The 136,578-nt window shown below is 41.6% G+C and overlaps 20 protein-coding genes and 1 non-coding gene across 42 annotated transcripts; 12 read left to right on the top strand and 9 right to left on the bottom strand.

Moving 5' to 3' along the window:
• The first annotated feature begins 7,733 nt into the window (after positions 1-7,733).
• LOC117150396 (dynactin subunit 5) lies at positions 7,734-8,663 on the top strand. The gene is made up of 3 exons (XM_033317259.1): positions 7,734-7,872; positions 7,960-8,259; positions 8,330-8,663. Exons 1-3 carry the CDS (start codon positions 7,825-7,827, stop codon positions 8,549-8,551), a joined length of 570 nt encoding a protein of 189 aa, XP_033173150.1. The 5' UTR covers positions 7,734-7,824; the 3' UTR covers positions 8,552-8,663.
• On the bottom strand, positions 8,633-9,463 carry LOC117150395 (ankyrin repeat domain-containing protein 49). Its single transcript, XM_033317258.1, has 2 exons — positions 9,253-9,463; positions 8,633-9,203 (listed from the first exon to the last, which is right to left on the bottom strand). The coding sequence occupies exons 1-2, from the start codon at positions 9,386-9,388 to the stop codon at positions 8,692-8,694; spliced, it is 648 nt and encodes a 215-aa protein (XP_033173149.1). The 5' UTR covers positions 9,389-9,463; the 3' UTR covers positions 8,633-8,691.
• Positions 9,464-9,926: 463 nt separating this feature from the next.
• LOC117143661 (protein Dr1) lies at positions 9,927-10,581 on the top strand. Its single transcript, XM_033308445.1, has one exon. It carries the CDS (start codon positions 9,953-9,955, stop codon positions 10,502-10,504), a length of 552 nt encoding a protein of 183 aa, XP_033164336.1. The 5' UTR covers positions 9,927-9,952; the 3' UTR covers positions 10,505-10,581.
• A 93-nt stretch (positions 10,582-10,674) lies between these two features.
• On the bottom strand, positions 10,675-11,748 carry LOC117143651 (probable tRNA(His) guanylyltransferase). The gene is made up of 2 exons (XM_033308434.1): positions 11,468-11,748; positions 10,675-11,412 (listed from the first exon to the last, which is right to left on the bottom strand). The coding sequence occupies exons 1-2, from the start codon at positions 11,691-11,693 to the stop codon at positions 10,697-10,699; spliced, it is 942 nt and encodes a 313-aa protein (XP_033164325.1). The 5' UTR covers positions 11,694-11,748; the 3' UTR covers positions 10,675-10,696.
• A 185-nt stretch (positions 11,749-11,933) lies between these two features.
• LOC117143641 (mRNA cap guanine-N7 methyltransferase) lies at positions 11,934-13,773 on the top strand. The gene is made up of 2 exons (XM_033308423.1): positions 11,934-13,213; positions 13,271-13,773. The coding sequence occupies exons 1-2, from the start codon at positions 12,013-12,015 to the stop codon at positions 13,351-13,353; spliced, it is 1,284 nt and encodes a 427-aa protein (XP_033164314.1). The 5' UTR covers positions 11,934-12,012; the 3' UTR covers positions 13,354-13,773.
• A 47-nt stretch (positions 13,774-13,820) lies between these two features.
• On the bottom strand, positions 13,821-14,862 carry LOC117143672. The gene is made up of 2 exons (XM_033308457.1): positions 14,804-14,862; positions 13,821-14,177 (listed from the first exon to the last, which is right to left on the bottom strand). Exons 1-2 carry the CDS (start codon positions 14,857-14,859, stop codon positions 13,835-13,837), a joined length of 399 nt encoding a protein of 132 aa, XP_033164348.1. The 5' UTR covers positions 14,860-14,862; the 3' UTR covers positions 13,821-13,834.
• Positions 14,863-18,314: 3,452 nt separating this feature from the next.
• Positions 18,315-36,643, top strand: LOC117149856 (gamma-aminobutyric acid type B receptor subunit 1). Its single transcript, XM_033316828.1, has 16 exons — positions 18,315-19,330; positions 23,033-23,287; positions 27,277-27,411; positions 27,497-27,667; positions 27,728-27,944; positions 28,124-28,289; positions 28,353-28,596; positions 28,656-28,805; positions 31,565-31,707; positions 31,770-31,893; positions 31,962-32,078; positions 32,142-32,349; positions 32,408-32,664; positions 32,726-32,863; positions 34,024-34,207; positions 34,677-36,643. The coding sequence occupies exons 2-16, from the start codon at positions 23,036-23,038 to the stop codon at positions 34,697-34,699; spliced, it is 2,529 nt and encodes an 842-aa protein (XP_033172719.1). The 5' UTR covers positions 18,315-19,330; positions 23,033-23,035; the 3' UTR covers positions 34,700-36,643.
• Positions 28,850-31,548, top strand: LOC117149840. Its single transcript, XM_033316827.1, has one exon. It carries the CDS (start codon positions 28,850-28,852, stop codon positions 31,475-31,477), a length of 2,628 nt encoding a protein of 875 aa, XP_033172718.1. The 3' UTR covers positions 31,478-31,548.
• Positions 32,934-33,721, bottom strand: LOC117149870 (angiopoietin-related protein 6). The gene is made up of 2 exons (XM_033316829.1): positions 33,123-33,721; positions 32,934-33,057 (listed from the first exon to the last, which is right to left on the bottom strand). Exons 1-2 carry the CDS (start codon positions 33,692-33,694, stop codon positions 32,934-32,936), a joined length of 696 nt encoding a protein of 231 aa, XP_033172720.1. The 5' UTR covers positions 33,695-33,721.
• An 872-nt stretch (positions 36,644-37,515) lies between the features above and the next one.
• LOC117136496 (protein yellow) lies at positions 37,516-39,951 on the top strand. The gene is made up of 3 exons (XM_033297443.1): positions 37,516-37,838; positions 38,695-39,100; positions 39,160-39,951. The coding sequence occupies exons 1-3, from the start codon at positions 37,606-37,608 to the stop codon at positions 39,835-39,837; spliced, it is 1,317 nt and encodes a 438-aa protein (XP_033153334.1). The 5' UTR covers positions 37,516-37,605; the 3' UTR covers positions 39,838-39,951.
• Positions 39,868-40,959, bottom strand: LOC117136507 (anamorsin homolog). Its single transcript, XM_033297454.1, has 3 exons — positions 40,740-40,959; positions 40,154-40,650; positions 39,868-40,094 (listed from the first exon to the last, which is right to left on the bottom strand). Exons 1-3 carry the CDS (start codon positions 40,873-40,875, stop codon positions 39,981-39,983), a joined length of 747 nt encoding a protein of 248 aa, XP_033153345.1. The 5' UTR covers positions 40,876-40,959; the 3' UTR covers positions 39,868-39,980.
• Positions 40,960-41,588: 629 nt separating this feature from the next.
• LOC117136489 (suppressor of hairless protein) lies at positions 41,589-45,030 on the top strand. The gene is made up of 4 exons (XM_033297431.1): positions 41,589-42,413; positions 43,169-44,049; positions 44,108-44,315; positions 44,382-45,030. The coding sequence occupies exons 1-4, from the start codon at positions 42,033-42,035 to the stop codon at positions 44,691-44,693; spliced, it is 1,782 nt and encodes a 593-aa protein (XP_033153322.1). The 5' UTR covers positions 41,589-42,032; the 3' UTR covers positions 44,694-45,030.
• Positions 45,031-47,140: 2,110 nt separating this feature from the next.
• On the bottom strand, positions 47,141-59,933 carry LOC117147720 (myosin-VIIa). 4 transcript variants are annotated; one of them, XM_033315004.1, is made up of 11 exons: positions 59,739-59,933; positions 55,524-55,625; positions 54,576-54,836; positions 53,916-54,265; positions 53,649-53,849; positions 51,190-53,584; positions 49,683-51,133; positions 48,269-49,621; positions 48,060-48,206; positions 47,876-47,996; positions 47,141-47,773 (listed from the first exon to the last, which is right to left on the bottom strand). In XM_033315004.1, exons 2-11 carry the CDS (start codon positions 55,539-55,541, stop codon positions 47,567-47,569), a joined length of 6,504 nt encoding a protein of 2,167 aa, XP_033170895.1. In that variant the 5' UTR covers positions 55,542-55,625; positions 59,739-59,933; the 3' UTR covers positions 47,141-47,566. The 4 variants fall into 4 exon arrangements, with proteins under 4 accessions (XP_033170895.1, XP_033170736.1, XP_033170811.1 ...); XM_033314845.1 differs by having other exon boundaries at positions 55,524-55,630; XM_033314920.1 differs by having other exon boundaries at positions 59,577-59,933.
• A 475-nt stretch (positions 59,934-60,408) lies between these two features.
• Positions 60,409-61,041, top strand: LOC117149958. Its single transcript, XM_033316859.1, has 2 exons — positions 60,409-60,774; positions 60,832-61,041. The coding sequence occupies exons 1-2, from the start codon at positions 60,409-60,411 to the stop codon at positions 60,985-60,987; spliced, it is 522 nt and encodes a 173-aa protein (XP_033172750.1). The 3' UTR covers positions 60,988-61,041.
• Positions 61,042-61,647: 606 nt separating this feature from the next.
• LOC117149947 (transcription elongation factor S-II) lies at positions 61,648-63,087 on the bottom strand. The gene is made up of 2 exons (XM_033316849.1): positions 62,789-63,087; positions 61,648-62,720 (listed from the first exon to the last, which is right to left on the bottom strand). Exons 1-2 carry the CDS (start codon positions 62,852-62,854, stop codon positions 61,851-61,853), a joined length of 936 nt encoding a protein of 311 aa, XP_033172740.1. The 5' UTR covers positions 62,855-63,087; the 3' UTR covers positions 61,648-61,850.
• A 957-nt stretch (positions 63,088-64,044) lies between these two features.
• LOC117135723 (sister chromatid cohesion protein solo) lies at positions 64,045-77,396 on the top strand. 11 transcript variants are annotated; one of them, XM_033296241.1, is made up of 9 exons: positions 64,055-64,165; positions 67,888-67,958; positions 70,703-70,760; positions 70,814-72,053; positions 75,494-75,750; positions 75,812-76,555; positions 76,609-76,822; positions 76,887-77,158; positions 77,229-77,396. In XM_033296241.1, exons 3-9 carry the CDS (start codon positions 70,731-70,733, stop codon positions 77,280-77,282), a joined length of 2,811 nt encoding a protein of 936 aa, XP_033152132.1. In that variant the 5' UTR covers positions 64,055-64,165; positions 67,888-67,958; positions 70,703-70,730; the 3' UTR covers positions 77,283-77,396. The 11 variants fall into 11 exon arrangements, with proteins under 11 accessions (XP_033152123.1, XP_033152080.1, XP_033152089.1 ...); XM_033296249.1 differs by having other exon boundaries at positions 70,703-70,751; XM_033296232.1 differs by lacking the exons at positions 75,494-75,750; positions 75,812-76,555; positions 76,609-76,822; positions 76,887-77,158; positions 77,229-77,396 and adding exons at positions 72,215-73,274; positions 73,584-75,325 and having other exon boundaries at positions 64,045-64,165; positions 70,814-71,231; positions 71,490-72,053.
• LOC117135783 (plasminogen activator inhibitor 1 RNA-binding protein) lies at positions 65,554-70,329 on the bottom strand. The gene is made up of 4 exons (XM_033296263.1): positions 70,239-70,329; positions 69,261-70,009; positions 67,569-67,835; positions 65,554-67,330 (listed from the first exon to the last, which is right to left on the bottom strand). Exons 2-4 carry the CDS (start codon positions 69,946-69,948, stop codon positions 66,816-66,818), a joined length of 1,470 nt encoding a protein of 489 aa, XP_033152154.1. The 5' UTR covers positions 69,949-70,009; positions 70,239-70,329; the 3' UTR covers positions 65,554-66,815.
• A 381-nt stretch (positions 77,397-77,777) lies between the features above and the next one.
• LOC117149030 (anoctamin-8) lies at positions 77,778-99,610 on the top strand. 8 transcript variants are annotated; one of them, XM_033316709.1, is made up of 19 exons: positions 77,778-77,981; positions 78,609-79,001; positions 89,723-89,975; positions 90,124-90,494; positions 90,621-90,913; positions 90,979-91,134; positions 91,734-91,799; positions 93,568-93,703; positions 93,767-93,897; positions 93,963-94,244; positions 94,311-94,640; positions 94,801-95,163; positions 95,228-95,319; positions 95,582-95,719; positions 96,081-96,345; positions 96,837-96,935; positions 97,384-97,900; positions 98,029-98,174; positions 98,233-99,610. In XM_033316709.1, the coding sequence occupies exons 2-19, from the start codon at positions 78,740-78,742 to the stop codon at positions 98,458-98,460; spliced, it is 4,128 nt and encodes a 1,375-aa protein (XP_033172600.1). In that variant the 5' UTR covers positions 77,778-77,981; positions 78,609-78,739; the 3' UTR covers positions 98,461-99,610. The 8 variants fall into 8 exon arrangements, with proteins under 8 accessions (XP_033172600.1, XP_033172602.1, XP_033172605.1 ...); XM_033316711.1 differs by lacking the exon at positions 91,734-91,799 and having other exon boundaries at positions 77,779-77,981; XM_033316714.1 differs by lacking the exon at positions 96,837-96,935 and having other exon boundaries at positions 77,780-77,981.
• Positions 99,611-111,620: 12,010 nt separating this feature from the next.
• Positions 111,621-115,137, top strand: LOC117143575 (zinc finger protein 879). Its single transcript, XM_033308324.1, has 2 exons — positions 111,621-112,681; positions 114,151-115,137. The coding sequence occupies exons 1-2, from the start codon at positions 111,725-111,727 to the stop codon at positions 114,970-114,972; spliced, it is 1,779 nt and encodes a 592-aa protein (XP_033164215.1). The 5' UTR covers positions 111,621-111,724; the 3' UTR covers positions 114,973-115,137.
• Positions 115,138-115,979: 842 nt separating this feature from the next.
• LOC117139721 (protein shuttle craft) lies at positions 115,980-120,242 on the top strand. Of its 2 annotated transcripts, none has more exons than XM_033302249.1 (5): positions 115,980-116,303; positions 116,443-117,899; positions 118,164-119,231; positions 119,304-119,655; positions 119,720-120,242. In XM_033302249.1, exons 1-5 carry the CDS (start codon positions 115,980-115,982, stop codon positions 119,819-119,821), a joined length of 3,303 nt encoding a protein of 1,100 aa, XP_033158140.1. In that variant the 3' UTR covers positions 119,822-120,242. The 2 variants fall into 2 exon arrangements, with proteins under 2 accessions (XP_033158140.1, XP_033158150.1); XM_033302259.1 differs by having other exon boundaries at positions 116,455-117,899; positions 119,720-119,821.
• Positions 120,243-134,389: 14,147 nt separating this feature from the next.
• Positions 134,390-134,473, bottom strand: Trnal-uaa. Its single transcript has one exon. It is a non-coding gene; the product is annotated as a tRNA-Leu (tRNA).
• Between the last annotated feature and the right edge of the window lie 2,105 nt (positions 134,474-136,578).

Genomic DNA, 136,578 nt, shown 5'->3' on the forward strand with positions numbered 1-136,578 from the left:
GCCTAGCAGCAAATTATAAATAGCAAGGCACCTGCCACGAGGAGAAATAATATTAGTATAAACAGCTGTGCTCAGAAAATATTAGAACTTGCATTCTTACAAAAAAGGAAGCAAAATAAAACTCTCAAACGTCATTTCATCATCTGACGTTTTAAATAAGTTGATATGAATTAAGATTTATTTAGAAGCTAGTGTGTTAAAATGAGTCATTCATTATTAAACCAATATGCAACTCAATAAAACGGAATTTCATAAAAAAAAGGAATATTTATAGAAAAAAATTTAATGGTATAAAATTCATAATATCCAAATTTCCAATTATCTATATTGACAATTGCAATTACCACCTCTAATACAACATTATACCATTTAAACAATTATGTCAGCAGAAAATAGGTGCCAAATATTGTATAATATTAAATGAAATCCTCAAAAACTCCATCTTCGCAGCATTCCAACTTAAAAACCGGCAATACTTTTTCCTTTATTTAGTTATTTGCAGATGACCAGCTGCTACTATTGCTAATTGAATTAGCATAGAGACCCGTCTGGTAATTAATATTTAATTTGCTAATTGAATTTTTACTAGCGACTACCGTGCCACGCACCAACGCCAAGCCAAATCACCAAGTTAGCCTCCGTGATCTCTGTTTATGTCCAGTCAATCCATCCGACTCGTGGATCTCGACAGTTGCAAATTTGGCTGGTCGACGCCAAAGCCACTTTTCAGCCGCAGTATGCTAGATTTTGTTGTCTTTGCTTTGGTAGTGAATCTTTTATGATGTGCAAAATTAGCCATAAAAACATACATAAACAAAAATGTAAATATTGCTGTAAAATCAGTAATTCATTATACGTCAGGCTCTCTAGAGTTTAGCCGATGTACTTAGTCTTCGGATCTAAAAAAGTATTATTCCGTGTTTGAACAAAAATGTGTTGATTGAAGCTGGTTAAAAAACTACTAAAGTCTTATAACTATTTTTACAGCAGCAATTTATAAAGGAAGTATCTAAAGTACTAAAATATTTACTTCATGTTAAGAATATTTTGAAAAACGTTTTTAAACTGTGGTTAAAGTTTAGTTTATCGATAAAAACTATAGTTTATTGATTAAAATGGATTTTTTTTCCAATCGATTCCCTAGCAACGAATACACTTCCGCTACGCAGTCCAATGATTCATTCCCATTAAAATAAATATCTGGGGGCAAACCAATTCTTTTAACTGTTTTCACAGTGAATTCGGACAAATGTTTAGTCACCTCAAGTTCGTCGCCAAAGTCTTTTGTTCTAGAGGCATTTATATGCAAACCCATCACCTTGATGGGCGATAAAAACCAGAAAAGTCTGAAAAACATAATCAACAGCATCCCGGACCAGTGCTGCAAAGCGGTGACCACAAAGTTGAAATTAACGAAAATTCGCGCGGCAAGGTCAGATCAAAGCGGTCAACGACTGCGGGCCACACGGGAATGGCCAACATGAAATGCCCTTTTTCGAACAACAAAAATTCTTGTTCGCGCTGATTTGTCGATTGCAAGCAGTTAATAAAAATTATTCAGCAATAAAGGCGCAATATAAAAATTAAAATTAATCACTCGACAAGGGAAGATAACTTCTGAGCTACGCATAATGCGGCTACCGTTTAAGACTTAAATAAATAAAATAAAAAAAGATGCAAAATCCGGATGTGTCGCGATGCCTACGAAGTTGGAATGCCCAGACCGAGGACGGTCGTTGGTCCCTGGACGAAGTAGACCACAAAAAACGACGGACACAGTACGTGTCCCATATCAGGAATGCAAACCACGCGGCGGTCACTTTCGGTTGGACATTGTTTCTGTTATTGCCGATTTCGGAACTGCTCGACTGACTCAGTTTCGGCGAACCTCCACTAAAAGCATTCATAACTCAACTGCCAGCTGTCAGCGGCAGATACAAAATATCCCGCGGTTCGTACCACGAAAAAAAGGGAAAGGGCAGTGTAATGGAAAATTATAATGGAAATAAAGCGATTTGCCGTCGAGTGCGCTGATGCTCTCGGAGTTACTTGGCAATCGCCTCAAGTTCAAGGTCGCTCGATTTTGCCGTTCAGAGCCGAGGATGATAGTGCATTAAATGTGCTGCGATGGGAGATTGTTGTCTGCCGATGGAATGGTAATTGTAGTATAATTATAATGGATTTAATGGAAGACCCAGTGCTTGCAAATAAGCAGATTGCTTTTAAAAATTATAATTACTTACTGGATTTGCAGGGCTTATAAATAAGCTACGATTATTAATATGTTGCAAACTGCATGTGCTGAAGATTTTCTGTATTTTGTATTATAATCAATTGAGTGATAAAATAATATGTTTATTCTTAGCTATAATCTCATTTCACGCTCCAAAAGGCTTACTTAAAACCAAATAAGGAAGTAATCAACTTGAATGTCAATTACAATTACATACGCACTCAGACATGCGCCGCGTAATAAATTAATCAAGTTGCACATACGCCATGTAAGCCGGCCGACAGTCGCCGAAATTGAATTCAGTCGATTCAGTCGCCTTGATTTCAGCCCGACAAACTATAAACAAGCGAAATATACGTTACGCACAAATTAAATTCATGAAGTTCAAACTCAGAAATTCCAGCAAAAACAGTGGCTAACGAATTACGTGGCATGCGGCATGCATGCCGCCTTTTCAGCCCCCGAATTCCCACATTTTATACATTTCATTTTTTTTTTTGGTCTGAGTGCTCGCAATGAGGAAGGTCAAGTGCAAGCGCCAAATGTGTTTTATATTGTTTTTCACATTAGTCTCAGCTTTTTGTTTAATTAATTTTTAATACAATTTTGTGCGGTGGCTTGTTTTTTGACGAGCGCGTTGATGATGTGACAGGCGGCGGCACACACACACGACTTGGGTGGTTCTGGAGGCTAATTGTGGCAGTTGGTGGAAAGGGGCACTTAAAAGGTGCTTGGGCGCCACAGGTGCGACCTTGACAATGTGGCAATGTGAAAGAATTCGGTGTAGCTAATGGGAATTTTGAAATAAATGAAATCAATGTTTAGAACTACAATCCTTTAGAAATTCTCTTCAATTATTGTAGTTTTTGGTAATCAGAAATGATCTTATGAGGACAAATGAAATATAAATGTGTTTGTAGCAAATCTTAGGCACGCCTTAAATTAGTTTACATATAATAATATTCTTTAATAATTTATAAAATTTATTTAAATTGTAGTTAGTTGTTAGAAGTAAAACCCAGTCGTTTTCTTTATCGCTTTGATTTTCCCTTACTGATTGACCTCGGTGCGATACCCTTGCCACTAGTTCACAGAACCCCCACAAAATAATTACATAGCCACCACCATTGACCGCCACTCTGGTTGTTATCGAATGGTTAAAATCGAATTTAATTACTTCCACCCACTAACAACTTCCGAGGCACACTTCGCACGGAAGCCTTGGATACAATAATAAGCCCAGCCATTGAGCACGCTACCTATATGGAAATATATGCTCATACACTGCGGGTATATGGACAAACTGGAGTTTGATTGTCAATCATTGTCAATCAGACACCAAACAGTGGGCCACCCAGCGAGAAACCAAACGAATGTGACACTGAGTCGCTGGAAAACCTTTAAAGTTCAATCAACTGACAGACACAAGAGACTTAATCACCTGTTTTTCAGCTAAGTGGGTTGGAGGGCTTATAAACCGATACCGATACCGATCAGCTATCATATTTTATCGGGCCCGCTGAAAGGCGAAAAGGAAGTGGAAACAAGCCGAGTCACAACAAGAAACCAAATTGAATCAAATTATACATGTTTAATACCCGAAATCCAGCCCGATCCAAATACGAGACTGAATCTAAATCGCAGCTCGTGGCTCGAGGTTAGCCTTGCCCATGGCATACAAAGCTGAAAATTGATTTTGGCTTATTTTTTAGGTCTCTCGTCAGGTTCAAAACTATTAGCGCCCGCATGCAAAAAGAAAAAAAAAAGAGTAAGCGAAGTCCAATAGAGCAATCAAAATTGGAACAATGCAATAACGTAAGGCAAATAAGCTACGAGAAATGCATTATAATATATATATATATATATTAAATATAATTTATAATGAAATATAAAATTGTAAAAAAGGATAAGTCTTAATGAAAAAAATTCCTTGTCAAAAAACTGTTTTTCACTGAACATTTAAGCCTCTTTAAATTGCAATCAAATTGTCAGCACCTGGTCAGCTGTCTTGAGTTCAACAATGTGCTTTACAACTATGTTCCACACTGTAGCTGCTGTTGTCAGCAATGTTGTTTCTGGCGTTGTCGTGCGTTGGTTTTTTGACAGTTAACTCTCTACTGGTTTTGATTTTTTCGTGTACCGAACGGGGGCCACTTGAAATTTGATTATGATCGATTTTGGCAAATAAGAAGTAAAAAAAAACCAGCAACAAAAGCACGGGCAATCGTTATTTAATGCGAATTCAGCCTCGGGGCAGAGTTAATGTTTTAATTAGCACAACTTGGGCAATCTGAGGTCGCTTTTGGGGGCACAGCAACAAATTGCAGCATGCCACGCCCATCCAAGCGTATCCCAGAGGGGGCTGTGGATGGGAAATCGGTTATATACGTACCCATAATTTGTATTATAAATATTCGCCACATCAAAAGCGCATTCATTTGCTCGATTCACACAATTTCTCATTGCTATTTGTTTGGTCGCGCTGAGCTCAAGCATTGGCAACTCCAACTCCAGCAGAGATGTGGAAACCCCCTCCCTCGCAAACCGTTGAGCTACTGTCATTGTCAGACAATCGTTAGTTAGTTCTTGAACTCGGCTTTTGAACTGAGCTCTCAAAACTTTGTAGCTAATCGCGAGCTACTCGTTTCGCGTTGGGATCTTGACATGAGGAAGCCATTTGGTCACCACATGGAATTGTAATGACTGTAATTAGTCGAAACCAAAAAGTGCTTGGTCGCCCAGCACTCCAATGCATATGGTTAATGGGGTTCTAAGGTAGAACCATAATATATCACGCAACATATTTTCTAAAAATTAAATTTTTTCACTTAAAGAGTCGTTCTGAGAAATGAAACTTACAGAAAATTATCTATGCAATTATAATTTCAATAAAATATCTATATGAGTCCCTAAAGAAGAAAACTTTAAAAATACTTTAACGTAAAATGGGACAGTACAAAAATAGTTTAACTTATGGAAATTCGCTGTGCTTAGTTACTACGTTAGTAACGTGAATAATTAAAAGAATTTTCGGTAGAGCCTCAAACTTGACTAACCATTTATGGCTAGAAAAGTGCATACAAAAGATCCTTGAATTACTCACATTCCGAGAATCCGATAGTCACCTTTGTTCTGTCAATCTGAACATTAGTGAATATATGCAACTACACATGTGCAGCATACACACCAACATAGGCAATTATCTGCGAGTTGTCAATAGATGCATGTTATCGATTGAAACAAAAGACTTGAACAAAAAACTCGTTTCACTTGCGGGATTTAATTTTTTTCTTTTTTTGTCGGTCAACCGGGGGCAAAAAGTGAAAATATTATGCAACATTCTCAGACTGCCTTTGAATGCAACAAATATTTTCTCAATTTTGCTAATTCCAATTAATTTCATTTGTCGTTTCACCTTCATTATTGCATTACTACAACTCGCCTGTTCTTGGCCAAATCACATATATGTATGTCTGAGTATATATATGTAAACCATTTGCAATTATTCAATTAAACATGACATGACTCTAACTGGATAGCACTGGCATTGTTTTGGTTTCAGCGTAATTTCCATTCAATAATTATGCGATCTAGTGCCGCCGGTTTTGTCTCGGAGAAAACAATTCAAATATTTTATGGCCATAAAGCATCAAGATCAATGCGATCGTGAGCGATTGTTTTTTTTTTGTGGGGCGGTGGGAAGGCAGAGTGCGTGTTTCTTGATCTTGATTAGCTGGCCATTTAATAATGAGTTTTCCCAACAACAGCCACTTGATACAACAGAAACCAATTATCAAGGTCGCGGATGAGTTGGCTATTGTAAATATTTACATACATACATAGCTCGCGGCCCTCCTTCGTGGCTGCCCAAGGTCGAAATGTGGCAGAAGAGTTTATTCGATCGCTGTTGGACTAGTGTAAGGCAAACACTTGACTACACGTTCTACGAAGTCAAGACCTTCGCGGCCATGGACTTCTAATTGCTGGCAGGGAAAGTTACAAATATTACAGAAAATTACCTTGAGCTTACAAAAATACGTAGGTTGATTTCGAATTTCAGATCTCCCTATATCTTTAATCACTTTATCGCTTAGAAATGATTAAAGCTGCTTTGTATATTTAATCAAACACTTAATTAATAACCGATTCATCTCAGTTTCGCCTTGCTGAAAATCACACTTAACAATAGACACCATTTTTAAATCCGAAATGAAACAAATTGGAATAATTTGTTTGATCAACCGATTGAAGAGTTGTTTGTGTGCACAACTCAATTAATTTCCAAACATTATTCAAGTTCAAGTTTATTAACCTTAAGTTCAAAAGTGCAAACACCAAACAGATTAATAGATTCCGATGCGGTTTTTCTCGCCGAAGGTTAAACGATTTGTGTTCTTTGCTTTTTGGCGGATTCTTCAAAGCTTCAATAGACTGGCACAATTGTTTGCAGTAATTGGCATAGAAAAGCAATAATGGCAAAGTTCAGATAGTTCAAACTAAGAAGGTCAAGTGGGGGGAAATTCAATGTAGCTAAGAAAGGCAGTTGTTCTTATAATTCTTAATATAACAAAAGATTTCTACGCTAAGAAACATTTCGTTACCATGTTTAGCTAATATTTTCGTTAAATCTGCTAAAGAATTTATAGAAATTAAAAAAAAAAAACAAGAGAGTGTGCTATAATCGAGTTACCCGACTATCAGATACCCGTTACTCACCTAGTGTAAATTTCATCCTTTTTCGGGTATAACCAGCAAAATTATTCACAAACTACAATTATTAATTAACATAACTACCTTTAAACTTTACATACATACATACACATTTTTAGTGTTGAATTGAAATTCTTTAAGCATAGTTAAATCATATATGGAAAAACCCACAAAGGTTTGCTGACTTCTGCTAAAGGCGAAGAGCCAAACGAAGAAAATAGCAATAACAACATAAACAAATTAAAATGCTACCATGATTAGCCAGAGCTGCCGCCCCCGCGGCTTGAGGCATTCGAGCGTGCCCCACGAAGGTTAAGCCAATGGGCTGGGTCTCGCGATTATTAAGGAGCATTAATTGGAACATCGCTGGAGCGTCGGACAGCGGGAAGTTTAAAGTTTTGGAAGGTCGGTGCGTCAATGGGTGGCGGTTGGGCTTACTGCGCTTTCAGCCACCAGCTGTGTGAGTCCAATTATGCACATTCTTTCCGTTCTGCCAGCAGATTTGCGCCTGAAGAGCAGCTGTCTAGATGTGCATCGTGATTGCAGCATTATAGCTAAAAGTTCAGGGTCAAAGTGGGTTAAACACCTGGGTTTTCTATGCACCCGCCAAGGCAGCTTGTAATTTGTAAAACTTCGCGTGTGTCTAATTAATAATTAGATGTAATGCAAAGCTCTTCAATGGAAAATCAGTAGAATGCAATGAATTCGAATTCCAATTTGGCGGCAGACTAATGTGGTTTAGGTCTTGACTTAACGCGTTACATTTGGTATTTTACCAACTCTACACGGCGACCTCACACATCAGCTGGTCAAAACATTTTCGCAAGTGCAGTTTTCTATTTTATTTACTTAAATATTGTTCATAAAACTGCCAATTAATCATGGAAATTCCGGATACCTACTACAGCAAAGATGAATACGTGGAGACGGCAAGTGTTTGCACTGACTCCCGCTTTGGGATTCCATTTAAGCACCAAGAGATGACCTCATCATGACCAAAAACTGATTGTTTACAGGCTTCGGGGAACAAAGTTAGTCGCCACACGGTGCTCTGTGGATCCCAAAACATCATTTTGAACGGCAAGGTGATCGTACAGAGCGGCGCCATCATTCGCGGCGATCTGGCCAATGTCCGGACAGGAAGATATTGTGTGATTGGCAAGAACTCCGTCATCCGACCGCCGTACAAACAATTCAGCAAGGGAATCGCCTTCTTTCCCATGCACGTCGGTGAACATGTTTTCGTGGGCGAAGGGGCCGTCGTCTCGGCGGGCACCATCGGATCCTATGTGTACATCGGCAAGAATGCCATTATCGTAAGCTATTACTTATTGTTATACCTCTTTATTTACGTGTGCTAATCCATATACTTTTACCAACTTTCAGGGCCGTCGCTGTGTTTTGAAGGACTGCTGTGTGATTGAGGATGGTGCTGTCCTGCCGCCAGAAACTACCGTGTCCAGCTACATGCGTTACACGGCGAGGGGAACCATCGAGGGTGGCCAAGGCAATCCGTACTTTGTGCCCGCCGCCATGCAGGACGAGATGATCAACTACACTAAGTCATTCTACGAGCATTTCGTGAGGGCTCCAGCACCAGCCAGCTGAAAATCATAGATATTAATCCACCAGGTGTCTACCAATTCCATTGAGTAACCACGGCGCCAGCCCGACAGAAAACATTATTTATGAAATAAACATTAAATTAGTTATTCTATAAGTATGCACATAGTTTGACTATTAAGTGGTTAATCTATCAGTCCCGTTTCGCAGTCGTAGGCTTCCTCGCCAGACTCGAAAATGGGGAAACTCATGCCGGTACGTCGGGCGATCACCGAGGCCAGTTCCTCGGAGTTGTTCTCCTTGCGCGGCAGGATGTTTCGGTCCAGCAGAAGGACCGTGGCCGTATTCCGACAATTGGACACAGTGGCGGTTATGTGAAGCGGCGTCTGCTTGCCGTCCGATTCCGCATTTACGTCGGCGCCAAACTGCAGCAGCAAATGGGCGCAATCCGCGTTGTTCCACTTGCACGCGGAGTGCAATGGCGTCCATCCCAGTTCCGTGCGGGCGTTGGGATTGGCACGGTACTGCAGCAGCAACTTGGCCATATCCACAAAGTTATTATAGGCAGCTCGGTGCAGCGGCGTGTATCCGTCGTTATCCTTGGCGTTCACGGCGTCCGCGTCCAGTTTCAGGATTTCCCGCACCTCGCTGATGCGGTTCTCGTTCACCGCCCACAGAATCATGCGTTCAATGCTGCCTATGACAACGTTTAATTAAACTATTTCTCTAAAATGTATTTAACTTACTTTGTGGGTCCTTGTCCTCCTCGATCAGTTCGTCGGCATCGTCGTCCCAGCCGCTCACGAACATTCCGCGCGGCACTTTGGCGTGGCGCAGCTTCTCCACCTGGGATTTTTCATCATCGGAATCGTAATCTCCCATTTTGTGGTAATACAATGATAATTAGCCGGAATTTAAGCAGCTTAACTTTTTGTTTTCTATTTCTCAGAGTGACCGTTTCTGAGCCGCTTAAGTAATCTTTATAAAAATACTAAACCAGATATGCACATTTAAAAATATACTAAACGAAAGAGGGAGTTTAAAAAATAAAACTACATTTAGTTTTTCAAATAAAAAATAAATCCATTTATATAAATATTGATAATATTAATAATAAAATTAATCTTTTTTTAGAAAAGTCTGTCACTTTAAAATAATAAGCTGTATTATTTATTATATTCATCGAAATCAAATTAATAAGTTAAAGATTATTTAGTTATTAAATTTGTGTTGAATCGATATATCATTTTAAACTACGTCTATTGCTATATATAGTTGATTTAAATCAGTTAATAATTTCATTTATTTACGAAAACAATAGTTTTTCTATCCCATTTTTCTGTTAACAACAAACGGCCACCCTAACACACTATACTACTATTAAATCGAAGAAAAACATCTGCTCCCAACTTTGTTTGTTTGTTTGTTCCTTGAAACAAGGACGCCATGTCGAATCCGCAGGAAGAACTGCTGCCGCCCAGCGCCGAGGACGACGAGCTGACCTTGCCACGGGCCAGCATCAACAAGATCATCAAGGAGCTGGTGCCCACGGTGCGGGTGGCCAACGAGAGTCGCGAGCTGATACTCAACTGCTGCTCGGAGTTCATTCATCTGATCAGTTCGGAGGCCAACGAGGTGTGCAACATGCGCAACAAGAAGACGATCAACGCGGAACACGTCCTGGAGGCGTTGGAACGCCTGGGCTTCCACGACTACAAACAAGAGGCGGAGGCCGTTCTGCACGACTGCAAGGAGGTGGCAGCCAAGCGAAGGCGGCAGAGCACGCGCCTGGAGAACCTGGGCATTCCGGAGGAGGAGCTGCTGCGCCAGCAGCAAGAGCTGTTCGCCAAGGCACGCGAGGAGCAGGCGCGCGAGGAGCAGCAACAGTGGATGAGCATGCAGGCGGCGGCCATGGTGCAGCGACCACCGCTGGCCGATGGCTCCGTTGCCAGCAAGCCAAGTGAGGATGACGACGACGATGACGAAGACGACTACTAGTAGGAAATAGTCTTTCTATGAGCTTAGTGTAGATTTAATCTTAAAATATATGCCATAAGTTGAACTTTCAACTGTTAGCTACTCTCCATTACGGATCATCCGCTTGTCCTTAACTACAGCAGCCTGGGCACCGCATCCTCATTCTCCAGAAGAGATTTTTAATGATAAAAATCAAGACTATTCCATATTTTATCAGCTGGTACCGGCCAGATTTTGTGGCTCCTCCGCCTCATCGTCCAGTTCCTTGCCATTTAGTTGCATCTCCACCAATCGGGGCAGTGTTTGTGGTGCGTTGTAAGTGCCAGGCACATATTTTCCCAATATTTCGGTGTGTTCTTTCCAGAACTGCGAAGATATTAGATCCTCGTGCAGCGGCACCACGGCCTGCCTGCTCTTTTCACCCAATATCACTCGCTTTCTAAGCAGAATCGTTCCCTTTCTGTACATTGCTGGCAGATTGTTGTAATTTATCCCGAATTCCTGGAAGAGCAACTCATTTTTGTCCGCCGAAAAGGTTCCACGGAGTTTCGCTTCGGCTTGCTGGTTTGTCAGGCCCTTTTCCAAAACTAGTTTCCAAAAGGCGGTGTTGTACAGGTTGTTCACATGCACATCGGCCTGCCGCCAGCTCAGATAGTCCTTTAGATTCTGCTCCGAAGGATACAGAACAACGCGACCATCGAAACAGGGGGCATAGGCCAATGGCAGATTCATCCACTTGGCCCATTGCATCACATAGCTCGAGGAGAACAAACTGGTGACGTAGGTGAGCAGTTTGGCGGATCGTCGCTTGAAGGCTACCGTCTCTTTGCGAAAAACAAAGGAGTACTCATCACTTTGACCATAAGCCAGGACAATGTCCCGAAACTCCTGCATCACCGCCGTTGCAGCAGCATTCATCACATTGAGAGCTAAAGCGAATATTTAGTGGGATCATTAAGAACTATGATGTGTGTTTTTTCTTACCATTTTCATCGTTGGGCTTTTCAAAATCGTGTGTCTTGGAGAACTTGTGGAACTTTTTGCCGTCTATTCGTATGACTATCCACACATTGGGCAGTATGCTGTCGTCCTGCTCAAAGGATTTAACGTACTCGAATCTGCTGCAGGCCATGCTGCGTTTTGGGAAATTCCGGGCAAGGGAATAATTCAATAATTTACCAAATTTATTCAAAGTTCCAAGCAAACGCATTTAAAATGTTGATGTTAAGAAAGGCATGAGTTGTCAACAGCTGATTGCTCTTTTCCATTAACAGCGCTGTTACCTAGTGCTTGTCTAGTGATGGTACTTTTAAAATCTGTTTAGCTTTAATCTTGAAAGTATTGGTTTACAAAAATGAATTAACAGGAAAAATAAATTAAAATCTAAAATCTATATTTATAATCTGAATACTTTCCGCGCGAAATAACATCGAGTGCCGATAACACTCGTCCACTCATTCCTAGCTGACCCGATAACTTCGATAGACAATGAGTTCTTCATCCCGCAAAACAGAAAATTAATAGAAGCTATGAGCCTTAATTACGAACAAAATGCGGCAGATGAGCAATTCGCCCGCGCGCACAAGGCGGTCAGCCTGTCGGACGACGAGGAGAGTGAGGGCCAAGCGGAGACCACGTCTGCGGGAAATCAGGAGCCGCATGTCAGTAAATCACCGCGGGAGTACTACGATGAGCCTGGCGGGAAGGGCAATGGAAGTGGAGCAGATGATCAGGAGGAGCCGGAAACGGAGACTGCCAGCGGAGCGGCCAACACACATGTGGTGGCACACCACTACAACGAGCTGAAGGAGGCGGGCCGCAAGGATCGCCAGAAGTCAAAGATCTTCTTCATGAGAAACTTTAACAACTGGATCAAGAGCCAGCTTATCAACGAGTACATGTCGAAGATCAAGCAGAACAAACGCATGGGTGATGCTCTCAGAGTTCTGGACATGTGCTGCGGCAAGGGCGGTGACCTCCTCAAATGGGAGAAGGCTGCCATCTCCCACCTCATCTGCACGGACATCGCCGAGGTGTCGGTGGAGCAGTGCCAGCGGCGGTATCAGGACATCCTGCAGCGATCGGAGAAGTCGAAGTTTGCGAATAAGTTCACCGCGGAGTTTTTTGCCTGCGACTCCACATTGGTGCGCCTGCGGGAGCGGTACAAGGATCCTTCGCTTCAACTGAATCTCGTGTCCTGTCAGTTTGCCTTTCACTATTGCTTCGAGTCAATGGCGCAGGCGGATTGCATGATGCGGAATGCAGCCGAGTGTCTGAAACCCGGTGGCTTCTTCATAGCCACAATGCCGGATGCCTACGAGATTATACGCAGGCTTAGGGCAGCCGGTCCGGATGCCCGGCGTTTCGGTAACGATGTGTACAGCATTGAATTTGACTGCGAAACGGATCCGTTGCCCCTTTTCGGAGCCAAGTATCAGTTTCACTTGGAGGGCGTCGTCGATTGCCCCGAGTTCCTAGTGCATTTTCCCACGCTGGTCAAGCTGGGCAGAAAATACGGTCTGCAGCTAATGAAGCGCTCCACATTTGCGGATTACTACAAGGAAAATCTGTACCACGGTCGGCATCTTCTGCAGCGAATGTCCGGTTTGGAGTCGGTGCAAGCGCAGCGCTGCGAGAATGATGAACAGTTCGCCCATGTGGTGAACTTCCAGGGAGCACAGCGTAACAGGACGGTGGGAACCCTCTCGAAATCCGAATGGGAGGCAGCAAGTAAGTTCAGTTCGCATCAACTTCTGAATTCCATTGCTAAGTGGTATTTTATTTCAGCGCTTTATTTGGTTTGTGCCTTCAAGAAATGCAAAAACACCTGGGACACCAATGGCAAACCATTGTTTGAATTTGACGACTGATTATTGCCAAAAACATTCACGTTATAGACTATTATTTTGTACCCGTGGCTTAGCACTTTTGAAGTTTATACTCGAAAGAAACAGATTATTAATTTCAGAAAAGATTAGCTCGTAAAACTAAGGTGATGTTTGTTTGTGTTCATAGGTTTCAATTCAAACTTTATTGTCGAAATGTACGTAAAAGACAAAAGCCACCAACCAAGCTACGAAATTTGAATGTAAATCGAGAATGTCAAGATCAATCTTAATGGCTTTTACATACATTTTTTAAAGAGATCTTTTACTTTTGAGTCCGTACTATAGTTAGAAGAGATGTAATTATAAATATATTTTACACGCATATAAATTCACAGGCAAGCAGATTTACCGCTTACGGAATAATTCGTAAGCTGGATGAAAACTAATAAAATAATGGAAATGGAAAAATCCGTTTATAGTAAAAATTCTTTAAAATTAAATTCTAAACTACTAAAGTAACTGGTTAACTTTTGTATGGCCCTCGCTTGAGCCGCCTTTCAATCCGCCTATTTCGAAAGCTCTGATAAGAGGGCTTTGGCCAAGTTCGAAACTGGAAGTGAGATGTCGAAGAAAGCTCCGCAGGACGAAGCTCGTTGGCCGAGAGAGAGCGCACAGCTGTTGCTTTCACAGCGACGGCGCCTTTGAAGGACATCGGGCAAAGGTTAGTCCTGACGTTTACGTTGCCGGGTCGTGCCCGCCAGCGACCCAACCTGTTCAGCTCAGCTCCGGAGCGACCCCAACCAGTCGGAGGCGAAAAGAGAAAGCGTGTCGTGCCAGGCGCTCGATGCATCAATGAATTATTGTAGCTGAAGTGTAAATAAATATTTAATAACGGGCCGAAAGTGGGCATGGTGTTGGAGGTGGTGTTGGTGCCCTGGTTCGCTTTTTGGTATGCTGATGTGCGATAGGGCTGGTGTGGGTGAGGTTGGGTGCCATGGGGGCATGGAGAAAATAGCGGCATAAATTACACCATTGATTGGTTTCGAAGCGACTGCAAACTTTATATTGGCCCAATCAGTTAGCTCTTTCTTTCATTATCGCTTAGGGCTGAGCACTTTGGCCGTCTTCCGTCGCTTTTGCTTGGCCTCGTCCTCTGGCCAACTTCTTGTCAGATAATTCCATTATTTAAAGTTTCGCTCATAAAAATCAACTTTGGGTGTAAAGTTTAAATTTGTTTTGCACATACTGACGCACAACACTGAGGACGGCAGGACAGGCACGTGTACGTCAGTGGGTGGATGGGTGGATGGGTGTGGTGGGATAGGGATCGGGAATGGGATAGGGCGACTACGCTTTTGTTTAAAGTAGAGCGTGCGTATTTATAAGGCAAACAACGGAGCCAGGGCTGCCCCAGCTGTTTACGTTTACACACACGGCTTGGCCAGAACCACCTCGGCCCAACTCAGGCCACCTTTAAACGTAATGAAACTACCTGAACCACCCAGCCCAGCCGTCAGGCGGCCGCTTTTGGCCAGGTCCTCTCCGCATGTCCTTCGCCACGACTCGCTTTGCACTGATTGGCCCTAATGAATCTTTTTGTTACCTTCTCCATGCGGCCGCCTGCGCATTGTGCCATGCGGTCTATGTAAATTAGTTCACTTTTAACCCAAACATTGGGGATTGGCAGACATCCCACCCCAGTGCATCAAATTAACATTTTAAACTTTCAGGGCGACTCGAATTACAAGTTTTTGCCGCCCTCAAGAATCTGTTCTAATTGGATGTCTGGAATTAGATCAGTTTGCTTAAATTGTGATTTCTTATTTTTAAAACTATTTATTTCAATAATATATATATGTATATATTATTTTTTAATAGGGTCTCTCGCACTTAAGACTATATTTCTTATATGCGCGATGAATTCTGTCCTTAAAGGACTGTCCTGAAAAGTATGCTACATAATCATATTTCAAGTAACAATTACAATCGATTGTAAAATACTTTAAACACCCTTGCAGTTGTTTTGTTTGCTTAATATCAATAAATATTATTTATATCAATGCAGTGATGGTATTGCCAACATATATTTTTACGATCCGATGATGCAGGCTAAAATCTGCCAGCTGATCAAGGGTTAAGGAGTGCTGTCCAGGCCGAGCTGAGTAATGTGCATATGTATGTATGTATGTACGTGACTGCAATGTGTTCGTGTGGAAGGCAGTGTGTCGTTGTGTTGGTGCTGCTGGGCACTGGCAAAGCGCAGGTAGGAAATGTAAGGACCATAGTACGTATACGCAGTGTGTGCAAACAGAAAACATGCCGCAATGTTTGTTTTGTAAGCCTGTCGAGGCAAGCGAGCGAATAAGTGTCTTTGCCTCTCTCCTCTCTCTCTCTCTCTCTTTCTATCTGCCTCGTTCCCTCGCTCTCTTCTCTCTTGGTCCTATTTGTGCAGATCATAAAATGCATGAGTGTGTGTGTGTGCGTGCCTTTTGACGGTATGTGCGTGTGTGTGCGCGCCTGTGTTTATTCAACCGCATGAAACAATGTGAAAAACGCATGCCAGGCGTGCGACTGTGTTGGTGGCTCTGTGTGAATGGCTGCGAGCATGTCTGCGTGCGCCTTCTGCTATGCTAAACTTTTTACAAGGATTGCCCCCGAAGCTGGTTGGCTTGGTTAACGCAACAATTTAACACAAAACCAAAAAGAAGGTAGAGCGAAACAAGAGAAGAAAAGTTGAGCGCGCCGAGGGGGAGAAAAAAAGAATAATAATAAGAGATGTATAAAAAATGAAACGTTCCACACATATTTGTGCATGCCACACATACATACATATGCATACATATGTGCCCAAGGACTTAGCGGCGCCCATTGAAAGGATGTGAAGATGATGAGCTGCAGCTCATCGCTCGGTAATCTTTTGTGGTTCTTTCCTGGCCAAAGAGAAACTTGAACCCTGCTCCTGCTCAATGCCTGAGTGTTGCCACATTCGTTGTGGTAGTTACTCTTGGCTCGGTCGGATGCATTTGTGCAACCACGACAGTGGAGCATCTACATTGCCAACTTGGGGCCGAATGTTGGCTCAGTAATTACATTTAATTCTATGGCTTGGCAAGGGTTTTGCTTGCGAATTCTATGCACACTCATTGAATTCAAATGTCATGTCAATATGAAAGGGTTGTCAAGCAGTTACTTCCGTAATCTTATGCCTATTTACATATTCTTTTTCTTTACAGTATCTTCATTTTAACAGAATGTATTTAAATATTTACCATAACATATTATGTATTTCTTTTCAATTAACATTATCACGCTTTTTCATGTCGATTGCTGATTTTATTTGAGCTGTGGCAGCAAATGTTTTAAATCACCCATTCAATAATCAATTTCATATTATTGAACAGTTTTAGGGGATTACCATAATATAAAATAAACTTTCTATTCAAAGCAAATTCGCTAAATATTTCGCTGAAAACATTTCTAATTTTAAGTAATTAAAACGCGAATTTATAATGAACTAGAAATCAAAATCCTAGTTCAAAATAATCGCCAAAATAACATTGGAACACAGCAAATTCATACATAAATTATCAATTTATCAATGCATAACAATTGTGCAATGTTAATTTTCAAACTGCTGTTTACCAATTTGCTCTTGAGTGGATTTGGTTTAATTAGTACCGTTTCTGCTCTGACTGGCTATGAAATCAATTCAAATATCGAACAATAAATGCGTTCTGTAACCTATTCGACAGTGCAAATATAGGCCATAACCCTTGCCCCCTCGTATTCACACATCTGAAAGTTATTTAATCCGCTCAGCAGTTTCGATTACCATTTATTCACTGGCAGAGTTCAAGACAAGTGCATTTCAGCATGCCCGAATTCCACATGCGGACATAAATATTTGAGTAATTGATTTCCCAAGTCGACGATGGGAAAACTTCCAATTTCTTGGCTTGACTACTTTCGAGCCAATGCAAATGGTTTATTTTTGACCGCAGAATCCTTCGACTTGAGCGGACAGTTGAGGTTCTCAAACTAATTGCACAATTGTCAATGATTTATTCAGTTGGCAATTAAGGTGCTAACTAACGGTGTGGCACGGCTATATCGATTTGAAAATATTCAATAATACCGGAGCCTTGATAAGCTCATCAAACATGCACATGGCCATCCGCAGGGGGGGCAAGTTTGTATTTAGAGCCAAGTGTGTGTAGAGGGGGGTGGTTGGAGTATTTTCAGGGTTTCCCCCTTTTTTTTGTCGAGCGGAGGGGGACACAAAAGTACAAGTTGCTATGGATCAAGCTCAAGGCGTGGCAGTTGGGCATTAGCTGTATGGTGGAGCACGACAACCAAGCGAACAAAGGTCAACTCGACAAGTGAGTTAAATGACAAGGACCTCACCTTGCCTTCCTTGGGCTTTGGCCCGTGCGTGTTTGCATGTTTGGCTCGATGAGGCGACGCGCGACCCCAAAAATGAAACTCAACTTTGGCTTTGACTGCGGCTCGGGATTGTGGCGTGCAAGCATTATGGCCTTTCGCTTTCAAAACAATGCCCCCCATCCTGTTTCCCGGTTGGCCTAGTGGCACTTGCCTCATGTTGTTGGTTTTTGCATTGCCCTTGGCCAATTGCGAGTGAATTTTGATGTTTTGACTGGCCATTCCTGGGGCCATTTGACAACTCTATAAAACCGGTGTCCTTAAGCCCGCCCTCGTCCTTGCGCCCAACCCCAATTACCTTCCAACTACCAGCCCCCTACACCCGCTACACCCACTACACCCACCCACAAAGTAACCGTAATTGCCCGGAGAGTTTCGCGACTTTCGACTTGGCCAGCAAACTGAAAAAGCGAAACTTCAAAAAACCCGACTTGACTTGGCAACTGGAAAAGCGGAAGCACGAGCTTTCCCACCAGAAAGCTCCCGTGCTCTAAGCTTTCGTCCTGGCGAGGCGAAAACGTAAATGTCAGTCATGGAGTTCCAGTCGTCGGATACATGTGGAACACAACGAACACAGCAGGAGCCTCTCGCGTCTCATCCCCCGAATACAATGCGAAAAAGTCTGTACAAAAAATAGACAAATAAGGAGCAGGAGCGAAAACACCACTCTGTGCATAAAATATAACTCCCGCAGAACTGAATACCTGCACAGAAATACGCGTTAAATGGAATTACGGTGCGGGAATTGATAAAGTGAAGTGTGTTACAGCTAGAAAGCAAGTGAAACATAACGAATACATTAATAATTCATGCCCCTCACAGCCAGAAGCTTACTAGTTTGATAAGGAATTCAACGTAAATCTGATATAATGTAGAAAAGTTGTACAAAGTAATATACATAGCATATAGCATATAGCACAGTACACAGAACACACCGCAAACTCAAACAAAGTTGACAAAAAAAAGCTCACGCCCCTCACGTCTCAGTTTTTTCTCGAATTATTTGTGAAAGTGCAACAAACATATATAAAAAATACAAAAAAAAAGGGAGGAGAGAGCTCAGCAAAAAAAAGGCAGTGACAGCAGGACCTGCAAAGGAATTGCCATCATTTGGGGATTACGGAATTATCGGGATCCGTTCTCATTAAAATGGATTTAAGGCAATGCCGATGTGCTGAGCTGCATTTGTGCATGGGATTATCGATTGTAATGCGCAGTCATCAAATTATGTTTGAACAACGCCGCCGCGACAGCGATAATAGCAACAACAACAACAACACCATCAACAACCAAATCAACAACAAACACTGAATTGGCCCCTGACCCCCTTTGGCAGCACCCCCTCCATCCAACACCCCCTACGCCCCTGCCCAAGCGAAAGGAGCAGCGAAAAAGAAGAAGCGTCTTATGAAACAATTGAAGCACCGGCCAAAGGAGCAAAGGAGCAGACTAAGACAGAGACAAAAACAGCGGCAAAGGATAAAGCGGAGACCGAGAAGAAGAGGAAGCAGTAGTAGCAAAGCAGGAAACAACAACAACAACAACCGCAACATCGCATTTTTAAACGGCAATACGCAAAGTAAGTGAAGTGTAAAGTGAGCGAGATGGCAATAGAAAGGTGTAGAGTGCCGCGAAGAGAGGCGGAGAGAATACACTTGAAAAAATGCAAGCAGCTAATTCCAAGGGATGCTCAAAAAAAAAATTAAAACCCTCATCGTTCAAAGATTCTAGGAGATGGATAAGTGATGAATGGTCAGTGGAGAATGATGTATGTTTTAAGACAAGTGAAATCAAAATGATTTGAGGAGTACAAATAAAAGAAAAATATTTAGATGATCGAAGATTCTTCTATAAAACATAGTTCTTTATTGGTCGTAGTACAGGTAGATAATAGTTCAAATAATATTCCGGATTGGAGATCATCACAAACCCGCTTCCAAACTCAAATTAAATTGTTACAATTATTATTCAATACAAATTTGGTATATGATGTATTTGTTTTTCACCGCCAAGATGTAAAGATCTTTCATAGAATCTGAAAATGCGTATATATATATTGACTATAAGAAAAGCAAACTGATCATCATCTACGATCACTTCTTTTTGTTCTGTGTAGGGATGAAGAGAGCAGGTGGGAAGGCAGTGAAGTGAAGTGAAGCATTTGTCGCATTTGTGCAGAATTCCCGACGTAATTAATGTTTTAAGTCTGTGTGTGTGTGTGTGCGAAGGTTTGTAAACTAGGTCACTAGGAAGTTAGCCCCTTGACGACCATCCCCTCTCATCAGCGCCTCTTCAGCGGCAACTCTACGTCAAAGGTGTCAACTCGCCAAATCTGCAACCACACCTTAGTTAAGTGAGCCACCCCGTGTAGCCACCAAAACCACCCACCGCACCACCTTTTATTCGTCCTTAACACACCGCCATGATTAACGCGCCTCAGTGCGATTAACTGGCAAACAAATTTGGAGTGGCGCTGCGGTGATGTACATATACATACATATATGTACGTATGTTTGTGCTATACCGACAGCATTTCCATTCAATAACACACGCGGCTCGTATGCAAACACTGTAAAAATGTTTTATGCTAAAAAACACGGCGTATTTGTGCATGAAAAACTGTCATTCATCATCCAAGCAACACAAATAACCGGTAATGGCATCGCCACATTATGGCTTTGTATTTTTTTACATCCTCAAACAAAAAAAAACTTTAGTTGATTTCTGACTTGCATCGCATTCATCACCCACTAAAGTCGAGCAATCAACCCTCAAAATACGTATACGCACTGTTTGTTGAGTTGATTAATAGGCTAATTACGATGGAAACTGAAAGGAAATACTAAATCAATAAATCCTGGCAAATTAGCAGCAGTATTTATTTATGTTAACGCAAGTAAGTTTTCTATAAATTTTAAATACAAGAATACAAATATGTTGAGAAATAAGATATATTTTAAATGGAACTATGCTTTGTTTAATCAAGATTTAAGGTTTTACCACTATAAAAGATTATAAATTATAAAACTTAAATCTTCAGAATGTTCAATCTATTTTATATTCACTTACAAGCAGATTTCAATCAGAACCACTCTTTAATATGATAAATTATGTCTAGAACAGCCGGGAAGGCACTCTTAAATTAAATATTTTAGTACCCTAATAAATTATGAAACGTGCTGACGGTAAAATATATAATACAATTCATACTTTAAGTTTTTGTTTTTTTTTTTGTTGCCCTATATGGTTTTATGTATCGGTGTGTGTGTGAGTATCTCGCACACGCAGGACACAGAGATAAAAAGGCTTCTCCCACATAAAAGTTCTATTCTGTTTTTTTCTTTTTTTATAGAAAAAATATTGCTGGCAGGAGTTTAGAACACTGCCAAAGGGGATGCGGACAGATGGAGGGGCGGACGGGGGCGTGTCGGGTAAAAGCCATAAAACTCAGGCGCCGAAGCGCAAAATGCCCTTGCCCTGAACAAAAAAAAAAGAAATTGAACAGCAACAACCAAGTAAGGGCACAACAACAACAAACAAACAATAAAATACAAACTGCTTATTTATTTATTTGTTTCGACAAATCTCAATTGAAACAAAGCTTAAAAGCTTCGAAATCAAAACTTAAATAGAAACCACACCACACAGACATCCAGGCGAATAAAACGATAACGATAGAAAACGCGAGACAAAGAGACAATTACTATTAAATCCAAGTTCAATTCGGTTCGCAAACAATTGAATTTGTTGCAGATTTGATTTGGCTTCATGTGGATTGCGATAACTATTTTCCTGGGATTAGTATGGGATTGGCCGCAGTTTGCTTCCTAATGAGATTTGCTTAATTAAAATGAAATTCGGTAACTGGAATTCCAATGAATTTAAATGTTAGGGAAACTCTAATTCGGACTTTTGTGGTTAGCCATTATTTGCAGCAAGCGGGACATAAAAAGCATTTGGCTTTCGTTTGGATTAGTCAGCAAGGTCAAAGTCGAAACTGACCTAAGCTAATGCAAATAGACTTTTCCTGTCAATCACGTTCTATATTTGATTCAAGCGAAATTTTCTGCCACATTTCTTGCGCTCTGGATCACAGTACCCATTTATAACCAAACTTATCCAAAAGTACAATAAAATGCAACTCATTTCAATTTTAATAATGTATTTGCTGGCGGCTTATTTTGTTTCAAAATATTGTTATTTTCTTTAGATATGTGCGCATACATTAAGACGAACACAAAAACAAGCTTTGGCTCAATCTCTTAAACCTTTAAAACGTTATACGAACAAATGAAGGAAAATCTCCAGCCTAATTCCGCATTAAGCTACAAGGAAACACATAACCCAAAAGTATGCAACAGAAATAAAATTTAAATCAGCACGTTTATGAAGTGGATTATTTGAACTGAAATGCTTATTCAACGTTATTAGACGAGATTTATTGTGAGGAGAGCATTTGAATTGGCAGATTATTCGGGCCACCTCAGTAATGGCCACTATATCAAACAAATTAGTTATCATCCTTCGATTGCAAAATACACATTGCAGACAAATAAACTAAACTGGCTTAGTGGTAATCATAATCAACTTTAATTATCAACTAACGTGTGTGTATTTTAAGAAACAAAAGTGCAATATGTATGAACGAATGGTAACAATATTTTTAAATATAAAGACTTACGATGGTTTTTTTCTTTTTAGTATTTATTTATCACATTTTTTTTTATTAAACGAAAAAAAAATAATTATAATAAGTTATATAAATACAACATAAATTTTGAAAGATTAAACGATTTTCTGCCCGACACTTCCTCTAATATAATATATAATATAAAATTGTATTTCATAATTTCATTGCCATCCAATTCCGCATAGTATCTGGTATACCCCATCTGCAGGATGAGACAACGAAGTGTATAAATTGCTTACGTTTGCCCATGTAGTCATAAAAATTGCTTTGGCACATAAAACGAAGCTTGACGCTCGCTTTTGGTTTTGGTTTTGGGTTTTGGCCTGGTCTGGTCTGGTTTGGTTTCATTTGGCCCCTTACCGTTCTTGTTTCCTTTGGTTTCCATCGCTGGTGGGCTTGTTTTTTCCGAGCGTCCTGGCCGTGTCCTTCTTATATTTCGATTTCTATTTGTATTTGTATTTGTATTCCCCGATTTGTATTTTGTTCGCTCGCCAATTCGGTAATCACATTTCAAGCGTTTTATTCGTCCTGATTCCATACTGATTCCATTGCTGATTCACGTTTCACGTTTGTGGTCCTTTTGCCTTGCAGGATATGACAAGTGATGGTGCTGTTACGTTTTGGATATTTTTGCTTTGTTTGATCGCCTCGCCGCACCTGCAAGGGGGCGTGGCCGGGAGGCCAGATGAACTGCACATCGGCGGCATCTTTCCGATAGCCGGCAAAGGAGGATGGCAGGGCGGGCAGGCGTGTATGCCTGCCGCAAGACTGGCGTTGGATGATGTCAACAAGCAGCCGAATCTGCTGCCGGGCTTCAAGCTCATCCTGCACAGCAACGACAGCGAGGTGAGTAGTCAGTACACTGAAAAAAAACTATATATACCTAAGGATATTGAGAATTTGATGCGATGCAATGGTGCTACAGTCCAAGTTCGTTACGAAATAGTTTTTAATGTTTCCTCTTCAACTGGCTTCAATAAGAATAAAAATTTATTGTAATTTTCGAACTTTCTTATAATTTTCATAGGTAACTAATATAGTAAATATACAATATATGCGATATATAACATTATTATATACCCAAAACATATAAAATGAACTTCCAAGCATCAGAAAATATTTTTGCATTATGATTCATATCACTGCAATTGTTATCCTGACCAGAAACCACTGCTGATGCACTGAGTTCTGTTTGAGCCTTCTGTTCACTAAGCATTTTCGCTCAGTGCACTAGTAAGTTGGAAAGCGATAAGCCCTACTTATATGCAACCCTGCTGCCTCCTCGGCTGCCCTGCCACATACCCTTGGGTGCCACTTATTTTGTTTCGTTTTTGTTTCTGCTCACTGATGAGTAGTGGAGTGCTGGCTGAGCACTGGCATTCATTAGCATATTTCTCCAGGGGATCAGGCAGCGGCTGGGGCTGGGGCTGGGGCTGGAGCTGGGCACTGTTAACAAAGGACAAACAGTTTTATTATGCCGCATTAAAGGGTATTGCTGCGCGTGTGTTCCACAAATTGAATTCGCCGCACAATCCGCCATGTCCAACAATATTTGGCAATGCCGCGGCTTAATGACCGCACATAAATTGCGATTGAGATTCGGACTGGAGCACGTTCGCAACGTTGCCAACAGCAATTATATTGGCTGAGTTCGGTTAATCGGGCTTTTATGCGCGTGATTCGTAATTGATAAAGGGTATTTAGCATTAAGAAGAATGTGTGTATATATCTCGAACAAGGTCGCCCAATAAATGTCGCCTGTTGTTCGTTAAATCATAAATGTATTTACATTACTCTTGTAAGTTATAATTATTTCAACGCGAAAATCTCTCATTTCCCAGAAAGTTTCTATGAGATCAATAAGTAAAAGTTTTTCCTATAAACTTTGAACTTGCTTTTTGCAATCAAAAGTTTTACGCGTTTTATCGTTAATGCCAGCAGCACGAACTAAACTTCTATAGAAAGCTTTTCTTGAATAAATCGTTATAATCAATGTGAATACAGTATTGATCATATTGCTTTTATGGATCCTTACTCAAAACTAACAAATTTTTGCATTTTGTAGCTAACTTAAAGAGCACGAAATATATTTTTAGCTGTCAAATTCGTTATATATGGTAAAAATAGAGAATGGGCACGCAATAAATCAACTTTTCAATAGTATCCAGTTGTGTGGATTCTGTAACTTCTGTTGGCTTTTAGAGAACCAGCTATTAAACAAATACCCGCCCTCCAAACGCTCATGCATCATAATAAATGGCCAGTAACCGATGTAGTTTCCGTTTTCCAGTTCCCAACCAAGTTGCGCGCTATCAATGCCCCTTGGCGCGTATCTCTAGTACAATACATAGTTACATATAAAACCAAAACCAACTATCTTTATTCATTTTCATATTTTGCACATATTTTTTTTTTTTTTTTTTTGTGAATTTCACATTTTAAGGGTCTGCGGTACAGTTGTTGCGGTTTCCACTACTTCGGCGGTTGTTTTGGGCCTGCCTATTTTTACGCGCGAACCTCATTAGTTTTAAGTGAGCGAAAGCTTAACTACTTGTTTTGAGTTTTGAATGAGGTCACTTTGGCCCGGCCGAGCCGTAGCTCATCATTTGAGTTATTTTTATTCAAGGCTGCCAGGAGGGACAGACACTATTACTACTACATATATCCTAGGCCACATACATATGTACATATACACGCCCATTTACGAGCCAGATACGGACATATAGATAGGAACAGAGCCGGAGAGGTAAACCAAGTCCTAGCCCTGGTCATATCTCTGTTCCTATCTGGTCCTGGTCTGGTCTGGTTAGTTGAGTTCAGTTCAGTTCAGTTCGCTTCGCTGGACTGAGCCTGAGCCAGGCGCGTTATGTTTGTGGCTTAGGCAAACAGCTTCCGCTAAATGCTGCATAATTAGTTGCCATCTCCAGGTCCCACAGCCACCTTCTCCTCCGGCAGATCCACATCCACACTCACTCCCACCACGCACCAACCCACCCCGCCCACATCCACGTCACTTGGCAAGCGACAAGGGGCAAAGGTCGCACGCAATGTTTGCCTTTGCCGCTGCCTTTTGCTTGACCTACTTTGATGTGTGAAATGTCCCAAAGAATCCTGCACAAAAGCACTGAGAGTTCAAAAAAAAAATGTATAAACAAGGCAGGATGGTTATACTGTATAAGTATATAATAAGCGAAATCCCTGGTCGATCACACAGAACAGGTGAATAAATTGTGGCGAACTTCGATTTTTTAATGGCCAAAAATCAGTGTTGAAAAATCGCATTATTGCATTTGCAAAGCTGTCACTTTCTATCGGCTAAGTGCCTTCATGCGAAACACTGAAATGGCTTAAACCGGTTGTCAAGCTTTAGGAATAAGCCGGAAATTGATTGAATAGCGTTGGGATAAAAATATGTGCTCCCGAAAGGTTTTTGCTTTTCTTTTTAAATTAAAGTTTAATTAAATCACAACAAAGTATTCAATTATTTAAACTCACATTGTCAATTGCAGTAATAATAAAAAGATAAAAATAATGGTAAACGTATTGAAATAAATAGGCATCTACAGAATATGCGAGTTTTAATTTAAATTTAATATTTTTTTGTGTACAATGAATATATTCCTTAATATGCTTTGTATTCATAAATCATTTAGCTATTTTTGGTTAATATTAAAAGTACTATAGTTATGTATATCAAGTTTATGCTGCTTAGTTGTTCTATAAAATTATCATGCCCCTGCCCACGAAAAGCGCAAAGGGAAACTATTAAACTAGAGCGGACATCGTGGCATGCCTCGGTACCCAAAGGCGAAGCCCACACCCAGATCTGAATAGATGGAGTAGTATGAACAGGATAATACTTATGCATAAACAGGGACTGGACATGAGAAGGAAAAGAAAGAAAAAACCAATTAGAATGGTTGTTTACACGCAAGCCAAGTAAGAAATATGAAAATTGTCGTCAGAACGGGGGTTTTGGGCCAAAGCGAAGGAAACGCCGAACAGGGAAACGAGTTTGCCATGTAAATGAATGAATGCGAGAATGAATAACTGAATGAATGAATCATTTATGTGGCCAATGTGGATGGGGATACACACGTATGTACACGTATGTACGAATGTATATCACAACTTCGTCACGAGGGAAAGGGATGGCACACCTTCGTGAATTATTCATTGTCATGAATGAATCTTGTTTAATTGATAAATGCTATGACATGGGGATTAATGAAAAGCATAATGGAAAAATATCAACCAGGTGGGACATAAATTAGTCAGGACTTGAATATGGAAATTAAACTAGCTACATAAATATTGCTACAAATTCGTTATTAAATTGATTGATTATAGTTTTTAATTTTCTCTGCCAGCAAGCGGCTTTTGTTTTTCAATAGAACTTGCCAAATGCAGTATAGTTTATAATAAGCCAGTTTATTATTTTCGTTTTCAATTATATTGGCGAAAAGTGGGCGAGATGACGAAAATTCCTTCTGGGCCAATTGTGTGCATTAAATTCAATTTAAAAGCCACGCCAATGTCATAAACGCTTCGCATGAATCACAAAACCAATTAATCATATCAATAATTATCATCCAATGAAGACAGACACATAAATAACAGGAAATTCGCTATTAATAACTCCTGAAGGGTCGTCGTTGCTTAGCATAATCATAATCAATACTTTGCGTTGGCCATCAAGCGAAAAACTACATATCCACCCATGTTTATGAATATTTATCGAAGACCGACGGAGGAGAGTATAAGTATTCTTGGCAACTTGGCTAATTCCGCTTTCCCCATCCACATCCCCATCTCCGCCCCCTTTTCATTCACAGTGTGAGCCCGGTTTGGGCGCCAGCGTGATGTACAATCTGCTCTATAATAAACCGCAAAAGCTGATGCTGCTGGCAGGATGCAGCACGGTGTGCACCACTGTAGCCGAGGCTGCCAAAATGTGGAATCTAATTGTGGTAAGTGAAATTTGCATAACGCCAGCATGGCTGGTATATACATACATACATACCTCGAAATACTTTACCTATATTCCTATATCAGCTCTGCTACGGAGCCTCGAGTCCGGCTCTTTCGGATCGCAAGCGGTTCCCCACTCTATTCCGCACCCATCCATCGGCCACGGTGCACAATCCAACGCGCATCAAGCTGATGAAGAAATTCGGCTGGTCCCGGGTGGCCATTCTGCAGCAGGCGGAGGAGGTCTTTATATCGGTAGGTATCGATGCTAGCTAACTACATTTCGATATTAACTTCGAATCCCTTTATGAACAGACCGTGGAGGATCTCGAGAATCGATGCATGGAGGCTGGCGTTGAAATCGTAACTAGACAATCATTTCTATCCGATCCAACCGACGCCGTGCGCAATTTGCGACGCCAGGATGCACGCATCATTGTGGGACTCTTCTACGTGGTGGCCGCCAGGAGGGTGCTCTGCGAAATGTACAAGCAGCAGCTATATGGTCGAGCCCATGTGTGGTTCTTTATTGGTAAGTACAAATTATACCTTCAAACTTTAAAAGATACTTAAACTTATACTTAAAACTTAAAAGATAAAAAGGTATCTTTAAAAGATACAACTTAACTGGATATGCATAGATAGTTTCATAGAGTTTATTCTACAGCCTGTTCTTCTTGTAACTAAACTACTTTTTTGTTTATTTTTTAGGCTGGTACGAGGACAACTGGTACGAGGTCAATCTGAAAGCGGAGGGCATCACCTGCACTGTTGAGCAGATGCGTATAGCAGCCGAAGGACATCTGACAACGGAAGCGCTCATGTGGAATCAGAACAATCAGACAACTATATCCGGAATGACTGCAGAGGAATTTCGGTAAGTACTACTACTTAATCTATTGCTAAAGTTTATGCTTAATTTTGCCTTCTTTTCGCGCAGACATCGACTGAATCAGGCGCTAATCGAGGAGGGTTACGACATTAACCACGATCGCTATCCGGAGGGCTATCAGGAGGCGCCACTCGCCTACGATGCAGTGTGGAGTGTGGCTTTGGCTTTCAACAAGACCATGGAACGATTGACAACCGGGAAGAAATCTCTGAGAGACTTTACCTATACGGACAAGGAGATTGCCGATGAAATCTACGCTGCCATGAACTCCACACAGTTTCTGGGTGTCTCTGTAAGTTTGTGAATCCAACTTAATAATACTACGTTAGTTACTTTTTTTTTGATTTGCAGGGTGTGGTGGCATTCAGTTCTCAGGGCGATCGTATTGCTCTTACTCAGATCGAACAGATGATAGACGGCAGGTACGAGAAGTTGGGTTACTACGATACTCAGTTGGATAACCTATCCTGGTTGAATACTGAACAGTGGATTGGTGGCAAGGTAAGCAAATCAGTCAGCCTTGAGAAATCAATCCTACAATCAAAATGTCGGACGATGATAAAAAGCAAAAGAAGACAAAGCGTGTGTCGACTGATCCGGAAGAGAACGCAAATCCGTCCAAGGACGAGGCTAACACAAGAAGATCATTAACCAGCTTAAGTGAGAAAAATGATGAATCCAAAGAGCCAATATCATCTGTAAGTCTTAAGCAAGGTCCTAAGGTGGCACCAAGACCGAAAAAGGTGTCAATTTCGAATGATGGTATAGACACAGTTAACCAGAAAGATGCAAAAAAAGAAGAGCCAGGCTTTTCTAGATCATTTGAAAAAGAATCTGCAAATAGAAACAGCCGTGCATCAAAAGAAGAAGATCAAAAGCTATTAGTAAAGACCCTACCCGGAAAATCCCTTCTAAAAGAATCTGACGATGAAAAAGTGGAGCCATCAGGCCGCACAAAAAAACAGCCAGTTGCAAAAAAAGTTTATGAGCCATCTACAACGAGGCGAGTTCGCGAGCCATTTGATTCATTTGATAGGGAAAAGTATCTGTCTGATTTGATCGATTATGATCGATCGTCCGAGGACGTGCCGGAAAAAAATCGAACTTGGGAACCAGACAGTACACTTCGACGTCGTTTTCCCAGCAATAATGAGTATCATTCTAGTCTTGAAGGTGAGGAGGAAGAGATCGATCTGGATTCAGTTGGATCGGCGACAATGCGAGGTAGCTATCGCATGCCACAGAATGACGAGGACGAACGACCTGTTATCCTTGCGGAAATAATCAATATGGGAAAGTTAAAAGAGCTCAAGGAGCAACGCGAGTCAACTAACGTATTTCTTAAGACCCGTAGAGATGATAAAACCATCGATGAGGTGAAGGGTTCCAAGATCACCGGAACCAGCAAACACCATGTTGAAGAAGTTAAATATATGGAAGACGCAAGTAATGATGATGAAAATGCACTAGTAAAACACATAGGCACAATCACAAAAATCTTTAGCCTTGCTCAAAGAATGAAAGAGAAGAAAAGCTCCAAAGAAAGTGAAGAAGACGAGAATAAGGACGAAAATCAAGATGAAAACAAAGAGGAAAATAAAGAGGAAACTAAAGACGATGAACAGAAACCTCCTCCAGAACCAGAGATCGAATTGGAGGCAAAGAAAGCTTGGATTTTTCCGATCGCGGAGACATCGCCTGATATTCCTGGAGAAGATCAGATTCTGCAAGAATACCAAAAGGTTAAAATTGGAAAAAGAAACAGGAAATACAGATGTATAGCAATAAATACGGATATAAGCAGAAAATCCAAGATTAAACCACTTCCCAGCAAGTCAGCAGGTGATGACCAAGCAGTTTACCATGATGATGGAAGATTCCGAGATATTGGGCAAACCACTGAAAATCTTAGAAATCAACGGAAGAATTATAAACGAAAAACTGAACCAGATGATGTTCCCGTTGATATAGGACACCGCGATGATCGGGTAAGGGAAATTGGAGTGAATACTAAAGTGTTACCAAAAATCATAATTCCACCGATTGCCGAGATGAGTGTGCACAAAAGTGGCAAGTTAAGGGACATTGGAACCAGCACAGATAAGCCATTTTGGCCAATCGACGACGGAACTGATGTGATCTACATGCAACCCATAAAGACTGATAGGAAGAAATTAAACAAACTGATTGTGGATCCACCACCGGATAATGGGCCCTACAAGATGCCAACCAAAGAAGATAGACGAAAGTACTACAAAGGTTGTGAATATCATTTTCCTGGCCGAACGGAATGGCGCAGGCTTTTCTTCAAGAAAACCCATGGAAAATACAAATTACGCCGTCCAAGTCATTGGTTCTACACACTAGTTTTTTCCGTTTTATATATATTGTTTGTCATCATCTTTTCCATGGCCTGGTTCGATTTAATCAAAGATGATGCTTCCAGAAAGGCACCCATGATTAAGATGGCCCAACCATTTATTAGTTTCACTCCCATCGGACCACGAACTAATCCCAAGACGATATCCTTTGATCCTAGAAACAGTACGGAAGTCATGGAAAAGTACGCCGGTATAATGGCTCTTCTGGAAAAATACGGCGACTATGGACAGAATCCGCGTTTTGGAACTTGTACTGCGGATGAAAAGTTTGGCTATCCAAGCGGTGAACCGTGTGTTTTTCTAAAAGTTAATCGGATTATTGGATTTAGGACCGAACCATATAGCAATTCCGATGAGCTTGTCAAAGCCAAGATCGATGAGGTTGAATTTACGGCCCTAAAAAGGTTATTGGATAACACAACATCAGAGGAGGGTGGTTTGAATCGTACTTGGATTACATGCCGATCAGATAAAGATACGAATGTCTTAATTGAATTTCATCCAGAGCCGGCGATAAGAACGGAATACACCGATATTGAAGAGAAAATCGAGTATATTGCGAACGAGGGTAAGAAGTCATTTTTCGGCCCAAACGATGTGAATCGAATCGTGGCTCTAAAGATCAAAAACCTGAAAGCAAATGAACGTGTCCACATAAATTGCAAAATTTGGGCTAAGAATATACATCATAGGAAGGAGGGTTATGGCCAAGTTTCGTTTTTTGTGTTATTAGCTACAAATGAAAACCGCGAGAGGGTGGAAAAATTGCTCAGGCACGACTACTCGTTGTAAAATACTTAATATGATACATATAATTTTCTAATAAAATGTGGAAATTTTCTAGTATAGTTATTATTATTTATTACATTTATAATCCAGGTTCCTCAAGATCGCACAATTGTCACCCATGTTCTACGCACCGTGTCCTTGCCATTATTTGTGTGCATGTGCACAATATCCAGTTGTGGCATATTCGTTGCCTTCGCCTTGATCATCTTTAATATATGGAATAAGCATAGAAGGTAGTTTCCTACTTTATTGGTAGTGCTCATGCAGAACTAACTTGGGGTTATATCATTTCTAGAGTAATACAATCCTCGCATCCCGTTTGCAATACGATCATGTTATTCGGTGTCATCATCTGTCTAATATCTGTCATCTTACTGGGCATCGACGGACGCTTTGTCAGCCCCGAGGAGTATCCAAAGGTGCGAGTTCTTTACCTTAAAATTGTCTTCATTTTTTGATAGTTAATTTGATATAAAATATCCATCAGATATGTCAAGCGCGGGCTTGGTTACTATCCACCGGTTTTACACTAGCATACGGTGCTATGTTCAGCAAGGTCTGGCGTGTGCATCGTTTTACAACAAAAGCAAAAACTGACCCGAAGGTGCGTTTAAATGAAATTAACAAAAACTATATATTAGTTGCTAATCTTTTTTTGGAATTGCAGAAAAAAGTGGAACCTTGGAAGCTATACACCATGGTTTCGGGGCTATTATCAATAGATTTAGTGATATTACTCTCATGGCAGATCTTTGATCCGCTGCAGCGTTATCTCGAAACATTCCCACTCGAAGATCCAGTATCTACTACTGATGATATTAAAATACGTCCAGAGCTTGAGCATTGTGAAAGTCAACGCAACTCCATGTGGTTGGGTATGATGTGGATATCGATACATTAGGATCATATAATAATATTAATATTATTTTGCAGGTCTTGTATATGGCTTCAAGGGGCTAATCCTGGTGTTTGGCCTCTTTTTGGCCTACGAGACGCGCTCCATTAAAGTGAAACAGATCAACGATTCGCGTTATGTGGGCATGAGCATCTACAACGTGGTCGTCCTCTGCCTGATAACAGCTCCGGTGGGCATGGTCATTGCATCGCAACAGGACGCGTCCTTTGCCTTCGTTGCTCTAGCTGTGATATTCTGTTGTTTCCTAAGCATGCTGCTGATATTTGTGCCAAAGGTCAGTCACTACACTGCGCTTAAATGAAGTAGCACATTCGTAATGCTCTCTATTCGCACAGGTCATTGAGGTCATACGTCATCCCAAGGATAAGGCCGAATCGAAATACAATCCCGATTCAGCCATATCGAAGGAGGACGAAGAACGCTATCAGAAACTTGTTACCGAAAATGAGGAATTGCAACGATTAATAACACAGGTATGCTAAGTTATGGTGGATTAACTTAATACAATTTTATTTTATTTTATATATTTTTTTTAACGTTAATCTAAAAGTATTTCGGTCTTATCATCATTTGAACAAAAGTTAGGGATTGGAATTTCCAGCGGCCCCAGTGAATTCCATTCAGCATGACTGTTTCACCTTCTCTATAATAAAGTCCATTTAGCGAGCTGTAATATGAAGTATTAATAAGTAAAAACATCTCATATATCCAATTTAAGTTTAATATTTCTACCTTGACAAACAAGAGTGAAACCACCAACCACCGCCATGCTCGGCTGCACAATTTTTACTAGATTCATCATTATCACGATCAAAAGTGGAGAACCTTTTATTTATGTGGTATCTAAGTGAGTCGCCAGCTGTTCCAGAATATGTTCCCACCCATTCCAGTTTGTATAATTCAGTTTCACCGCCCACTTGAAAGTCATCAAAGTGAGCGTGTACTGTAGTGCCAGTACCATGCTTCAATTGAATGAAAAGCTCGTGTGGTTGTTCCCTAGTCATCAGGTGAAGCTTCTGAAGACCGATGAAAAACTCGCCATTCGGATCGCCAAATCCATCCTTGTAACTAAGCCACGATTGATTGAAATTAACACTTCCATCTAGTCGCCTTTGAATGACAATCCAATCTCTTGCCGTCGTTTTGCACTGGGTCACTTGAAAAGGTTCTTCTCCTGGCAACTTCAGCTGGTAAATTCCATTTGGACTGCCACTGGGACACGTGTTTGGTGAACTCTGACCCACTTCGAACAGCAAAGTCCATAGAAGTAGTACAACGAAGAACGATTTCATTTTACTCAACATGCGTGCTGATAGAAGATCGGTGGTTTACTGAAAAATATCTACACATATCTGCTATTTAAAAGGGGAACGCAGTTTTGTGGTTTTGAATAGAAACTCAATTTGCAACCTTTGACCGCATTGCTTGATATACATTTATTCTATTTAGGTCGACATTTAGGCAAATGGATTCCAAAATAGTGAATGGACACTTGTTTTTAGAATTTTAAAAATTTAAAACAGAACTAAATTTTTATGGTTTAAATGTTTGTGTGTTTTGCTTATTTGTGGTTTTTATTGTTAATAATTTAATCAAATCGAATCTTTAATAAACATCGTGTTTCCCCTTGCAGAAGGAGGAAAAGATTCGAGTCCTGCGACAGCGGCTGGTGGAGCGGGGCGACGCCAAGGGCACAGAACTGAATGGTGCAACAGGTGCCGCCTCCGCCGCCGTTGCAACAACTTCGCAGCCCGCTTCCCTCATCAACTCATCATCCGCACATGCCACGCCCGCAGCCACACTCGCAATCACACAAGGTGAGTACCTGGTGGAGGGAACTATGCATCCCAATTGCCCCTAGCCAGTTGCATGTGGTAATCGATACTAGTTACATTGGTTTAGCTTGACGTTCTTAATCGTTATGTTCTCGATTTTAACTAGAAATCTTAGCTCTATTCGTCGGCATTGACACAATTGATTAGGAACAACAATATAAATGGAGTTCAAAGGTTATTTGCTTATGCTAACGCTATGTAAACTCGATTCTTGCACATAAAACCAAGGGCAATTTATCAGTTTCTGGAATGTCAATAGCTTTTCTGCATATGTATCTTAAGCACTTTTTTGTATCTTCAGCACTTCAGCACTTCAGCACTTTTTTAATAAATATCACTGCTCTTGCACCTCTTTCACATTTTAGCAAGATGTTTTAGATCACACTTAAGATAAACATACTACACAATCTAAATTTTATAAGTACTAATTCGTAATATATCTATCTTGCAGATACTCATGAGCATCGTACATGAAAAAACTTGTCAATTTCCTTTGCGTGATAGGTGAATTATACAAAAGATATGAAATGCAAATAATGATGCTAACGGAAGATGGATTTAAACAAACACGTACTTAAAGAACTTTGTATCAACTTTAAGCTGAGCTAAATAAGTGAATTGGTAGCAGCAATTTTGTAGAATAATGAAATATGTATTGTACCTTAAACGTGTTTAGCATTAATATTGAAAACGAAGTAATTTTAACTTAAAAGAAAACAAACAAAAAATCGACACTAGCATCTAAACTAAGCGAATTGTTAGGCTTTAAAGTTGCAACACAGAAACCAAAAAAAAAATTCTAGCAAATCAAGAGAATTCATTACGAAAAGATCGTGTTAAAGTTAGTCATTTATAAATGCAGGTGTAGGGAAGACAAATTGTTGTTTTTGTTTTTAGTAAATACTGTTTTTGAGTTAGACGAATTATACTTTCGAACCTCATTTGCTCAGCGCTGTCTCCTAGAGCTCTCTCTACTTAATTATAGTAAATCTGCATAGATGAAAATTCCCCAAAAAGGCGGCCTTCTCCCGATTCTTAGTTTTCATTTATGTGTACGTGTCTTTTCTCAACCAGGTCGCGGCAATACAAACCAAACTCCTAGACTCCGGGAATCAAACTAGGGAATCTTGTCCTTCTCGACAGGATAATCGGTTTGGTTCCCAAATATGTTAGCTAAGTTAGCTTTAGGCACTTTGTATAGATCCATGTGTGTGTATGTGAGGTGTAAATGTGCACTCGATAAAAGTTTTAATAGTTTACATTTCAGCAAATCGTAAAAAGCACAAATCGAATGAAAAGTCTAGCAAATATTAGATAATGAAAGGATATGTATACATTTAGCTTAGACTAGTGTAGCATCAAAAGTTAATATATTATATTATGGATGGGATGCTGAGTGCTCAAGGAACGTTTTAATTTTTATGTACTGTTATACATAGACAAATTAAATGGTAATGAGACATTTTTGAACCTACTGTAAGTTCTAAAATCGCATTTATAAAGTATATATATTATACACAGGAACCGAGGAGAGACCGAGCATAATTGAGGACGTCGTTATATAGGAATTGACTTTATTTAAACTAAAACTAAACTGAACCCTATTGACAAATGATTAACTTAGTCACATGCATAACATACTATCACTCACTCACCACTCACCCCTCAACGAAATCGAATCTTTTCAATTCAAATTCAATTCAAACTCACTCACATCCAAGTAAAATGGAATTATAAAAAAGAAATCCATCACAAAAAGTGCTATAAGAAACATACATAGACAACATCAAATTCCTACGAAATGAAAGACTTTAAAATCTAAGCCGTTAAAAAAAGAAAGGAAAACCAAGCAAATGAAATGAATACTATACAACACGATAAACAATGATTATATATAAATATTGAAATATATATATGAAATTTACACATGGCAAAGAACATCTCTAGTACATTTGTTAAGAGTCGTTGGAATTTGTAGTTTAATTGGATTGTATTTCATACCATACATATAGGGAACGCTGTTAGGGTAGACGTGTAACTCGAGATCATGTATATTGTATATAGAGCATTTAGCTGCGCCTCCTAAAAACACAGAATTGAACACAGCCACAAACAGCAACCAAATCTACAAATGCAACAAGTAATCGACATTTATTTTTTGAATTTTCAAATCCGAATCAATTATTTGCTTTTGTCCTCGAATCACAGCCGATTGAAGAACTTCTAGCCAAGTAAGACACAGTTTAGCCAAGCTAATATTGTTGTAAAAATACGAGTAAATAGAAAAAGCAAAGGTTAAATAAATCCAGAATTATTTCAATGGAAACACACAAGAAAGTGAAATTCTACTGTTAGTGACAAATTAAATATGAACCGCGACAAATGGTAGCAATATGCAGGAAAAACAAATGGTCAAAGTAATGAAAAACTCGGTATGTTCTTATGAATGTAACACTAACGAATTAATTTAAAGTTTAATAAAACGGAATAAATGAGAATTTTACTGAATAAAAAACACAAAACAGAATTGAACAAATATATCACTTTTATTTATTGCGTTGGGTGCTTAATGTTTATGTCATATTAGTCCTACTAGTCTTAATATTTTTTATTCGTGGGTTTTAAGATGTTTTAATGTACCTTTAAAGAAGTTAAATGTTCTTAGGCTTAATTTAAAGGTAACATTTTTAAATTTCAAGTTCATTTGCTTTTAAAATTTCAGACTCAATAATCAGACGTTGTCCACAAATTCGTTTCTTAAAATGCAAATCGTTCGTAAAAGCAACAAACACTTACTTCGCATCCCACCCGTGCTGCATTTTAAATGAGGGAATCAATAACCTTTATTCATAAATCAGAGTTTGAATTGTTTATGCAGCTTAATAATTTTTATATGAAAATTTCTTAAAATTATTTTAAATATGTAAAGGCTTTGGCAATATTATTTTATTTCAAATAGAAAAATTTCATTTCATTCTGTTATATTTATTAATGCAATAATTGACCCATTAGTTACCAACTGAAAACGAGGTTCACTGTGCGATTGATTTTATTCGAGCAAGCAAAAAAGTATTTTTAAAGTATTACCAAGTAAATTCCAGAGCTTCCTTCCGGTTATGTTGCTAATTTTAAGACCCAGCCCATCGCAATAACCATTAACTTGCAGCTGGGCATTTGGTATAACAGATTATCACAGATTATAACACCACGGGATCGAATATCTGTGTACTGAGCTTAAAGCTCTGCTTCTTTGGGATCCAAGCCAGCATATTAAGCCCGACTCCAATCTAAGCTCTTGCAGTTAGCGCACTGAACTCGAACTGAACGGAGGTCCAAAAATAAAAATCAAAAATCAAACAATTGATAACCCCAGCTCCAAAATGAACCCACTAGGTAAGGTGAGCCTGGGCTTGATGGTGTGCCTCATCGGCGGCTTTAGCCGGATTGCATCGGCCAAGCTGGAGGAGAAGTTCTCGTGGAAGCAACTGGCCTTCGATTGGCCCACTCCGGAGGCCGAGGCGGAGGCCAAGTCGAATGGCCACTACATCGTGGAGAACAACCTGCCGCTGGGCGTGGAGCGTTGGCAAAACAGAATCTTTGTCACTGTGCCAAGGTAAGTCACCAAATTCATAGAGACAACAAACATACGGTTACCTGTAGTTAACTTTTCTTTTTTTCTTATTATTTACCTTTTTTTGTTGGCTTGGTTTGTAATTAAATGTCAAGCTAGACTTGCAAAATCATCGAGCGTCAAGAGGGGAAACCGGTTTCCTCGCTGGCTAGTTAACTTTATCATTTTTTTTCCCCCTTTTGCATATGTCTATTTTGCATTTTAAATCGTGGTTTCTAAATGCAAATCGTAACATGAGGTTAATTATAAATTAATAAGAGAAAACACATGATCGGAAAATTCTATGGAATATTACGGATACCATAAAACCATAAAAGGCTAACTAGGTAACTAGTAAACAAAGTCTTTGTGACGTCACCTTTTTGGGATTTACCACCGATGCGCTTATTGGCCAAAAAGCCCCGAAAACCATTCTGATTTTCGGGAGTGAGTATGAGTATGAGTAATCAAAACAATATTCGATTTGCTTTTCACATTTCGAAAAATGAGCTACATATTTTTGTTGTTCGCATTGAAAAATTAAAAGTTTATTTTGTTGGTCCCCATTAAAGTAATGTTTTATTATGTAATACAGTGTAATTAAACAAGCTACAATTGCCGGCAAAGTCTTAACTGATAGTGCTAAGATATAAATTAAAACTATAGCTTATATTAAAACCATATCCAATCAGTCATAATAATTGCGCAGGTGCATGGTACTTTTTAATGTTTTTAATTATTTACTTGCCAGTGTCAGGTTTAAATGAAATCAATAACTAAACAAGTCTGAAATGTAAATTTATAGTTCTTAATCTTAATTTATTGCTCCTCATTATAAAATGATTTACTTTACCTTCAGATGGAAGGCTGGTGTGGCTGCCACTCTCAATTACATCGATATCAATTCGACGGAGAAGTCGCCAAAGCTGCACCCATATCCCAGTTGGGAGGCCAACAAGCTGCCCATCGATGTGCAGCCACAGGACCAAAAGACACCATCCGGCGGACGTCTGGACGCGGACAAGGCTCAAGATGCCGGCATTCAGCTGAAGGACAACTCCACTGTCATTTCCACCTTCCGAATTCAAGTGGACGTGTGCGATCGCCTGTGGGTGCTCGATACTGGCTTGGCCGACATCCTGGGCAGTCCCAAGCAGATTACGCCCAATTCTATCCTGGTGTTCGACTTGAAGACGGATACTTTACTGCGCCGTTTCACCATTCCCGCTGATCAGACCAAAGAGGACTCGTTCTTTGCGAATATTGTGAGCATGCATAGGCGCATTATTCAAATTCCAAAGTGATCGAATTAATCAACATTTAGGTTGTGGATGCAGACCGCTCGGAGTGCCAAGATGCCTTCGCTTACATCCCGGATTTGGGTGCCTACGGTGTGATTGTGTATTCACTGAGGAGCGACAAATCCTACCGCGTTAAGCATAACTTCTTCCACTTCGATCCGCTGCAGGGTGATTTCAATGTGGGCGGCGTGAACTTCCAGTGGACGGACGGCGTTTTCGGCCTGGCCGTGGGCCCAATGAATCCAGATCACTCCAAGGACATTTATTTCCATGCCCTGGCCAGTACCAAGGAGTTCAAGGTTTCGAACCGCGTGCTGCAGAACGAATCACACGTGACCGGTGGCGATTCGTATTACGATTTTAAATACGTTGGTGACCGTGGCATGAATGGCCAGTCCACCGCCGAGGTCTTTGACCCCGAGACCGGCGTCATCTTCTATACGCAGGTGAACAAAGACGCCATTGCTTGTTGGAACATCAAGCGTCCATACACTCCAGACACCCAGGGGCTAATCGATTCCGATTCGCACACTCTGGTCTTTCCAAATGACATGAAAATTGACAATGAAGGCACTATTTGGGTGCTGTCCGACAAGATGCCGACGTATTTGTACAAGGAACTCGATCCCTCGGCCGTCAACTATCGTATTCTGATGGGCCAGAACCGCGATCTCATCAAGGGTACACCATGCGAAATGTGATCACTTGGATATTTAAATCTACATGCTGTGTTTATGACGCGGTGCATTTTTGTATTTACATTATGACATTATTGTTTGTTAGTAAGTCAGCTTAATAAACTATTTGAAATGTGATTGATTGGGTGTACCATGGTGAGCGTAAGTTAAATGTCGGATTTCAGGAGGTTGTCGGCCAGTTGCACCTTCTCGCCGGGCTTAAAGGCGGGCATGCCCAAATAGGGGCAAGTGGAGCAGCGGAAGGCGTCGCCCAGATAACACTGTGCATATAAGAAATCAGTTATAATCGGGATTAATGTTAACTTATAGGATAACTTACATTTCCACAGCTGGACTTAGCATTCTCGGTGGCCTTCTGGCTCTGTTTTTCAGTCTCCAATTCCTCGGCCAAGCCGCAGGAGCAGTTTTTGCACGCCTTGCGCTTGCCCGTGGTGCTACAGACACGCAGACCAGCCGGATCCGGCTTCTGTTTGTCTTCCTCGTCCAGCAGCTCCTCCTCATCTATTAGTTCCTCATCGTCACCGCTTATCTTCCACACATTGACTGCATTGGCGTTCTTTTTTGCGAAGGACAGCCTGGCTGAGGATCCTGTCTCGTAGCCCGGCTTCTCGGCGGTTAAAGCATCTGGAGAGTCTTCGCGACAGTTTATGAATCCGGATAACTTGATCTCCTGCAGCAAACTAGCCGCCGGACCGATGAAGGACACCAAATGCAGTTTGCCACTGGGTTTTAGCATGTGCAGCAGTTTTACGTAACTGTCGGTCAGCTGGGCGCACTCGATCACAATCAGGTCGAAACTGGAGTTGGCATAGGAAGCTGGAAAGCATAAACACCACTGATTTTAATCTGCTGACTCACTAGCTAGCCAAAAACAGCACACACACACCGCACCGCACGCAACTTACAAAACGAAAGACGGTGCACATTTTCCAAAGCCACATCGCCGCCGGTGGCAGCCTTTAGTTGCTCCACTCGCTTGTCCAAGTCGGCGCTGTCCGTCCATATGTACAGGGATTTTTGTAGACCCTTAAAGTTCTCCATTGTGGATGTGTTTCTAGAATATCTCAAAAGTTCAAGCACCGAACGGAACCGATTTTTGATTTCACAAGTTAGATATGGCAGTGCGGCGAATATATAGCGGTGATATCGATTGTACCTGTCTATCGGATTAAAAGTGATATTCAGTGATTGTAGATTTTTCCACTTAGCACTGTGACTGCTAAAATAAATGAATCCGTAAATACACTGCACCAGCTTCGTTTTTAATGAGTTACAGCTCGCATTCTGATACATAATTAACAGCTTTTGATTGCATAGTGTGTGTTTCTGCCACTTAACTTTATTCAACGGTTACACTTAAGCTCAAAGTCGCGAATTGTCTTTTAAATTCATCCATGTGTATTTTCCCACGGCCCGTTTTAAAAATGCATGGGCAGTTAGAAAAGAAGGTTGGTCACTTGTACCTTGAATTTTAAATATGGGCGCTCAAAATCGAAGTGCTAGCTAAAAATCGATACCAACTACTTACAATTAAAAGTATTTAAAGCGAAAAGAAAGAGTATCTTTTACAGTAATATGCTAAGAATAGATGTACAAGTGTATTCAGAAACTACTAAATATAAACAAAAAATATTAGCTACGCCAAGTTGGCTATAAAATAGCCAAATGCCCACTGCCGCCCAAATGCAGGCACAGTGCTGCAAAGCGCCGAACATATCGCCGGTAGGCAGCGACTATCATAAATAAGCGCCTATCGGACTATCGATACAACATCAACATCCTCAGTCGCTTTTTTAGTTGTAACATATTATAAATATAACTCGAGCGCTAGTTGCAGCCTTAAACAGAAGCCAGCCGCCACTACCGCTAGTCGCTAGTCAAGATCTGCTCGAAACGCTGAAATATGTGTGATTAGTCGTGAATCGCAGCTAGCCGCAAATCCAGCCAGAGCTACAACAACAAAGCCAATCCGCGATTAAGAGGAAGAGAGTGCGTGAGAGAAACGACAGCTGCTCTGCGTGTGTGTTGGTGCAGCAGGATAACAAAATAGAAAACATACAGCAGCAGCAACAACAACAACAGCACCAGCGAACAGTGTATAAAGTGCCAAACGAATTTGCCAAATAGCCAAAAACGAAATAATAGAAAACATCTAAACAAAATTCCAATCGGTTCAATGCAAGGAGACATGTGCATAAATGAAGAGCTACAGCCAATTTAATTTAAACGCCGCCGCCCCGCCCGCCATTGCCTACGAGACTACGGTTGTAAATCCCAACGGCTCGCCACTCGATCCTCACCAGCAGCAGCAGCAACAACAGAGTCAGGATATGCCGCACTTTGGACTGCCCGGTCCGCAGCCGCCGTCGTCGCAGCAGCAGCAACAACAAATGCAAGTGCACCACCAACAGCAGCAGCAGCAGCAACAACAACAGCAGCAGCACCAACAACAAATGCAGATGTCCTTGCTGCCGGGTCCTTACCGGCCGCACATCGAGGAGAAGAAGCTGACGCGGGACGCCATGGAGAAGTATATGCGCGAACGCAACGACATGGTCATCGTTATCCTGCACGCCAAGGTACGAAAGGATTAACACTTTTAAGCCGGTATTAGCAGGTGCTTGGGCTGGATTTATTATTCAAGAAATTTTAAAACATATTAGGGAACTCCTGAGAAGTCTTACATTATTTTAATATTATTAAAAATATTTAAGCCCAAAGTGAAGAAACGTAGGATATCCTAACTTTCATTTAAATCAAAATCAACTTAAATGACCGTTTTTTTTAGTAACTTGGTCAGTTTTGTACGTCGATTTGCTAAATTACTAGATTTTTTATTGGCATTGATTAAATACCGATTAGCACAAATGTACTCAGCTATATTTTTCAAAAAATTTCCTTTCTTTGAAAAATATTTATTGTTTTTAAATTTAATTCAAATATAATCGGTCAGTCCGCAACGCCAAAACCACACCCACTATTAAAAGGTGCTAGTGTTTCCATTGTCCACTTTAAAGTGTTACATTTTTGCGGTTTTCGGCGAGGACAGACATAAAAATGGAATAAAATTGTCGCGGTTGCTTTTAGCGGTGGCGATCTTCAAGCGACGACTGCCGCCAAATGCGAATCCTTCACACTCGACTGCCCGCAAATTGAGCAACGCGAGCGCGGTCCAGTCCGCAATGAAAATAATTGAAATTAATTACAGAAAATTAACAAAGCTGCATTGCTTGCGGTTTTGATATGATTTTCCGATAATCTGGACGGCAATTTGTACTAATTGAATTTTCCCTGCACCATCGTGCGCCTGCCTGTCTGTCTGTGTGAATTCCAGGTGGCCCAAAAGTCCTATGGCAATGAGAAGCGATTCTTTTGCCCACCGCCGTGCATTTATCTGTTCGGAAGTGGCTGGCGCCGGCGGTACGAGGAGATGTTGCAGCAGGGCGAGGGCGAACAAGGAGCACAACTATGCGCGTTCATCGGAATCGGCAGCAGTGACCAGGACATGCAGCAGCTGGATCTCAATGGCAAGCAGTACTGTGCGGCCAAGACGCTCTTCATCTCGGACTCGGACAAGCGAAAACACTTTATGCTGTCGGTGAAGATGTTTTACGGAAATGGTCATGACATTGGCGTTTTTAACTCGAAACGGATTAAGGTTATATCCAAGCCGTCCAAAAAGAAACAATCGCTGAAGAATGCCGATCTGTGCATAGCCAGCGGCACCAATGTAGCCCTGTTCAATCGCCTGCGTTCCCAGACTGTCTCAACGCGTTATCTTCACGTGGAGAACGGACACTTTCATGCGTCGTCAACACAATGGGGAGCTTTTACGATACACCTGCTGGATGACAATGAGTCCGAGTCGGAGGAGTTTCAGGTGCGCGATGGTTACATTCATTACGGAGCCACGGTCAAACTGGTGTGCTCCGTAACGGGCATGGCCCTGCCACGTCTGATCATCCGGAAGGTAGACAAGCAGATGGCCCTGCTGGAAGCCGACGATCCCGTTTCCCAGCTGCACAAATGCGCCTTCTACATGAAGGACACGGATCGAATGTATCTCTGTTTGTCGCAGGAGAAAATCATACAGTTCCAGGCCACGCCGTGCCCGAAGGAGCCCAACAAGGAGATGATCAATGACGGCGCCTGCTGGACCATCATATCCACCGACAAGGCTGAGTACCAGTTCTACGAGGGCATGGGTCCCGTGGCGTAAGTATAGCTTACTTACAGCTCAATGGATTAGTTTTCATTGCGTGTTTCCTTCCAGTTCCCCAGTCACTCCAGTGCCAATCGTTAATTCCCTTAATCTCAATGGCGGCGGGGATGTGGCCATGCTCGAGCTGAGTGGCGACAACTTTACACCGCATCTGCAGGTGTGGTTTGGCGATGTGGAGGCGGAAACCATGTACCGCTGCACGGAGACATTGCTGTGCGTGGTGCCGGAGATTTCACAGTTTCGAGGCGAATGGCTTTGGGTAGGTTTGCCAATGCAAATCCATTTAATACATACTATAAATTTTTACATTTAATGGTCCTTGCAGGTACGTCAGCCCACGCAGGTGCCCATTTCGCTGGTGCGCAACGATGGAATAATTTATGCCACCGGTCTGACCTTCACGTATACACCTGAACCAGGTCCTCGGCCGCACTGCAACACACAGGCCGAGGATGTGATGCGAGCGCGACAGAACAACAACAATAATAACATCACTAGCATTAGCAACAATAATAACAGCAACAATGCGGGATCGCCGGCGGCCGGCGGTGGCTTGCAACAACAACAGCAGCAGCATCAGGCTCTGCCCTCCATCTCAGAAGTGCAATGGAATAGTCATGGTAGCGGCTTATCCTGAGTGCAGGATTATTGCATCGCACACATATGTATCCTAAGTTATTTATAGTTTTTATTGAAGACCTTAGTTTGTAGATTGACAATTTTTCTCATACTAATTTTCAACCCCTCGTGACGTAAACCAAAATGTGTCCCCTCCTCTCTAAAGTGAATCATCCTTTACACATGTATCTAGTGCTAGTGCTAGTTTGGAACCAATAGAATTGTAAATGCCACATAAAACTCTGTACATAACTCGAAAAGCTCACTGACATACATGCATACATTTGTATGTGCATGGAATATACCTTTACACAAAACATGTAATTCTAGTTAAATATACAATTGATGTAAGTTTATAGACGATTTTTAGATGCGGTTGAAATATTTATGATTTTCTTTGCTATGAATTTCCAAAGACCTAAATGAAAAAAAAATACTTCGAAATACATCAGAAATCTTTATTATACACAAGCCAGTAGCCACGCTACAAAACATTCCATTTCCCTCTTTAACTTTCTAAAAAGTCGAAGACAAAGTCAAAAGGGAAAAATTTGTTTCTGTACATACAGTTTTGTTGCATTTTTTTATTAACCAACTCCTTGGAAGTTCGTAGCATTCAAAATCCGAATAATATATTTTGTAAAATAAAATCGCAACCAGACAAAACAGCGATTTATTTAAGTGTAAACGAAATGCCTAACATAAATAAAAAAAAGAAATCCGAAATGATGACAAAGAATAATCAAATCATGTCAGCTTATGTTTTTGGTTTAGCGTGATTCTTCTGGTTCACCATTTTTCCTCTGTGGTCTGAGGTGGAGCGCTGGGTAGGATTGGTTGCCTTAAATTGCTGTGGGAATTTTACCCAGTATCGTGTGAATATTTTTAAACAAAACAAGTGCAGCTCTTCCCACGATGGCTTGCCTCAACCCCCTTGGACGGGCCGACTTTAATTATAGTTTGGTCTGGAATTGCTGAACGCGGAGCTAAGAAGCAAATATACATAGATATATAACACACTATTGTTTCCGTTTTGGCCAAGTTAAGGAGCAGAATATTCTCACAGCCCAAAAATGCCGCTGCCGAGCTGCTGTGAGAATTTTTAGTGCCTTTGTTGAATATTTATGCAGTCGTTGCTGCTGCTGTCTTTACAGATTTACAAATTAAGATTCGCAGTTTTGAATTAATTATCGCTCACTTCCGCTCGACGGAATCAGAAGGTGAGCGCTGGCCAAGCACTTAATCTCATCTAGCTCTTGGGAGACATATTTCTTATCAGAGTCAGCCAATAGGAACTTGGCTGCAACCCCTAAGATTTTACTGCACCGGGCGATGGGAACGAAAGACTTAAACAACGAACTTTGGTTGCGTGAGGAATCAAACTGCCGGCCTGTATGTTCATTATGATGGAAAAACCACCACCAAAAGTTCTGGCTCTGGCAATTGGAACTGCAACCTCTTAAGGTCGTCGCCGTCTTATAAGAAGCTGAATATGAAATTAGTTTGGAATTTTTAATGAACAATTCCTTCACATTTCCCCAGGCCTCTTCCTCCCCCACTGTTTGGATAGGCGAGTGCGATGATTGTGGTCGTTTTTAGAAAGGGGGAGACAGCAATTTCTAAAAGTTCTCAGGACTGCTACACAACCTCATACCGTCTACTAAAAAAGTTAATTATCTTGAAAAATCTAAGTCTACCTGCCGTCTTTAGTCTTTAGCTTGCCGTGCCGACTGCTGCCGTTTTTCACACGCTGGGGAAAAATGGAAATTCTCGCAAAATACAATGCGTGGGAAATCGGTGGCGTGGGAGTCAGCGAAGAAAATCAAGGGAAACTATATAATCCAGTCCTATATACAAATTTGTATTCACAAGACTTTGGACACGTACTCCCTGCCATGCATGGTATATCCAAAGCCGTAGGTCAAGATTGGTTAATCGATTGAAAAATCGATCGGATTTTCAAAGTTTATAGGTCGGTCGTAATCGTCACTTCAACTTGTTTAATCCTATTGTTTTCACTTAACAAAGATATTTATATAAGACTAATTATTTTAATTATTAATGAACTATTAACACTTGTGCTTACACAGAATTTTTTGTCTAAAATAGATTTTACGTTAAATTTGTCAGGTTAATTCGCAATAAAACGCATGCTTAATTAAATTACTTTTGAAACTAGGCTTTATTTGCAAGCACTAGCATATTGTTCTATACAAACCAACTTAAGACTTGCCACAAGCATTTGTTTAAGTATTAAGTGTCCAAAGTTCGTTGGTTTGTTTCTAAACGAAATGAATTTAAGACATTTAACTACGTGTTTTGCACCTGTGTCCTAAGTTTACTTTACTGACCGTTGATATCGAAATGAAATTTGCTTTAATTCAGGTCAATGAGATGACCTTAGCTGCCATCCGATTCTATTAAAAACACTATATAATTTGTATATAATTTATTAAATAATTGAACATTTCTATGTATTTGATACAAAACGTCATCAGTACAGATATGCAGTTAGGATATACAAAGAGATAGATGCAATATGTGTAGATACAAATGCTTATCTAAAAATATGTAAGACCTTTTCTTCATACAAAAACATTGTATTAATTGTATAATTTAACCGGAATGTGCCATAAGAATACCTAAACGTGTAATTGCAAAATTTATACACATACAAATACTAAAAACAAAAGTTGGAAGTTGGTTTGGTATAATCGATAGCTGAACAAGACCAAAATTGGAATGAATTCTCTGGGGGAAGGGAATGCAATTAGAGTAAAGGGAGGTGGGTATTAAGTATGATTTAAATCTATAAAGTACTAGGCTTTCATAAGTTATTGCAATTGTAATTTATAATTATTATAAATATTTTCGGTATAGGTATAGGTATTACTAGTTGGCTCGAATGGTTCGATTTTTGTTCATATTGGTCAACATCAACGAGATATATGAAGTCAGCAGATCGTCCATCTTGTAGCCCAGCGACGTTTCACATAACAACTTCGAGCCCCTAACCAGATTTCCGATGGTCATGTGGAAATATGTATTGCCCGATGACCAATTCGAGATGCGTGTAAATGGATGCGTTACCAAAATGTCCTGAAAATAAAAAGAAGCAATCAAATATCAAGTTTTAATATTTATTATTTTATATATACATGTTTGAATCTTCTTATATTGTAATAGATCTTTAGTTCTTACCTTGGTCACTGGATGTATGAGACTCACGCCGTGTTTGTTAATGGCTATCAAAAGCATTTCGGGATAATTCGGTTCAGTGGTTTGCTTCACCTCAAAGAAAGCGGAGCCAAAAGTTGGCCATCTGTTCAAATATATTAAAAGGTAATTAAGACGTTTATAAATATGATTACGTTGAGCTACCCACCTATATACAATCTTCAAGAAGGCCACTTTCGCGTCTTCGGAAGTCATGCCCCCATCCTGGTTATAAGATGCAACAATCGATCGTTTCCATTCGCTAGTGCTCTGCATTTTCATAATATCCGATGGAATAAGTTCCCTCAGCATTTGTCTGAAAAGTAGCTTTTCGTTATTTATTTTGTAATCGATCGTAATAGAATGATTTGTACTTACGGTATGGCCTGCAGTTCTTGTTTATTTTCTCCAAAGCGCACACGGAAGACTAGAGCGGCCAGCTTAGCCGCCTCCTCCCTGGAACACTTGTGATAGCCACGCAACAGCTTGGGCAACTCCTGATGATAGTGGAATATAAGATCGGCATTCCGATCCTTGCCTGGCACTGTGTTCGTCCACAGTTTCTTCATGAAGAAGACCTGGTAAGTGAACTGCGGATTCGCTCCATCTCGTATGGGACGCGCTTTTTTAATCCAGTCGGTCAAATGGCGTACGAAATCGAAGAAGAAATCACCTTCGGGAACAGAAATGACCTTATCGGCGATCTTCACAAACAGGGAGAAGCCCTCGCTGGTGCGCAGCGAAAGGCGCTGCGAGATGTTGTTGCAGAAATCCTTCGCCCGAGTGGAGCTGTCCACTTCGAAGGCCTCGTCTGTGTCGTCCGGGAAGTAGACCTTGTGGAAGATCTGTGTGGTTTTATGCTGTATGGCTTCCACCTCCACCTGATGCGGCGGATATTTGCGTTGTCCATGGCGTATAGTTTTCTGTAGTCGATGCATTGAATCCTGTGAAATGGGATGACGCCTGGTGCGCAGGAACAATAGCAATTCCTTGAGCAAACCCTGTGAGCAGGCAAACAGTCCCGTGGCCAACCACATCAGCTCCCAGCCCCTCTCCTCGGACATTCGGTTGCGGTTGTCCGTTAGCTGCTTCATCAGTTGACAGTAGATCTCGTCGCGCAGAATTTCATGCTTCAGGGGTCCATCAAATATGTGATCGGTTATCTCGTTGCCCATCCGCGGACGCTTGGAGGGCAGATCTCCCATATACTTCAGTATGGCGGCAAAGGCGAAGCAGGCCTCCTCGGCAAACTCTTCCTTGCTTTGCAACTTGCGCAGCAGCGGTGCCTTAATGGGATCCCGGGAATAGCGCCACAGTTCCTCACTACGTTTTGAACTCAGAGTGAGTGTTTTCGACATTGTTCGTTTTGGTGGCAAACGGAAGTGATCCAGGGCATACTCCATCAGCGTATGAGGTCGATCCCTTGGTTCCACAGCTCCACCATTGGAAGCCATGCTTAGACGTCGTCCATGATGCGCCTCCTCGATGTTGAACAGGGCCAAAATATCCTGCGGCGGTTTGCTAAGTGTGGGCAGCACGTACACCGTTTCGGCGGGAAAGTCTCCTCGCTCCTGTGAACGATCGCAGCGTCCTATGCACCAGCCGTTGTTTAGAACTGATTCTCCACAGGATTCGTCCTCTAGTATGATCAGATCTCCCTTAAAGAAAGACAGAAAACTTGTTCCATCTGAAGGCGCACGATAGTCCTGCAAGGCAATGACATATTTCGATCTAAAAGCAAAGATATATACTATAATTTGATGTTCCTACTGGATATGTACTGGCTCCTTACCGTTTCTTCAGGCCATCTAAGAAGTAGACAACCAGATCTCGGATATCCTCAGCATTGGGACTCTGGAAGGTGAACTCCTCGCCTCGAACAGTGGAAAGACTGAAAGTCTGGGTGAAGACCTTGTTGGTCTTCTGACTGGACACGGCAGTAATCTCGGGGAAGCTCAGTTCCAACAGGACCTGCTCCTGATCATCCACCACATACACGCCGGTCCAGTTCACCGCAATGATGACATCGTTTTTGGGCAGATTCGGACCGGAGTTTCGATACGCTTCGTAGAAACGAGAAAAGAGCAGGGGCCACTTGTACTTGGCGTAGCTAACTATATCCTCCTTAATTTTTAAGGGTGCAATCTTGTCCTTGACATAGTAGGATTTCTTATAGGCCTGCAAAACCAAAGCAGCCCAACGTTCAATGGCCTTGTCCACTCCGCTGAGACAAAAGTCGGGTATGAAGTTTGGCAGAAGGGTAAACAGCCGCTCCATTGACATATCGGTAGAGTATTCGATGAAATATTGCTGCGCAGCTATCATGGCCAAGTCTTCCTCCTTATCGCAGCGGTATTCGCCAAACTTAACGCCTCGCACCACCTGCTGGTAAATAAGATTGGTGGCCACCTGATCGTGTGTGGGTTCGTGCCAAGGAGCAAAGATTTCCTTGCGGAAGAACAGACGCCACGGGGCATTTCGCTCCTGGGCGCCCTGCTCCTTAGCATACTGCTCACATTGTGAGATGGCGTCCATCACGTGGTCCCCGCCACTTCCCAAAGAACTAACTTTGTCGAACAGAGCTATGTACAGGGAAAACCCAAACTGATCTTTGAGACTTATCTTGTCGGACAGTTGATTGCATAGTTCCCGGGCCGTGGTGGCCGAATCAGCCAACAGAGTCTTTGTATTTCCATCCATAAACGTAATGGGCAGCATGATGGGCTTTTTGGATTTGGTGGCCTGCAACTCCAGCCACGAAGGCGGTTGATTGCGAGTTCCATTGTTGAAAGTTCGTTTCAGTCGCTCCTCGCAGTACGGTGCATATCCAGGTGGACCCTCACGGATAAAGGCCCTCAAGTAGTTAACAAACTTTTCCGATGGAGCAAAACATCCGACGCACAGGGATAACAGAATCCAACCTCTGGCATGTGAGGATTTCAAAGGATTGTTCGTCAGCTGCTTGCAAATCTGGCAGTATATTTCGTCACGCAGCTCCGCCCGCAGGATACCATGGCCAATGATGAAATGCAGCTTTTCAAGGTTGGAGGTTGGACGGGATTGCAGCCACGATTGGTAGCTATCCGCCGTGTATTCATCATCTTGCAGTCGGCGACGCACATCCTCGCCCAATTTGTTCTTTCGCTTCAACGTCAAGGATACGAGTTTGTGGCGGATCGACCGTGGCTTTTGCTTCAGGAAAGCATCTGGATCCAGGCCCATAAGCTGAGCTTCTTGGAATTCCTGAAAGGATAAATGTAAAGCGAACCACTTAAGTACTGCTTTAAGTTTTAACTCACCTTACTCCTGATGAAATTGCGCCCCAAGGTGGCAGTGACCTTGGACATGACGGAAGTGGTGTCCATGCGATCCATTGTGTGATACTTCGGCTCCGGCATATCACCTGTAAACCTCAGAATGGTTATCCACAATGCCTGGGCGGCAAGTTGATCGCCTTGCGTATGGAGCGGAAGTAAGGGATGCTTCAAAGCTTTCTTTGCATACTGATGGTTGACATTCCCTTGGAAGTAGGTGGCGGCGAATTTCTGGAACTTGAATTCCGATAGATCCTCCTCATCCTCGGATATGTGTATGGGTGCAATGATATCGTCCTGGTTGACATTTTGCGCGTGAGGCAGATCGTTGAACACGGACGTTTCACGTCCACCATGCGGAGTAGGGGCATCGCTACTGGAATCGGGAAGGAAGTCAAACATGGCCTCCACCAGTTTGCCATCGTCCACCGGCTCCTCCTGCTTGCGGGCGGCATCATTGATAATATTCATATTGACCTCCACTCGACGACGATTCTCCAATTGCTCCTGAATTTCCCGACGCTCCAGCTCGTGCAATCGATCTCGGTAATGCTGCTCGGCAATTTCTCGGGCATGCTTATTGCCCCGATGCAGCAGTTCCTGCTCCTCCAGTTTGCGCAGCTGAAGAACTTCGGCAAACTGCTTATGTTCCAAGCGAAGTTTCCGGTAGCGACGCATGGCAATCATACGCCGCACATGAGACTGGATCTTAATGACGGCCCACATCTTGTGACCATACTCTCGCCTGACCAAATATCCTCGGGCATGGGCTTGCAGACCGACAATGTGGCCCCTCAGATGGCGGAAACGATGTGACAGAACCCTAGAACGGATCAACGCTTGCAAACGCATGTAGCCCACTCGCATGTTCCTGTATCGTTTACGTTGAGCATAGCCCTTCCAGAATCGCTGCACAGTGATAGCAGCAGCTCTCAGGCGTAGAAACCTTCGTCGGTACACCCATCCTCGAATGCTGCGCTGCAGAATGAGGATTTTTCGCGTCAGCACGCGATCTCTCTCCTGCTCCAGAAACAGATCGTGGGCATCCTTGAGGAAGACCTTGGTGTGGCCCAGCTGATAGTCGGACTTGCCCAGAACCACGGCGCAAATCCTCGAAGTCGCCGCCTGACAATCCGTGCGATGAGCTGGTGGAACTCCCGGTATCAGGAAGCGATAACGCTCAACGAACTCTCTGAATCCATGCCGAATGGGATATCCAGCGCGACGAATTCGGATCGTTTCCATCATGCCGGAGTATCGCAGCTGACGGCAGCACAAGCCACGGTCAAACATCATTGGCTTCTTCAGCTCGTTGGGTTTGATACAACGAATAAAGAATGGCTGGCAGCTGCTGAGCGTCTTCATTAGTGCATCGAGAGATTTTCGAAACTGTGTGGAGAGTGTGGGTGTTCGCTTTCGCGTCTCGGCACCCATCTCTATGTCCTGAGCAAAGATTTGTCGGAGGAACTTGTTCGTACTCTGGCTAACCAAATGCAATAGATCGGGACTGAAGGTGTCCCGATTTTTATCTAGAAATCCTCGAGTGTCGTAGAACACCACGCCGGCAAAGTGATTCAGTCCAAAGCTGGTGTTGATATCCGACTTGGGCTTCAAATAGTTCTTGTGCGATCCATGGGTTTTGTGCAATTTGGCCAGCATCGTCTGATCCGTGCCCTTGGGAAACCGGGCCTCCTCATCGATTAAAGCCATAATATTGAGCTGCTTAATAGCTATCAAGTCGAGCGCATCCTGATTGTCTACGAACTCAATGTGTTGCCAGTTGATGGCCTCGTGGTTATACTCTTCCTGCTCAAGTTTAAAAATATGCTGCACGAAGAACTGCTGCAGATTCTCATTGGCATAGTTGATGCAAAACTGCTCAAAGCTATTCTGATCGAAGTTCTCAAAACCAAAAATGTCGAGAACTCCGATGGCATTGCGGGATGTGCCGCGCGGCTTGAAAATAGCCGTATTGATCTTTCGAACGATGTGCACAAACATACGTCCGTATATGCCTTTAACAAAGGCATCGCGCACATCCACGGATTGATCGCGCGACAGAGTGGACACCACGGTTTCTCCATGAGCAAAAAGCGTTCGACGTGTTAGAGCATCAATTAGCGGCTGAATGGGAAGTCCAAGTAGCCCGGCAACACGCTCCACATTTATGTGTTCCGGTATTTCGGTTGCATCCAGATTATCCACCACCGTCGCCTTATATTTGATGTTGCCGCAGTGGAGAAGGGCAGCCAGGAGCTTAATTATCTCCCAGATTTCCTGATCGGAGAAGAGCAAAACCTTCATGGCAGATCGAATGTCGGAGAACTCGGCGGCATCATCGCGACCCTCGCAGGTAATGCTATTTCCACCAGTCAGATATCTATAAGTTAGTGAATTAAATCAAAATCAATTATTGTTTTTATTAGTTGAAGGCATCTACTCACTTGTAATCAGCAGCCATGCCCAGATCGAGGCGGCTCTTCTCATCTGTCGATAGTCCGGCCAAAATGCAGTAAAAGACATGATAATTACGTTCGCTATGATTTTGGGAAACAATTCGCGACTTCTCTAGCAGGTACTGCTCGATTTTGGCTCCCTCGATCACGCCATTGGCGCTAAAGTGTATATCTATGTATTTTCCAAAGCTGCAAATAAATTCATTTGATTATTGACCGATCAGGTGATGAAGATTCTATGCATATAGTATTTACCGCGATGAATTGTCATTACGAATGGTTTTGGCATTTCCGAAAGCTTCCAAAATTGGATTCGCTTCGAGGATTTGCTGTTCGATCCATGAGTGTTTGCCACTAATCGCAGCCAGATACTGCAGTATTAACTTCGTGCTCTCCGTCTTTCCAGCTCCAGATTCTCCGGAAATAACGATACACTGATCCTGGCGATATCGTTTCATATGCGCATACGCATTGTCGCCAATCGCAAAGATGTGCGGCGGTAGCTCTCCGATTTTCCGCTCCTTATAGAGCTTGATCTGATCGCCCGTGTAGATGGGCAGAATCTGGTAGGGATTAACGGCAACCAGTATGGATCCCGTGTAAGTCTGAAATCATAAAAGTTATAAGCGTTCAATATCATATATATCACATAACATATTTAAGTTTTTAGAAAGATAACGCCTGCCGCCGAATTGATTACTTTATTCTTTCAATTTCTTATAAATGAGGCACGATAAGGAATTGAAAATCACTTAATATTAAATGGGTAACGATGACGCAACATAATTGGATCTTAACGAGCTCATTTCATTATGTTTACATTCAATGTTTTTAAGATTAACTTTAAATTGGTATAGGGGCAATCCATTAAAGTACTTTTGTTTTGAATTCTATGTACTATAAAGATCAACTTACGTATATCAGATTCTCCTTGTAGCGGATGAGCAGATTCCGCAAGATGCCAGCCTCGTGCAGATCACCCAGGGATATCATGTCCTCCACTCCTTGAACGGAGGACGCGTGCATGGCCTTGATGCGGCGCTCGGGTGCCAGCCACACCTCGTCGCCATCGTCATCGCGCACCTGGATGCGACGACCCTCGGCGGAGACGACACGTGCTCCAATGGCCACATCGAATTCTCGCCCAGATGCGGGCTCTATCCAGATGTAGTCACCCTGTCGATTAGAGGCGCAATTACAAGTTTCCGATTTTTAACCATTTTACGATTTTACAATTTGACATTCAGTTCTTTACGAGGCAGCCGCATTCGGTTGCCATGGACATGGGTGCCATAAAGACTATGTTTGTTGTAAGAGTCAGTTGAGCGGAACGCAACAAATATAGTAATACCAGGGACAGAAATGGACAGTGCACAGTGATGGGCGGAATTGGATGAATATGCAAAGGATTTACGTAAAAACCTTATAGAGAAGGTCTAGAACAGGGAAGTTAGTATAACACTGATAGCTAGCCAATTATCTTAGAACAATTTGAATCAATTAGAAATTCATTATGAACATTAATTAATTTGTATTATCCATTTCAATTATTAAATAAGTTTGTAGATCTGGATGCTTATAAGATATATATTGATTTACAAATGGATAGGAACAAGGCTAGTTAAAGAACTAAGCACAAGAATTACTTTGATAATAACCATCAACCTGTTGCTTTAACCCTTACAAATATTCCCAGCCACCACTGTTGCAGAGCAATGGTAGTTGAAGTGAGCCATGGCGTGGAACTTCCGCTTTTTGCTTCTGTTAGCTGGTGCTCATGGGGCGGGGAAAGGTGAGATAGATGGAGTGCCTCGATAAGGAGTGATACCCCCACTGGCGGCTAATGGGGAGTGAAATACTTACACGTGTTACGATCACCATGTTCGTCGTCCTTCATTTACTGATCCTGTGTTGGCATCCAGGGACAATGGCCCGTTCCTCTTCGCTGCTGCCGCTTGGTTTGTTCTTCTCTGCCGAAAGAGAGAACAAGTGGAAGAGTTGGCCATGAGCAACAATAACAAAATACTAGTTAGCGCCTGCGGCAACAAAAACCGGCTTCGAATAGGAAAAAAATTAAGGTGAAGTTTACGGTAAATTGAAAGAATTCACAACTTGTCGCTGTCTTCGTTTGTGGTCCGTCGTCTTCTTTTTGTTGTTCTTGCTATCAAATCGCTTTCCTAGCTCGAGGTAAACGTCTTTCTTTCCACGATTTGGCCAACACACTCTAGCCAGCAAAAGTGGCAACTCATTAACAACACAAAATCAACAGCGAATTAGTCATCGGACTTAAATGCATCCATAAAACTCATACTTTCGATACTTCTTTTCTTCTTAAACTAAGGGAAACCAACCCGAACCAAACGAATACGTGACCGAAAATCCTATAAAAAAGTAAATAAACCTTTACACCTTTAGACATGCAAAAAAGGCCATCCAACTATTTTCACTTTTTGAGTTTCGGTCGCTACGAACAATCAGTTTTGGCCACAAGAACCAGCCGAAAAAGAGCGTCTAACCGAAATCGAAGGTCTCAATGAGCTGCGTTTGTTATGCAAATTGCTTGGTTTTCATTGAAAACATTTACTTTCATTACTTTGTACGGCCTGGCAGTAGCTAAACAAGGTTTTCGATTTAAGGCGATAGAAAACTAAACCATCTTCAATTAGATATTTACGAAAAGAAAATAGAAAGGTGAAAATTGAACCTTTAAATTGAACGTCTGATCTTTAGAACTGAAGAAAATGAGTATTGCAATTATAGTAACCAGTTTTAACTCCGGCTTACAAGTTAGCAAATGAGCGCGGATTATAGAGTCTGATTACAACCATAATTCTTCAGTTTAATCATTTAATCTTGAGAATTCCGCGAAAACTCATCTAATCAACATGTGGATCGGATCTTTTTAAGCGAACTACTTAATTTCCGAAACCAGCCGTGAATCAGAGTTTCAAGCTGGCGTCATTTCCCAGTCGGTTGCCATCGAAGCCGCCTTTCAATTGGACACCCCATCCATCATTTAGCACATGGACTAACGGCTGCCTCCGCACAGGTATGGTGTGGCATGGTATCAGCCGTAGTGTAGTTACTCATTGGAAGGCGTCTCTCCTCTCCACGGTAATTGCAACATGCCAGACAAAAAAAAGCAGCAACAGCTACGGAGCAACCAAATTTAGTGGCACACGGCGGCACGTATACTCGTACACATACCAGTCTGGTTACGCTCTGCCGGTCAAAATACGAGTCTGGTGCACATAGGGAACCCATCTATCCGCGATCCACACTCGAACCACTACCATATAGCGACCTCAATTGCCGGCTGGAGTTCAAACATTTAACTGAGACATACATACATGTATTAAATAATATTGCTCAATGCTCGTTGTCCTGTTATCAGCAACCAATTTAATAGTTTAATGCCCCCATTGCCGTCTAAATCCCCACTATTCTCAAAAACTTAACTGTAGAACGCGGAAAAGGTTTCATTGTATCTTTGGGATTGATTTTTAGGTAAACGTATCTATATTCGTACTTTAACTATCTACTCGTACTTTAATCTTTTTTTGGTACTCTATCCACAACTGTTTTCAAATTGAAGAGAGCACTTAGACTAAGCACAGTCATGGTTAAATTATTTAAAAACGATTGCCTAATTGCCGTACCTGCTGTTATCAGAATTTCCCTGCAGTGCAAGTGGAGATAAGCAGCGAAAACATCAAACAAGGTGTAAATCGAGGTGTGAGGCAGACATATGTATCTCTGGGCATGACCAAAAACGATTAAAAAACTTATAGAATCGAGCAAAGAGCGTCTAAGAATTTCCGGCTCGGCAGATTTAGCATCGAATAGTAGTGATAGTGCACTCAGTGACGAACGATTGGCACGTATCTAAGTGCATATATATGGCAACCATATGCATATGTACTGCATATATGTATATATGTGTGTATATATGTATGTATATAAGAGAGTGCGTTTTTAGTGAGTGATCCAAAAGTTCATCGAGAGTCATTAGTGAAAGTTCGTGTGTGGCAGCCACGTACAATTACGGTTTATTCGAGCTACTCTACATACAGACACTCGGCCATATATTATCTATAAACATATGTACATATACATGTACATATGTATGTATGTATGTATGGCGTACCAATTGTTTAATATAACCACTTTTTGTTCACTTTGACTTTGACACTTGACATCATGTTGTTGTCACTTTTGAGCAATTTGCGGCATAAAAACATTTCCTACTTGACAAAATTCATGTTCGTCTTATTTAACAAAAACATGCATTAATAATCCTATGGAGTTTCACTTTATTTATAAGTTTATTGGAGCAATTTAGTTAAACCCTTATTGTTTTATTGGTCAATTGAATTATAACTCTCAAGATAATACAGCTAATAATAAATCCATAGTAAAGAAATACGAACTGATTCTAAAATTTACAAGCAAATGCACTTTTTCAATACACTTTTACATTATTAATATTACTTTTCTGAAATTGAATGTAAAAAATATTGATTATCTATTGCGTTTAGACCTTTTCAACTTCAAATTATAAAGTGTTTGCTAATAAATTTATAAAACACCGTTAGCTGCTTAGTTTTTTGAACTTTTTTTTTAGAGTTACTTGCTAGCAAAATTCTTTTTCGCACAGCTTCGTTTTTTGTTCACACAATTTGCTTCTGGTTTAACAACTGAAATCTTCTACAAAATTTAACGACTCACCAGCGACAGCAGCAAAAATAAAAAATGGGCAAAGTATTATGTTCATTTTTTTTTTATTATGTATTTAGAGAAGACCTTAAAAAAGTTTCACCAAACAAACAGAAAGTCGCTGCGTGCGCGAAAGCCCCCAGCAACAAAAAAAACAAAAACAGCCCAGCAACCCAAATGGAAACGCAAAAAAAAAGGTTGAAATGGGAGAGAAGAAACAAAAACCGGCTAATGAAAAGCGTTTATTTGAAAAAGGGTTTTCCAATTGTCCACACACGAAATGTCCCGTTGTGCAACAGCAAGAACAACAAACCGGACAAACAAGTGTGCCCGCGTTTTTGTTGTTATTGTCAATTTCAGAACTCTTGACCGCTGCACTGCAAGAAAAAGCACACGCTTCATGATCGATTTGCATTTATGCAAATTTAAATGGGATATACAAATATTTAACTTGATTGTTTGACATTAATAAAGAATAAATGATAGTACATTCTGATTAGATTAGATTTACACAGCAAAGGTTAAAGTATTTCATATATGTATATTTTTCATAATTATTTTTATAGATAATAAAAAACGTTTTCAACTGATTAATAAAACACACTTAGTCACTGTTTTAAGGTTGGCGCACGTACTTCCAAAAAATACAATTCAAATCATTTCAAATTGACATCGTTTTTTTCTCAGTGCGGAAGCCTGGTTCAAGCTCAAGGAGAATGAGACGGAGAGAGCGCACTGGCGAGAGCGGGTGGGAAAGGTACGTTACAGAGGGGGGGAGGCGGTAGCAGCACCCATGAATGTGTTGCACTGTGAGCCGCTCTTTACGCATCTCTCCCTCTCGCTCGCTCTGCAGCTACACGGCAGGTGTACCTGTCCGTGTGTGCGTGCAAGAGAGCGGGGCTGCGCTTGTAGTGTGCATGTTAGTACCGTTCTAGCCAACGAAACCTGAAGCGTAGCTATTTAATTTGGTCACTCGCCTAAAGCAATAAAAATGCAATGCAGCCACGTCTCCGTCTGGAAATGCAATAAAATCGATGATGTTACACTGAACCGATGCTGTGACCCTTGTCATTTTCCCCACTGGCTTTTCTAGCCACAAACAGACACACATTTACACACACCGTTTGGCAGGGTTAATGCACTCTTTTCTTTTAGTTTCGTTTCGTTTCATTTCTTTTCTTTTTTCCAATCACTCTCTACCTTAATTGGCGCCTCAGAATTTGCACTCTCCGCTTTTCGGTCACCGAATTCGAATTCTAATTGGAATCGCTCTCGCCACGACCGTTTAATTAACACTTTTCCGGACCCGTCGAAAGCGGGATGTTCTTTTTCAAAAACAGGTTACATAAATAGGTCACGCACCAGCAGTCGCAGGAAAAGAGCAGCGCGCCGAAAGTCCGCTTTTCCAGCACAGTTAAACCGAGCAACAGGTGGATCCCAGTCCTACAGACCACTGATCATTTTGGGGCTGTGCGATTTGTTTATTGTTTTTTTTCGTTGACCGAGAAGACAAGACTTGAAGCGAAAAATAACAACCGATAAACTGATCAATAAGAGTGACCAGGTGGTGGGGCCAGTTGCGAATGGCCTAAAAAATGCGCGGATAACTAATCTTGTTATGCTAACGAGTTAACATTGCAGTTAATTTGAAAAACCGCGTATCTGGCCACATTGTCGCATAAGCAGTCTGATCGATAGGCATTCGATAACAAAAGGCAAATTTATCGACCAGCCTAATTCCGGCGCGAATTTCAAAATGTCTGTCATAAGCTATTTTATTTTTCAAGAAATCTCTTTTTTCTATGTCAATATATTGAATATGCCGTCATCATCCTTCATAAGCTCGTTGAAACAGTTTTTTGATTTGCTAATTATTTATACGAATTGTGATAAGTAGTCAGCATGTCAATGTTTTATTTTGTAATTAAAATCTAATTACGCCCACCAGTAATTGTATTTTTGTAAACTAGTACTCCATTATAATGGACCACCATCGCGTAGAGTTGTTAGTACATCCAGACTACTTGCACCGATGAAGTACCTCTTGTGGATCAGCTTTCTTTTCATTGGGGAATCTCACGGATACGTGCGCCTCACGAACCTCAAGTGTGAAAGCTATGACAACACATTCGTCGTCTTTCCCGAATGCCGACTAAAAGTGCTTGGCAGGGGAATTATCGGGGCCAACATGCACATAAAGTTTCTGAAACTGCCAATAAATAGGATGGTCTTGAGATTCACCACTTACCGGAAGCTCACCGGATACCATCCGTTTCTATTTAATGTTTCCGATGAACTCTGTCGCGCCCTAAAGTATCCAAATCGTCACAGAGTCGTCTACTATTTCTACACCGCCTTTATGCCCTTTTCGAATATTAATCATACATGTCCCTATAATGTGAGTAGTTTCGCCAATTTTATAATCAATCATATACATTTTAATATCTATTTGAAGGATGATGTTTACATAAGGAACTGCACCTTGGATGATCGTATGTTTGCCAAGGTTCCATTGCCGAAGGGTATCTATAAGCTAACCCTCGAGATGGATGATGGTGTCATGAACTGGGCTTCCATCATAAACATATATTTTGAAATTGATATTGACTAAGAGGAAAACAGACGCGCATTTAATATGGCAATATATGATGTTTTTAAAGTTGAATTGCAGTGATATATGTTTCGAATTAATTGGCTTTATGACAAAAGAGCTCATTTGTGTGTTTAAAAACTAAGTTTTGATGATCAAAAACAACCAAATATGAGACTAATGAGAATTTGGTTGTTTTTGATCATTATTTTTCGACTGTTTATATGTCATTTATATGTATATATACAGCCCGAAAGTTATCAAATTAAGCCCAAAATTATAATTTGCAACAGCATATTAGAACACCTAATGATCAATTACAACGAGCACATATTTTTTTTTTTTGCGTTAAGTTTTTAAATATTCCTATGCCTGCTATATGATATAGTAATCAGATCTGGCTCGTTCCGACTTATATACTTAATGCAATACAAAGATCGTTAATGCAAATTGCTTTAAAACTGACTAATTTTTTCGTTTAATACTCAAGAATACATATAAAGTATGCAGTTTTTTTACTGCGCTACAAACTTCTGCTAGACCATTCTGAGTTATATTTGTAATATATTCATATTTACTTTGCTCGATGCTCAATTTATCGCCCCGCAGTTATCGGCGTTATCAGCCGCGTGGTCGTTATCACCGGCGTTTTCAAAAAACTGATTGCGGCGACAAGACGTCTCCGTTTTATCAATAGTTAATGTTTATTGAAATTTCTTTTCTCTCGTTTAAGGTTTAGGTGGTCAGAGTAAGCGCCTCCGAAGTTGGGCAGCAGATACAAAATGTGTTCTCGCGTGTCGTGTCTTTACAATGTTTCATTTAAGAATATGAAGGATGTGTGGTGTGTGCTCATTTGGATTGATATTTTGGAACAATTTTGGGAGTTAGCAGAACTTCCATCGGTTGCCGCACTCGTTGCACATGACGAAGGTGGTCATAGGTTCATCGGCGGAACGAGTCTGCAGCTGGTTGTAGGTGCAGTTGCGCTTCTTGCACTTGGCGCACTTGAGGAGATCGGTCTTGGTGCCCTGCACGGTGGCCAGCTGGGCATCGTTGATGGCCTCCTTGACGAACTTCTCGCGCAGCTTCTTCATCTCGTCGCTGGCCATCTCCTCCGGCGTCATTTTGGCCAGCTGCTTGGCAGTGACGGCGCCGCACATAAAGTTGCCGCGCAGTCCCGGATTCTTGGGATCCTTCAGATTGGCCACGCGCGACCTAATGCGATTCTTGTACTTCATGTCCGTGTTATTGAACTCGGAGTAAATGGCATCCTCCAGTTCGGCGGCCATTTCCTCCGGCTCCCCGCATCCCTCGGGCACTTCGCCAATCTTCAGTGCGGTGGCCAGCATTTCGCGGCACTTGATGCGGACCGCATCTGTCATGCCGCCGGAGGGAAACGAGGTCTGTGACGAGGAGCCTTTCTTCTCCTTATCCTTGGATGAGCTGGATGAACTGGATTTATCCTTGCCAGAGAATGACGACGACGACTTGGCGGCACTCGTGGACTTCGAGGCACTGCTGTTGTGGGAGGAGCCCTCCTTAGCGGAGCTGTTGTTGGCAGTGGTTGGCGCCGGGCTGGCCAGAAAACGCTTCCAGTTCTTGATCAGTGTTTTGGCCAGAGCGATCACCTCGTCGTCCTTGCTACTCTTGCGCAGCTCGTTTACGGTCATGCCGATGCGCGTTTTGGTCAGAATGTCGAGGTTGATGTTAAGCGTTTGCAGGGTCTTCAGCAGGTCCAGAGCCTGATCCTGTCCCTGTACGGTGGATATATATGCATGTTTGTGACATGATGCGCGGCACGTTAGCTAATCCCGATACTCACTGTGCCGTCGCTGGCCATCTTGCTCATCTTCTTTTGGATTCGAAACACTTCGTCTTCCACGCTCATTTTGGCCCACTTAATTTGGTCAGAGGTTAGGTTAACTGGCGTCGGCTGTCGGCTATAATCGGTGCTGAGGGTCTGCGACAGTTGTTTATGTGGAAGCCGGGCTATTACTATTTTTCCCTCCAATAAAAGTTGTTTACTATTTTTTTCGTTTCTGTATTCTCAGACCGAGTTGACAGAACACCCTAACGCGTTTTAGTGTTACCGGGCGGTGGCTTGTCGAGAAATACCTTCCCATGGCTAATACAATTCCCAACTGGAAGTAGTTTGGGTTTCAGAAGTCAGCAGTGTTACCGTATTTTAATGTAAATCTGGCTTTTAAGCGAGTACACACACACACACACATAGCATTGCGATGTTTTTTAAACTTGCACTGCTTGCAAGCAGGTTGCATTGTATTTCTATGTTGCGCGTTTTTGAATTATACTAATAACCTTAAATAACAGTATATATCACTTCTTTTTCAAATTAATTAAATCGTTTGATATTGTGAGATTTAGGAATTAAGGTGTAAGTTTAGGTGTGGTTTAGAGATGATGTATTATGGTAAAGTGGGAATGTTTAGGACAAGTCGGCGAGACAAATCCGAGCGTTGCGAACCCACCAACGCGCCCTGGTATGCGATGAATGTATGAATGTTGACATCGCAAATCACCTCAACCTCCTCTTAGTTAGAGAACAAATCAATCGCCAACCACCTAATGGCTTCACTGGATAACCAGACAACCAGGCGAAGACAAAAGAAGCGTCATAAAGGAGATCTTTGGACAATTGGAAGGCAAGGACGCGAGTGCTTCAAAACTAGCCAAAACTATTATCTAATCTAAGTTCTTATTCAAAATTGTAGTTCATCATTGCTGTTATGTTTCCATGTTATCTTCGTTGCCTTTGTTAGTTACTACGTTTTAAATTCATTCAATTGGTTGCTTAACGTAAAATAAAAAAATATTGTATCAAAATAAATAGGAATTCACCTATAAATAACGCAAAAATAATAAATAAGAGTTTCCCCATGTTAAAAACTCCACCATTCCGCCATCTTATATATATCACTAAGGTGGTTTGAACATTAGTATTTCATTAATAGCTAAATCACATTTGATGTGTCAGTGGAAAACGGCTGTATATGGATGTTATCGAAATTTTGAAAAGTAATGCGATAGCACCATGGGATATTCCACCACTAGCTCTGGAATACTTTTAACAGATCCTTTTCGGTTTTGCGTTGTGCGAGGTGATCGAGTTCATATTTAAACTTAAGCTTGAAGTCGATACATAAAGTGAAAACAAAATAATTTGCTCTTCAAAAGCAAGGTAAGTAGGAAGAGACTATCCTAGTGATATGCAAATAGTTTTCATTTTGCGACTTAAAAAATAAGCTCCTTTAAACTTGTCTAAATTGACTCAAAAAGTTTTTTCTTTTCCTTTTCCAAATTTTAAAGCCGCAACACTAAAACCAATTGAAAACTTATTGCATATCATATTATTGCACATATAATTTTTAATTCTTCTATTCTGAAAACCATTGCATTTGAATGTTAATGTTACACCCATTTTCGTTTTACAATTTTCGCTTACTTTTATTAAGCTCCTTTTGACTTCATTCGTCCATTTTCGGTTGTTTTTAGAGTTGTCGAAGCACCTTTTTGTACTTGCCACGGATTTTTCTGCTTATTTGACTGTAGCAATTAAAGAGCTTGGCAACCCTGGAACATGAATTTCTAATTTCGTTTCCTCTTTTCGTTCTATTCTAACGGGATCTTATAAGGTCCAATATAAAATAGAAATCGGAGCGTAAAAAGTTGATTCATTTTTCAATAAGAAAATAAGTTAAAAGTAAAAATTGGACAATTTTTTAGTTTGTGGGATCATCTTTGTTTCTTATGCGTTTTTTGATTTACGCTTTGAGAAGTTATATTCGGCTTTTTAATTTTGTGTTATCTCCCATTATATGCTTTTTCGCATATTTGCTTGCTTTTCTGTTCTGTCTATTATACTATTATATTTTGATGTGTCGTTCGCCTTGCGTTTGTGTGCAACTTTGTTTTAGGTTTTCCTATTCGTCTTTTTCATTTTGAGTTCTTTCCCATTTTTTGCTTTTTCGCATATCTGCTTGTTTTTCTGTTCTGCCTATTATATTTTGATAGGTCGTTCGCCTTGCGTTTGTGTGCAACTTTGTTTTAGGTGTTTGCCAATTTGTAACACTTTACCGTTCAAATTATAAGAACAAGCACAACCCACAATTCATTCATTGTAGGTTTTCCTGAATAAAATTGAACACCGCATTTTCGATTTGTTTAGGTTTCGTTTCTTTCCCCCATTTTTCCGTCGCCAACAACCATTCGCTATTTGATCTTTTATGTGTAACTCCTCGAATTACAACTCGGTCTTTAATGGATTTTTCATTCTTTTTTGCCCAAAAATTCTCAAAACTGACATCAAGTGTTTTTTTTTTTTTTTTGTTTCTTTATTTTTATCAAATAAATGTTCTTGTTTTATGATTAAACGAGTTGCTCAACATTTGTTGAATGGTTTCTTTGGGTCAAAATACAATACAATATTTCAAAAAATGTCGTATATTGTTTTCATCTACGTTTTCCTCCATATTCTTCATTTGCTCTATCATTTCTTTGCTTTGTGTTTTTGTTTCGCCGTCATAAAATTGATTTTACCATGTATGTACGAATATATATCTCATATAATTTACATAGTTTCCAGTTTATTATAGGCAAACGATTTTACAGGGATCTTCAAATTAGCGTTTTCGGGAGTGGTTCTCTCATATGACTCGAAATGGATTTCTTTGAAAGCTTCCCTCCAACTATAATCTACTTATTAAAGGTTTCTAATTTGCTCCAATAGTTAATCAATATTTTTTGTTTTTATTTCTTTAATAATGCTTAAATTAATATTGTTTTGTTTTTGTATTTCAGTGTGTGTGTGTGTGTTCAGTTAGGTATTTATAATTAAAAGTAGTATATATGATGCATAGTCCGCTGTTTAATTATTAAATTTAAATGTTTAATCATAGAATTTGCATCCAAGAAACACAGTTACAAAGGTTTTAACACTTACTATTCTTTCGGTTTTGGGTTTCTTTCACGAACTACTGATTTTCATATTTCTCCATTTTGTTTTTCTTTATTTTAAATAAAAGTTAACATAGTAAAAATAATAAAACGTACATTTCGCTACGAAAATGTGATTCGTAATTGAACAAAAAAATTTATGAGTAATGAAAATGCTTTTACTGTTCTCTCGATGAAAACAAACTATTGTAATAGTGTATTTTGCTTCTTTTCAAAGAAGAATTTATCAGGCCGTGATGTTGAATATTATATATTTTATCTTTAGTTTATTTTATTCGCCTTGTTCACTGGTTAGCGACTGTAATTCGTTTTCATTAGGTAGGATGATTTTTTGATTAAGTGAGTGGTAATAACATACAAAAAAACAAATTCACATCATGTTTTTGTTGATGCAATAAAACAATTTCCATGACCGCCCCTGCCGTTTTAGAAAAAATCTCGAAACAAATCTCGTATCGTGAACAGTTACTAGATATAAAATCCATAATGAGGATGACTTAGCCTGACACTGACTAGTTTACACGAGGTCACTTGCTTGATCGCGATTTTATCGTGTAAAATCTGATTAGTTTGGCCACGTATAAACTAAAATTGCTTTTCGTGTGTTCTCTTTTCATATATTTTTAAACATATGTTTAATTTATTATCCGTTTTTTTTGCTTAGCTTGTTGGTTGGTATTTTTGTTGCTTTTGGCTTATATGGCGGCTACAATTGTTTCGTAATTTCCCCATTTTTCTTTTAGTTTTTAAAAAGTTTGTTGTCTGTGATATACGTAATTTATATGTTTTCATTTTGGTAACTTGCTGCTTTCATTCTCCATCGTCAGTCACCAAAACTGCAATTTGAGGAACTACTCCTGCCCAAAACAATCGATTTAAGCCAGAGTGGGGAACTGACGCTCATCGTTGACCTTGGGAGCGGTGTTCTGTTGTCGCTCAAAACGCTTATTTGGCCCTGGACCGCTGTTCTGATTGTTGTTCTGGTTGTTTCCCGGACCACGACGATCGATGGGTGGCCTCTGATTTTGAGCGGATGAAGCGCCGCCCTCGTTATTATGCTGTTGCCCATCCCGTGGGCCACGGTTTCCACCCTCACGGTTGTCTCGGCCGCCCTCACGGTTGCCGCCATCGCGGTTGCCACCCTCGCTGCGTGGTCCGCCTCCAAATCCACCGGGTCTGGGGCCTCCACGTCCACCGCGTCCCCCGAAACCGCCTGGTCCGCCACGACGACCATCGTTGAAATTGAACTGAATGTCCAGGACGCGCTGCTGCCTGCCCACACGCTGTGGATAAAGGGCAGGATCGTACTCGAGCTCCTCTTCGCTGTCGTTCTCCTTCTTCTTGTTGCTAGTTAGGACGACCATTTTCTTCCATTGTGTGGTGTCCTCACCTGCGGTAAATATTGATTGTAGATTATTTTCTAGTTAATAGGCGATTTAGTTCACTATTATTAAGCCAAGATCTGTTTGAAGTCTAAGGAGTTTTCTCTGATTATCACCTTTGATACTATATAAACGGATTTTAGCTCAATATGATTCGTAACTTTGGTTGTTGGTTTGTCGAAAAGGTTTCTTCTTTGCTTGACGGAATTCAAATGAACTATAAAAAATTATGCATTGTACACGCACCTTCTCCAGCCTTGCGGATGTTAAAGGTTGGCTTGATGCGCTGTCCTTGCTGTGCCTTCCACTCGTCCAAGGTCAGCTCTTTGGCCTCCTCCTCGGCGGTGGCCTGCTCGGTTTGTGGTTCAGTGCCAGATTCATCGGCCTTGGCGCCGCCCTCTGCATTGGTCACATTGGTTTCGCTTTCGTTCTTGTTCACATCATCAATAGCCTCTTTGACCGATCCCCAGTTGTGGGAGCCAGCTCCATCGCGTTTGTCAATTGACTTCACACCTGTGCATAAAGTTTTAAATATTAATAATGATTTATGTCTGCTTGATTTCAGAAACGTCACGAAAAGGAAAAACAGCTTCTAAATTTGCAAAGCTATAGTGCAACTTGCCTGCAAGCCCTTAAGTAAGTTTATGCTTAATTTATTAACTGAATACTTTTATTATTAGCCAAATAATTGTCTATTCTATCAGTAGGAACTAATTAGGTCAATTGAAATCTAACCACGATAGGACTTTTCACTGCCCTCGCTCGCATAGTGACAGATAAGCCGATAGTAGCAGCCCCCGTTCACTGTAATCAGATTCAGCGGGGGAACTATTCCAACCCCGTTTCCCCCCAATGAATATGCCTGCAAAGGCCTCCTACGAGCACTTGCGTTAGTCGGGAATGCCGCCAAAAAGATGGGCGAACTATTTTTAAAACATTTTCTCTTTCGATTTGTGCTTCTTGTTTCTGTTGCTGCCGCCGCTGTGATTATAATTTTGGATATTCCAAAAACGAAGCAGTCGGTGGAAAACGCGAGGAAATAGATTTCATTCAATGGAAAGAAGTGTGATGTAGCTTGTTGAATGTTCTGTCCGACCATTAGTATTGATTTGAGTCACTTATCCCCCACGTGAGTGGGAGATTTGCCTGCCTCGTTTGACCATTGCCCATAAGTTCATCGGGATTTTGTGTGCCACAATTGGTTTACACCGTTCTCCCGCTCTTTTCGTGAATTTGCTTGGCATAAACAATATCTATTGGAACTGTGTAAATGTTGCTATACATTAAATAAACTTACAATCAACCAAAATCAGTCTGCTCAGAGTTATAAATATTAATGCAATATGTTCCATTATGCTTTGAAATAAAAAAGTTAGAAATCTTATTACTGCATCAATTGATACAAATTTCACATAGTTTATTAAAAGGAATGTCATTTCAAACACCAAACGAATTCCAGTTTCTTTCTTTTAAATATTTGTTGGATACACAGAAGATTGGAATCATTTTTGCTTGAAGGCGACTAATAATTTCCCATGACTATAAACATGGTAATTGGCTACGTGTAAACTGTGGATGGAATGTGTTTTTCCTGCGTTGCCTGCTGAGTTTGATTTTCTGGTTGTCATGGAGTGTTGTTTTTGGTATATTTGTTAATTTTTTCGTATGGGTGGGCGGGCGCGCTCATTTTGTGGTTATGTCTACCGTGCCCCTAATGGTTCAACTTTAGTTTCGATCTGATCAACAGAAACATTCTAACTATTCATATGCGAATAATGGAAGGAATTAGGAAACTCCCTAAATCCCCCATCTTCTCGAACAAGCAAGTATGTATGTACTCGTCTGTGAAGTCTTGATGTAATCTACACTGTATCTACTTGACTTGACCAAACCCATTTGGTACCCCTTAATGCCTTAATGAAATGACCACACACTCACCAGTTCTATCGGAACCCGACTGACGGTCGAACTCGCGCTTCCTGTTCTGGCCATCGTAGTTGCGGTTCTGACGCTGGGGACGATCTCCGCCAGCACCTGGGCCTCCACCTGGTCCGCGGTAAGGTCGCGACTGCTGGCCATCGGGTGCTCCGCCGTTTTCGCGGACATTGCGGCGATTGTTGCGCTGCTCACGAGTCTCGGCATTGCCATTCTGTTGACGGAAGTTTACGCTGCGCTGCTGCTGGCCACCTTGTCCTTGACCCTGTCCTTGACCGCTGCCAAATTCACGTGTCCGGTTGGCGCCACCTCCTTGCCGTGGAGCACCCTGTTGTTTGTTGTTGCTGCTGGCGTTATTGTTGTACTGCTGTTTGTTGTCGGCCGATGGAGTGAACTTCTTGCCATCGGTTTTGTTTAAAGCATTATTGGGCTTGTTCTCCTTTTCGGCCTGATTGGGTTTCTTGGCATTGGGTCCACCGATATTGGATCCTGCGTTCGCCTTGTTATTGCCGTTGGCCACCTTGTTGGCGGTCGTTTTGGTGGCCGCTGCAGCAGCAGCTGACGGCTGCTTCTTCTTGCCAGCTGCTGCTGCGGCAGCAGCGGCCGTCGGCGCCACAAGATTATCTAATGGATCGCTGACATCGTCGTCCATGAACAAAAGTTCATAACGATTTTTACCGGCGCTGTCCATGATTTTGTGGGTGTGTGTGCTTTTCGTTGCTAGCTGGCTGCCGCTTTAATTGCCTTTTTCTCTGTAAAAAGAAATATTTACACACAGTTTTAGTGGGAATTGATTGATTTCCCTTTTTCGCCCGCCGTCTCTCTCACACCCTGCGAGATTCGATAGGATTTCTTTTTCGTGTCACAAACTATGGTCTAATATGGCACATATTCGCTGGCTTTTGTGGTTTACGACGTTAACACTTCGACTAACGTAAATTTTCTCAATTTATTTAGGACCTTCGGGTGGATTTTTCTTACTTTTATGCTGGCTGTTTGGTGGCTGCTGCTCTCTAACCTTAATTTTCAGTGTTTCTTCTTCGCCTCGCTGCTAGTATTACCTACACACACTGCCTCACGCGATTCCACACGCACATGGGCCGAATCACGCACACAACCAGCACGAACAGAGCGCCCACATGTGTTCTTGGTATACACAGAAAAACAGAAACTCACGTTTTTCAACGCGTTTCGCGGCGAATGGCGCAAATCGATTCGAATGGCAGCTGTGTTTAGCGGGCTTTCTATTTGGCGCGCACTTTTTAGTTTAAACTGCAAGCCATGGTATTAGCTGGAGAATATGTGAAAAATGGAGCAAATTATATAAATTGATATAAAATGTGGGAGCATATATATCGTAAGAATTCAAAATTCAATACTTTAGAAATGACCGGATTAAGTAATTGCTTTAATACTTATAAAGAAATATTTTTTTTTTGTTTCAGCCAAATTTTAAAAAAAGAAAACATCAACATGTCTGACTGGGAAGATGAGGTTGTTGAGGTTGTTATTGCTCCGTACAAAGAATATATGCCTACTAATACCATCTATTTTAGCCCTTTGTTGATACTAACGGCGCCCGCGGTGGAGATTGGAGCGATGATGAGAACAAGGGCAAAAGCTTCAGCGGCGGTGCTGAAGATGGCGGTGCTGGAGGCGGCGGCGATGGTGGAGGCGGCGGCTACCAAGGACGAAATCCAAATGGGTTCGGAAGGGGGTTCAAAAGGGGCGACGCAGGCAGGGGAGAAGAAACTGGAGGTTATCGAGGAGGAAATCGAGATGATGATGCAGGGAGATTCCGCGAAGGAGAGGGAGACTTTCGCGGTGGACGTCGCGAAGGAAAAGTCGGCTTCCGCGGTGCAGAAGGCGGCTTCCGCGGTGGACGTCGCGAAGAAGAAGGCAGCTTCCGCGGTGGACGTCGCGAAGAAAAAGGCGGCTTCCGCGGTGAAGAAGGCGGCCTCCGCAGTGAAGAAGGCGGCTTCCGCGGTGGACGTCGCGAAGAAGAAGGTGGCTTCCGCGGTGAAGAAGGCGGCTTCCGCGGTGGACGTCGCGAAGAAGAAGGCGGCTTCCGCGGTGAAGAAGGCGGCTTCCGCGGTGGACGTCGCGAAGAAGAAGGCGGCTTCCGCGGTGAAGAAGGCGGCTTCCGCGGTGAAGAAGGCGGCTTCCGCGGTGAAGAAGGCGGCTTCCGCGGTGGACGTCGCGTAGAAGAAGGCGGCTTCCGCGGTGAAGAAGGCGGCTTCCGCGGTGGACGTCGCGAAGAAGAAGGTGGCTTCCGCGGTGAAGAAGGCGGCTCCCGCGGTGGAAAAGGGGGCTTCCGCGGTGGACGTCGCGAAGAAGAAGGTGGCTTCCGCGGTGAAGAAGGCGGCTTCCGCGGTGGACGTCGCGAAGAAGAAGGTGGCTTCCGCGGTGAAGAAGGCGGCTTCCGCGGTGGACGTCACGAAGAAGAAGGCGGCTTCCGCGGTGGACGTCGCGAAGAAGAAGGTGGCTCCCGCGGTGGAAAAGGGAGCTTCCGCGGTGGACGTCGCGAAGAAGAAGGCGGCTTCCGCGGTGAAGAAGGCGGCTTCCGCGGTGAAGAAGGCGGTTTCCGCGGTGGAAAAGGCGGCTGCCGCGGTGGACGTCGCGAAGAAGAAGGCGGCTTCCGCGGTGAAGAAGGCGGCTTCGGCGGTGGACGTCGCGAAGAAGAAGGCGGCTCCCGCGGTGAAGAAGGCGGTTTCCGCGGTGGACGTCGCGAAGAAGAAGGCGGCTTCTGCGGTGAAGGTGGCGGCTTCCGAGGTCGGCGGTACGAAAACGAGGATGGTGAGTAAACCTTTTTGCCGAAACGTTAAATTTTGGGTTATGGTAATTTGAGTTGTTCCTGCTGATTTCCATGTGTGTGCTTTGTTTTGTCAAGTAGTTTGTTTTCTTTCGTTTTGTGTATGCATATTTGCCCAATTTGTGGGAAATTGGCCATCAACTAGCTACGGAACTGCCGCCGATCCCATCGAGCTGCGATAAGGATGAGGTGGGCGCATTCATCGATCAGCTGGACCTGAGCAAGTACACGACCAGCCTAGCATTGATTCGGAAATTACGTGACTATTTGCTGACTGCATTTAAGGCTTTGGTGAACCAAGCATGGGCTTCTGTCGTGAAATTAACTCAAGAAAAGCGTGTCCAAAAGGCACATCAGATACGGGAAACAACAGATATGATGAATCGCCTTATGGAGGACATGGGCCGATTGATTTGTGAGGGCGAACATGAGGAAGCGAATGGGATTGGACAGTTTCAAAACATTGGTGCGGATTGCAGAGCTGATTTGTCGCAATGGAGGAATTTGCAGCAAATTGTGGTGCCGCAACCTTCGGAGATCAAAAATGGACAAACAAACAGGACAAGCGGTACTGAGGACGCTCGATCAGGAGGTTTAACCAATGGCGATGACTTAACCGAAATACAAAGCGCCGCATACGCCGTGTATCATCAGGTTTTTGATCGAGGTTACCAAACCGGTCGACGGCTGTATGATGATAATCAAGGAGCATTGAGAGAAGATTCCATTCCAACAGAAGACCGAGAACACCCAGAAAATAATCAAGTGGATGGATCAACATATGGAGTGACTAGATTTCTGCACTGGCTAAGTGAAAACTTTGTCACTCGGCATGAAATAAGGGCAGTACGTTTTGGCAGTCCGCAAATGGTTTTTCAATCGTATGCCTGGCCAGAATCTCCGAAGCAGCACATTTCGACGGTCCATCAAAAAGGCATATTTTATTCTCAGCCCTTAATTAGGACACGCATAAAATCCACTGTTGCGAGCGAGCCAAACAATTCGAGTAGTGGTCAGCTCAGCAGTATGGTAAACTTGGCACGACATCAGCGGTCGCAAAATCAGGAAACGCCAGATGGAGTTTACGTTAGCCGCTACAATGCAACTGGAGATGAGGAGACTCCCTGCTCCGCAACTGTAGTCCCGGGCAGAGTAGTGGCTCTGCGTGCTTCGAGCACCCCAAATGAACATAGGAGCGATCCAGGGTACTTAAACCAACTAACTAGTACTACGCTTTTCTTTCTTACCATCTATGGATACTTTTTATTCCCTTTTTCCAACAAGCGGTTGTGTAGAAAAGAGCAGATTTCGAACATTTAAAGATAACATAAAAAAAAAACACCAAATTTAGCCAGACACCGAAAAAATTTATAGGAAATTTGATTTGACAAGAACCTTAATGCAGTATAAATTTAGCTTACTTTTCTATATGTATTTCCCATCTCTTCACTTACTTTCGTTTCCTTCTCTATGACCTAAATGCATACATAAGCTAAGTAATGTCCGTTTCACAGCTTGTCTTTTATACCCAATTTGACTTACGAAGATGGGACCATGTCATCATTGGCAACAGGCGGCGCTGCATCGACACCGTTGGCTCCATCACTGCCAGGAGAGCATTCATTGGGGTTAGAAATGGATAGCGGCACTGTGGTGCTACCAGCTGATGTGGATGAAACCCGTTTAGTCGGACATCCAGGATCAACAGTGGTGCGTTCTCGGCTTGGAGGCGCTCCAGCATCAACCCCTTTACTATCATTCCGACCTAGACTGCCGGTCATTGACGAAGAGCATCATCTACGCTTTACCAGGGTGTCACGCGAGCTGCAGATGAGTATTGGTTTCCCGCCGGAAGAGACTACACTAAGCCAGCAACGTGAGTGGGGCTCGATTTTCCGTCCACGTGATGAAATGGTTAACTATGCCGAAGGTCCACCTCCTCGCCAAACACACACGGCTCGTCGTCGCTTGCGTACACGCAGACGACGTCATCGTATCGCATCAGCAGCCAGTCCGCCACTAACGCCGGAAAGAATTGTTCGTCGTGAGGAAGCCTTCCAAAGCAGCCGACATATTGCAGCCACTTTTATGTCCAGCTTGCTACAAAGCGCAGCTGGAGAAGTGGCGTCTTCAGGTCTGGCAATAACCCGTTCAGTGGAAGAGATAACGACATCAATCCATATCACACGAAATGCACTACAGGAGGAGGCACCACCGACCACAGAAGCAATCACCTCCCTAGAAGTTGCCCAGGCAACAAGATATTCGGATTCTGGGGCTTGTATGCAATCTGCAGCGTTCTCTCAAGATCTTCCTGTAGTAGCTCCTTTGGAGATATCCGGAAATGCATCAATTGACCAAGCATCGTTTGATCAAGCTTTGGCCATATTACCTCCCATAAATTCCACTCCAATAGGTCAGCATCCAATTGCTGGGTTTGGACCTAAAACCGAAATTGAAATGAAACCCCAAATAATGAACATCTCTAATATGATGAATGCTTCGGTTCCACCTATGCCAATGGAAGTCGACGAAGTTCCACTGGAGGTATCAAACACTTTGGCCAATATGAGCGATCATGCTTATGTGACTGATATACAGATACTACCGTCGTTGCAACTCAATTCTTTGAATATTGTTAGCACAGATACTACCAAGAATGCAGTAAATCTCGCCCCATCGACATCAACAAATGATTTGCAAACGCCAAGTGACCGCAGAACATCAATGCAAAACCAATTGTATCGAGTGTCCATGAACGACTTGGCATATATTTCACAACACGCTAATGTGGTTCGCCTGATGGTGGATCGTCAAGAGGAACTAGGGGCACAGGTTAGCTCCCTGGGGCCTTTTAAGGAAAATAGCCAAGGCTCGCTACATTTTAGTACTATGCCCGCTGTTAAAGTCTACGATCCACGCATCATTCAGAACATTCAGAAGGATAAGATGAGAGTAGTTCATGGGCTCTTCGGTGCTCTTATCAGGCAGTCCCAGGTTGATATGCACAATGCGCCATTCATTCGCAATCGCAAAGATGCGTTGATGGCATATCGCTTTTTACTTGAGCTTAAGACTGCAAATATAATAAGTCTTAGCTCGGATGGTAGATTCTTCGGGCTGCTGTAATCAAATAAGAAGCATTTTGAATTTTAAAAATAATAAAATAAATAATTAAATTAAGTTGAACGTGGTGGTATTGGAAGCATCGCCATTTCTTATTTTTCGTTGACATTAACTCATTGTATTGTCCGTGATTAGCTGATTAATTGGTCCAGAAACAATATTAAAATAAAATACACAATTTAAAAACTAATTTTGGCTTTGGTTATGAATTTTTATGAACTGTATTTCGTCTGATAAAATTGAAGTGAATAAAATTGTTATAAAAATTACAAGTTTATTAAAATCAAATATTTTCTAGGTGATGAACGTCGTGGAAGACGCGAAGGCTTTAATCAGGAGCCACGCGGCGAACGTAACGAAAGAGGAGAGGCTGGTTTTGAGAGGCGCCGTCGCAATGAAGACGATATTAACAACAACAACGATATCGTCGAAGACGTCCAGAAAAAGCGAGAATTTTACATTCCGCCCGCGCCGTCTAACGACGAAACAGAGATCTTTAGCAGTGGCATTGCTTCCGGCATAAATTTCTCCAAATATGACAACATACCGGTTAAGGTAACAAAATGCAATTTATGTTAAAAGATCTTCAATCGGTATGTATCACATTCATCTTTAGGTGACCGGCAACGACGTTCCAGCAGGAATAAAAAACTTTACGAGTGCTGATTTGAGGGACATTATTGTGGAAAATGTCAAGAAATCTGGATACAAGGTACCGACGCCAATACAAAAGCGTGCTATACCTGTAATTACCGCTGGCCGTGATTTAATGGCTTGCGCACAGACTGGCTCAGGAAAAACTGCTAGTTTTTTGTTGCCAATTATCAGCAAATTGTTAGATGATCCTCAAGATCTGGAGTTTGGAAGACCGCAGGCAGTGATTGTATCCCCAACTAGAGAGCTGGCAATTCAGATCTTTGACGAGGCGAGGAAGTTTGCTTTCGAGTCATATCTAAAGATCGGCATTGTTTACGGAGGCACCTCGTTCAGACATCAAAACGATTGCATTACCAAAGGCTCTCACGTATTGATCGCCACTCTGGGACGACTTCTGGATTTCGTGGATCGGGCTTTTGTCACGTTTGAAGACACTCGATTCGTTGTGCTGGATGAGGCCGATCGCATGCTAGATATGGGCTTCTCTGAAGGCATGCGAAAACTCATGACGCATGTAACTATGCGTCCACAACATCAGACATTGATGTTTTCCGCCACGTTCCCCGAAGATATACAACGATTGGCTGGCGAGTTTCTGAACAATTACGTGTTCGTGGCCATTGGCATGGTGGGCGGAGCTTGCTCTGATGTGAAGCAGACCATTTACGAAGTCAGTAAGTTCAACAAGCGAGCCAAGCTAATGGTAAGTGCACCTAAAAATTAAGGCTTAACATTAATTTGTTATATTCGCTTTAGGAAATCCTTCGCGAGGATGCAGATGGCACCATTGTGTTTGTGGAGACAAAGCGAGGCGCCGACTTTTTAGCTTCCTACCTGTCAGAAACGGAGTTTCCGACTACCTCCATTCATGGCGATCGTCTCCAGAGTCAACGCGAGCAGGCCTTGCGTGATTTCAAGAACGGCTCCATGAAAGTTCTCATAGCCACTTCAGTGGCTTCACGCGGACTTGGTAAGTTAGGACGCTCACACGTTCCTGAATCAAATTTCATTAAGTTATTTTTTCATCTTGCTAGATATTAAAAACATCAAGCATGTGATCAACTATGACATGCCCAAAAGTATCGATGACTACGTACATCGCATTGGACGTACAGGTCGTGTAGGCAACAATGGACGTGCCACAACCTTCTTTGATCCTGACCAGGACAGAGTTATTGCTGCGGACTTGATAAAAATCTTGGACGGAGCTGGCCAGACTGTTCCGGAGTTTCTACGCAACTTGGGTGCGTGCGATGGTGGGGGTTATTCCACTCAAGATTTCGGTGGCGTGGATGTGCGTGGCAGGGTGAGTAAACTGGAAACACTTCTTTGGTTTTGCACTTCCATCTTGCCTAATTCTTCCTTTTTTTATGCAGGGAAATTACGTGAACGATGCCACCAATGTCGAGGCAGACGAGGACTGGGAATAGTCCAAAACCGCTTATAATTAAATGTTATCTAATAATTAATGTAATTAGGCGATATATAACCCTATATAATAGCCTATTAAAATGCATATTTCGAATATGCAAGCTTTAGAACAAGCCATTCAATTTTCTATTTTTAATTTCCTTTTAAGACGAAAAAAAATGTTTTAGATCTAATTTGCTGTAAATCAAGTCCTCATTCGATTTCTTTCAAGTAATTTGTATGTATTGCTTTTAATAATTAGCGGTTGCTGGTAATTTGCAAAACTTAACAGAAACGTGTAATTTGATCCCAACTAATACCGTGTACTACCATGTGTTTGGTTTTAAGTACTCATCCTTCGTGTTTCGTTGTTTGTTGTTTGTTGTTTGCCTTGCTGTCCACTTGGCTCTTGCGCTCTCTCTCTCGCTCTCCGTTGAAGCCGGCTTTTTGAATGCATGCCTCGCCCTGCTCGTGCCCAATTCCCCCCCCGAAAAGCATACCGACCAGCAAATGTTGCCCTTTTGCGTTTGCTGTCTTTGCAGAAGCAAAATCAATAACTGAGAAATCCACCACACTGCTGCTCTTCGTGTTGAATTTTCAACTTCCGCAGCCAAGTGAAAGACATTTCAGTCTCTGACGGCATTTCGTAGCGCGCAAACACTTTCTTCGCGTCGCGTTCCCCATGACACATTTCCAAATAAAAGGAAAAACCTGTGAAAGTAATAGTGGTTAATTGTTTTTAAGTTAAACGAATTTCTGTTGGAATTAAAGCGTTTGGTTTCCTTGCGTACGATAGTGTTTTTTCGTTCAGTGGCAAATGAAATCATGCTCTTGTTAATCTAAAAATTTGTTAACCTAAATGCGCAAAGCGATTATGAAATAAGAAAGACATTTGGATTTTGTCTTTGTTTGCACAGGGTTTTTCGATTCACTGCTATTCACGCAACTTGTCTGCGAAACCGCCTTAGTAGTTTCGCTTTCCGAAACGCATTTAGGATCGGTCTTGGGGTTGTGCGTAATGTCTGAACCCACCCCATTTCACTCGGCGGCAATGCCCCAGCACCGACCAACCCACTTTTACTAGCCACCACATCAGCAGTAGCAGCAGTGGCAACAACAGCGTCCTTTTAGCCGGCAAAGTCTTGGCATTCTGTTTTTTTTTCTCTTTACACATTTCTCTGCGAATGGCGTGATGCTTAAGTCCACTATAGCTTTTTTCTTCAATCACGCACTAAATTTAAGCATTAACTTATTCGTGATGGTAGAAAAAAGTCTTGTGCCATAACAAACTTGCCTTTCTGTTGCCTACTTTTTTGGGCCATCGGCTTCATTTAACATTATTGCAGTTCATGAGCAAACATGCTAAGCCTGTTATCGTATGCCAATTGGTAAACACAAACACTGAGAGCGCCGATTTAATCAAGCAAAAGTACACTAATTAAATATAAAATAAATCACCAACGAATTCTGGCATAGAATGAGCCAAACTTTTAAAACTTTAATGCACGGCACCGAAGAAGGCAGAGATGGAGCTCCGTACTCGGAGGAGCAGCAGCAGTCGTCGGAGGATGTACCGGACTCCACAGCGACAACAACGGCGACTTCAACAGCCGGCGAGATTGGTGGCGGGCCAAGGGATGGCGGCGAGGATGATTTCACCGATGACAACAACTTCGAATCGAATTTGCGACGTCGCAAAGGCAAAATAATTTCCTGTGCCAAGGAGACCATCGAGAATGGTGAGTGCCAAATTCAGAACGGAAAACAAAAACTCCACAAATTCGGTTGCATATATATGAAGTCATGCCCCACAGCTTTTTATCTATTTGTATTCGATAGCAGCGTAGACAGGTGAAAAACAAACTTTCAACCTGTTCATTTGTCATAGGTAGATACTAAGAAATTGCTGGTTGTGTCATATGAACAGAAAGAAGGAAAGTAAGAAGAAGGTATATGGAAACTTGCACATGGTTTTAAAGTTTGTAAAGCATGCACTATATAATAGATTTTCCAACCAATATGCTTAATCACTTAATAATTTAACACTTCCGTGCGTTAGTTCTCCCTTGGGAGCGACTTAAAAGTTTTTATATGGGCAACTATCCAATTACGCTGAAATTACTTTCAGATTGGCGCACATCCTGTCAGCCATAGACAAATAAAAGAAACTTTTGCATGCATTTCACTCAGACGTCGCTGTGCATGTAGAAGTGGGTAGGTGGGTTAAAGATGCCTCATTGCCATTGTCCCACTCGAGTCCTTTGTGCAGCGGAGCTATTGAAAAGCGTCGCCGTCTGACGGAAGGCGCTATTTGAATTATTTATGCGAAGATGACAAAGGAAATGCGCCGCGAGCTTTGTACATCACCGCCGACCGAACAGTCGGATATTCCCCATTGGATTACTCATTAATTGATGGGGCGCCGTGCTGGCTAATTTTGCACCAGCCTATCCCCATATCGATTGTCTTAGACTGGCTAACCTAGTCTAGTTCAAGTGCTCGCCTCTATTGGGCCACATATGAAGAGTCCTGCCACTCTTCTTCGCCTATGTTTACTTGCGGTGACTGGCTTGAGGGTAGTTAATTAAATTCATTAGCTTTTATGGGTCAAGGTAGCGTGTGTATAGTAATATATGGGGTGTCTGTATTGGATTGATGGCTGAACGACATTGAATGGGAATGGACTACAATATCGGCTGGCATAAGGGTTGGTTCTATTTACTTTTTCATGTCGTGACTTCTGACAACCAAGAAAATGAAGTTATAGCTTTCACTTAGCCAACTCTAATGCAATCTATAAGACTTGAATAGTAGCTGATCGTAGATAGATAATACATTTTCCTTAAGCTTATGTAATCATCAATCTTGTGATATATTTCTTGCAATTTGGCGCGCCAACTCACTCACGCTCCTCCCACCGCCAGTGTTCCATTGGCCGACCAACCATTTGACTGAAAATGCATTGCGTGCGCTAGGAATTAGAAGGAAATTTGGCCAACATCGTTGGGAAGTTCATCGATTTTATTTCGATCCCACTGTGCTGCAAAGCGCCTGCTAATGGAATTGAATCATACTCACTCATATCTAACGTTGACTTTTGTGTGCCCCATCTCTTTGCTCTTGGCTCCGTTGTCTAACTGCCTGGATTTGTTGTATTCCCATCTTTGTTTGCCTCCGCTAAAGATTGTTTTGTTGTCATTTTTATTTGCGTTAGCTTCAGGGCATTGCCTGTAAATTTGTTGGCCTGGCTGCCAGCGGCATTGACAGCTCCCCTGAATGTTGGGGCCATAGATGCGCCATGATTCTGACAGTTAACCCCTTTTATGGCATTGTTGTCAGGGGTTCAAGTGGGAAATAAATTTGTTGTGCCCGCCGTCGTTTTCAAATTATTGTTTGATATTTATGCTTTTTTTGTATGCTCTGAAAGAGCATGGAACTTAAATTTTAAAATATTCTGCGATGGTTCTTTTCCTTTTTCTGCAATTTGTTATTTATAAACCGCATCTATTTCCTAGACAGTTAATACTGCTTTAAATAAGGCTGTAGTAAGAACTAAACTGTCTGCGAATGTTTACACATGTTAGTTGTGTATTTTGAGCAAATCAGCAGCACATAAACAAAAACCAGGCTAAATGTTTGTTTAGTCGACTTTTTTCTAGGGTTTTTCCTTCGAATTTATATTAATGGTTTTTTTCTAAAGGAAGCTTATGGCTCAGCAAGGAGCACATACATTAAACCAAGGATATAAAAGCTTTATTTGTGTCAGATTTGCAGTTTTCTTGTTGGCTTTTGGCAAAAGAAACGCCAAAGGGGAATAAAGACGTTCTTTGTGCTCGCTTTCAGTTGCACTTGAACTTTGTGGCATATTCAAAAAAAGAGGTCGTTGCAAGCCCTACAATATCAGACCTTTCATAAAGCTTACAACATGCTGAACCATTATTTTTCCATTTACTTTGTCAAGATGAGAAAACTGATTTCTTAAATAACAAAAAAAATTAATGACATTTTCATTGTTTGTGTTGCATACTTCATGGCGCTTAAGTGCGCATTGCACCCAAATTCCCTTTACTTCCGTTTCCTCTGAAAAATTGATGGCTGTTTCTTTTGGTATACCAAAGCAATTGAATGGAACTGAGTTACTTAGAAAATATGTTTTATATGGCCGCCTTTTCTTAGAGTGTAAATGATTTCGTATAAATAAAATAAATGTATTAAAATTCCTGTGCTTGGAAGTCTATTATTTAAAACATATACCCCGACAACTTGGATAACGATATAGCAAATTTTCAAACTACTTATCAGCCATATCTGCTATTGTAGTTTGTTTTTAGCAAAACCGCAATTCAGCTGAAAATCTTGATATGTAAATGCGTGGCAAGATGTGTGCACTTTTAGCAACTGAGCCACATACATATAGCCATAATGCCAACCAGGTTCAGCAGCTTCTTGCCTGCCGGCGTCTGCCGTTTTCCCGGGCGATGCTAGTTACAGGCAACCGGATGTTTCTGGGTACGTTTCCATCCGATGCATGGCTACCATATGCTTGGGAAAATCCTGCCTAAAGCGCAGACTGACTGACACCCGACCCGATGTGGGATACTTACAGGCAAAGAAGCTGAGCTTGCATTCGCCGGCAATCCCAGCCACAATTCGGTTTTCACCTGTGTGCGGTTGTGTTTTAAATTGTTAAATTCATCGTGGGCAAACATCAACGTGGCTTCTGTTTCGATGGCATCGAGAGCAGCTTAATTTCCGTGGAAATCCCCTGTGCACCCACACTTTTCGTTAGTTAGGTTTCTGGTGAATCGGGTAGCATTTTCATTTGCGTAGCTGTTTCCCGGTTATGGCTTACAGCTTTGATTGCCTGCTAATCTGATTGGTTTCTGTCAACTTTTTGCACTTTTAGTCCAGAACGAGCTTAACTGTTTTTTTAATATTAGCTTTGGCTTAAAACATAAATTTTATTGAATAAAGTCGAGTTATTCAGAAATTGATGAGCTTTAGATTAGAGAAGCAGTTATATTCGTTAGTTCAACACATCTATGGCTGATTTAGCTATAATATGTGTAACGTCTCCCGACTTTTAAACTAAACTAAAGCACTGATTAAACTTTGATTTCAAACAAAGTCTCACAGTAACTGTGAGGGAGTTGGCCTAGATTGGTGGGCTGACTGGAAAGCCAGACAATCTGACAATCTTACCTGCATTCCCGATGCGCATAACATTGTTGTCTTGATGATGCTCATGTCCGGATGGCTTAGCCAAAGCCGTAACCTGCTTTGCAGGAAACAATAGACGGTATACAGTGCACAAAACCCAATTCCATGGCAAAGGAAGTTGCTCCTTCTCCGGTTTTATCCTGACAGACCTTCCTAGCACCTCTTCGACCGACGTGCTTCCGTCCAAGTTGAGCTGAATCGCCCACGGCATTGCTCTTCGTTTGCTACGCAGCCAAAAAAATGAATATAAAGCTAAAAAAAAAAAGAACGTTGTCTGTATTTATATTGCATGTGGTGGTTTTTCGCCACGGGACTTGGCTGGAGTCCAATATACACCGCATCGCGAATCCTTGGATTGCGCGGCACTTGACACGAGTTCCTTTAAAATTAAAAGTTTACCAAAAATCATTTCCATATTCCAAGCAAGTCCCTTAAGAAACATTCAACATTTCATAATTACCTTTTATAGTAAATATGAATTCCTTTCTATTGATTTCATTTATATAGGTGAATTTTGATCGCAGTGTAGGAATATATATTTACAATTCGTGCCGCAAGTGCACTTTGAAATTCTGCCGAAAACGGCTGAAATAGAAATTGAAAAATCAATGAGTCCAAGTAGAAGTTGAATGTGTTTACTGTCTGCGGAAGAACTTTATTATATCCAGTTCGAAACTATAAGAAACCTTTATTATTGGCATTTCGGTTATTTTCGCTTTTATATTTTTGGTCGAGAGAAGTTTGTATGTAGTTTTAAGGTTCAATATACCCTTAAATTCTCTTTATAGCCTGGTTATAGCCCAAAACCTAATAGGTATGCTTTATAATATTTTTATGCGAACTTTTTATTTAAACTAAACTGTTTTTGCGATTTTTTATAAATTTAATTTAATTTCCGATTGCTTGGAATCTGTGATAAAATGTATTTTCATATGCTTATCATTTTTGCGGTTGGTTGCAAATCGTGTCCCGTAGTTGTGCGCAATTTAGTTATTTAATTTACATCAGCGCAAAATCAATTTCCGTTTGCTGTACGCAGGGCAGGCGAGGAAGCGGAAAATTGCTGTCAGTGTCAGGAGAGTCATAATGTTTATTTAATAAAATGACGGATAGTTTCGGACAGTTATGAGGAATCTCTACAGTGGAAATCCGAGACAACTTGTCGAGTGGAATATTATTTGTAAAAACATAATTGAAATTTAATGCATGTCATATGATAATGTTTTTAAACCGAAATGGTTTCACCGTACAAAAAATAAATTATATATCATACATTTGTGGATAAGAAAAATAATATGTTTTACAACACTGGCCGAGTCGACTTATCTATTTCTGTCCGTTATTTATCCGTATAAACCTTTAGATCTCGGAATCTATATGGACATATAGGAAATGTGTAGTGATAATTATGCTTCAATTCTAATGACAAGACCTTTTCTACGAGGTCTCACTGTACAAGCGATAGTGTGTCCTATCTTATCCGCCATCGATTGCTCCTTAAGTGGTTTGTCTTTGCGTGTTCTCGTCATACATCTTGTTTGCCTTGTTGCTGTTTAGCAGATGTCCAAGTACCAGTAAATCAATTATGTTGGTATATCTAGAGAGTAAATATATGATCTTATCACCGACTTCCGTGGGCCTACCTTAAGTGCTTTGAGCTAAAGCCGTCCATTTCCTTGACGGTTTTCTGTCTTGACACCTTTAATGGGTTGCTATATTGATGAGGCTTTTGGCCAATTTGTAGTGTGTGGCTAATCTGAATAAGTTTGCAAATCTCTTCATTTTCATGGCTGTCTTAACAGTTAAAACTAAATTTGCTAATTTTGCCTTTCACAGTACAGGGTTTTATGGTCGTTAAAAGCAGTAATAAATCATATTTATTCATTTCATCAGCACTTTTCATTTTCCAAAACAGAAGTTATGAAATACGTGCCAAACATGAAAATTTATTTCAAGCTCAGCAATAAGTCAAAAGTCTCAATAGTGGTTTTTTTTTAGCCAGCTGAAAAGTAGGTTTATATTTTTATAAAAATAAAAATCTCCATTACTCTTACTTACTAAATACGTGTCAAAAAAGTCTTTTTAAATTCAAGATGTTATTTCTCTGTCAAGGGGACTATTAACTAAAACATTAACAATGTTCTAAGCCACATTAGGAATGCGATATGGAGAGAGGAAAATTATGTCTAGACTACCCACAATTTACATTTAGCTTGTCGCAGATTGAATTACAAGCAATATGCGATTTTCCCGCCCTCAATTTAGTTTAAACCAATTAAAATTATTAAAGTCACGACGGGTGCTTGTTGCATCTTTAGAAAAGCCATTAAAATGTTGCATATTATACTGACAGCTTGTCCGTTTTTATGTGTGTGTATGTGGACGGGTCTTCGCGTTATAACATGGCAGCACTGACAACCGAACAGTGTTGTTCGACATGGGGAAACACTGCCTCCCACTCACGTGTCCTTGGAATTTCCTGGTTGTCTGGCTTTCGGCCTGCTCGCCTGTTGTTATCTCGCATACGGCTGTTTCGTCCTTGCCTGATTTTGGTTTGACCTAAGTGGATTTTCATTATAAACGCAAGAAAGATTTATGATTTAATTTTCTCGCATAATGTGTAATTATGTCTGCAAGCTTTTTCTTTTTGGCAACACTTGTACCCTATTAGCGCTATAATTAAACTGGCCTAAATGTAAGACAGCAAAAGGGAACGTCAAAATTAAGGATAATACTTAGCCTGGATTAAAGTATGCGTTCCTTATAAAATTTATTATTTGAACAATTTCAAGAACTCTCCGCTAACTATCAAAAATTAAATTGTTGAGATTTGAAAATACATATTGGATTTCTCCTTTTTCAAAATGCTTTCACAGTTGTCAATTAAATCCTAAGGGAATGGAAAAAGTAAGTTGTGAACTTTTCAAGTTGTCGCCGTTAGCCCTCATTAACTTTTTCCTTAGCCAACTGAGCAGAACGCAAGTTCTTCACGTTGATAACCTTTAGCTATTTCTGTTCAAGTCTGACATATTGAAGCAGAAGTCTTGTAACTTAAATGGTAGATAAGACTTATCTAAATATATATATTATTGAATAGAATTGGGACTCAAAGATGCCTCTCACTTCTTTTAATAAATTATGTTTTGATTCCGTCGAAACGTTTTGATTTTGAAGCGGCAGCTTTCAATTATATATGCAGATTCAATCAATATAGCCGAAGCTCGCTGAAGAGCTCGTTTTGCTGAAGAGTCCCTAACATTTATCCCCTTTTTTCCGTTTTCCCCTTGTCGTTTTGGGTGGCCATTTTGACAGTTTGAGTGGTTTTGGTTGTCAGTTATAGGATTCGAGAGCAAAAAGGACTGAAAAAGGATGTCTATAAAAAATCCTTTTGCATTAAAAATTATCACAGACTGTGCGGAAAAATGAAGAGAGATAGATTATGTTCGTGAGTGATCTTGTATATATATTTTAAAAGCCTCTTAGTCATGAAAAAATTCTGGTAAAACAGTCATTTGCCTTGAAAATGCGAACAAACATAACAGTGAGCACCTTGAAGCCGCTTGTTAACTTATTGCATTAGATTGATAACTGACCACTTTCACTTAACAGGATTAAAACTCAATTAAGGACTTTGCACTCTGATGTTCAAAAGACACATATCCATGCCGGCGATAAAGTTTCACTGCCTTTACTGCTATATATTCAGTTGCTTGTGTCCCACACACAAATGCAATTAATTTATGCTGACCAAGCTTGGGTCCTTCAATGCTCACTGTCCTGTCAACCACTTGGGCAGCAAAAGTTGCAGATTAACTACCCAAAGGGGGAAGGGGCGGCTGGATAAATGGAGGCTGTCGGCTGGAGAGTGGGCACGATTAAGTTCCCCAGTTTGGGAACATTAATCACAACAAGGACTCGGTGCATCAATAAAAATGTTTCCCGCAAAACATGAGCATATCCTGCTGTGCAGCAGGATATCGTGCCACTTAAACGTGAAACGGGAAAAAAACATTTCAGACGCTCGATTCTTAGTGCAACGATGTGTTAAATTCGCGGTATTAAATATTTTATAACAAAGGATTTTATGAAGCACGCGTATGTCATGCATATTAACTCTATTTAAGCGTGTGTCATTAAGAGCAATTTGATGCGGGCGGAATGTACAATTAAACTGCATATTGAAGAGAATCCATTCGAGGTCATTAAGCATTCGTCTGTAGCCAGGTCATCAAAACAATTAGGTGGGTAATTGCAGATAGTATTCTGATATATAACAAACAATTGAATGTAGTTATGCTGCGCAAACTTAAGAAATTCAAATTGCTTTCAGACAATTTAATGAGCATACTACATTTTGCCAAGCTTTAAAGCCAAGCTAACCATCTCCCACATCTGACATGAGGTGGAAGGACATCGTGTCAACTATAATAGTGAAGTGTTCACTTCCTAGAACGGCTACCTGACTTGACTCAGTGATGATTAGATGATGGCGGTGATGACGCCAGGATGTGCTCCCTTTTGCGATGATGTTGCTGAATTGATGGAATGTTGCGATGGGGTGGGTCATCATCAAAATTACATCTTCTAGTTTCAATTAGACGCAATTCAAGCTGGAGCCAATTAAGTCTGCGAGTGTTGAAGGTTTGCTAATGAGCTTTTGCAGCTCCTCTGTGGCTCTCGTCACCATCAAGGTTAATTAAAACATAAACTGTTTTAACTGAATGCTTGGGAATGGCGAGGCTGCAGCCATCAGACACGAATCTGCTGATTAAATTTGGACCATCACACTCCTTCATCCCGCTTATGCAACAAATTATGCGTTGCTGTGGCTTCATTTTGGCGCCCAGCAGAAGAGTGTGGATGGATGGGTGGTTCGCCCAAAGCCGATTTCATTAATTATTCAAGGCACAGTCCGCCCCTTAAGAGGGGTCGCAGTGCTGCTGATTTAACAGCCGAAAGCATTAGCTGGCACTTCCTTCGCCGGCTCGACTTGCTCCTCCAAGTGGAGTCGTCCTCGTCGGTGTCAACTTAAGCATGTGCGGACTGTATAATGAATTGTGTGGTTCATGCCAGCTTTCTGCTGGCCTGCTGCTCTTGATGTCGTGTATTACTCACCAAAATTGGTTTGGTTTACATTGGATTGGATTAGGAAGTGTGGCTTGATTGCACTTTTTGCCCACTTTTGTTTATAATAATAAATGGGAAACATTTATTTATATTTACTCAGTAAGTTCTCTTGCGAGGTCTATTAATGTGTCTAATATAAGTTGGAAATGTTCTTAAATAATTTAGGATATTAGTTTTTATATCGATTTTCAAACGTTCTTTATTAAGCTAAATCACGTGATTTAGCGAGCAAATTTTCTTTTTCAAGTACGCTCCATTTTTTTATGGCTTGTAACCCTTATTAGCATATGCCGCCCCTGACCGGCAATAAAGTGATTTCTAGCCGCCAGCGCTAGCTTTTTATTTACTCACGATGCTTTAGATTTTATTTGCAAATCCCGCAGGATATGGCAACTATGCACAACGCGTGCTCTTTTCCGCAGAGGTCCTTCCGCCTGTGATCCATTCTTTTGTCACAATTTTTTTTATGAGCCGAGCGTGAGGGTGCGATGTCTAAACACATTTGTGTGTTTAGCATATCAAAATGGCTGGCAATCGTAGAGCGGTTACATTGATTGCGTATGAGTTTATATTCCTCCGGGTCGTTGAATACCACAGGCAAATTCACAGCTCATTTGCAATGCAACAGCATCCCATTCGGTTAAAGGTTAGCATTTGGATTTGGAATTGGAATTGCGTTGTTCCTGTTTTATTTATGGAATTAATTACGAAATTCCGCATTACGTGATTTACTCTGTTGCCCAAATATGCAGACATCAGTTCGTGTTGCTCCTGCGGTTTGTTCATGTCGCTTATAATTAGTTTTATACATATCGACATACTTATAAACGTTCTAAATATATATATAAAATTTGCTTGCTCTAGGCACCCTAATTAAATTCGGTTTTGTTACCAAATCGTAGGCAAAGCTGAGTTTAAGCTGTATAATTGAGTTTGTTACATAAATATCCAAATATTGTAATGAGTGCGGATAGGGGCTTAGTAAAATGTTACGATGTGTAATTAATGATGAGCAATTTCGCCTGTGCAAAACCAAGCTGAATAAGTCATTACGAAATGTGGTCTATTTGAGTTGACGAAAGCTTTTTGCGAATTAAGGGATTTTGAGCCTTTCAATTCAATTAGAATATTTATAATGATGAGCGTTACGCTACTTTGAGTCTTAATGAACATGGATTTTGGAATGTCCCATTGAAATTTAAAGCGTATTTTTATATTTAGCGACAAAGTATTCAGGGAGAATTCTTGCAAAGTACTTTTTTACAACCTTATCGTTTTATGGCGAAAACATTGTGACCTTCGTAATGAGCTCGGCGAATTTAGAAAGAACCCACCATTATTATTATTCTTATCGAAAGAAAACATTGGCAGCGAACCAAGTCAGCGCTTGAGGTCACTGCAAGTGGCATTTGTCATTAGCCAAAATTCAAGTGAAAGCTGTTGATAGTCGCAAGGACATTAACGGTGGCAGAATGTCCTTGCTCGCTATCAATTTTAGTGCAGCTTCGACTTTTTGTCTTTGCTCCGTGCTATTTTGTCTTCCCGCTGAAATATTACTTGCCCGGGCGAAAATAAGTTCATCATTAATTACGACGCCGAGAAGCTGTTCGAAAACTTCCAAAACAATTTACATTATGAAATAATATCGAGTTTTTCATTTCTAAACTAAGTTTGGTAAAGCACTTAAAGTTGTAATTGTAGGTTGTTATCAAGAATAGTGTAAATTTTCAGTAAAGTTTGTACTGTTGTAAAAATTTAGAGTCTAATTATTTAAACAGTCGTTTTTTGATCAAACCCTGTTGTTCACTTGATTTTCTTTCTTTCGGGGTGAAATTTCTTGTCTGCACTCCCCCTTTCACCACTTGCCTTTTGCATTTGTTGATGTTTCTATCTTTTCTAATTAAAAGTTCCGGCAATGTTGCTTTTCCATGTTTTAACCATGTCAGGTTGGCTTATTTGCGGTTCGTATTCTTTTCCTTTGAGCTGCTTTGGTCTGTGTGTACTTGAATCCCCCGTATTTTTACCTATGCTATGTTATGCAACCCATTTTTTGGATAGAATGGATGTATCTCAACTAGTCTTTAATATGATTACTTTGTCTTACTTTTTTCAGCTTCCCGCCAACTACGCCGCAAAGTGCCCTACGCAGGTCATTTGATGACTCCTCGTCGCCTTTGGCTCAATAAAATTCCCACACAATGTGATGTGGTTATTGAATTTCCTGAGGATGCACCAGACGAAGCGCTCCGCTGGCTCCTAGCCCGTATCCGCTCGCAGCCGCCGGCTGGTCTGGGTCTTTTGGTCCAGGTCAAGGCGCACGAGAGTACGCGCCGAAATGCGTTCTATGTCAGTGCTCCCGTTAATGTGTAAGTGGAACCGGAACCCTTTGTCTATTTACCCTTTCTTATTACTATGAATAATATATATATAGATAAAAACAGATGTTAAAATAAGCTATCACTTAAAGTTGTAAACTAAATCGAATTATAATAATATATAATCTATTGTTTTCAGACTGTTTAAAGCCGCTGAAGAAGCCCGCCTGCCAAAACGCCTGCGACCGGATTTGGGCGGTGCTTTGAGGGAGTTCACCACCCGCGAGAGCCATTGTTTCCAGCAGTTGCGCGGCGATGTGGGAAGCACGGCACTATTCACCTCCCAGGAGCGCCAGTGGCTGGTCCTCCAGGTGCTGCAGGGTCTGCGAGCCGGCTGCAGTGACATCGATGCCCTGCATGGACGAGCGGCTGTCGCCGAGGGTCAGAGCATCGTGGCCACCTGGCAGGAGTCCGGCCTGATCACACAGGTCTTTCCGCTGCACGAGCCCAGTTCGCTGACGCAGCTGCAGACGCACTGGGTTAAGCAGATATTCGCACCGCAACCTCTGGGTAAGATGGATTATACTACGAATTCATCACTCCAGAAGTTCAAAGTACTATGCTTAGTTACTTACACATACATCTTTGAAACGTTGAATGTAAATAAAAGTCATAAGGCAAATATTGTCCTTTCAGATGACATTGCTGCCTATTTTGGCGTTAAGGTTGCCTTGTACTTTGCCTGGCTAGGTCATTACACCTGCGCCTTGGGCGTTCCGGCTGTGTTTGGCACAATTCTCTTCTGCATTCTATGGGGCAAGGGTCAAACCGCACAGGACATGGGCCACGTGCTCTTCTCCCTGTTTAATGTCGCCTGGGCTTCACTGTATCTGGAGGCCTGGAAGCGCTATTCCGTGGAATTGGCCTTCAGATGGGGCACTTTATCAACGCCGCCAGAGCTTTTGGAACCACCTAGGCCGCTGTATAAGGTGAGCGTAACAGAAGTTATTGACCATTTGTTTGATTAATCGTATAACGCGGATCATTGCTCCAGGGTCCTTTGGAGGAGAACAACGTGACGGGTCGTTTGGAGCCCAAGGAGGCGCCGGCATGGCAGCGTCGAGCGTTTCGCTATCTGGTCAGCTTTCCCATAATTGGATGTTGTCTGTGTGTGGTCTTTGCTGTGATGTTTCTCATGCTGCGTTTTCAGGTGAGGATGAACCTTAATGACGTTTCTACATGTTCCCAAATGTGTATGCCTAAAAATTGCCAGAATGGCCTAACAAATATTGAGCTTTATGGAAAGAAGAATTTGACAGAATCTGAATATTTACTGAAGATTTAGTATCTTCAGTAAAATTTTCAATATTTAGTTTTTTATTTATAAGCATTTCCTAGTGTCTGATATACCCATAAAGCTTTATTAATATTTGCAAGGGAATTCGCAGCACTTTCCTTATCACGACATTCGTGTTCCACAGTGCGTATACTTAATGCCAATTTCAATGCGCACGAGTGATTGAGATGGTGTGCCTGCTTATCAATTTGTTTGCAATAATCATATCACTCCCATGTTTCGACTGCATTGCAAACACGCGTATATATTTTCCCAATTTCCGGTTCCGGTCAATTTTTCTAAGTTGGTCTTAATTCTTTACACTTTACTTTCGCAACTGAAACACCCAAAGAGATAAGGCCAAAGTAAAATAAGTCTATCACTAACACACATCATTGAATTGTTTTCACATTTTCCTTATAATTTATGCTTTCGTTTTATGTTGTTGTTTTCTATTTTTGTATACTTCACAGGATTGGCTGGATCACCATAACATACCAGATAAAGGAATTGCTCAATGCATGTATAATTTGCACAAGGTTCTTATTCATTTTTCAATTGCATTTCAATAATTTACTATGATTAATGTATGATCGAACAATTCACGCATTTGTGTTGTAGTTGTCATTGTCATCATTCAAAAACGCAAATAACGCAATAATATTTATTTCTGGGTATTGATAAAATTCCCATTGTATGGTGGGAACAAACAATCCAAATATTTTGTAGTTCATATTTGGTATTTAATCAAAACAGTTTCGATAAAAGGTGCGGGCTGCGCGGTGATGTTTTTGGGTTGTGATGAATTGAGAAACTGCAGGGTGGTACATTCCAAAGGTTTTTTTTCATTAAAAGTTTTTCACACATATTCACTTTGGTAGAAGTATTTTTGCAGTGGCTTCAGGCCATCATATTGCATACGCAATTTTTTCCTTTTTCCAACCCTAGCTGACGTTAATTAAAATGCTCAGCTGGCGAAAAATAAACTGCCTTTGGAAAACTGAAAATAGATACTGAATGGGGAAAAGTAAGAAGAGTGCTGGTGAACGCAACCTCGACGTTGACAAAATACTAGTACTATAAAACTTTGCTTGACATTAGAAAATGGCACGCATAGTTGAAAGTCTTGACTAGTTTCATAAAATTTGAACTAACATATTTTCTAAAATCAACTCTATTCTTTTTTGGCTTCGATAAGTAAATTCAATAAGTAGCACCGCTTTAAGTGGTAATTTCCAAATCAGCTTAGATGGTTTAAACAGATTTAATTAATTTTTTATGCACTTCAGTGATAGCTGATAGAAGTTAACTACTGAAAAGCTTGTTTGCCCAGCCTGTTGATAAAACTGTTTAGCCTTTACCAGCGAGTATTTACAGTCTCGCATCTGCTCGTGTCATTAAAAAAGTTAAAAAGCTGCCAGCGCAGTGGACAAGCTCCTGCACACATCTCACTAATCTGAGAATGGACCATTTGGTAGTTGTTGCTACCATTCGGTGTTTGCAGGTAGTTCATGTGGCTTAATGCGCACCAGGAGCCAGAGGACAATGGCACTTTTGGTACGGTTCGCTTTTTAGTGTTCAACCGAGCAACTAAATGTTGTCGTAATCAAGCGTATAGGGGCGAGGTGGGGCATCGATCGTGGGGCATTTTGGTGCGGCTAAAAGCGCTATTTGTCAAAAGCAGACTTGTGGTTATAAGTACAACCTGGTTACTTGGGACATCACACGAATAATAATAATAATATTGAATGCCTTAAATGGGCTAAGAAACTGTTTAACTTACGACATTTGCACAGTAGGTTACCATTTAAATCTATTCAACATGTTACTCCAATTAGTTGAACAGAATAAACGAAAAAGTTAAGCATTTAAATTGACCAACTAATATGTGGTTAATTAAGTTAAATTAACAACATAAAACAATGGTTTATATACGTTATAATACAGCAAGTTCCTATTGTTCAGCTTTTTAACAATCGGCTAAATGAAGGAGATATGGCGGGGAAATGTTATAATTGATCGTCGGAAAACATTGCAGTTAATGCTGGGAAATGATTTTTAATTTAATCAAAGTGCGTAAACACTCAATGAGCTCTTTATTAGCTGGGTGCAGAAGGGAGGTGGGTGAAAGGTCAGAGAAAGAATGGGTAATAATGATGGGTTAATTAAGGGAAAGTAGCAAAAGCTAATGGAAAACTCGAGTAAGAGTGGGTTATGCCTATTAATATTGATGTTATGCGTGGTCAGCTGTTAGAAAACTATTTATTATTAATTTATTCCAACTGTGTGTATTTTTAACACCTACAGGACTGGTGGGACTCCAAGTTGCCGGAGGAAAGTGTGTTATGCTGCCTGAGTGTTATACCGAAAGTTTTGCTGGCAGGAGCCATTACCTTAATGGACGAGGCCTATTTTAAGTTGGCCGTTTGGTTGAACGACCGCGGTAAAGTGGATACAAATAATCAGATATGGTTTAAATCTTTACTAGCGCTTATTTTCCATACAGAAAACTACCGCCTGCAGTCGAAATATGAGAACCACTTGATAGCTAAAGTGGCTCTTTTCCAGTTTGTCAACTCCTTCCTGTCGCTTTTTTATATAGCGTTCTATTTGAGGGATGAGGAGAAACTTAAAGAGGTAAGTATCTTGATTATTATATATTTCAATAGATTATGTAAATATGGCTCTTCATATTGCCGCAGCAACTGGCTGGTCTGCTCATCTCCCGTCAAATCATTGGAAATCTACGAGAGTCTGCAATTCCCTATTTTCTTGAACAATGGAAACTGGCCAAACTGAGCTTCAATATGTGGGGTGCTCTTAGCCCTACGCAAAATGTGACCCGTAGTCTAGCCGAGGAACTGGCCACTGCAGAAGCGGAACTGAAGGCGGAGTCCACTGGAACGCCCACCAAATCCCACCAGCCGGAATCGGCAAGTAAAAGGAACATTGGACAGGCTGAAATAGAGAGCTCGTTGTACAAGGTGATTGACACATTTCAAGTAGTGTATCCTTTGTCAACTGACTTTTCGATTTATACTGCCCCACAGTACGATGGCACTTTTTCTGACCACTTGGAGATGCTCGTTCAAATGGGCTATGTGGTGCTCTTTTCGGCCGCCTTTCCACTGGCTGGAGTTTGTGCTCTGATCAATAACCTGATGGAGATTCGGTCGGATGCCTTCAAACTGGCCCATGTTCATCAGCGTCCCTTTGGGCAACGTGTGGCCAACATCGGAACTTGGCAAAATGCCCTGAGCATCCTGTCGCTCGCCGCCGTTATCGTGAATTGCGCCTTGATTGGCCTCTCTGGACAGGTGTCGAGGCTATGGCCAGGATTGACCACGGCACAGACAATTATTCTAATTGTTACCCTGGAGGTAAGTTCTGTGCACAGAGTGGATCTCTGGTTATCTGGAAGGGAGCGCTATAATTGAGACTCAACTTACATATAATGCTGTTGTACGACATTTACTTATTTACCAATTTATAAACTTAATATTAGCTGCAACCTATTAACTATATTTGCTGACTTTACAGCACATAATGTTGGGACTGCGGCAAGCACTTACCTGGCTCCTACCGGAGTTGCCCTCGTGGTTGGCAGCGGAAATCGCACGTGCCGAACATTGCCGCCGGGAAATGCAGTGCAAGGGCACCTCGCCGCGCCCCACACCACCCACTCCGCAGTCGACCACGTCGACGCAGCCGGAACAGGAGGGCCCCGGCGGATTGCAAATGGAGAGCGGAGCGAATACCACACGAGACCAGTCCATGGAGAGCCAGGTGGCCGAGGATATACTTCTCTACGGACAAGAGTTCGCTGGCTACGGGCGTAACATCGAGGCGGATGTCAATATTTATGAGAATCGTGATTCATCACCGGATTCGCCGCCCTCGCAGGTGAGTTAATGAGCTGTGTAGGTGTGGACTTCATATGCAATTACATTTGTACTCCACTTTTTAGACCAGCACCATACTGATTAGACCGCTGCATGAGTCAACGCCACCACATGGTGGAGCCTCCCTGAGCAGTCTGCATCAGGACGGTAATGGCGGGTAAGTGACTTTTCCATTAAGCTACTAATAATAAAGGAGTAAGGGACTGGAAAACTTAAGTATTTCGAACACGCCAAAGGGCCGGGAAACCCCTAATGGCCACTCATCGCCCCATGAACTTTATGAACATGCACCGAACATACATTTTTTACATTCGATTTTTCTCTTTTTACTTTATATGTATTAATTACCCATTTTTCTAAATTTTCGTAAAATCTTTTTGGTCTTTTAAATTAAGCTAAATAATTTTGTTTTTTAATAGAGCTTGTCAGAGTTGTGTTGAAAAATCGAAAATGTTTATACCGGAAATTCCACCATACCTGGGCTATTCAGTGCGAAATTTAACAACTTTTGCTGGTAACAATGCAAAAATGCAACAACATCAGAAGCTGCAAAGCGGGTAAATTATGGTTGGATAGTTGTTGGTTGGATAGATAGATATATGTGTGTTTCGAAACATGTTTTCAATGCTTTCGACGCTGTAAATTAATGCGACTAATACTGGCTTCAGATTGCTCCATTCATTGGAAAAATATTGTTTTATATAACGAGCAGCTGAAACCAGCATTAGGTATGCTTTCCTTTACTTTCTTCATGTTTCCGAGCTTCCAACATTTTTGCAACGAAAACTTCTAAAATTGGCTGACCTGCTCTGTCTTAGTGACCTACTTAATATAATTAAAAAAAATTCCTATATCTTTTTACTCCTTATTCTTACACTACCTGTTTTTTGTACTTCTCGCTTTTTGTGCGGCACACAGAGCTTCCGCCAGCACACTAGCGCTGAACTCGGCGGCATATGCAGCTCGCATGCAATCTATGCATATTCAAGAAATACCGCCCTTCCGAAAGAAATCAACCGATTCAGCCGATCACACAGGCAGCAGCGCCAGTAGCAGCCCCCAGCGAACCACGATGCGGCAACTATCGGCGCAGCGGGAGCCGCAGCAGCAGACGATCCCTGAGATACCACCGTACAAGACGCGCAAGATATCCGCGGAGAGTGCCATGCATCTGAATATGAGCGTAAGATCTGGGCTTAGACGTTGTAGTTATAGCATATCTTATAAACAGGATCCTTCCCCCCAAATCACATGAGTTTCCTTAGTTCTTCAAATGACCTACTGTGTCTGTGTAGCTGCTCAATGTATTTATTGTGTCTGTAGACTCTTGCATCAACTAACAAAAGCCTCGATACTGGTTACCCTACTAACAACTTGTAGATCCACCAAATCACCGGCCTACCTGACCGACCTCCTAACTATCAACACTTTGGAGTTACAGTGTATCAGTTTGAGATTAAAGAAGATACAGTTCTGAAGAAGTTTATCCAATGTTAAGTCATTTTTTTAAGCAGTAAACTTAGTTTTTCTAAGTAAAGGAGCTAGGAATACTTTTTGTTATAAATATTGGAAACATATAGCACTGCCCTATTCTCCCCCCACTTTTAACCAAACCGAATAGCAAATGAAATACTCACTTAACCTACAACCTCGCTTGAATTTCGCCTTTTGAAGGACAAGCTACACATAAAACTTCATGCACCAGAATGGATGTCACGTTTGAAAGTCAACGACAATGCTAATCTGCATAGAAGCATAGATTGTATTTCAAAGGTAGTGGATAGATAAATACTATATATAACATATGCATATATCAAACCGGAAGTATATACCCAAGAATGATGTGTTTTGTTACTCAATGTGTGTTGTTGGTGTTTTATTCGTGAAAATCGCAGGATCAGTAGAAATGTACACCGTAGTAGTGAATCATATTGCTGTACCCGTGTTAAATATCGCTTTTATTGGAATTCAAGTTGGGCAAAGGGCGAATGAAATACGAAATTTGATTGGCATGGCAGAAGCTTTCGTACACACAAATCCACGCTGGCTTCCCTAATCACTCACATATCCACTTACAAACAAAAGGCATGGATTACTAGTATTATACATAGATCATAGTGTAATCGCCATAAGCTTTCGATGTTGATAGATCTTAAAACTTTTATTTACCCTCACAAAATACAATGCTAATAGTATCGGTTTATTTTTGATGCAACTTAAGGAACTCGGAAACAGCGCAGATACAGCAGACATTTTGAAGCCAGCTCCATCATGGTGCAATGTGGCCATGAGATCGGGAGCAGTAGGCAGCAATTTGGCTACGCCACCAGCTTCACAGCACCAGCAGCAAATAGTTGCCTCCTCATCCTCGTCCTCCGGCGGCGGTGGCAGCGTCTTTAGCCCCAGTGGCCCTGGTCCGGCTGGAGCATCCGGCGGTGGGATCAGCAATTCCCAGTCAAGACCTAGTGTCGGCGCACTATCAAACTCTTCATCTGGTTCATCCCATAAACAGCAATTGAAGCAGCAGGCCAAGGAGGAGAAAGAGCGGGCTAAGGAGGAGAAGGAGCGTGTTAAGGAGGAGAAGGAGCGTGTTAAGGAGAAGGAGAAAGAAAAGGAGAAGGAACGACTGAAGGAAAAGGAAATCGAAAAGGCAAAGGAGAAGGAGAAGGAGAAAGAAAAGGATGCCCAGGGAGCAGCAGCATCCACATCAACAGCAGCCACTGATGACGAGGCTAAGGGTAAGATTTATTTATTACAACAAATAATAGTCTGATTTTTAGGTAGAAATGTAAAATATGTTAAGTTCTTTGCACAAAGTTGTTGTCAATTTGAAATTTTAATGGCCATTTAATTGCTTAATTTTCAGCTGCCGAACTGGCCGCCAAGAAATCTCGTCTTAAGCAGAAGCTGGTGAAGAGTGCGAGGTCAGTGGCCATCTTCTCGCTGAAGCTCAAGGAGCGAAGACAACGGGAGGCGGAGAAGGCAGCCACCATAGCAGTGGAGCATGCCAAGGTAGGGCTAGGAAGGAAGTAAAGTCAACCAATAATTCTTGCTAACTTCGTCTTTGTAGGCTCTGGCCAAGCTGCCCATGCCACAACCAGTGGGTGGCGAGTTGTCTCTTATACCCATCGAACAACTTATACAAATTGAGGATATCATACCTGCGATGAAAGCTGCAAGCACCTCGGGTGCACCCACATCGTCCAGTCAAGCCGGCCCATCGACGTATCATCAACAGCAGCATCAACAACAGCACTACCACCCACCTTCACATCCACATCCGCATACGGATAATTAGGCTAATAAATACCAAGATTGATTGCCACCCTTTCGCACACCTTGTAAATAGTTTTCTATGCACCCGCCCCTCCCATAAAGCCGAGATTTTATCAAAGTTACTGATGATATATGAGCAAATTTGCTGAATGTGTGTCTTGTCCAGAGTTGGAAGAAACTAATTAACTATATATAGTGGTTACCAATTAAGTTACTCAAACAATAGGTCGACAAGATACGAACTTTATTTGGTCCACAGCTAAGCAATGCAGAAGTTGAATGAAATTTACCTGTAGATTAACAATGCTAATAATCTACAGGTAAATTTCACTTAGATTTTCTAATGTTTAGTCTTGGTCTGTTTTTTTCGGTTTCCCCAGTGAAAACCGAGAAAATTTTTTCCAAAACCATTTCTTATACAAGTTTATCAAGTTTTGTATGAATGGAGTTTATTTGAATACAAAACTAAATAATGTTTATGGCAACTTAGACTTTCGGGTACAGTGCAATAGAAGTGCATCAATAGAAATCGTAGTAAGCAAACAAAACCATAATTTTTAAGAGTTGTGAAACGAATTTTGTGTTAGCGTTTTAGCTGTTAATTCGTTTTCGTAGTCATTGTTGCTTAGCGTTTAGTCGTGTAAATCACTTTGTTACATACAAAATGTTGAAAATGTTAAATTTGCATTTATGTTGCCAGTGAACGAATACTTAATATTAATAATTACGCAATCGCAAACACTCTCACATGAAAATCGAAATCAGACAAAACAACGACACGCATAACTGTGAGATAATATCGTCCATTGTTCCTTCCATATAAAGGATAACGCCTTCGCACTCGCTTTTAGCTATGGTACAACAGATCAGATGGAAACTATTACTAACTGCAGCTAGCTATTAACGCTGAAAACTACATATTACTTGCTGCAATGTTTTTCCTCGTTTTTCTAAGTGTGGTCCTAGCTTGATCGAAGGGAAAACAAAAAAAAAATTGCACACTTTATCGACCGTCTAGTCAAAGGATCTACACTTTAACATAGATGCACCCAATCACAACTGCTATTTGTAAATATATTGTAGGGACTAAGTGTAATTTAAATGAGGTATAAAAATTATATTAATGTAATAATTAAACGTGCTCTTGTGTTGAACAAAAATTTCAAGTAAAAGCCATTCAATAAAGAAATTGTTTTTGACTGGATGAGCCGTTGGGTGTAAAACTTTGCTAAATCTTCGTAAAAATAAAAGAAGCATACTTTTGGGATGATAACATATCTTGCAGAAATGAAATTTGAAAGGACTCAAATGTACAGATAAAACTTATTTCTTTTTTAGGCATGTACATTTATATTTGTTTAAGTTAATATTATTATAAATTGGTAGATATTATTATTTTATTTCTGTATAGATAGATAAATTTAGTTAACTATGGTACTTCATTCTTCAAACAGATTTACCTTGACAATGTGATGACTGATAAGTTTATGGAGTTTTTGTAATATTATTTTAAATGTCAGTTTATATAAGTGATACCATTTATTACTTTCATGTCCATAAAAATACCTTTGCTTCGACAAACACTTTATCATTCCTTTCAATTGTTGTGTTACCGAGTATGCCTGTAAGATATGTAAATCTTGTACACGTCTCAGATAGAGCGAGCACTTTAATTAAACGGGTCAAGGATAATGGAGGGTCAGCTGTGAAACTTTTCCAGAACTGATTGCACTGCCACTTGCATCTGCCCGGCTGTGGTTTAATCATTACGTTTAAATCAGATAGAACCACTGCCCTCACCACAGACAGCACTCGATGGGTACAAGTGTTTCGCCTGCCTTTCTTTTTTTTTGTTTTTTGCAACAACATTTTTCATTTTGTTTTATAGCTAAGCTTAACGAATGGTGGACGCGGGTCAAGTCAAGTCTCGACACACATGGGTCTCGCAATTCCACGTACAAAAATCCCCAACCTCAGACCCCATACCTCGTTCAGCGTCACCGTCATCGTCATCGTCATCGCCATCAACACTTGTCATTGTTGCAGGTGAGCTGTGAGCAGTAAGCAGTCAGCACTGATTTCAGTTGGCTGATAAAATTTCTGAGCCAAGCATTCGTTGGCCATTTGCCTGCTTGACAAACGCACTCCGCACGTACGGCTAATTAACGCGCGTTTTAAGGCCTCGCTCCCGTAATCCCCAGCCCTCTCACCCATTACCCCGATATCGGATATCACGGCTCCCCATCTGACTGACTCCCCCTGCTTTGTCCCACTGGGCACGAGTCGCATTACGAATGCATTGTGGTACGACGCTCCGAATCTGGCCAGAATGTCCTACCAACGTTGATTGAGGGGCATAAGTTTTAGTAGTTCACGTACTCATAGCGTCAAATATTTATATGTTTGATTTGGTTGAAAGACAGGCAGAAAATTTGATCTATTTGTAGTAAGCTCTATATGAAAAATTTGACGAAAAGTACAAATTGCACTTTATGTTGTTCTAAAATGAATTAATAAAAGCAACTTGAAATACATCTATATAAGGAGTCTATCTATGGCTTATATGCATCTTGTAGTAAAGTTGAAAAATGTTATATATAAAAGTGCAGAGCTGACCAATCAAGATGTCCAACTTGGCCATAAATCTGCGCAACACCCAAACGAAATGAACACAAAAAAAAAAAAAAAAAAAAATGGCACAATGGCGGTCTGAGGAAATAGGTAGTTATGTTATGTAGGAAACCACAACGAGCCATAGTTGCTATATGTACAGTTAAACGCCATCTTTTCCATTGAATTTTGGCTGTTACTCTTCGTGAAGATCTCTTGTTACGGCGAGAAAGCAAGGTGCAAAAGGTTTTTTTGAAAGCCATCCAGTAGCCGGCAATTTGTTTGTCCAAAATGGCTGGTTGGGCCATTAATATGGGTAGAAAACACGGTCGCCGGAGGATGGCCCCAAAAATGAAATGAAACGACAGAAACGGCCACGCCTCGAGGGCGCAACGGTAAATGCCCCCCAAGACTGAGTTTTTTTTTTTTCGGGGGTAGTGCTTACTTTTTCGACATTTTTCTGTAGTTTAGTCAGAGTTGCGAGTCGGATCTGACCCATGGTTTATTCACCTGTGCTGCTCATAGCCATTGTGCGCTTAAATTAAAATTTAAATTGCTATAACATTCGGTCTGTGGAGTGTTCGTTGTTGTTTATCTTAATGAAACTTTTTAAATCACTTTTAAGAGCGTCGGTCGTTTTGTCGGTCGGCGACTATTAAAGCATGCGCTATATATAAAGCTCACACTCTCTCGGATCTCTTTGATTTAAATGCATTTAATTTTGAGGCATGTGAAAATTAATTACATTTAATTAGCCTGGCCCCCATCCCAACCCATCCCGTTTCGTTCCGTTCTGTTCCCCAAATACAAGTTGCCGTTGTTTGCTTTTAATGGTTTGATAATTTCAATTTTCGTTTACCCAATAATGAAAACGCCCGGCAACGTGGAAACTAATAAAACTTTAAACCCATCCAGTAGCACCGACTTTATGGCCCCTTCTCGAAAATATAAAAAAAAACAGGAGTGTAGAACGATCTTGAGTTTGCATGTGGAGGGAAGGAGGAAGGTCACACGATTCTTTAATTGAATTTCAAACGAAATGTACTTGGGCTTCTTTTCAAAGCCAATCAAATTAAACGGAAGCAACGTTCTATTTTCTACTTAGCCTCTGTTTTATAAGTATTTAAAACGCATTTCAACGCAAATCAATTTGTATTTAACTCAATTGAGGTCAACTATTAGGGTGGCAGACCTTCTAATCTGAATCAAGGAAATCTGCTTTCGGTAGAATCTTACAAATAGCCAGTAAAGTTTAGAAGAATCAAGAAATTTGTATTACCTTCAATTAACTGCAGTTCTTTATTGAACTTTAATGAGATCTTTCCATTATACTGTTCTTTCAGCTTCAATTAATTGTAGTATTTGCGTTCAGTCAGTGCAAAGTCCCAAGTGGTAAATTATTTTGTTGTTTAAAACTATAAAGTCGTTTCGTTCATTATAATGCCCCTTAAGATCTTCACATCTACGTATTTGCTGTTTTGACACCTGTCATTCGCCATTTAGACGGCGATTCTATTCTGAATGTGACACACAGAAATCTTGCCCCATGTGTTAATGTCTATCATCTGACTTTTGGCAAATGACAATAACTTTTTGTTCTCGAACATACACTTGAAATGGAACTTGTTTGGGCTCAGAGACCAGCTAGAACTACACAGAATGGCAAAAAGCAAGAATACTTTAATGTGCAATTAACGTAAATTTAATTAAACAGCAAACGGTGAACAGTCTAGTCGTCTAGAGATCTCACATCTAGTGACAATTTATTATGGCGCACAGTTTGGCATTCGTATAACCAAAACGTGGCACAACCGGACGATTGGAGTTTGGAGATCGCCAAGAGCGTCGAGATCTCTTCATTTGTGGCACGCTGAAAACTGTCAACAATTTTGATGAAAATAATTGGCCAGCAGCTGTGGGCGACGACGGTCCCAATTATGGTAACTGGGGGCGATAAAATGCGTACGTGTTCATAAATATTGTCAATTAGCAAGGGGCTCAGGCCCACCGATCGATGGGCCCGAACATATAGCAGAACCGAAAGGAGCCAGGGCTAATTGCAACCAGCAAACTGCAACTGCAACTGGAAACAAGTTACGCAACAATCATCAATGGGGATTGAGTTACATTTACGATCGGCGGATCGCTCTGGATGCCCCAACGCGGCGGCTGCGTTGATTGATCAAACGGTGACAATATGGCACTTACGGGTGCAATCAAAACGAGGATGGATTGGATTGATGGGATGCGCCCGCAATACTCGATCCCGATCCGAATCCGATCATTATTTTATAAAGCGTGCTGACTGCATAGCAAAGCGTTGCCATTGCTCGAATGCCGCTTGATTAGCTCCCGGTTATAGCGTCCCTATCGGGATTTTTTTTTATTTGCGATTGATGAGCACCTCGAGCTCCCCCAAGCTATTCACATTCCTCCCCTTGGTGGACATTTTCGGTCGCGGCAGTTAATACTCGAGTTAATTAAATTAATTAAATGTTGCAAGTGCTGCTCGGGGGATTTGAATGGTGATGGTGTACTCAGAGGTCCAGGAAGTGAGTTATTGGTGTTGGTAGTGCATAAAATTGGATGGACTGTTTCTTTATTTATAAGGAAGCTGGAGGGAAAGTTGGCTAGTAAAAAGGGGTTTCTATGTTATGTAGGTCATGTATATCATATGCAATTAAACAAATTTTGCAGTTGAATTATATTTAAAAACAATCTTATTTATGAAATTAAGTAAGGCTAGCTACATTAAATTATTTCTTTGCTTTTTAATTTGCTATTGTTTTCTATTGGACTATTTATCTGACACTTTCTTCAATTTCGAAAAAGTAGATGTCTTACATAAATGTTTCTGAAAGTGTGGGCCATAAATGCACTTTGCATTGAGGACAGCTTTAGTTCCGGCTACTCAAGCGGCAAAAACGTATTAAATAACTAAGTCAAATAACAGAACCATAAAGAGATCTCAGAATGGGTGTTAATCAATTATACGTCACTGGAAATTCGGAATTCAAAAACTTGGTAATAGCGACAATGGGCCAGCTTTGTGTCCAAACAGACCATGGCTTTTTGTTTTGTGTGGAGAAACGGTAGCTTTTCGATCAAATGAAATATTGCTACACAATGTTCGAATATCTTTCAGCTGTTTTTTCAGTTTTATTGGGACGCTAATGAAAACGTCGGATTGCATTGTTCGCTCAAGAGAGGGCCGTAAAACATGAATAAATAAATTTGAGACTCGTGACATTTGTAAAATATTTTAGCAGCTCAATAAACCCAATTTCACAGCTACTAGTGCGACACGCTGGGACCACCGTCGACTTTTAAAAATTATATCCATATATTTGAAACGATAATTACTGGCTTACTGGCGCCAAAGTCTGTGGGCATCCCGGAATGGAACAGGACTGCGATTTGTGGCTTTTTGTCGGCTGGTTCCGCATTTTTCTGTGACCAGGCGCCCGCCGATTGATGGTGAAAATGTAACCGTCACTGGCTACATATGAGGAGCTGCGATTGAAACTGACTGACGGGCAGACAGATCTCAGCTCCTCCGGATGTGGAGCCGTGAGGATGTTGACGTTTAACTGTGTCGCTAATTGGGCGGTTTTTTTTTGTGCTTTTCGTTTGCGTTTAGCCTTCTCGTGCCAGCCAGTCCACGTCCTCCCCAACCTGGCCCACCTGCCCAACCTGGCCAACCTGGTGACAAATGACAATCAGCCGTGAGACATGGCCATCCATGTCCGCCAGACAGAAGTTGACTTCCTCTGGAGGTTCGCGATGCCTGGCCTAGCGGTTCAATAGGAATGTAGGTCGCATTAAACAGCACTAATTAATTTTGAAACGCATTAGCTGTTTCAGCCCATTAAAATTCCCTAGTAAATGTGCTTTATTGGAAAAATAACGGGCTGCAACGGTTAAGGGACTTGCATTATATAAACGCAGGAACTAAAAATATTTAGAATATTCATGTATTTACGCTTAAAAATATATATAAATTTTGTAAGTAGTTTTCTGCCTTTCAACTAACTTCTGGAATGCCTGCCATTCACTTATGAACTATTATTTACTTAACTTAACTTATTCATACGAACGTCTGCAAAGAATTCGACAAGCGCATAGCTCAGTAAACGTTTTCCAGAAATAGCCAAAAGCAAAAACCTTTTCCTTTCATTAAGCTCTGGCCACTCTTATGATTGACATGAAAATGCTTAAAGTTTACTTTAAAGCAATGATAGAAATGTTGACTGGGTTTCAGAGTCGTCAGGGGTCTACAACCCAGAGTTATCCAGCACCTGCTCTGTCCTCCTCCTTTGGTTCATTACACGAAATCTCGGCTTCTGGGTAAAACATTTTTTAATAAATATTATAAAATGGAAGCTGTCGGTGGCGGTAAAGGAAAAAAAGTAAATAAAACAAGCACTTTGCAACAGAATTCATTTACAAGAAAAACAATTAAACAAAAAAGACAAAAGCGTTGACAAAGGAACGCAGCTAAAGACCCTAAAAAATGTCAACTGTTTTTTTTTTCACATCGCCGCTCATGGAAGCTGCTGTCGTCTGTGATTTAAGTCGGATTCAAACCGCACCAACTGGCATCCATGGGCTACACAGACCGAAACCGAGATGGAGTGGGTACATGCGTGCACCAGCTCCTGGCCAGGCGGTCCAGGCCCGTCATAAAACAATTAAGTTTAATTTTGTCACCGTGCCCAGGCCCCAAAGTAGCACCCATATCCCCAAGTCTCTTGGCAATTAACGCATGTTTCATAGTTGTTATTGTCGTTGTTGCCCGGGTAATTGTGCACCTGTTGCCGCCTTTTGTTACAACCGATGTGGTCGAGGTGCCACATCAAAGCAGTATTCCACTATTTTGCCTCAAATCTATCTTTTTACATATAAAAATGGTTCTAAGATTCCACAATACAGACGGCCATTTTGATTTTCCTAAGTCCTGTCAACGTATATACATAAATATATTCTTTAAGTTCATAAAAATGAAATTCCGGAACTACCTTATTTTAAAAAATGTATTACTTTCAAATCTCAGTCAAATCAATCTTAAGTTGTAAAAGGTAGAAGTTACAAAGATTTTTTGTATTTGCATATTTTTTGCAGCTGTATTAAACTTACTATAATGTACTATAGTAATGTAACTATTACACTTTGAATAGTTGAGAAATTGTAGTATTGCTTTAACAGCATATTTCAAGAGCAATAGTTAACAATTCCAGTTAATTTTGGTTTGTGCTAACATTTAACATACTGCAGACGATGATTTTTTAGATCTTTCCTTCTCTCAGAGGAAAAACTACCCAACAATTCCTTGGGTCCACTGCAGTCGCCTATTAACTTTTTATGATCCTTTTTTAGTTGGGTGTTTTTTATCATTTGTTGATAATAATTATGGTCATTTGTGATAATTGTGGGCTATTGTGTCATGTCTTGCAGGAGCCACTGGTTTATTTCTTTTTTTTTTCGTTTGACGCGCACTTTAGTAATAATTGTCATTAAGATAATTAGTTAACTGGTATGTGGCCTGGCCGCTGGTCGCTGGAAGAGTTTTCAGTTTATTAAATGAAAAGCTATGACGAAACACGGAGGCAGCACGGCGATCCAAAGATTTACGATGCCAGATTAGACGGTGTTTAGTCTGGGAAAAGTGAAAATCCTTTTCGGAAAAGGTCGTAAAAGTTGGCCACCAACCAGCATATGATCGTAAAAACGTATTTGGTGAATGAAAATGCGTTTTTAATTGTGTGAAAATGAGGGAAATTATGAAAGAGATCGCGATGCTGGAATCATTCAATCCCCGCTCTAGATAAGATTTCTTCCGAGAATCGCCAACATGGAGAGAACAATGAAAAGGAATGACAACTTCCTGATGGATGGCAATTTGAGAGCCATAAATCGCGATTGAAATGCGCGTTCATCTTATCGCGATTGAATCGAGCACCACCCAAATAGTTGCCACAAAGAACTCTCATAATTAAATTATGCAAATTTCGCACTCTCCGTTCGTCGGCGCCATCAAAGTGAAGCAATAAACCGAATCAAGTCAACATATATATGTTTGTATATAGAGTCTGTTTTTGGGCGTTTTCCTTTTGGCGGTACTTGTTAAATTGTCACATCGTTAAAGATTTGATTGATTTTGCTTAGGAAGCCAAAAACATCTGGGCGGTCGCCACGAGATCTTAATGAGAAAATAACGTAGCGCATTTAAATGTGTGGCGCGGCCACTAAAGTTTATTGCGAAAAATGTCTACTTTGTGGTTGAAAGCCTGCACTGAAAGAATTCATATTTAATTTAAATTGAAATTTTAGGGTTGCATTTTCGATATTATGCTATTCCAAAATACTTTATTTAAAGGGGCACAACACGCCAGTTTAGAAGTCATTCCAAATTTGCAAAGTTTTTAAAGATATTCAGATATTCTGCAAAAATAAGTTTTTCTTGCAGTGTCATCCTAGTTTAATCTATGCTCAAATTTGTAGTTAATCGTTCAATTTCAGATACACGCCAACAACAACAACAACAACAACAACAACAACAACAACGAAAACAACCAGTTTGCGTTGGCGACAACTTTGCATTCCCCTTGACGAAGAAACATTTATTTTTTTTTTATTTTTTTTTTATTTTTTTTTTTTTTTGTTGCTGGTTTTCAAGATTTATCACTATTCTTCACACAATTTCTCAATAAGCAGATCAATCGGCGCTCTCGCTCGCACACTTAAGTAGCCGTCTCGCTCATCCATGGGATTCCAATGAAATGTGTTTTCGAATAAAAATGGTCCATGCGATGCGATCGAATTTAAATTGAAAAATTTGATTTTAATTCTTGCATTCGAAATGTGTTTTCATTAACATAATTAACGTCCGATTAAATGTTTAGTATCGCCCTCCTGCTCACTTTGTGCCGCCATCCCCCTCTCGCTCGCGCCGTCTACTTGTTCGTTTTCGTTTGAATTGTTGTAAAAATAAAATAAATTACATTTTAACAGCAAAGAAAGTTCCCTTCAAAGACGTTGACAGCTATTCGTCAGTCCATTAAATTTGGGTTCGCTTTTTTTTTTTTCTTTTTTCTGGGGGCTGTATTATCTGTTTATAGGATGCATTAAAAGTCGAACGATCTCGGGCGTGTTTGTTTCATCACTTTCGTGTGTTTTTCAATATGGGGGGTCCATGGGGGATTCAAGATGTTTAAACAGGGGTCGAGTGGGTCGAGGGGGTCGAGGGGCCTCCCCCCTTGATTTATGTTTGTGGCTCATTTATATTGAAATTTGATATATTCGAGCGCACGCTGTTCATTTTGCAAAAGCCGCCGTCTCCACTTCGTATTTTATATTCGAATTAATTGAAATGATTGTGATCTACAACATTGCCGAGCCATACGCCTCGCTTCTACACACATATATAGTTTAGCCACTTTGGATCGGTATATATATATGTACATATATAGACGTGCATATATAATTCACGAATATCGCTTTGTTCGCGCTCTACTCTCCTTGGTCTCTGTCTCGTTTTCAGCGAACTTTTATTCCATCCATATAAATTATATCGCGGCTAGACAATAGTATAACACCTCCTAAATGCTGTTGTTTTAGTTTTATTGCCAAGGCCTGACAAAATACATAAGTTTAAATGGGCGTTTGGATCAATGGGAATTGGGAGGTAGGCGTTACTTTAGAATTTGCATGCGAATTTTGAGCCATTTCCAAGCACTTTCAAGTTTGCCGATTAGTATTGAAAGTAAAGTGAATTAAACTATTTTTTATAAATTTTATTTTAACATTTTGGCTTTGTTTTATACATAGCTTTAAATATATTTAAAATGATTATTTATGTAATTACTGTATTCATTTAACTCAAATACATTTCTTGGCCAACAAACGTGTTACCTGGAAATTCAGAACTTTATACTTTTGTTGCTTTCAGTTCGCCTTGAAAAATCAGAAAGTCCAAAAAGGTCGTTCAATCTTATTGCCAAAATGTTGGACCCACCATCGCTGGAAATAAACTTGGCAAATCAACACATTTGTCAAGCTACACATAACAAGGCGCAGACGAGAAGGTCCAAAGCATCCAAAGATCCAAAGCCCCAAGAGCGAATAAAACCAAAAGGAAATTAAACGGAATCCGTAAGGAGGACAAACCCGAACCGAAGCGGTGAAGATCGGTGCTCGGAGGGGAAATCCCAGGCAGAGTTGATCACCCGCTGACAGAAAATCACTTGGCAACGCGGCTGATCATTAACCGATAACACATGACATTAAAGAGTTTCACAAAGAAGTTTTAAACGCACACAAAATAAGATAAATGCCGACCACCCCAATGAGGGGGAACCAACCAGTCGACTTAACCAACCAACTCAACTCACAATCCCGACAATAACGAGCGGAAAATTAATAGTGTGAACAAAGAAGAAGAACCGTGGGGAAGATCGGTAGGTGGAGATGGAGATGGGGATCTGGGCATCTGAGATAGGTATCAGCTTACATTGGAGACGGCCCCAAAACGACGACGGTAGTAAGGAGTTGGAAATTTGTCAAAATGTCAACGGGTGAAACAGTTTTGGAGCGTTCATGCGAGTCACCTGGATGCGATGCGATGCGACGGGATGCTACGAATGGAGATGGAGGGACTTCGTATGGGGCAGCCACGTAGCTTTTGTAAAACAAACCATTAGCAGCTAATAAACATTAGTCATGCGACAAAACAAAGTCTCCTGGAGTCTGCGCAGAGGCCCGATGATTTAGTGAGTGTAATTAAAACTTAAGTTTCCTTCGCTTCGCATATGTAAATTATGTGGCGGAATTCCACGAAATGCCAACCGAACTGAAAAAACGAAATACGAAAAAGAGTTTTTCAACTAAGGTTGAACAAGTTTTGTGCTGTTCGCCCGGTCCTCATATGTATAATTATAATGAATCGCCTGTTTAATCCAAATTTATGCAGATCGTGGTCAACCAAAGCGAGCAGCGCGTGTTGACAGTCAAACCATTATCAATCACTGGTGGCCAGAGGATCGGTAGTTGGCTAGCTAGCCACTGGGCGCGGAGGATTTGAAGGGGCTACTCCGCCCGGTAATCCTGATAAGATCGTTTTGTAAGCGATCGTGGACAAATCGTGTACAAGATTGCGCCTTGCGCATTAGAGTCTCTATGCGGCTATTGGCAATTAGGAAACAGAGACTTTCATCCAATCCTTGTGAGTCAGAATATCAACTCCATTTCACCGGATCTCATTCCATGTAGCTGTAAATGTATACCACTTCATTTGTATCTGCAGCTTCCTTGAATTCTCGTGGTGTGTCACCATTTTACTTCACCTGAATCCTCCGAGTCCTCGGCCTGGATACCTTGTTATTTATGCGCGTTTCGTCCAATCACAAATCACTTGAGGAGCATTTTGTTTTGCACATTTTTATGGCCGCTACTGATGCTATGCAAGTCGAGGAAGTGGTCACCGTCCCTCCCGATATGGCAACTGAATTTAGTGGATCAAGTTTAAATGCTTCAGAATGCGATATTTGTAGGGCATCCTTAATTGGCATAGGTTAATTTCATAAATTTATGGAAAACATTAAAATCTAAAAATTCCATTTACTTCTAAGAATATTTTGTTATCTACTTAAATAAAATATTAAAAATGAAATTAATACTTTAATGGCACAGCAAGTCCTTAATTACTACAATATTTAATGGGGCTTACAAATATATGTTCGTAAATATGTGATTATTTAGGCTTTTTGGGCTTACGTTAAGTTTTTTGCCAGTGTTATCAATCATGAACCGTTAACAACACTGTTCAGATTCGCAAGAAAAATACCTGACTTCCTATACACCATTTTGGCCATCGTGGCGGTTATGTCATCTAGTTCCTAGCTTCAATTCCTTCCCACACTCACACATGGCTAAGACTGCAGAGCCGTGACGAACCGGAGTCACCTCAAAAGATGATCGCTGCGCATGCGCATAACCGTAAGATTCACACATGCCTGGGAATCGGATTCGGAATCGGGCGAGGATGTGGATGTGGATGCGGATGAGAATGTGTGTGTTTGTGTGGATGAGGAACAAGAGAAATACATTTTGAAAATTTAACGATGCGCACATTTTATTACCGCAATTAATTACAAAAACAACGCGGCCAAAACGAAATCTTAGTCACTTTATCAGAGAGTGAGTCCAGTGGATACAAAGAGAAAGAGAGAAGTGCAGGGAGAGCGATCTGAAAGGAGCGATAAGCTTTATGATAGATGTGACTAGTAGAACGCTACTAGCAAATGGTTCTGGGTCTGCAGATTGCAGCTCCTCTCGTAATTGGAGGCGCGACAGTTTGTCTCCAGCAGTCAAACCTGGTTAATTGGAGAAGAGACTCCCGGTCTGCAAGAGAGAGCGATGCGGAGCGATGCGGAGCGAGACCGACCTGTACGGTCAAACCTGTTTCTCGACCAATTAAATTCGAGAGCGGGAGCGCAAGCCAGGCTTTAGGCCCGGCCAAAAGACTATGACGGCTGCTGTGGCCTGTGAGGCCAAGACATTTCGTGTTTCGACGCGTAACGCGACAGTTGTCCGGCTAAAAAGCGCCTCCGCCTCAGAAAATAGCCATCCAAAACGGTAACGCCAGCGGTCTTTGAGTGAATCTTCGGCTTGGGAGAAGAATGGGTTTCAAGCACGCCATGCTGCAGCGCAGTTACGACCTCTCGCCCTCGCCGGCGCGTACTTCACCCACCAATGGAGTCCAGAACTTGGGAGCTGGCGCACAGTTGCCACCTGCTCAAGTCACTGACTTTAGCATCAGCAAGATTCTGGGCAAGGAGCGTAAATCCGCTCAGGATACGAGCACGAATATCCTGGATCTCTCCAAGAGCAGCAGCAACAATATTAGGAGCCCTCAGGCTCTTGGAGGGCTGGCCATACCATCAACTCCTTATGGCGCTGCCTACTCCATGTTGCCGCCAGATTTGGTGGCCATGGCCAATGCCACCAAGTTCTATGCCCAATTCTTCCCGCACTTACTGCCCGCCTATGCGGCTGCTGCAGCAGCTGCCGGCCTGAGTACTCCTCCTACATCGCCCTACCAAACGCATCAGCATCAGCAGCATTTGCCAAATCAGCAGAAACGCTTCTTTGCACCCTATGTGATCAATGGTTCGGTTCCGCCACCACCACCACCGCAGCAGCAGCAACAGCCTCTCATCCGCACCAAAAGCACCGCATGCACTCGTCCGGATTGCCCGGAGTGCCTGGATTACTACCAAAGATTGCAGACTGGTGGCTATAAGCAGACCGCACCTCTCATTTCACCCGCCGCCTCCTCGGTGAGCAGCTCCACCGGATCAGTACGTCCTGTAAGGGATCTGATTATGAGTGCTACTGGAGGAGCCGCCGGCACCAACATCTCACTGACCACCGTGACCAATCTGAGCCTGAATTCGGTCCAGGCGACGGCCGTCGGAATGATGCCCAAGATGACCGGAGGACTGATCACCACAGCCGTCGGCAGCAACAGTGGAGCAATAGGTGTCATCGGTGGATACAATGCCACATCCGCGGAGGAGATCAGCTACAAGTGCCGGATTTGCGAGAAGGTATTCGGATGCTCTGAAACTCTGCAGGTGAGATTTTAATATAACTATTTTAGTTTTATTACCATGGTGTTTTGTTTAAAAGTATATATATCACCTATGACAACAAAAGAAACCTTTAGTTATTAGTAATTAGCTTTAGAAAAAATTATCTTTTCCTCCTAAATCCTAATCCTTTTCATCCTAAATATGTTTCAAACTCAAAACCAAAGAATCAATATTATATTAAAATCTTTCAAATCTTTCACAAACTTTAGAAACAATATTCGAAATTTTCAACTAGATTTAAGAATCGAATGCTTAAGATTTGCCCGATTATATTTTAGTTTAGTTTGTTGCTGTTTCGTTATTAAAAAGCGAAACAAAATGAACGATTGTATAAAATTTGCTTGTAAATTAAATAACACTAACAAACGTATACGTAAAATCATTTAAATACTTACACACAAGCATTTGACAAATGCACGCGTATTTTTTTCAAAATTATAAATAACAAAATATTTAATGATTATGTTTTTATCAACGAATTCGTATACATTCATCGCAAAGCGAAATGTGTTTCTGCGTAGTACTAAATGATTGAGAGTTATTATTGCAAAGCCATTTAAATATCTTTAGGAATTTAACTCCTTTCAAAACATCCAAGCCAAGAACAGCATTAACCTTTCACATGGCCATACATCACATAAGATATCGTTTGGCCGGTCCTCAAAGTCCAGAGTCACACGAGATCCTCCCAAAACGAGTTTCTTCACCAACAGAGATACCAAATGGATTTGGGCGGGGCCTAAAAAACAGAGAAACCGTACTCCAATTGGAAGGCGGAGCTCCGAAGAAAAGAGTGGGGAGATTCAAGTGGAGTGGGGGAAGAGAGAGGCAGCGAAGAATTGAGTGCCTTATGCAAATCTCGCAAGCAACCCGTTCAAAATGGAGTCGGCCGAAAACAGAAACAGAAGCGGGCAAAAAAGAGAGAACTGGTTTTACGCATGGGTGCAGCTACAAGATACGTTAGAAAGAGCCAGTCGACGAGCGAGCGAGAGGTAGTCACAAAATGGCCTCTTTGAGAAAGAACTCCAATTTGAGTAGCTAACTAACTGAATATTTTTGCAAGCCACATTCGAAGTTGCAACAAAATTATTACCAACACTGGTTAACATTCAAATGTGTAACCGTCATATTTTTACATTTCTATCTTACTTTGTATAAGTACAAACGTATTCTCAGTTTCAGTTACTTTATATTAGAAATCATCCAATCATCATTAAGGTATTAATATTGGGAATTAATTAAAATGTTGCTAAACATACTAATCTTGAAATCCTCTTTTCTTAGAACTAACTAACTAACATACAGTTTGTAGAAAATCGCTGTTTTATGGTTTTTACAATAGATCTTCACTACCTTGGGTTTTATTAATACTTTTAAATCACTTACTATTGATACAATATTACTATTGCTAAGCAAATGTATCTTATTTATCTATTATGTTCTTATTTCAGGCTCACGAAAAGACGCATAAATCGCCGCGTTACGAGTGTGCGGATTGCGGGAAGGGTTTCTCCCAGCTGCGGAACTACAAGTATCATCTGTCCGTTCACCGTGGAACCAAGGAGTTTGCGGCCGAATGTCCCGAATGTGGCAAGACATTCAACGACAAGGGATATTTGAGCAGTCACCTAAAGATTCACCGGAACCGGAAGGAGTACGAGTGTCCTTACTGTCCCAAATCGTTCAATCAGCGAGTGGCCTTCAATATGCATGTCCGGATCCATACCGGCGTGAAACCCCACAAATGCAACGAGTGCGGAAAGAGATTTTCGCGGAAAATGTTGCTCAAGCAGCACATGAGAACGCACAGTGGTGAGAAACCGTATCAGTGCTCCGTGTGCGGCAAGTCCTTTGCCGATCGCAGCAACATGACCCTGCACCATCGCCTCCACTCGGGAATCAAGCCCTTCAGCTGCCCCCTGTGCCCCAAAGCCTTCACCAAAAAGCATCACCTAAAGACGCACCTGAACTATCATACCGGATGCAAGCCGTATGTCTGCCCACATCCCAACTGCAACCAGGCATTCACCCAGTCGAGCAATATGCGAACCCACGCCAAGAAGTGCCAGTACCGTCCGTTGGATGGACTCACCGTCACATCAACCGCACTCCCAGTACCGGGAAAACAACAACCAGGTCCACCACCCACTTTGGCCATGGCCATGGCTCAAACTTTTCAAATGCCGCCACCTCCGGGAGTTCTAACACCTGGATCTGGTCCATCACAACCGCCGAGTCAGCAAGCCCTTCTCAGCAATCTCAGGACATTTTAAATGGGTGGAATCGTTGGGCCCGGCCAGTTTCAACCAAATTTGTGGCAATTACAAAGTACAGTACTTCCACTGTTGTTATTCATCTTACATTTTTTTGCAAGCAACGGTTTTGCTAGAAATAAAATAAAGAATAGATTTAAGTTTCTATTAAAATAAACATATATATTTGCCAGTCAATAAAGTTAATATCAAATACAAAAGGCAACTTGGCTTCTGATTTTGGTGTCGAATTCTGCTCCGGAATTCTAGGAATTATATTTTGGATTGGAAATATGATTGAGAGTACAACTTTGCAATATCGCTTATACTCAGATAGCGCAGACTTATTTAATTTGAATCTTACAATGACAAAAATCAAAACAGTATCTATGTTTTTTTATTAAACAAATGAACGAACCGTTGCAGTACATTTAAAATGTTTGAAGTGCACTCTCACTCAGCCAGATGGCGCCACCTGCTAGTTTATCACCACTGTAAGTGGTTAAGTAACAGAACGAAATCGTGCTGTTAAATTTTATTCACAGCTGTCAAAAAATAGAGTTGGCAGCTCTTTTCCCCTCTAAAATCGAAAATCTGTTAAGATATCGATAGGTCGAGTCAATTGTCAGTGGTACCGTTTTGTGTGGTATGACCGTGTTGTGCAATTTTGTTAGAAATTTACAATATTAGCAAGCAGAAACACGCAGGAAAAGCGCAAAAAATCAGGAAAAGTGCCTGCGGACTCAGGCTGCGGTGGGTCTAGTTGGCCGCTAAAGGCGTTCACCACATTCGATCGAACAGAGCATTCGATTCGGTTAATTTTTGCATTGGGCTCAATTTCACCATTGCACACGTGTCTGGAGCTTTCCCTGGGTTTGGTCACCTCCTCCGTGGATTGCGGACGGTCCCGTGGTAGCGCTGGGAAATGCCCAGCAGAGGGCGGCGGGCAGTTAGAGATTGTTCCGGCAGCAAAGAAGTGGGCGCAACTGCAACAGACGCTGGTCACCAACGGCAGCAGCGGACTCGCCATGGCTGAGTACTGGCAGCAGTTGACCAACGGCGCCGGAGAAGCGGGACCCAGCCATGAGTCACCCGCCATGGCAGACTGCAACGGAGGTCACGAATCGCCGCCAGCGGGTGGTTCCTACAACAGACAGGGCAACAACAATTACGTGAACTTCAATCAGTTCATTATGCAGCACAATCTGGGTGGAGGAGCACCCTCCAATGCCAACAGCACTATGCAACATCCGCTGGGCAGCAGCTACACAAACTACTCACTGGGCGGCGGTGGAGGTGCTTTTGGACTGAACCCACCAGTGGCATCCGCGAGTACCAGCAACTTTGTAAATGTGAGTCATCAATCTTCGATGGTTTATAGAATATATGTTTTTAGAATATATGTTCAATTCATTCCATTCCCTTTTCTTGAACGTATTTGAAATTAGGTTTAGTCCTAATCAATCAACCAAATCTCTATTCACCAAACAGTTTTACTCGCAGGCCATGTTCCCAACCTATCAAAATGGCGATGGCATCGCTAGAGTCACCTTCACCAGCAGCTATGGGTTGGACAATCCGAGCAACAGCACTTTTTCGAGTTTTTACACACCTTTTGGCACCAATCCGTTTGACTTCAGCGCTTCCAAGCTGCAGGCCTCGGCTCCGGAATTCGTGCCCAATTTCGCCAAGCTGAGTCTAGAAGAGACACCGGCAGCCACTACGAACGGAAACAGCACTGCCAGCCTAGAGACTGCCATAAATGAGTCAAGACCTAGGACTCTGCGAGCTCAAGAACCACCTGAACGAGGAGCTAACAACCACCACTCGAACAACAATTACGAACGGGAGCGTGAGCGGGAACGGGACCGGGACAGGGACAGGGATCGGGACCAGGACAGGGACCGTGACAGGGACCGTGACAGGGACCGGGACAGGGACAGGGATAGGGACTCTAGACCCGGAAATACGCGACAACAACGCCGCTCCGACTATCGGGACGATCGGGAGGACCGGTACGAACGAAGCGATCGTAGGAGGCCGCAGAAGCAGCAACGCTACGACAATCATCGCAGCAACAAACGCAGGGATGACTGGAATCGCAACAGGGACCGCATCAACGGCTTTCCCAGGGCCGTTGACGATTTGGACACGAGCAATGAGAGCGCACACCCATCGCCCGAAAAGCAGTCGCAGCTGAAGCAAATCTCCCCAAGGAGAGGTCCACCGCTACCACCGGCGGATAACGAAAAACTATCGCAGCGAGAGAAACTGATTCGCGACATCGAACAGCGCCGATTGGAGTGCCTTGTATGCGTGGAGGCGATCAAGTCGCACCAGCCAACCTGGTCGTGCAGGAACTGTTATCACATGCTGCACCTCAAGTGCACCATCACCTGGGCGAGCAGCTCCAAGTCCGAAGTGGGCTGGCGTTGTCCAGCTTGCCAGAATGTGCTGCAGGAGTTGCCACGCGACTATCTATGCTTCTGCGGCAAACTGAAAAACCCGCCGGTATCACGGACCGAATTGGCCCACAGCTGTGGCGAGGTCTGCTGCCGGATCGAGGGTTGTAGCCACGCCTGCACCCTGCTCTGTCACCCGGGTCCTTGCCCGCCGTGCCAGGCCAACGTGGTGCGCAGCTGTGGATGTGGACGCAGCTCAAAAACGATGCAGTGCGCCATGAAGGAAGAGGTGCTCTGCGGCGAGATCTGCGACAAGGTGCTTAACTGTGGCGAGCATCGCTGCCAGGCGGAGTGCCACTCGGGCAAGTGCGAGCCGTGTCACGAGCAAGTGGAGCAGCGCTGCCACTGCGACAAGCAGGAGCGCAAGGTGCAGTGCACGCGAGAAACGCAGGACAAACGCTGCTATTCGTGCAAGGACAGCTGCGGTCAACCGCTTCCCTGCGGCCACCACAAGTGCAAGGACTCCTGCCACGCGGGAAGTTGTAGGTAAGAATAACTAATCCAAGTCATTTATAGAATAATCTTAACTGCTTAAAGTTTTAATCTTTATATTTCTAAACCAATAACCACAAAAAACCGGCTCAAACTTGTAAATCTTACGTTTCTAAAATATGTGCATTAACATCAGCATTGAATTTGATATGAGTCAATTTTATGCTAAATTATTCAGCGCAGAACGTTAGCAATCGAGTCTTTGTGCAGAGTGCTAAGAAAATCATACCATAAAACTGATAATTTGATTCTTTTCAGACCCTGCAAGCTGAGTCCCGAGCAGATAACCAGTTGTCCTTGCGGCAAAATGCCCATACCGGCTGGCCAGCGTTCAAGCTGCCTGGACCCGATTCCCACATGCGAGGGCATCTGCTCTCGGACGTTGCGTTGTGGAAAGCCGGCGCATCCGCATCAATGCGGAAGCAAGTGCCACTTGGGCCAGTGCCCTCCATGTCCCAAGCAGACTGCTGTAAAGTGCCGTTGCGGCCACATGGACCAAATGATCAAGTGTCGGCAGCTATGTAACAGAGCGGACGACGCCCGTTGCAAGCGACGGTGCACCAAGAAGCGCAGCTGTGGCAAGCACAAGTGCAACACCGAGTGCTGCATCGATATAGACCACGACTGTCCACTGCCCTGTAATCGAACACTCAGTTGTGGCAAGCACAAGTGCGATCAGCCGTGCCACCGCGGCAATTGTCCGCCATGCTATCGCAGCAGTTTCGAGGAGCTCTACTGCGAGTGTGGTGCCGAAGTGATCTACCCACCAGTGCCGTGCGGCACCAAGAAGCCAATGTGCAAGCTCCCTTGCTCGCGCATCCATCCATGCGATCATCCGCCGCAGCACAACTGCCATTCGGGCCCCACCTGTCCGCCCTGCATGATCTTCACCGCGAAATTGTGTCACGGCAACCACGAGCTGCGCAAGACCATTCCCTGCTCGCAGCCCAGCTTCAGCTGTGGCATGGCCTGCGGCAAGCCGTTGCCATGTGGCGGACACAAGTGTATAAAGCCGTGTCACGAGGGCCCCTGCCAGTCTGCCGCCGAGATCTGCCGGCAGAGCTGCACCAAGCCACGACCGAACTGTGGTCACAAATGTGCAGCACCCTGTCACGAGGGAGCCTGTCCGGAAACGCCTTGCAAGGAGCTGGTGGAGGTGCAGTGCGAGTGCGGCAACCGAAAGCAGAACCGCAGCTGCCAGGAACTAGCCAGGGAGCACAGTCGTATAGCCACCATCCAGCTGGCCTCGTCCATGGCAGAGATGTCACGCGGCAATTACATGGAGCTCAGCGAAATCTTGGCTCCAGCCAAAAAATCTAATAAAACGTGAGTGGTGGTGTCTTTTCAGCCGGATTAAAGTTTTCCCTAGTATTAATATTCGTACCATTTTGTCTTTAGTTTGGATTGCAACGACGAATGTCGTCTACTGGAGAGGAATCGTCGACTGGCCGCGGCCCTCTCCTCTGGAAATTCCGATACAAAGCTAAAGTCTCTAACCAAGTACTCGGAGTTTGTTCGTAGCTTCGCAAAGAAGAACGCAGCGCTGACCAAGAGCGTTTACGAGACATTGACCGACCTGGTAAAGTTGGCCAAGGAAAGCAAGCAACGCTCGAGGAGCCACTCTTTCCCCACCATGAACCGCGAAAAGAGGCAGCTGGTGCACGAGTTGTGCGAGGTATTTGGTATTGAATCGGTTTCGTATGACAAGGAGCCAAATCGCAACGTTGTGGCCACGGCCCATAAGGATAGGGTGAGTTCAACTTTAGAAAACCCCAACTGAATCGTACGTACTTATTTGGCTTAACTATTTGCAGTGCTGGTTCCCCGCCACGAGCATCATGGAAGTGCTGGCTCGCGAGTCCGGACAACGCCGCGTTCCGGTGCCCAGTAACAATGCTTGGGGCTTCAAGAAGTAAATCAAAGCCGTGTGGATAACTGTATACAGAGATATTCTATATGTTTAATCGATGGCGCTGGAAAATAACAGTTAAAAATGGATAGATGATGAGAAAGGAAGCCTGGATGTGGATGACTTATTGATTGAACCTAAATGAGGAAAAGTTGGTGGATGCGCTGCGAGGACAATACAGAAGGATTATTGGCGTTACCACGTATATTTTGTAAATGATATCAAATGTTAGTTGAACCCTAGAATGCTAGATGTTGAATACTTGAATATGGAGTGAACTGGATAAGCAGGCACAAATGTGAAGAATCATGTTAACCAATCTGTTGTACGATGAATTTATCCAAATGCGTTGGCCACGTTGCATCTAAATACAAAGGAAAGCTATAGATCAGAAGGATAAATAAATGAGCATATAGAGCAGAGGGCAATTCTTGTGTTTTTTTTTTAAATTAATATATTTAATGGTTTTAAAGGGAGAAATGCTGGATTAAAAGTCTTATAAACTTAATTTCAAATTTAAATCGCGATGTTGCACCAAAAATCTTTAGTTGGAACACAATTTCTTTTATGTTGCAGCAATTAGCTTTCAACAGTGGTCAGTATTCAGTGCTGTAAGTGGTTGCTATTTAACGCTCGCTTGTTTCAAACTAAAGTAATTTTGGAATTTACTTCGCTTATAACAGAAATAATTTCAAATTTTAAATAAGACCGGATTAAATATGTAGGACATACGGAGTACGTTATGCTTCACCATTAGATAATTGAAGTGGCACCGAAATGAAAATAACCCAAGTGGAGGTGCTCAAGGGATATTCCACCTGCTGATCCATCCTGGTAGTCGAGGAAACTAGGAAATACCCCCCGGACTGCCCACAAGCCGAACTCGTTGCCATCTCGTTTCGGGCTATGGGCACAGGCCTCTAATTTGTTGCCATTGCCGTTGCCATTTTCACGAAAAACAATAAGCGGCGCCTGGGGAATAATGCCAAAATAAAGATGAAATGTTACGACAAGTCAGAGCGGCGAGGGATGAGAGCCCCGGATGAGGCCAACTCACGCACTCCGCCGGAACGCAATGGATGCGGGACTTGGGCCGGATCCGAAGGCGAAACGCAAGTCGTATATGAATATAGACCTGACATAATGAGCAGCCTATAAGCGAAATGGCTGCCAGCAACCCACCAAATGCCACCCACCACCCCCAATCCTCTCAAGATGTGTGCGTAATTTGAATTTAGTCTGCCGGGGAGTTTATTAACAAATACAAGGCAATCCCCCACGTCAAGGAGGGCCGAGATGAACGAAACAGAAAGAAAGAACGCCTTCAAGGAGAAACTGGCTCTTTAGATGGGCTGGGGAAAATAATTCCAGGGAGATTAAATTGTGGTTGGCATCTGTGGGCAGGGGGATTGTTGCTCCAAAAGCCCGCGAGATTGCAGGGGAAAGAGTTCATTTTGGGTCAATTGTAACCGCTGCATGTGCGTGGGCGTGTAGGTTGGATTTAATGTGTATAAAGTGTGTGCGTAATTTTAATTATGTGTTATGGCAAGAGAAAAATGCAAAAAAAAAAAAACAGAAAAAATATTGTTGAATAAAACTGGAATGGCAAATGTGCGGGCATATGCTATTATCGAATGATACTTGAGCCATTCAACATTCCAACAATTTCGAAATGAATGCAAGTATTTATTTATCATATATAATTTAAAACCAACACCAAATTGTAATTGTTTGAAATTACTTTTTGCGGTTAGATAAGTGTGGATTTAAATGATTTTCGTAAGCTAACTTTGATGGGGTGTTAAAATATGGGCTTATGTGCTATTATTTACTGCCAATTTCGAGTGCTTGTATAGCACCAATTAATTAATGAAACCGCTTTAATATGTCACAAATGCGCAAAGTCTATTCAATTAGGTATTTTTTACAATCATTTTAAATTTATAGCTACTTGTTTGCGCTTAAGTATGCATTGGATTAGTAGTTTACATCGAACTATGCAGTTAAAAATTGAATAAACAGTCATCAATTCATTTAAAGAGTTGCCAGGTTTCCAAAATGTAACCTCAAATTTAGGCACTTAAGTAGTTACTTTGACATTTTCTGTTGCCCAAATATATTAACTTGACAAGCATTTGATGCTCATTTGTGACATTTGAGCTGGGCCAGCTATCATACATCTATGTTATATAACATATAACATATGCAGTGGTATGTAATATGAAAGCTGTCCTTAAAATATTCATTAAGTCTGAGTGCAGTGGCTGAAATTATGCCTGCGTGTGGCTCAGTATCCTCCAGCTCCCCACCTCTTACATGGCTCCGAAAGAATGTCCTGCGTCCTGCGAGGACGTGACCCAAGCGAAAAGCAGGCGACCACAGAATCGGAAGAGGGACTAGTGCAAAAGATGGGTGCCGCCGAGTGGCGCTGAGCTGTGGGCTTGGGTAGTCGGCGCGTTGCTTTCAATTTGCGCATTTTGGCATTTTTAAAAATGCATTAAAGGAGCAGCAGCAGTAGCCCCAGCATCAGACTCAGCCGCATCAAGGAGCACAAATAACGTGCCCAAAAAGATCTGCAGACAGACACAGAAAAAGTTGCGATGAAAGCGCGAAAATTACTTCCTAAATAGCCGCCTGACTGCCTGCCAAGACTACTCGACGGCGGCATCCACGAGCGGCAAATGCTGAAGAAAATGGCCTCCAAGCCGAAGGGACGACGACGACGACCATGTCCTGGGCTCAATAAAAGAGACACAGGCACACAAGCGCAAATAGGTATGGTATGCAAAAGGGCCAGGAGTTGGGAGCAAGGAGCAAGGAGCAGGGAGCCGGGAGCCATAGGGCCAGGAAAGGGTCACAGACGACGGGTTCGGAGAGTCGAATTCAAATTGCAAATTCGCCGCAGATTTTTTATGCACTTTTCCCTAGCCAAAATTAAGCCAAGCGAACGCTGCGCTCCGGAACGATTTGCAGACGGGTACTAAGACCAGGAACAGGACTACGGCCAGGACCGGGCGGAATCGGGATGAGGTGGAGGCCCAGGACGAGAGTAAGAGGACGACATTGCTGACGTTTTGACAGCGAAATAAAAAAAGGAAATAGACTGCAACTGGAATGGTAATAGGGGGGCGGGAGTTTGAGGAAAGGAGGCCCAACTGAATGCAAATATTATCGTATCTACATGGGAAGATGGAGCTCCAGGGGAATATCGAGGTAATCGCAGGGACCGAGAAAAATAGTTTTCAAGCTATAAATAAAATTTATTCATTAATTTATAAGCTAGAGAGTTAAAAAATCAAATGAAAAACAGTGAAGTTCCTCATAGAATTAAGAAGTTGATTCAAAAATGTTTAATTTAATCCATATAGAATATGAGGAAACTATGTATTATTTTCAGTGCATGCGCGCTGCAAGGAAAGCTGAAAAACCCAAGAGCTACTGCAACGACTAGTCTCGTCTTTCTATAAGACCATTTCTATAGCGAAAAGGTGACAAACTGGTCGAGCCACTTGTGAGTAACTGGAGGAGCATGGGTCACCACCAGCACCACCCACTCTGTCTATCTGTCGCTGTAACCCCACCTTAGACTCCCTTCCGCCATCCAACTAAATGCATTTCGGTTTTTATTCATATTTTATTCAAATGTGGCAACCAAAATGGCACAAACACAGCGCAGTTATTTATGTAATTCGTTCTTTTTTCCCGCAGACGACATCCTTGTTGCCCTGGAAGATGCAATAAGAGAACTTGGAAATGAACCAAAAACGAAGTACGTATATTTTTCAAGGAGCAGCAGACAGTTTGGTGGGTCACCAAAACCCATTGCTGTTATTTTTTAGGAACTCTCTTGAAATGCTGAGTTTTGTGATACATTTAAAACATTTAATTTTTGTTAGTTCCTCGAACTAACTTGTTTGCCATTTTCAAATGTCACCATATTATTCGTGTATCCTGGTATCCTGATCTTTTTAGCGAACGGGCTAGGAATTTTATAATTTTCATTGTTCAAGGCTGTGTGGGTGGTTCGCATGGGTTGCTTATAAATAAAGCCACGAGACATCAGCTTTCCATGAATTGCATTTTCGTTCGCCTTCACTCATCTGTTTTTCCCTTTTTTTGCCCCTTTTTTCCTCCAATATTCCGCCGCCTCCTCACCCCACGAAGCCTTTGCCTTTTTGCCATAAACTTGTCATCATTTTAATATTGGCAGCTTATAAAGCCACGTTAGATAAAGGGGTGGTGGAGCGTGGGGGGGGGGATGCCCAGGCTTCTTTCAGACCCGATTCGTAGCTCATAAAATGGAAGCGGAGCGGTACGACGACCCAAAGCCAATGTCAAGCCAAGTCAAGACAAGCCAACTCAGCAGCGGATTATCTGCGACAGCAGCATGGAAAGCGTCGACATGGCTAGTGGGGGGCGGAAGGTCACAGGATGTGGGTGGTGGATGGGGGTAGGTTGCTTTTTTTTTTTGGTTGGTTTTACAGGACAGAACGACAGGTCTAGCCTGTTCGCTAGCTAGCTAGTTTGTGTGTTGCACAAATTTACTGTAAAATACAATTTCCCATTTTTATAGCTCATTTCCAACAACATTTGCTTAGCCGCCGTCACCAGCGTCTATGGGAAAACAATTTTTATTGCATTTCACTGGCAATAAGGAAAATGAGCGGCGAGAAAAACTCGGAGTGGAGTGCCTACCAGGGCAGCTATATCCTACGGTGGGTGAATGGTGGAATGGTGGATGTCGAACGCTGAGGTAGTAAGTAAATATTACTTCTTTTCTCCTTTCACTTACTCCCCCAGCTGCCGTCGGCAACACGCCCCCCCACCCCATCGCTTTTTTAAACACTTGGCATTAAGTGCAACAGCTGGGACGGGAAACGGTGGCCAGTCAGCCAACGTTTCCTGCGTTAGTTGTGCGCTCCAAGATTCAATTATAATGCAATAAAGCGCGAATCAGAGCTACAATAAAAATAACAAAAATGAGCAGCTCCAACCGGGCGCACACGAATGGAAAACGGGTATACAGTAGTGCATATATACGTAAACATATATATTTACATATACTAACAGATACTGGGGGACTCTCGACCTCATATGCACGTCGATTACAGAGGGTGTTCTGGTTAATATGATACGAAAAGTGTAATTGTAGTTTTTTTAAGTGAAAAGAAATCAATCAAATATCTCTGACAATTTATTAAGCAATATAATTTAACGAAAATTATATGTTAAAACGAAAGAGTCATTAAATATATGGGTTATGCCATCCGAAAATTAATTTATATGTAATTTCATTACCGCAAAATGTGCACTCCTTCATTTTCAAAACAATTGAAACTGAAAACATGATCTTATGCATGTTAATAAAGAACTCAGTTGAATAGTGCCCGAAGCTAAACAACTTGAAAGTACAGAAAAACGATTTCAAACATATATTGTTAATTTGTCTGTTGATAACTGGCCGAATCTTAAAAAATCATTCGATTAGTGAACTTTGTGTACGTAAACTTAATTAAAATCCCATCGGCAATTTCAAAAGCACAGCCACTGCTAAAACAAATGGGGAAATGAAGAACAGACTAAGAAAATTGATAAAACGAAGACCTTAAGCGATTTCTAGCTTCGGGTGGGAAATTCCAGGGAATCGCTTTTCTGGAACGTGCTTGGAATATGCAACAAAAAGAAAATCGCACGGGGAAGATAACCCCACCACTTTGCCAATCGAGGGGGGAGTTGATGGGTTGGGGATGGCTAAGTGCTTAAGTGTTCTAATGTTGTTCCCGTTCTCTTTCATTTGCCCTGCCATTTCCCCCTATTCCCTCCTCCACTCCACCACTCGAGTTGCAATTTGCAAGGCGCCGGGCTTTTTACATAATTTCCACCCATTCCCTTGAAGAATCCCAGCCCAGCCTCATTTTAATACAATTATTGTTGCTGTCTGACGCTTATTATGAAAATTATCAACTTGGTGGCTACACCACCGAAAAGCAACTTTAAATGGGGAAACCAAAACAGACTTAATTCTAATTCAAATTTCCACTAAAAACAATCAAGCGATGAAAGAATTTGGATGTTTCGAAAAAAAAGTATAATATATGCCATGAAATTGACTTGGGGCGCTTTAATTATCCAACGTAGCCAACAAAATGCTAAACAGCAACAACTTCAACAATAATGCCCAGCAGAATTCAATTAAAAATGGAATCCCCGGAAATTCCTTGTAGTCGCCCAAAATGTCGAAAAGCCATATTGTCAAAAAATAAAATAAAAAAAAAACAAAATAAAAACCTACTTAAAAAGGCAGGGAAGCCCAAATTGTTCAACTCACGAAGGTGGCTAGCGAAACATGTGGCCAATAAATTTTGCCAAGACCGGGCCTAAAAAAAGAAACAAAACAAAAAAAACGGAAGGCGGCGGGGAAAACAGAGAAGACAAATCTGCTCCCCCGTAATCCCAACTTAAGTATGTAAATTGCCGCACGTTCATTTTTTGATTTTCCAGCATGAAATCAGTATAATCTGTTTTGCAGACCACCCGATTTCCTCTTACCAACGAAACTGACCAGTTGGGGAAAAGTCAACGTGGTCTCGCTGGAGAGCAAAATCAACTGGCCCAGAGTCGCATACACAGTACAAATTATTTGCGTTTACCAATACTGGTAACTTGAACACTGGGACATTGAACACTGGGACATTAACTAACAGAGGTATTTATGATACCTATGATACCAATATAATATTACTGAAAGGGTATGGTTTATTTTTGTAAATTATAAAACATATTATTAATAAAATTATTTGAATTCTTAAGAAATAATATAACACTACAATATGACAAAGTACTCTTTATTTGCAGCTAAAACCACGAAGTTAGCTAACTTTCATTTAAAACAACTGATTTTTTAGTTTCTACTGTATTAGCAGGTGTTCCAAGTTCATTGAATTGTTTTTTACCGAACTTAACCCAGCTTACAAGTTTTTTTTTGTGCATTCCCAGAGCCGTGATGTCCTTTGGTCCTGCTGTCCTGCCCAGGAGCGCTGATTAACGCACTCGAGCGCAATCTGCCTCACTTCACTTTTATGTAAACACAAAACAGAAAATATAAAGGCATGGGGCAAAAATAAAATAGAGCTCGTGGCCCTCCAACTGTCTGCTTTTCTTTTCGGGCCTATCTAGATGGCAGCGTGAAAAACTCGACTGCCCCCTTTTTCCGCGCCTCCTGTTGGCTGTCTGCCTTTTCACATTAAAGGTAATTTTCATATTTCTGCAAATGGCAGCCAGACTCAATCTCTTCTCTCTGACTGTTCTGTTCTGTTCTGTTCCGTCTGTTTGTTCTGGCCCGTTCATCTTTCGCCTTGGCACACGGCAATTCAATCATTTAAATTCAAAAATACACATAAATATATATAATTTATATGCATGTACATAAGTATGAAGAGTGGGTTTGGGTGGGCCAGGTGGCAGGAATATACATATATTGCCAACATAAGCCAACGACCAACGTTTGAGTGCGGAAAGTGAAATAGGCGAAGCAGGACGAGCATGAAAAGCTTATTGAACAGGTGATGAAATACCTGATACTCTTGTTATTTTTCCTGCCAGTTTTACACCCACTACTCTGGTCACTTGGAAAAAAACAAGGGGAAACTGTTGGGATTTCAAGTGAACTTATAGATTTAATTGGCCATAGTCTATACATGGAGGAGCGAATGAGTCCTTATTGACCTTGTTAATTAAATCAAGTGATTTTTAAAGCCGACAATGTTGTTAGCAATGGTGTTGTTATGGTAATCCCCTAAGCACTTTCGTACTTAAAAAATAAAATAATTAAGTATTAGTTTTATTTGGAAAAATTGCAAATTAGATTTCTTTTATAAATACCGGTTGTTAGTTCATATCGACATAAAATTAAGCAGATTTTATTTAAAAGTCTACTTGAACTAACTTTGCACTAAGATAAAGCTACCCATTCCACCACACAGAGAATCTGAGTAATAAAAATGGCAAAGCAACTAAAAAAATCTTTGGAAAAGCGACGAATAAAAAAGGAGAATGTTTTTTTTTATGCTGAAGCAGCTGAAGTGGCGCAGCAAAAAATATTTATTACTTTCTCCGGACTGCATATAGTTGGCTATATGTATATGTATGTACGTGTGTATGTGTGCCTAGTGGGAAATTGTTTGCCCTCAAGGTGAAAATATGCTAAGTAACAAATAAAAGCAGGATCTCTATCAGGGCCGCCCCCCTCCCCCTTCAACCACCCAACTCATCTTGCCACCCCCCCGCTCCTTTTGCCACCATTTTGGGGCTGCAAATGTTGCAAACGACTCGACGAGTCTTTTGGCTTTTTACATATTTTTTTGAGGTTTTCCAAAACCAGCACACAGGATAGCGGGGGGCGGTGGGTGGTGGTGGGCGGTAAGCGAGAAAGATGAACGGCCAAAGGAAAAGCCGAAAGCAGAGCTTGTAAACAAATTAAGAGATTGCTTTTGGGCAGGCGACCGTCAAAAGCGTTGAGCTTGAAGGCCGAACAAATGGCCAGAACAGAACCGAGCTGAAAAGTCAGACCAGTTTGAGGAGGCGTTACAAGTTTACTAAAGATTTGAAAGGGGCGTTTCTAATCAAATCAGTTTGGCTGCATCCAATAAATTTTCCAGCTGCGAGTAAAAAATATATACAAACAACTCTGGAAACACATTTTGCGTTTGATGGGACGACTTTTTGCGTTTCGAAATATTTATTCACAAGTCTTGGTTATTTATCTCGGCAGAGAAATAGATTGAATAGTCTCAAATCGCCCGAAGCAAAGGAATATTTAGTTTCTCGGCGTGGCTTTATCTAATCAATATGTGCAATTCGTTCATCTACAAATTTAGATACAAATATCTTTAGACCTCAACAAATATTATTGCTAACGAGAGTAGTTGGTTGTGTTGAATTTTTTGAACATTACAAAATGTACAAAGTTAAGCTTTAGTTTTGATTACTTTAGAGATTCTTCAAAAGCTAATATATTTAAATTTAATATTATAGAATATACATATACTGTTCGAACCGCGCATATCCTGTATTCAAATGAAAGTTATAGTCGCAAATTTGTTAAATTATATTTATCAAAAACAATAATACAAACAATATTCATAACATGGCCCGGGAAAATTCTAATTAAATGAGACTCGCGACTCCAAGTTTTCGAGCTGGGCAGAAGTTCAAAAGTTGAGAAAGCGGCGCCGCTCGCGGAATAGTTTTCTAATTAACTGTGAACTATGCGTTGCGAACTGAGCAACTGAAAAGCGAGAGAGAGAGAGATGGATGGCGATAGCGAAATGGAAAGAGAGAAGAACAATGGAGTCCAGGTGGAAAGAAAGTGAAGCCGGTGAGATAAACCGTGAAATCTCATGAATTAACTGAGCCAACTTGTGACTCGGCGCTACGAAAGAAACAAATAGAGAAGTGTAAACTATTTGGAAACAAAAGACAATTGCAGCAGAGTCCCAACGTTGCAACGTTCGTCGTCGTCGGGGAAGGGGCATGACTGCGGTATGGGAAGGGTGGTGGCAAATGGGTGGTGAAACGGTTTAGCCAGGACGGAAAGCGGAACGTCGCCAGCAAACAACTTCGAGTGCGGGGCGCCTTCCCACCATTGTTACCGCCATTGTACCGGAAATGCCGCACAAATGAGAAGTGGAAGGAAGTTGACAAGCCAGCGGGAAACGCAGGCGGAAGGGAGCTAGTTTGGCCCTGCCAAGTGTGAAGGCAGTTGACTGCAGGGCAACTGCAGCAGCAGTGGTGGCAGTAGCAACGGCAACGTGCAACACCAATGTGCAACAGCAACTTGCAACACCAGTGGGCAACAGCAACGGCAACGTGAGAGGCGTCAACACAGAGTCCCGTACACATGACAGGCCGGAGGAGCGACTACGGATGCGGGATGTCTGGGGTTAAAGGCGCTGGAGATGGCGAAGGCGTCACTTGGGTCACTCCTCTAATTAGCTGCAGTAATGGTGTGTCAACAAGGAAGGAACGGGTGACAGCACAAGCTGCAGCTTGAACCAGCAGCATCACCAACTTGGGTCCCTAAGACAACAGTGGTCCTGTATAAACTAAGCAGTCTCTACGGTAACTATACCACTGCTGCAACCAGAGCCCCGGCAAGTGCAAGGGATGGCGAAAAGGACCTGGTCACGTGGGACAGGACGACAACCCGGCTGAGATGAACCAAAGTAAACGGCGTGCCGAGAGTGCAGCCAAGTCTCTTAACCCATTTAACCCAGACAGTGAATGGTCGCGTACCGAGCTTAAATGCAGCATTTGAAAGCATTGCAGTTGTTGCCTCTCGATTTTCATTCAATCGTTGGCATTGGCTTTCAGCGTTTTTAGCTTCCTTGAGTTATAGGAACGTTTCGTGGCAACGTGCGATCCGATCCAAGTTATCCGACCTCTGGGCATAAAGACTTATGGAACGAATAAATGTAAGGTGAATGTTGCTCACCAAAAGTTGGATTCGATATTTCTGTGTTAAAATAATGTCTGATAACGATAATAAATATAACTGAAGAAAATTTTGTGAACTTTGTAACACTACATTCTCTAGCTGAAAAACTAGATTGCGTTTTGATTGTCATAATAATATTATTGCTTGTAGAATAATATAATTGCTGATTAATTAAGACCATTTTCTAAGTATTTTATTGTGAATCCAAGAATTCCTTATCAATGCTGGAAATTCTTGAAACTGATATTTTAAAATATTGATTGGAGTTAATTGCATGATTCCAGTTTTAACTTGATAAGAAATGAGTATAAAAAGCTCCATCGGCGAAATAAAAGTATCTTTGCACTTAACTATTTCAACTAGACAACACCACAGTTATGAAGCGTAAGTTAAGCATTAAAGATTTGAATGCTTCAATTTTCTAAATTTAAATTTTAGTTATACTTTTCTTGAGCGCCCTGTCCATCGTGCTATATGGATTTGTATATGGAAATCCACCAGGAATCAACACCGTGAAAGCAGCAATAAAACTGCATAACTGGTTGGCTCCATGCAAGGACCCTCCAAATACCTATATTTATGGATCCAGAAATGAGTGCTCAAGGAAATGTTCCGGACATTGCGCCACGTGCAATTCAACATGTATCTTTGGAAAGAGGTGTGTCTGCGGCACAGATACTTATTGCATGTTTGACATGGACTTAACTGGCGTGGCACCAGGTGAACCGTTGAGGAAAAAATGCTATCCCGTTTCCCAATTAATTTAGAGCAATTAAAAGAATGTCACATGACAATTTTATATATTTTAAATATATAAAAAATTATTAGAAAACGCATTATAAATATAAAAATCATCTTTTATACTTAAAGGACAAATAAGTTTAGCATCACGATTTTCATTTCCCGTATGGGTTGAGTACCCATTCGGCTGTAGGTATTCCAGGAATTATCCATGCAAAATCTGTGCCAAGCATTCAACGTCTTTTCTACCGACAAACGGTCGAATCTTGGCCCAATTCTAATTTGGCTGACTTTTACATTTTTTTTTGCCTTTGCCTGACACAAATAATTGGCGCATAATGAGCATAACTTAAGGAAAATTACGAGTACGGAGCGTGTGCTTCGAACCCTGAAGGGGCGGAGTGGGCGTGCCCTTGGGGCTGAGCTCGGTGCGGTGGCTCAGTGGTTTGGTTACGTGGGTGGGTGGCATTGGTGGCACCACTCTGCACACTGGACTTGTGCATATTTCAAAGCAAACTTTAGAAAATATGTCCCGTCGCCGGTTTCTGCAGCTCTGCGGTTTTTCATTCCATTTCGTCTGGTCCCTTTTAGGATCCTACAACGTTTTTCTTTAATTATTCAAAAGATAATTACACTAAAAAATTGTTTGTCGCTAACTGGCTGCGAGCAGCCCAATCCCAAGTTACCGAGCCAAACCTATAGACTCCGGTGCCATTTCCAAGGCAGGAAAAACTTTGCATTTGCTCATTTTTTTTCGGTTGCTTGGGAGGTAAAGAAAACTGGCTGCTAAAAATGTTATTTTTATTTTGCTTCTTCTCATAATTGCCCGCCAAGTAAACCGAGCATACGAACGAGCAACCGGATGCCAGCGAAAAGTTGCGGGAAACACAGCCCAGATACGGAACACAAGCGGTTTGGCACATAAGAAGATAGCCGAGATGCAGATACAGATACAGGACAACCCACTCGTAACTGGCAGGCACATATGCCATGTTGCCAGGATGCCGGGATGCCGGGTTGGCAGGAAGCGAGGATGAGGACGGAGTAAATATGGAGGAAAAAGATGCAAATCGGCCGGCTGGAAGACTGCCAGATTACTCGCCCACTTTTTAAAAGTGTCTCGAACGCTTTGTTTTATTTTCCAGACTTCACATCCTTTTTGGTTGCCTTAATTAATTCAATTTATATAAGAGATGCAATAAAACGACACGATCTGCAGATATGCAGCACGCTTGAGAACAGAATCAGTATTGATTTTATTTTAAACTACATCAGAAGCCACTATCTTTATTAATTATTTTAAATACATTTTTGTGCGAAGATTGGCACTGCAGATTGAATCAATATATTGTGTATTAATTTATTACCTATAAATAGGTTAACATGGCTTAGAGTGCAAAGTTCACTGGCGAGGTGTTAAACTTATTTTTGTCCCGTTCAATCAATTAAATGTGAATGTGAAATATAAATGAACTGAAATATTTACCTCTGTAAAGGCAGAAATATATTTTTAATCAATATTTAAATCTTCCCCGTTGCTGCCAACGGTATGCACGTTTGGTTTTATGGCCGTGTCTGCCTACATAAAAGGCATCTGCATATTGACCGTTTCGATTTGGCCCACTCAATGTGCATTTAAGCATCTGGCCAACCGAACTGGCGACCACAACCAGTTGGGGGCTTCAACGGTCAATGCTGGCCGAGAAAGAGTTCGATAATTATCGAGACATATTTAATAATAACAAATAATAATAAAGGACCCACAGACAGTCCGCGGCATTTTCGTGTGGTTCGTCCCATATACAGATGGGCATTATGCATATATTCATCGCCCTTAGTACTTTTCATAAATAAATGTGAAGCGCGCATAATTGCCAGAAATTAACGTAACCGTACAATCAATATTTATCGTCTCTATATATGCACGGATTCAAAAATAAAAGTACATATGTGTATGTGAACTTTATGCGTTTATGGCCGTAAAACACGGGAGTGTATAGCAATTTGCCTTGCGCTGCGTTGGCATTTTAATTTAAATTCAAGTTGGCAACTGCAAAAGTGCTCAATATTTTTTTTTGCTCCGTTCGTTTGTTGATTTTGTCCATCAACATACAAAAATGGCACGCAAATTATGAACCGCAAATGTGCGTGCCACTGAAAATGGTGAAGTAGGGCTGCCTTTTTTTCCGCTGTGGGTGGCAAGGCCTTCCACCCACCGCGGTGGGCGTGGCGATTGAAAGGGGCGAACTGAACTGCACATTTGCATGTCCAACTGATGAGACTGGCGAAGCTGACTGCCCCACAACGGCCACACATCTATTTTTAATGGACATATTTTCATGTGCCGGACCATTTCTTTTTTTGCACACCCACTTATTTTCGCCATTTTCATATCCGTTACTTGTAGGGTATACTAGATTCGCTGAAAAGTGTGCAACAGATTTCAGTATCAGCGTTTCCGGCTCTATAAGTAATACGTATACGTATATACTAGCGAAGTCGATCTAACTGTGTCCGTCCGTATAACCGGGAGAGTATTGCCAACTCTTACTGAAATGCCAAAAACACTGGACTTTTCTGACTTTTCTTGCCAAATTCTATAGGTATAATATAATGAGAGAATAGTACTTATCCCGTCATTATATATAGAAACATTAAAATCCACATCATTGGATTACAAGATTTTTACCCATATCGCAAATTCCCTCGCACACCTTTTATGTAAGTAACAGGTATCTGATAGTCGAGGTACCCGACCACAGCGTTCTTTCTTTTTATTTTGATAGTGTGGGAAAACAACGCGAAATGCAAAAAAGAAGATGAAATTTATTTACGCAAACATTGCGTAGCTTATCTATGGTCATGGTTGGTTTAATGGCTGGGATATGGTCGCGGCTTGATGATTTTTTTATTGATGCCTATGTCGAGGTCGCGATTCGCTGATCTTTGTCAAGTTTACCATCATTTCTTTTTGGGGCTGTCAAATCGGTTCCGAAACATAAAGAAAGAAAATAAATTTGACAAAATTAATCTGCCAAAATTGCCTTTTTATTAAGTTTAATTAGTAGTGAAATGTGACAAACTTAGCATTGATAAAATAGTAAAATGTAAATTCCATGCATACGTTTTAATAACAAAATGACATGCTCGCGTTAATATGTGTAATTATAATCCCATATCAATCATTATTCATAAGTCAAACCCTTTTTTGGTGAATTATTTCATTGATATGCTTATATGTTATGAGGGATAGGATTATCATGGAGATTTGTGAGTAAAAAAGTTATTCGCAACACTGGCAAGAAAACGTATAAATGAACCTTGACAGGTGTGCGCTTTTGCCAGGTGTGGGATTCGAACCCACGCTCTCTCTCGAGAACCAGAGCTTAAATCTGGCGCCTTAGACCGCTCGGCCAACCTGGCTATGAAAAGTCTCACTTTCAAATTAGCATTTGGATGCTTGATTAGCTAAGCTCCTAAGGTCCTTTATGGCAGTACATCGTTGCTGTACAATATGCTGCATATTTTGTATATTTGTAGTAAGCTTTTACATTTTAATTTTATTTGTTTAAAAAATAGTATATATATACGACATTATAAACGGCTACTGAACTAAGCGACGCAGCATAAATCCAAGCTCGACAGCCAACAAACTCCACAAATGGAAGTTGAATCAAATTACTGCCTTACACAGGTGAAACTTTGCCTGGCTTACTTTCCAACACTAATTGCTTTATACTTCAATGAACTTTATATCGTACAAATGTTCTCTCCTGGAGAACATCCAGCCCATATTCGGTTGGCAGTGCTGCAGTTTTATCTAAAGGCTGCGTCAACTCTTTGACCAGGAACTTCAACAACTTGGCAGTAACTCATCAACGGCAGCTGAAGAGGCAGCAGTTGCAGCCCAGTTGCTGCACCACCGAAACCTACCGACCACACATGTCAGTTGTTGCCAGTGGAAAGTGGCAAGAGGCAAGTTGAAAGTGGCAAGTGGCATACGCAACTGGTGGCCTTTGCGTGCCTATTTGCACTTGCCAAGTGCCAAGTGGGCAAGTTTACATTAAATACAATAAATACCTGCCACAATTTATGCAACGCCAATGGGGTGGCACGTTGCGCTGCGATAATGTGGTTGGCAAAGCTGATATACATATTTTATGGCCACCGGAAGCAATTCAAACTGCATACAAGATTCAGTTCAATCTATCTTAGATCCAAGGGATTATACTGAAATGTATGCTAAATATTGTGATGGCAGAGCGCGTCGCTTGAATTTATCCACATGGCACCGCTTTAATTTGGTATGTATATTAATTAAATATCAACCATTTTTTTACCTATGCGACCTTTAAAAAGTGAAATTTTTTAATTTCCTTTTTTATTCGAAAAATATATATTCGATAAATATATCCAAATACTCATATTGGTGGTTTAAACGGTGTTGCAGGTTAGAGTTACGAAAACGAATTTATTCCTTTGATGAATTCAGCTTTAGCCAGAAAAGTACAAAAAAGCAAAGCCGAAAATTGAAAATAAATTCGAAATATGTACATAAATAAAGCGCATGCAATATTCATAGAGTCCTTAACAACTTTACGCTTTGGCAAAGGACTCAACTCACATATCATAAACATGTTTCACACGTTCTCTGGCCCCAATTCACGCCACCCCGCTGTCTGCTAACCATTTACGTTGGCATTTTGGGGCGGCCACAAAACCCAGCCCGTCATCGTTCACTGTTTATCGATGATGTGCAAATTAAATTTTCCAGTGCAGAGGCGGCTCTGGAAATTGGAGGGCGTGGCTGTCCGTCCGGAAAGGATAGCCGACAGCAGCATTGATGGATACGATGCGCACGTGTCATAGACCGCAATCGAAAATATTTTTACACTTCAAAATTATGGAGACTGGCGGTGGACAAACAAACAAATAAATAAATAGAGCTAACGGAAAATTGTGGCTGCCACAGAAGGTTTGTGGCCAGAGGAAGGTCCTGGTTCGAGGGCCATGAGTTGGCAAATTTACTGAAAGTTGTCTAAATTTATAAAGCTGCCAAATAGCAAGCTACTGGGAATGGTATATGTACTTTTATGGAAAACCCGGAGCCAAAGCCAAACGAAGCAAACAACCACCTTACAAATATAAAACTAAAATGCAACTAATTTGTAAGGCCACATGGGGGAGGGGGTCTCGGTTTATGCCAGAAAGGGCTTTGTAAGTGTTTGTTAAATGCAACTAATGTTTTTCTTGTGGAGCTTTTGTTGTTCGTCTGCTGCTCACTTTGACATACACTGGCCAAATATGAATTGCTCACAGTTATATTTGAATACACTTGAATAAAAACCTATGAATAATGAAGGGCTTATATATATAATGATTTTAAATATGAAATAATTATATTTAATTTGAACACGAATGTACTATGCATTTTCATTTATAAAATACATGCTTGTAACCTTGGCTTTATTAAACTGTTAATTACTTTCTTAGAAGATGCATGTTGTTTTCTTTAATCAATTCCCAAT

The sequence above is a fragment of the Drosophila mauritiana genome, chromosome 2L (genome assembly GCF_004382145.1).
Source record: "Drosophila mauritiana strain mau12 chromosome 2L, ASM438214v1, whole genome shotgun sequence".
In the NCBI taxonomy this organism is placed as follows: Eukaryota; Metazoa; Arthropoda; class Insecta; order Diptera; family Drosophilidae; genus Drosophila; species Drosophila mauritiana.

Excerpts from the sequence above, each read along its gene's own strand:
- LOC117150396 (XM_033317259.1), top strand. The coding sequence starts at position 7,825 with ATGGAAATTCCGGATACCTACTACAGCAAAGATGAATACGTGGAGACG. Across the intron at positions 7,873-7,959 it reads AAGATGAATACGTGGAGACG|GCTTCGGGGAACAAAGTTAG; the intron begins GCAAGTGTTTGC and ends GATTGTTTACAG. Across the intron at positions 8,260-8,329 it reads TCGGCAAGAATGCCATTATC|GGCCGTCGCTGTGTTTTGAA; the intron begins GTAAGCTATTAC and ends ACCAACTTTCAG.
- LOC117150395 (XM_033317258.1), bottom strand. The coding sequence starts at position 9,388 with ATGGGAGATTACGATTCCGATGATGAAAAATCCCAGGTGGAGAAGCTG. Across the intron at positions 9,204-9,252 it reads GGAGGACAAGGACCCACAAA|GCAGCATTGAACGCATGATT; the intron begins GTAAGTTAAATA and ends ACGTTGTCATAG.
- LOC117143661 (XM_033308445.1), top strand. The coding sequence starts at position 9,953 with ATGTCGAATCCGCAGGAAGAACTGCTGCCGCCCAGCGCCGAGGACGAC.
- LOC117143651 (XM_033308434.1), bottom strand. The coding sequence starts at position 11,693 with ATGCGTTTGCTTGGAACTTTGAATAAATTTGGTAAATTATTGAATTAT. Across the intron at positions 11,413-11,467 it reads AAAGCCCAACGATGAAAATG|CTCTCAATGTGATGAATGCT; the intron begins GTAAGAAAAAAC and ends TATTCGCTTTAG.
- LOC117143641 (XM_033308423.1), top strand. The coding sequence starts at position 12,013 with ATGAGCCTTAATTACGAACAAAATGCGGCAGATGAGCAATTCGCCCGC. Across the intron at positions 13,214-13,270 it reads ATCCGAATGGGAGGCAGCAA|CGCTTTATTTGGTTTGTGCC; the intron begins GTAAGTTCAGTT and ends ATTTTATTTCAG.
- LOC117143672 (XM_033308457.1), bottom strand. The coding sequence starts at position 14,859 with ATGCGGAGAGGACCTGGCCAAAAGCGGCCGCCTGACGGCTGGGCTGGG. Across the intron at positions 14,178-14,803 it reads GGCTGGGCTGGGTGGTTCAG|CTACAATAATTCATTGATGC; the intron begins GTAGTTTCATTA and ends TTTACACTTCAG.
- LOC117149856 (XM_033316828.1), top strand. The coding sequence starts at position 23,036 with ATGACAAGTGATGGTGCTGTTACGTTTTGGATATTTTTGCTTTGTTTG. Across the intron at positions 23,288-27,276 it reads TGCACAGCAACGACAGCGAG|TGTGAGCCCGGTTTGGGCGC; the intron begins GTGAGTAGTCAG and ends TTTCATTCACAG. Across the intron at positions 27,668-27,727 it reads CGGAGGAGGTCTTTATATCG|ACCGTGGAGGATCTCGAGAA; the intron begins GTAGGTATCGAT and ends CTTTATGAACAG.
- LOC117149840 (XM_033316827.1), top strand. The coding sequence starts at position 28,850 with ATGTCGGACGATGATAAAAAGCAAAAGAAGACAAAGCGTGTGTCGACT.
- LOC117149870 (XM_033316829.1), bottom strand. The coding sequence starts at position 33,694 with ATGTTGAGTAAAATGAAATCGTTCTTCGTTGTACTACTTCTATGGACT. Across the intron at positions 33,058-33,122 it reads TTTCACTCTTGTTTGTCAAG|CTCGCTAAATGGACTTTATT; the intron begins GTAGAAATATTA and ends TTCATATTACAG.
- LOC117136496 (XM_033297443.1), top strand. The coding sequence starts at position 37,606 with ATGAACCCACTAGGTAAGGTGAGCCTGGGCTTGATGGTGTGCCTCATC. Across the intron at positions 37,839-38,694 it reads ATCTTTGTCACTGTGCCAAG|ATGGAAGGCTGGTGTGGCTG; the intron begins GTAAGTCACCAA and ends CTTTACCTTCAG. Across the intron at positions 39,101-39,159 it reads ACTCGTTCTTTGCGAATATT|GTTGTGGATGCAGACCGCTC; the intron begins GTGAGCATGCAT and ends ATCAACATTTAG.
- LOC117136507 (XM_033297454.1), bottom strand. The coding sequence starts at position 40,875 with ATGGAGAACTTTAAGGGTCTACAAAAATCCCTGTACATATGGACGGAC. Across the intron at positions 40,651-40,739 it reads TGTGCACCGTCTTTCGTTTT|CTTCCTATGCCAACTCCAGT; the intron begins GTAAGTTGCGTG and ends TATGCTTTCCAG. Across the intron at positions 40,095-40,153 it reads CTAAGTCCAGCTGTGGAAAT|TGTTATCTGGGCGACGCCTT; the intron begins GTAAGTTATCCT and ends TTATATGCACAG.
- LOC117136489 (XM_033297431.1), top strand. The coding sequence starts at position 42,033 with ATGAAGAGCTACAGCCAATTTAATTTAAACGCCGCCGCCCCGCCCGCC. Across the intron at positions 42,414-43,168 it reads TCGTTATCCTGCACGCCAAG|GTGGCCCAAAAGTCCTATGG; the intron begins GTACGAAAGGAT and ends TGTGAATTCCAG. Across the intron at positions 44,050-44,107 it reads GAGGGCATGGGTCCCGTGGC|TTCCCCAGTCACTCCAGTGC; the intron begins GTAAGTATAGCT and ends GTTTCCTTCCAG.
- LOC117147720 (XM_033315004.1), bottom strand. Across the intron at positions 51,134-51,189 it reads GCAATTTCATCAGGAGTAAG|GAATTCCAAGAAGCTCAGCT; the intron begins GTGAGTTAAAAC and ends TTATCCTTTCAG. Across the intron at positions 49,622-49,682 it reads TTAGATGGCCTGAAGAAACG|ATCGAAATATGTCATTGCCT; the intron begins GTAAGGAGCCAG and ends CTTTGCTTTTAG.
- LOC117149958 (XM_033316859.1), top strand. The coding sequence starts at position 60,409 with ATGAAGTACCTCTTGTGGATCAGCTTTCTTTTCATTGGGGAATCTCAC. Across the intron at positions 60,775-60,831 it reads ATCATACATGTCCCTATAAT|GATGATGTTTACATAAGGAA; the intron begins GTGAGTAGTTTC and ends ATCTATTTGAAG.
- LOC117149947 (XM_033316849.1), bottom strand. The coding sequence starts at position 62,854 with ATGAGCGTGGAAGACGAAGTGTTTCGAATCCAAAAGAAGATGAGCAAG. Across the intron at positions 62,721-62,788 it reads AGATGGCCAGCGACGGCACA|GGACAGGATCAGGCTCTGGA; the intron begins GTGAGTATCGGG and ends TCCACCGTACAG.
- LOC117135783 (XM_033296263.1), bottom strand. The coding sequence starts at position 69,948 with ATGGACAGCGCCGGTAAAAATCGTTATGAACTTTTGTTCATGGACGAC. Across the intron at positions 67,836-69,260 it reads GTCGGGTTCCGATAGAACTG|GTGTGAAGTCAATTGACAAA; the intron begins GTGAGTGTGTGG and ends CTTTATGCACAG. Across the intron at positions 67,331-67,568 it reads CATCCGCAAGGCTGGAGAAG|GTGAGGACACCACACAATGG; the intron begins GTGCGTGTACAA and ends TATTTACCGCAG.
- LOC117135723 (XM_033296166.1), top strand. The coding sequence starts at position 70,731 with ATGTCTGACTGGGAAGATGAGGTTGTTGAG. Across the intron at positions 70,761-70,813 it reads GGGAAGATGAGGTTGTTGAG|CCCTTTGTTGATACTAACGG; the intron begins GTTGTTATTGCT and ends CATCTATTTTAG. Across the intron at positions 72,054-72,214 it reads GCGGTACGAAAACGAGGATG|CTACGGAACTGCCGCCGATC; the intron begins GTGAGTAAACCT and ends GCCATCAACTAG.
- LOC117149030 (XM_033316709.1), top strand. The coding sequence starts at position 78,740 with ATGAGCCAAACTTTTAAAACTTTAATGCACGGCACCGAAGAAGGCAGA. Across the intron at positions 95,720-96,080 it reads CATCAGAAGCTGCAAAGCGG|AGCTTCCGCCAGCACACTAG; the intron begins GTAAATTATGGT and ends TGCGGCACACAG. Across the intron at positions 98,175-98,232 it reads TAGCAGTGGAGCATGCCAAG|GCTCTGGCCAAGCTGCCCAT; the intron begins GTAGGGCTAGGA and ends TCGTCTTTGTAG.
- LOC117143575 (XM_033308324.1), top strand. The coding sequence starts at position 111,725 with ATGGGTTTCAAGCACGCCATGCTGCAGCGCAGTTACGACCTCTCGCCC. Across the intron at positions 112,682-114,150 it reads GATGCTCTGAAACTCTGCAG|GCTCACGAAAAGACGCATAA; the intron begins GTGAGATTTTAA and ends TTCTTATTTCAG.
- LOC117139721 (XM_033302249.1), top strand. The coding sequence starts at position 115,980 with ATGGCTGAGTACTGGCAGCAGTTGACCAACGGCGCCGGAGAAGCGGGA. Across the intron at positions 119,232-119,303 it reads GCCAAAAAATCTAATAAAAC|TTTGGATTGCAACGACGAAT; the intron begins GTGAGTGGTGGT and ends TTTTGTCTTTAG. Across the intron at positions 119,656-119,719 it reads CCACGGCCCATAAGGATAGG|TGCTGGTTCCCCGCCACGAG; the intron begins GTGAGTTCAACT and ends AACTATTTGCAG.